The 144,179-nt window shown below is 46.5% G+C and overlaps 2 protein-coding genes and 1 pseudogene across 2 annotated transcripts; 1 reads left to right on the forward strand and 2 right to left on the reverse strand.

Annotated features, from left to right (window-relative positions):
- Positions 1 to 51,891: 51,891 nt before the first annotated feature.
- LOC120844757 (chorion peroxidase) lies at positions 51,892 to 70,197 on the forward strand. The gene is made up of 11 exons (XM_040216692.3): positions 51,892 to 52,043; positions 55,609 to 55,764; positions 56,422 to 56,523; positions 58,960 to 59,070; positions 59,744 to 59,879; positions 60,336 to 60,545; positions 61,119 to 61,250; positions 62,112 to 62,336; positions 67,013 to 67,182; positions 68,998 to 69,103; positions 69,955 to 70,197. Exons 1-11 carry the CDS (start codon positions 51,926 to 51,928, stop codon positions 70,040 to 70,042), a joined length of 1,554 nt encoding a protein of 517 aa, XP_040072626.3. The 5' UTR covers positions 51,892 to 51,925; the 3' UTR covers positions 70,043 to 70,197.
- A 9,960-nt stretch (positions 70,198 to 80,157) lies between these two features.
- LOC115325205 lies at positions 80,158 to 80,954 on the reverse strand (annotated as a pseudogene).
- An 18,510-nt stretch (positions 80,955 to 99,464) lies between these two features.
- Positions 99,465 to 102,374, reverse strand: LOC120844756. Its single transcript, XM_040216691.2, has 2 exons — positions 102,194 to 102,374; positions 99,465 to 99,598 (listed from the first exon to the last, which is right to left on the reverse strand). Exons 1-2 carry the CDS (start codon positions 102,372 to 102,374, stop codon positions 99,465 to 99,467), a joined length of 315 nt encoding a protein of 104 aa, XP_040072625.2.
- Positions 102,375 to 144,179: the final 41,805 nt, after the last annotated feature.

Below are 144,179 nucleotides of genomic sequence, written 5' to 3' on the forward strand. Positions count from 1 at the left end.
CTGGACGACTAAGTGCATTGTCTTGAAGCAACCTCTTTTAAGTGCAGTGCAGCAATGTGCCCATTTTCTTTGTAGAACTCCCTCAATCGTAGCCTGCAGCCAACGGGCACCTGCCAGGTGTTGCTGAAGCTGGAGGGGGTGGCCAGCTGCCCAGCCCATCTCAGCTGGACACGACTCCTCCGGTGTAACCACCCCAAGTGACTCTAGTGGCAGCACCGACGCAGGCTACGGTTTTGGCCGCAGTGCCTCCACACTCGCCCTCAAGGAAGCCAGGCCGCAAGACTACCGTCTCGGAGCGTCGTGCCAGGGAGGATGCAGCGCTGGGCAAGGTTCGTAGTGAATCTACAAGGCAAATGGCCAACACATGCAAGAGGCCACACATTGATGCCTTAACCCCAGAAATAGCACTGGGGTTTCACTTTGCAAACGAGCTGGCGGCACTTCCACCACATTTGAGGTGCCTTTGTAAGGATAAAGTACTGAAGGTGTTCCACAAATTTGAAAAAAGAAGCCTAGTAGAAAAAGGCCTTATGTCTTTATATTAGCGTAGGAAATGATATTTTTGACACGATTTGCCTATACAGTCATGGCTCATCAATATGGACACCTCCATTCCCTGAAAAATCATCCGTAATAACAAATCGCAGTCTATACCCGTTTTCACCTCAAGAACCGTAGTAAAAAAAGTTTGGCACCTAGCAGAGCATTACTACTTTTCCCTTTTATGAGGAGAATTAATATATATGTAGGTGCATTTTAGATTACATATATGTAACCTGATTAAGATGTATACGTTTCAAGCGCCAAAAGCATCGCTTCTTCCTCCGACAACCAAATCTTGAAAGAACTACTTAGCCCGGCGTATGAACAATGCGCAAAACGTCCTTTTTTCTTGAGGTGAAAACGAGTATAGAACGCATGCAATTATTAGATAACAAGCGTAAACAAAATCGTTCAGCCTTTCCACTCTCGTGGAAAAATAAAGACCTGAGGAGCTGTACTCGGTACACTCCCTACTGAAAAAAAACCATTTGAAGTTCAAACGGGTGGCAAACTGGTAAATCAAACGGGTGCAAACTTGTCGACCCGTTTGGATCAAACGTGATTATGGGATACGGGTAGCCGTTTGAAACGGTACCCGCTCGAAACGGTACCCATTTGATACAGGTGCCCGTTTGATACAGGTGCCCGTTCGACCTTGCACGTGACCACACGTTTGAACGTGCCTTTCGAATCGGGAAATTATGCGCTAGCCCTAAACGGGGATCGTCTGGTAGGTTGGTTATCTTAAACTTATTTAAGACGTTCCGAAACTCATAAACCTATTTATAACATGGAGGAAACACGTAGAACAAATGTGCTCACGTAGGTGCTTGCAAATGGACAGGAAAACAGACACAAAAGATTGTTTTCAATTCTCCTCAAAGTTTATTACGTCTTCTGTAGACAAGTACAAACGTGCAAGCGATCAGTGAAATGTGGGAGGCACTCTAAGCTTTTATACAACTGAGAAGATAGCAAACCAAACAAGAACCGAGGTAATTCTAGACTATGAAGGTAGACTTTCGGGAAATTATTCGCCCGGCTGCCGCGAGAATAGTGACTGCATAATTATATAGATAATCTGGAAGAGTACGAGTAGAAGAACGGTCAATCGTTGCCAAGAAGTAAGGTTGCAGTGCACTTACCATAAAAATAGCGGACTTGAAAGATGTAATCCGCGATATTTGTCGACACGGTCAAAGCAGGACAACCACACAAACACAAATGAGAGGGAACGGCTTCTTGGAAGTTTCAACACGATGTGGCGCACAAGCTGTCAGTTGCCGAACCCAACCAAACCGCAAGAATTCCTGACTTCTTTGAAGAATCGCTTGTTGCCGATATAGGCGTAGGACTTTTCGAACACTGATAGCTTTCGTGCACATCCAATACGTTGTCGAGAGACATCCTAATAAGACCGCGGGGTTAGGCGACAGATCGAAGCAGGTGGACGCGCGAAGGTCAAGCTGGAACTGACAACAAGCAGACAAAAAAAAAAGCGGCTGCTAGGCGCACCCTTTCGGATCTCGATGCTTATCAGCGTGTAGCTCGCGCGCGGCTGCAGGTCACGTGACGGGTGACAAAAGAGGAGGTAGGGGGCGAGGACCACAGGGGCGGCCCCTCTCCCTCTCCCCAGGCATTCCAGTGAAATGTGTTTTTGTAACCTCGAAAAAAAAACACACGCGCGCGCATTTTAGCACGCTCGAACCTTGGAAATGGCGGCGGGGCGGCCAGAAGCCCGGCCTGCGCCTGAGCGAAGGAAATACTCAGCGCGAGCTCGTAGTTTGACTGCTGCAACGGCGGGCGTGCTCTCGCAATGCTCGATGTTCTTGCAGCGGCTTGTACGCGTGCTACCTTCGCTGCGTCTTGAATTAATGTTAAACGGAGTACAGACGTACATTCTTTCACGCGGTCGCGTCTTCTGCGAGAGAGATTCGAGCTGAATAAGTAAATTGAGGCAACAAAGATGGACAAAGTTTTAAAGTCCTGTCAAAAATATCGGCTCACCGACGTCGCGCGTTTGCGTAAAACAACAACAAAAAATATGTTAGTTTTAGTTGCAGTATAAGCGAACATCAGCGCAATCGAAATATAAATATAGTTACTTGCATTACGCGGACGATCTGAAATCAATGAACCGGCGCTCCCAGCCTTCCGGAAACATTGGCTGCCACGGATGAAACGCTAGGCGTGCCCACGCCGCCGATCTGTACGTTCAGTATCAAACGGGCTCCTGAGAGCCGTATGATTAAACCGGTACAGTTTGGAACATGGTCACCGGTTTGAGCAAACGTGCGACAACTTTGCCCAAACCAGTCGCCCATTTGCCCAGACGAGCGACGCATTTGCCTAACGAGCGACCCGTTTGACAAAGGAGGGACCTGTTTGTCCAAATAGGTGAGCGTTATGGCTCATACGGAAGACCCCTTTGAGCCATACGGAAGACCCCTTTGACAGACTGGTGACCGGTATGGTTAAACTGTTACCGGTATGGACCCGTTTATTTTCATATAGGCGCCAAATGTTTTTTTTTTTTTTTTCAGTAGGGCTGTGTGATTCTTCTTCGTCGTCGTCCGCTTTCGCGCTGTTTTCTATGATGAATTTTTACAGCTCCGCTGTAAAAATTCATCATTAAATATACCATGCCTTTTTACAGCTCCGCTGTAAAAAAGGCATGGTATATTTAACCGCAAATTTATGGGATGTAAGTTTTCACTGTTACTTTTCAGCCCACTTTTCTGTCGAGAAAGCGTGCACAGTCAATCTTGCAAAAGTAAAGCCAAGCTTTTTTTTATGAGGGGGTGGGTTCTACTCTTTAACATATTGCACATCTTTTTGAAGTCTTCTCAGTTTTGAATTAGCATATTTCTTTTCTTGAGCTGAGCTAACAGCTTTGCTTGCTTACATTTAACACTTGCCATGGCCTCTGACCATTTTGCTTCTCACCAGATCTTTCCCACTTCCTAACTGACCACAAAACCGTGCAACCTTGCTTTTTATGCACTAAGAGTGCATCTGACAAATGAATAGTATTTATGACATGCCGTCCTTGACCTCAAACAACAATCGGAGGGGGGGGGGGTAGGGGGGGGGGGGGCAAAGGGCACATTAAGGCTGAAAACCTTACCATCTTTTGGTAGGCAAGTCTTATCTCAAGACAGCCCTGCTGAAAAAGACCATTTCAAACTGGTCGACCCGTTTGAATGAAACCTGTCGATCCGTTTGAATCAAACGTGATTATGGGATACGGGTACCCGTCTGAAACGGTACCCGTTCGAAACGGTACCCATTTGATACGGATGCCCGTTTGATACAGGTGCCCGCTTGATACAGGTGCCCGTTTGATACGGGTGCCCGTTCGACCTGGCACGTGACTACACGTTTGAACGTGCCATTCGGATTCGCTAGGCCTAAATGGGTATCGTCTTGGAGGTTGGTTATTTTAAACTTATTTAAGACGTCCCGAAACTCATAAACGTATTTATAACATGGAGAAAACACGTAGAACAAATGCGCTCGCGTAGGTGCTTGTAAATGGATACGAAAACAGACACTAAGGATTGTTTTTAATTGTCCTCGAAATTTATTACCTCTTCTGACGAAAAGTACAAACGTGCAAGCGATCTGTGAAATGTGCGAGGCACTTTAAGCTTTTATACAACTGTGAAGATTGCAAAGCAAACAAGAACCGAGGTAATTCTAGACTATACCGCTAGACTTTTGGAGAAATTATTCTCCCAGCTGCCGCGTGAATACGCGCAGCGTAATTCTACGGATAATCTGGAAGACTACGCGTAGAAGAGCGGTCAATCGTTGCCAACACGTATTTTGCAGTACACGTGCCATAATAATAGCGGACTTGAAAGATGTAATCCATGATATTTGTCGTCACGGTCAAAGCAGGACAACCACACAAACACAAAAACGAGAAGGAAGGCTCGTTGAAGTTTCAACACGATGCGGCGCACAAGCTGTCATTTGCCGAACCCAGCCAAACCGCAAGAATTCCTGACTTCTTTGAAGAATTGCTTGTTGCCGATATAGGCGTAGGACTTTTCGAACATTTGGTGCACATCCCATACGTTGTCGAGAGACATTCTTATAAGACCGCAGGGAAAGGCGGCAAATCGAAGCAGGCAGGACAAACGAAGTTGCAACGGAAAACAAGCAGACAAAGAAACAAGCGACTGTCAACGCGCGCGCAGCCGGATCTGGCTATGCTGATCAGCGTGGAGCGTGCCCTACCGGTCTCTGGTCACGTGACAAAAGCGACCAGAGAGGAGGATGGGGGCAACGGCGAGGTCAAGGAGCAAGACACCGGGACACCCCACCCCCCATCCGTCGCAACCCTCTCCCTCGTGCATTCCGTAAAACAAAACAAAAAAAAAACTTGCGTTTGGCTTTTTGTGGCAATGCAGTCAATGCTAGGGGAGAGGGTGCACGGACCGCTGTACCAACACCTCCTAGAAGACATGGCCGTAGCGCTCTTCTCGTGACGTCGCAAAGGAAGGCCATCGGGGGCGCGCGTCGAAGCGAAGGCAACGCGCGTGGATCGACCGTCGTAACGCGTTTTTAGGCACATACGCGTGTCACATTAGTTAAAATGAAAGCTGCACATAGCAACGGGTCTAGAAAACATTTTAGTACACGAGCAAAATATTACACCGCTGAATAATCGGTACGAAATGGCACGAGGTATGCGTATAAGACGTCTATAGAAAAATGTGACTGTTTTAGGTCGAAAAATTGAGTCATACAATTATTGTTGTAGGAATGCCTATTTGATACAGAAATACTTCGACAAAATGGCGAGACACGCAGTGATTTCGAAACAGCAAAACAGAACAGTTAAAAATCAGCTAAGACAAGACTACCCCACCGAAGCACATGTTTTTTTGGAACAGCAGCTATCACAGTCAACATCAGCAGCTCAGGAAACAGTAGACGCAGAAATATGAAGCAAAATCTGGCATGCAAAGCAGTCGCGGCCCAACATAAACTCATATTTTCGAGTTGACTAAGCAATCGACGTACAATTGTGTGCAGATTGTGGCAGCTACGACAAGACTGCCTCACCAAAGCATGTGTTTCTTTCGAACAACCACTATCAGAGTCAACATCAGCAGCTCAGGAAACAGCAGACGCAGAACTATAGAGCAAAATCGGGCATGCAAAGCAGTCACGGCACAGCAAAACCCTATTTTTTAAAGCGTTGTTTCATCGCTACTTCTAACACTCTGACTGCGGGCACCTGGAAGAGACGACAAGGCGCTGAGGAACACCTTGTAGGAGGCATTCGCCATCCTAATTGGTTGAAGACATCTGTAGTTTCCTTAGGGAGACACACAATAGTACGAATGTAACAAAAAACGTATATGCCGTCACAAACTAGCCTCACAGGTGTTCGGGTCGTTGTCAAAAGTGATGTTCGGAGGGACTGTTAGTATTTAGTAACCAGCATTTTAACCTACCTGTTCACCCTTTTAAAGGGTTCCATTGTTCCATTTGTGATATGACGCAGGCAAACGAAGCGCGCTGTTCCGGCTCACCCATATGCGTGCCAGTATGCCAACCCCGTTCTCATTCTTCGTGTACAGCTTTGCCCTCCCGGTTTCTTTTGCTGGAAAGGTGCTAAGTTTCATTTCACCTATGGTAGTACTGTCACCGTATCACCGTGAAATTGCTCGTGCGCATCAAAGGCCTCCTGAGTTCGTTGGAGACATGGTCAGAGCAGGCTCATGTCGCCAGGTGAAGCAAGCGAGACTTGCCTGTTTTGCGGCGGCACAACTGGAGCGTTTGCCCAGCGTTGGTAGACGAGCACAAAAACTCGTGCGAAGAGGAGCGCACGAAATGACGGGGATGGAGGAAGTAGCATGACGTTTTGAGCAGATAGCCTCGCGGCTTCGTCGTGCATTCGGTCGCCACGAGCTGGCGCGAGCAGACTACAAGGAGATGACGCGTGGAAGAACACGTTAGGGGTGTTAGTCATCCTCATTGGCTGGGGAAATCCATAGGTTCCACACTGCTGCACGGAACTACTGAGATGGAGTATAGACACGAGCCATGTTATGCTTGCCTTTCGGAGCATACACAATAAGGGCTGTGTTGCACATGCCTCATGCACTGGTAACAGAGTTAAGTGCTGTGCTTACAGTTCTGTACAGTGGGTCCAGCACTCTATGCAGCGCCCGACAGGTTTCCCCGATAATGAGGAAGGTCGTTGAGCGTCCGATCCTGTAACAGGACGCGCAGATTCTCTGCGAGGATCCGTGTGCCAGGTACCTAAAACATTGAAATTGAGAGCCACCATTAGCACATGTAAACAAGGAGGTGGCCTAACAAGTAAACCTTACAGCGGTAAGTTTCAATAAGCCTCCAATTGCATATAAGTGGTCTGGAAAACTATACAAGTAGTTGCTATACTCTGTTTCACCTTGTGTTGTACCGCAGGAAAGGCTACAAGCCCGAGCTCCTTGCTCTATGGCGCACCTCAGCGGCACAAGCTCTCATGCACCAAGGGCAGCTGCCAACGCTATGAGCTCGCGCTTCTAGCCTTCGCTGCGGTACAACATCAAATGAAACGGAGTATAGCAGTAGTCTAGCATATAAAATAATACAAAATCACAGAGAGTAATGGTCGTGCCACCTTCTCACCTACCTCACAAGCGATTTTAAATGAGAAAATTAGTTCACAGAAAGTTCATTTATAAATTCCTGTTATTCGCTTCGTCTACCTTTCTGTCTTGATTGAACTAGTCTGGCGAGGAAGACCATTGAGTAATCTTCAAGGAGACTGAAGCGCCGTTCACACTCTTGCTACCGAGTGAGACTGAGAAAGACCAGACCGGTTTTTAAGCCTCTTGCAATCTCTTAGGACCAGCTCCGCTGGAGCGCACCCAGTCTTAAGAAGTCACAAGAGGCTTAAAAACCGGCCTGGTCTCTCTCGGTCTTACTCAGTCGCAAGAGTGCGAACGACGCTTGAAGCGGGTAAAGAATTGTGCCAAGGTGAAAATCAGAAAAAACATAATAAAAATAAACTCTAGAAGTGAGGCCCCTCCTCGCTTCACTATGGTGCAACACAAGACTGCTATGGTGTTGTGACAAAGTGAAATACAGGTGGAGCATCCCGCCTAGTGCATACTTCAGCACAAAAACAGGTCTATTATGTTGACGAAATGTTCAGGGGTGAAACTGCACATGCGTAAGTTTCAATTATCAGATCTCTATAACCGATGTTTCAATATTGGGGGAGAAAGGGGGAGGGCGTCTGCCACGCAAACAAAACAACCAACAACCTCGTCAGCAGCACCTCATTGAGGCAGTATCACGGACAATATGAGCTACAACAGTCCTTCATGCTTTCGCGTACATATCTCTGTCCGTTTCAGGAGAAGTTTTGATTCTTATTAGAGCTGCAATACAAAGTTCAGGTACCAGGTACCAGACGAAGCTTTTCCTTGCCTGAATATATTTATTGTGCGTTGCGTCACATTATGTATAATACACAGCATTTCGCTACATTTTAATACCGATCACGGCGAAATTGAACAGAAACAGTGAGCGTGCATTGGTTAGGCCTACGTCAACCGCACCGATCAATTCAGCTGGACCCGGGCGCGTGCCAAGGTATAGAATGACAGTACAGGACGTACCATACGTTGAAATAAACAAGACGAAATCTGGTTTTATGCAGTACCTAAAAAAAAAGGCATAACTGACCGCATTCGCGAAGCTTACGGCGAGGTTCACACTACCGTCTGCAGTCAGCGACGAATCTGACGAATCCCCGAATCTGCCGAATATTTGTAATGGGAAGTTCGGAAATTTCCCAACCTCTCCGAATCCGAATCTCCGGTGATTCGTCCCATCACTAATAAAAATAGCCCTAGCATATAAAATTTCATACAAGGTATTTAAAACATCTCTTTGGAACACTTTAAACATAATACACGGCATAAGACATTCATTTACAGAAGAACGCAAAAAGAGGATGAAACGTCCGCATGCATATTTTAGTGTAGCGAAAGGAGGGGTGTTCTCAAACACCTGTTGAGCGTGCCCCCCTCCCGCACCCCCCCCCCCCCTCCTCCCTGGAAACACCTGCCTGCGTCATTAAATCGCGCCAAAAAGCTTCAGGAAAACGATCGCACCTCCACGACCAACATCAATGAGGGTCCAGATACTGTATTTTCACGCCTGTGACTTAGATATTTTCCTTTCCTAATCTTTTGAGTTTATTGTTGTTCTCTACCCGGATGAGAAATACCATGTTTACGGCTTTGAAAATCGTTGAAAATCGGATATGCTTTCCTGCACAGTACTTGGATTTTGCTCCTCACATGATCAGATCTAGGCGAATAGCGGCGTGTCAGCATGTGGAAATCCGACGCGCAACTCTGGCTCCCCTAGGGAGCCCATGCAAGAACTCTGGGGCAGCATTCACGGGCTTCGGTGTGTGTGGTGCTCAGTTTGGCTTTACTTTGGGAGCTCTACTCGGAAACATATGCAATGGCTGTACCCGCGGACGCTGGCTTTCGCCAAGCTCAAGTTTGGCTAACCTTGAATTGTTATTTTGGTACCCTGCTTGTCAGACTCTTTCTTGGGCAAAATTTCTAAAGCTAGACTACAAGTTTTATTGCATTTTTAATTTGTGGATCATGCACTTTGTCACACTACAGCAACAATTAGGTGTCGAAGTGTTAATGGTTCAAAAACGCGAGTGTCTCCTTGTGCTTGTAGTATGCAAGTCATCTCACACACTTGTGAAGTGTGGGAGATAACATGAGATGCTTGGTTAGATCCCGTATACTAATGACTCGAATCTCTAAAGCACAGGAGAGAAGCTTTACTTGTAGCACAGATGCCGCCATAGTCTCGAGGCACCGTCTGGCAAGGTAAGCAACAAACTATCCTGCTGTTTTTTTTCTTGTCAGATTTTAGGCAAACATTGTGAAATTAGGCTAGGTGCTTGCTTTGATCACGTGTTCTAATGACTCTAATCTCTACTGCACAGGCGAGAGGCTGTGGTTGTAGCACAGACGCTACTGTAGTCCCATGCCCTGTCTGGGTAGGTAAGCAGCCAACCATCCTGCAGACTGCTTTTTTTTTTAAAGTTTGCAATGTATATATCGTAAAATAAAGGCCCGTTTACACTCTTCCAACCGAGTAGGACCGAGAAAGACGAGATATGTTAAAACTTTTTTTTTAATTTCTTAGGATGAGGGAACACGCCGTCATTCTGGCGCCATCTATGTGGTGACCCTGGAACTGCATTTCACAAGAGCGAAGCTTTTGCGGGATTTCCGAAGTCAAATGTGCGTAATACCTACAAGAAAGGCTCGTTTATAACGTTGACACAAGTTTTTCGAGCCAAGAAAGAAAGGATAATGCGTAAGAAAAATAGAAAATATGCCGGACCGCCAAGTTTACACTGCTCCCCAATAGATGGAGCCAGTGAGTCCTCTGGTTGTAAAAAGTTTCAAGGCACGCTGTTCTAAGAGGTCGCAAGAGTGTGAACGGTCCTTTATGCTTGGTGCTTAGTTAGATCACGTTTACGAATGACTAATCTGATGCACAGGCCAGAAGCTCTGCACCTAACAGTGATGCCGTCATTATCCCGAGGCACCTTCTGGCAAGGTAAGCAATTGACTATCCTGTGGACCCTGTTATTTTTTTTCCTTCTTTACTTGTCAGATTGATAAGTAAAAGTGTGTGTGTAGGCTAGGTGCTTGCTTAGGTCACGTGTACTAATGACTCTAATCTCTAATGCACAAGCGAGAGGCTCTGCTTGTAGCACAGGCGCTATCATAGTCCCGAGGCCCTGTCTGGCAAGGTAAGCAATGAACTATGCTGCAGACTGCTTCTTTTTCCTCAGGCTGTGAAGCGTATATTCTGAAACTAGGCTTGGTGCTTGGATAGTTGACGTTTGCTAATGACCATTCTCTGATGGCAGGCCAGGAGCTCTGCACCTAGGAGGTGCCGCCATAGTCCCGAGGCACCGTCTGGCAAGGTGAGCAATTGGCTATCCGGCAGGCACTGTTTTTTTTATCTTCGGAACTTGTCAGGTTGCTCACCGTATATTCTGTGATTAGGCTTGGTACTTGGCTAGATCACATGTACTAATGACTCAAATCTCTGACGCACAGGCTAGAAGATCTGCACGTTGCCCGGACGACAGAGCCCTGATGCACCATCTGGCAAGGTATGTAATCAGCTATCCTGCAGACACTGATTACTTTTTCGTTTTTACTTGTCAGACTCCTAAGCATAATTTGTGTAATTGGTCTAGATACTTGTTTAGGTCATGTGTTAATTTCTAACGCATAGACGAGAATTACTCCGTGCGTGACACAAATTGCAACGCCGTCGGCCCAGGTACTCCCTCTTGCACTTAGTGTTCCTGTGGAGGCAGCTGTATTGTCATATGTCTTTGTCATGCTTGCCAGGCCCCTTTACATAAATTGTAAATATATAAGAAACACTACAAAAATACTTCAAATATTCACAGTGTGAGCTTACACATGTGAACCAAAACTGTCTTAAAAAATTCACATCATTAAATGGTTCAAGGGTGCACGTTTCTCAGTCATGTTAAGGATATTGTTCAATCGTCAACTCGAGATAATCCACACTTTTATTTGGGCGTCCACAACGAGGTTGCGTACGCAGGAACGTTGCGGGTCGCGATTGCGCCTGCGCAGAACGTGACGTAACGTTGCGGGCCGCGATTGCGCCTGCGCAGAACGTAACGTAACGTTGTGCTGCCGGCGTGCGTACGCACGCAGTCAGATGTTGCGTGCGGGTCCCGCGGGCCACTGCGGGACGGTCTCGCGAGATCTCGGCCGAACGAGAGCGCATTTCAAGATGGCCGCTGCCACGGGAAACGGCTGAGGAAACGACGCCGCTCCTAATGGAAATCGTGTGTTTTATACGCTGAAAGTGGATATAGCGTTGCTGCTGGAAGTGCAAGCACGTGATCCATTCAGGAACCTGGACCAATGGGAAGAAATAGCCGTAAGGCTCAAGGCAGTTCTCGGCAAGCTGTTCAGCTCCCGCAGTGTGCGCGGGCGGTTCGACCTGAAGAGTTCGGACTCCCTGCTGCACCTCACCTTGTATTCCAACTCGTCCAGCGTGAAATAGCTGCGTAACTGCGGTCGCACGTTTAGCGTCACAAGATCGTCGATCTCCGCCCACGTCAGCATGGAGGCAACTTGGCGGTTTCACAAGATACTTCTTGGAGGCATTGCGATAAATCACCGTGCAACAGAACGAAGGAACCGGCTAAGCCTACGGCTTGGCTTGGCTACTTTCGGTCAATACTTGAAAGATTGAAAAAAACAGTTCTTTCCTCTAGCGCTAGATGGCGCTAAAATACACTATAAAGCATCTGCGGGTCTGTTTTATATATCCAGTTGAAAGAACGCTAACGCACGTCAAACGCGTCGAACTAGAAGTGTCGTGGACGCGCTACTTGCTGCGTACGCAACGCACCGAAGGTTGCGTACGCAAGCTTCCTGCGTACGCCCAACTAAAAGTGTCTAATGTAGATTCTTCAACTGCATGTGGAGTCAGTTTACCTGTACCCACACATCCTGTAAAGCTCGGTTCTTGAGAAAAGATGTTGTCAACCACGTGAAGTAACAGATTTCTTCTGGTGTTGCTACATTTTGTTGCTTTTAAGCTTTCTCTTCATTGCCAATGAGCTAAAAAAAATAACTCGAAAGGTTTTTCCTATTCTAGCAAAGTGGAGAACGCTACTCAATGTTTACACGAGTAGTTCATTTATAAAAACAGGCCTAATTACAGTGTCTGTATTTTATTTGTTGCATCATTCACAACTGCACATGCCCATTGGTAGCTCTGTTAATACAGCTTGATGTACTAAGGTAGCTAATTGGGCGAGTCGGTAAACAATATACATGATCAGAACAGCACGCGACAGGACGAAGCTTGGCGTCTTGTGCGGCAGGTCGCAATTCAAGATTTGTTCTCTACTAATGTGACAAGCCCCTCTGTTTCATTACCATTACTCTTCAATTCATGTATGGGATGTTTTTGACTGGTTTATAATCAAGTCATTTATTGGACTATTTTTTTACTGATATACCACCCTGAGATATGTTTAATATTTTTATCCTAATTGTTCCTGCTACTGGAAAAGCGATGTAGTCATAGTTGCCATTAACTCCATTTGCAGTAGCACATGGATGATATGACTACAGTTTAGCACATAAATAATGAGGTGAAATACGAGGACATCAACAAAGAACCATGATTGTAATGTGTCTCTTCACCACTTAAGCAGTAAGCATACTGCATCTCACAGAAGGTAGTGTATGGAACCTGTCCAGTCACACACTCAAGGTATTACACATATTGCCACGCTCGTCAGCGAGCGACCGCGCGCGTGGCCGAGTGGTTACCGTGCTTGACTGTCGTGCAGAATGTCTGGGTTCGATTCCAGTCAGTGGAATGCTCTTTTATTTGTTCTTTCTTTGCGTTCTCGTGAGCTCGAGAACATTCTCGTCAGATCGAGTTCTGAATGTTCCAGTCGCCGAACAATCTAGGCCGATTGTTCCAGAACCCAATGCGCGTACATAAGGGACTCCGCGTGCTGATCTGCAGTCAGTTTTTCGCCCAGCGTTCGACTCTGCTGCTACACCGACTTCGACGCCCGCGACGCTCCGTTATTATCTTTTGTACCCTTTTATTTTTGGCACAAGTTCGCCACATTAAACGTTCATTTCTTTCTGTTTATTTATTGTTTATTGGTCACCACCCGTGACATTTCGGTGGAGGTGCGGGGTACCGCATGCCCGTGCAGCGTTCCCCTCCCAGGACCCGCAGTGCAAGCCCGACTCCAAGCTCGCTGAGAAGACCACTCAGCGCGGAACCTGAAACTCGGACCAGCCGCCGCACCAAGGGAGAGGATCCGGAGTACGGTTTGCTCCTGGACAAACCCAAGCCGAAGAAGACGACGATGAACAACCAGTCGCAGGCCCCCGCCGCTCCTGCCGTCGTCTACCTACCCGTCGCTCCTCGGACACCGGCTCCCTTCCACGGCAAAAGCCACGAAGACATCGACAACTGGGTCCAACAGTACGAACGAGTGGCCCGTCATAACGGGTGGACGCCGGAACAGTGTCTGCAAAACACTTACTTCGCCCTGGAAGCCACCGCCCGGAACTGGTTCAAGAACCACGAAGCTTCGATCACTTCCTGGGAACAACTCAAGGCTGAGTTGCGAAGAACGTTCACGAACCAACAACGAAGAGAACGCGCGGAAGAGCTTCTTCAAGCGAGGATTCAAGGCCCTAACGAGAGCGTCGTTAGCTTCGTGGAAGATGTCTTGCGACTGAGCAACCGCGCCGATCCCGAAGCATCCGAAGCAAAGAAGCTCAGAGCCTTGGTGCGTGGCGTCAAGGAAAACATTTTCGGTGGTCTCGTGCGGAGCCCGCCTACCACCGTCGAAGGCTTCATGACGGAGGCGGCCAACATCGAACGTGCCCTTCAAGCACGAGCCACCCACTATCACCGAGTTCGCGGCGTCGGTTCCTTTTTGGCCTTCCGGCTGCAACACCACGGACATCCGCGAGATGATCCGAGACGTCGTCCGGGAAGAGATCAAGAAACTTCTACCTGCCGCCGCAAGCCCAGCTTCGCCCTCAATCGCCGAGATTGTCAGGGAATAAAGTCCAGCAAGCGCTGCAGCCTGAGGTTCTCGTCAGCACCGCTCCGGAACCACCGACGTTGAGTTACGCCACAGTGGCCCGACGGCCACCGCCTCCTCGTCGCACCTATGTCACGCCGCCCCGACGTCAGTCTCCTGCGCCGCAGCACGACCGACGCCACGACGACCAGGTCCAGTACGCCTGCCCGGAGCCTCGCGCACCCCGCAAGACCGACGTGTGGCGAACGCCCGACCGACGCCCTCTGTGCTTCCATTGCGGGGAAGCGGACCACACCTACCGCCGATGCCCATACCGACGACTCGGGCTACGCGGGTTCCACCCGAACGACCCGCGCCCCCGTCATGGTGAACGCCCTATCGAGATCGACGAGTACCTGCGACGACCTCAGTCCCACGAGCCTGCGTCCCGCCGAGAGTTCCGGTCGCCATCACCGCGACGTCCAGCTTCGCCGATGCACCGACCACGACGTGAAAGCCTGTCCCCGCTCGCTCCTCGCCGGGGAAACTAGGCGCGGCAACCCCTGTAGGTGGAGTTGCCGAAGACGACCGACGCCAAGATCCTCCACGAACGTCGGGGGGCCCCCACTCGAAGGCTACCAGAGACCAAAACGACGCCGCTGCAGTGGTGTCCAATAACCTAAACGTCGTCATCGACGGCCACGACGCATCTGCACTCGTGGACACCGGAGCAGACTACTCAGTCTTGAATGGGAGGCTCTCCCGCCGCCTTCGAAAAGTCACGACGCCGTGGGATGGACCTCAAATACAAACCGCCGGAGGGCACCTCATCGCACCCATCGGGAGATGCACTGCTCGCGTCGAGATCCGCGGTGAAACGTGCCCTGTGAAGTTCATCGTTCTACAAGACTGTTCCAGAGACGTTATTCTCGGCATGGACTTTCTGTGTGAATACGGTGCCGTCATCGACCTTTGTGAGAACAGATTGACGCTGCGCAAGCCCGTTCCGTCTTCAGAGAAACCTCAAACAGCGTCAGCCGCCGTCCGAGTCGCTGCCGACCACGTGAACCTGCCGCCGCGATCAAGTGTTGTCGTACCCGTAGTGGCCGATGTAGCTACCTGCGGCGAAGTTGTTCTTGAAGGCAACCTTCAATTACTCCAAGAAAGAGGAATAGGCGTCGCAAGAGGAGTGGCTGAACTTCAGGATGGGCGCACCGTGGTCTTCGTGACAAACTTTCGGCAAGAAGCGCAACACCTCACGAAAGGTGCCGCTGTAGGCCACGTCGAGGAAAATCGGAACTCCGCCGAAATCGCCGCGATTGCTGAAGAATCATTCCCACCTCAGCAACACATTACGGCGCCAGCGCAGCTCGACATTGACCGCAAGCTTCCAGGCCCGAAACGACGGCAGCTAAGTGACCTTCTCGCCGAATACAGTGACTGCTTCGCGACGTCGTCTAGGGTGTGCCAAACCACCATTGTGAAACACCGCATCGTTACCGAGGACGACGCGCGCCCTGTGCATCGATCGCCGTACAGAGTCTCCGTTAAAGAAAGGGAGGTGATCCAGGAGCAAGTGCAAAAGATGCTGAATGACGACATAATCCAACCCTCAAGCAGTCCGTGGGCCTCTCCAGTTGTACTGGTTAAGAAGAAGGACGGAACGCTTAGGTTCTGCGTGGACTACCGGCAGCTGAAGGCAGTGACGAAGAAAGACGTCTATCCACTCCCCCGCATCGACGACACGTTAGACCGGCTGCGCCACTCCCGATACTTTTCATCCATGGACCTGAAGAGCGGCTACTGGCAGATCGAAGTCGACGAACGGGACCGAGAGAAAACAGCTTTCGTCACGCCAGATGGGCTGTACGAGTTCAAGGTGATTCCCTTCGGACTGTGCACAGCTCCAGCAACTTTCCAGCGTGTCATGGACACCGTACTGGCAGGACTGAAGTGGCAGAGCTGTCTCGTCTACCTCGATGACGTCGTAGTGTTTTCGAGCGACTTCGACGTGCACTTGCGACGACCCCGAGCAGTTCTCCAAGCCATACGGACCGCCGGACTCACCCTGAAGCTGTCAAAGTGTTGGTTCGCCTATGACGAACTGAAGTTTCTAGGTCACGTGGTTAGTAACGAAGGCGTTCGCCCCGACCCGGAGAAGACTCGCGCCGTCGGAGCATTTCCAGTACCGGCAGACAAGAAGGCCGTGCGAAGGTTTCTTGGACTATGTGCCTACTATCGGCGCTTCATCCGGGATTTTGCAAGGATTTCCGCACCACTCACAAACCTTACAAAGGACGCCGAGAAGTTCGAATGGGCCGAGAAGCAGCAGCCGGCATTCGACGAGCTGAAGCGACGACTGCAGACTCCTCCTGTTCTAGGACATTTCGATCAAGATGCGGAAACCGAAATTCACACGGACGCAAGTAACGCTGGACTTGGCGCGGTACTGGTTCAAGTGCAAGACGGCACCGAGCGAGTTATCGCCTACGGAAGTCGGACACTGTCCAAGGCGGAGAAAAATTACTCCACAACTGAGAAAGAATGCCTTGCTGTCGTCTGGGCAATCACGAAGTTTCGTCCGTATTTGTACGGGAGCCCGTTCCGTGTAGTCACGGACCACCACTCGCTCTGCTGGCTTGCGAACCTCAAGGACCCGTCAGGACGCTTCGCTCGATAGAGTCTACGACTACAAGAGTTCAACATGACTGTGGTCTACAAGACAGGCCGCAAGCACAGCGACGCCGACTGCCTGTCCAGAGCCCCCATGCAAACACCTTCCGGCAGCAGCAACGACGAAGACGACGAGTGCTTCCTAGGTGCAGTGAACACCGACGACATGTCACGACGTCAAAGAGACGATCCTGAGTTTCGCGCGCTAATCGAGCATCTCGAAGGACGAGGGGGTACTGTCCCCCATGTCTTCTCGAGAGCCCTGCCGACTTTCGTCCTCCGACAAGGTGTACTTTACAAGGAGAACTTCGGAGACAACAGCACACCATGGCTGCTGGTAATCCCCACCGACCTTAGAGCGGAGATCTTCCAAGCCTGTCACGACGACCCGACGTCCGGACACCTTGGTTACAGCCGCACGCTGGCCCGAATTCGTGAAAGGTATTACTGGCCCAAGCTGCCGAAGACCATTCACTTCTACACACGGTCCTGCCACGAGTGCCAGCGACGCAAGAAACCGCCGACGAAGCCGGCAGGTCTCCTGCATCCGATCGCTCCCCCGACCGTACCGTTCCAGCAGATCGGAATGGATGTACTTGATCCTTTCCCACCATCGACGCAAGGAAACAGATGAATTATTGTCGCCACAGATTATCGCACACGGTACGCCGAAACGAAAGCCCTTCCTGTAGGGACTGCTGTGGAAGTCGCCAAGTTCTTTATCGAGTCCATCGTCCTCCGGCACGGCGCTCCCGAAGTTTTGATCTCAGACCGTGGATCATCGTTCATGGCCCAGCTGACGCAAGAAATCCTTCGTCTCAGCCACACCAGCCATCGGCGCACAACGGCGTACCACCCGCAGACCAACGGGCTGACGGAGAGACTCAACAAGACCATCTTTGACATGATCTCCATGTACGTTGACGTGGAGCACAAGACATGGGACGAGGTGTTGCCGTACATCACATTTGCCTACAACACGGCCGTGCAAGAGACCACCGGGGTGACACCCTTCCAACTGGTTGATGGTCGTAAAGTAACGACAATGCTGGACGCGATGTTACCCCACGAACCGGCTCTCGACGGAAGCGACGACGCCCAGGTGGTTGCCCAACGGGCAGAAGAAGTCCGCCAGCTCGCCAGACACCGTATTCAAGCCCAACAACGTGTCGACACTGGCCGCTACAACCTTCGTCGTCTGGACGTCCACTTCCAGCCCGGAGACAGGGTGTGGGTGTGGACACAATCCGCCGCCGTGGTCTCAGTGAGAAACTCCTAAAGCGCTACTTCGGACCCTACAAAGTACTTCGTCGACTCGGGGATCTGAACTACGAGGTGATGCCCGACGGAACACGGACTTCATCACGCCGCGCTCCACGACCGGAAGTCGTCCACGTCGTGCGCCTCAAGCCGTACTACGCGCGATAAGACTGCAAACTGTGATCTTGTGCACCGCTTGATAGGATTGTGTTTCGCGAGCCTCCGTATGTTCCCATTTTTTTGTTTATTTCGCTCTGTTTTGTTGCCTTTTACGTGGCATCGAGACGATGCCTTTTTAAAGGGGGGAGTAATGCCACGCTCGTCAGCGAGCGGCCGCGCGCGTGGCCGAGTGGTTACCGTGCTTGACTGTCGTGCAAAAAGTCTGGGTTCGATTCCAGTCAGTGGAATGCTCTTTTATTTGTTCTTTCATTGCGTTCTCGTGAGTTCGAGAACATTCTCGTCAGATCGAGTTCTGAATGTTCCAGTCGCCGAACCATCTAGGCCGATTGTTCCAGAACCCAACGCTCGTACATAAGGGACTCCGCGTGCTGATCTGCAGTCAGTTTTTCGCCCAGCGTTCGACTCTGCTGCTACGCCGACTTCGACGCCCGCGACGCTCCGTTATTATCTTTTGTACCCTTTTATTTTTGGCACAAGTTCGCCACATTAAACGTTCATTTCTTTCTGTTTATTTATTGTTTATTGGTCACCACCCGTGACAAAACCAGACGTGATAGTCACCGTTTATAGTAGGCTGGACAATATCGCGATCCAAATATACCATGCTAATATCTTGGAGATACTTTAGAGTGTCTATATCTCTATATCTAGATACATTTGAAAAATGTTTTGTATCTCAGTAGTGAAATACATTTAAGACGTATCGCTTGTATCGCAATACTTTGACGGACTTCGGTATCTCATTACATTTGTTGTAATTATTAAGATAATTTTAGATTAAAAACATCTGTTTGGTGCAAGTGGTGCAAGTAGCTTCGCAATTGATAATATAAACCTGTTCCAAAATATAATCCATCTCAGTCACCGACATTAAAAAAAGCTGGTTTAAAAAAGGTTACAGGCAAGAATAGCAAAATCAGCTCCTCTTACAAAGCCCTCCACTCTTTTGAAGAAAAGATACGCTGTAAGGAGTTGAGTGAAGAAAGTACGCTGCAAAGGAGTTGAGTGGAGAAAAAGTGTGGTTCTGTTCAATCTCCCCACACTATGGATGACTCAAGGGCTTGTAATACGACAGTTTAAGATGCGCTGTCACGGCAAAACAGCATTCGTTTTGGGCAGATGCCTTTCGTCAGGCATGGCACACAGTCGCTACCTTTCTGTAACTATGTGGTTCAACAGGTACAACATGTTTTCTTTAGCGGCATGAATAATAAATGAAGAGTTAAAGGTAAGGGGAACAGCGTAAAATAGCACAGAAAAGGAACAAAGCATACATACAATCCACATGGGCGCACCAACCGGGGGGGGGGGGGGGGAGGGGGGGGGGGAGGGCAAGGGGGATACTTGCCCCTTCCAGTTCTCAGAGTGGGGCAAGGGGGGAGGCAAGGAATCTGTCCCCCCCCCCCCCCTCCCCGAAACAGCCGCCACTGGGCAGGGCAAAAAGTGGCCGGCGGCGGCCAAGAGATACCAAGGCACCGCCCCCCTCCCCTCAAAAACAAGTTGGTATGCCACTGACCATTCATATTGTCATGAATGACAATTGATGAGGCGAAGATAACTTAATATAACTAAACGTTTAATGGGGCGAACCTGTGCCCAAAACCAAAAGGGAGCAGAAGAAAACAGCAAAGTGTCGCGGGCGTCGATGTCGGCGGAACCGCAGGATCGAGCGCAGGCGCGAGACTGCCTTTGGCTCGCCACGCGAAGCCCCTTATGTACACGCGTGGGCTTCTGGAATAGTCGGCGTAGAAGGTTCGACGCGTAGAACATTCGGACCTCGAACGCGGTTTTTGAATCAAGCGAAGAAAAACAAACTTTTACGATAAATTTTGCAAACCTCGTTGCCTTTTCGCCAATTGTCGAAATTGTGTTTGCCTTTAATAATGACTCCTGTAAAACTGAATTTGCACCATGGCCAATTAAACCGTTAATAAAAAAGTTAACTAACAAATTTTGGTTAATTATTAAACATTGCAACGGTTATTCACCCATTTATTGCCCACCGAGCCCTACAGATATAACGAAAGACGGCATCCACATATCTGCCACATCCTTTTTTTTTTTTTGTAAAATATGTAAAGTTCTGTAAAGAATAAAACAAAAACCCCCTTCATGTCTGCGTGAACCAGATACGCCCCCTGTGGAACCATGGGCCTTTCCCTTAAAATACCCAGCTCAGGCGAGACTTACCTGGTTGTCAGAAAGCAGCTGTGGGTTAAATGTATTGTTATGAGCGTGTGGGTTTCAGATGGTTTACCCTCAAAATGGTTATGTGCTGCGTATTGTAACCTTGTATGCGCTGCACATTTTAACCATATATTTCAATGCCGTGCTGTAAACTATTACAACTTTTTCCTTGCCTGATCTACGTGTGCTCATGTTTCCTGCTCAAAAATGATGCGAAATAGTTGCTTGTTTCCTTTGAATCTTATAAAGCATTGCTTGTTCAGCCCACGTCGTCCCAGTTTTTGGACTTAAGTTCAATGTTAAAACGCGTGATAAAAATTGTCACGGCTTATAAGCCATTTCTCACAAGTAAACGTCGGGTGGTCCTCGGATGGCGTTGGCAGCTATGAAGAAATAAAAGATTCTCACCCCTTTGCGACCGTCGCTTGGGTGGTTCGTCGCATAAATGAACACAAGAATGAGTGACAAGTGAAGCGAGCTGATTAAGGTCAAGAAAACGAAGACGGGCAGAAAATAAGGCAGAGAAGATAACCTGGTGTATTAAAAACATACAAAAACAATCTCCGACTTTAGTATGTGCCGTTTCGTTCCATTATAAAAAAAAAAAAAAAAAAAAAAAAAACTGCTTCCGAGTTTTAGATATCCCTTTCAAATATCTAATGTTCGGCCTTTGCGACCAAGGAAATGAGCATTTCATTTAAAATGCTCACCACCCGACAAACCGAAAGTCGCAGCTAATTCTACGCTGAAACAACTTGCAATCCGCTTCTCTAAAGTCGCAATTGTTTTTATGTAAAGGAAGGGTAATGTAGCTTGTGCCGTCCAATACATTGAAGCATCATGTTGCTAACGATCGTGCCGCAGTGTAATTGATGCCGCGGTACAGCCGCTGGCAGGTCGTGGCTGTATCAGAAATCCTATGTGCACTCCACCCAAGCGGCACCAAAGATTCATATCTTCGCGCGTGCAGCCGCGCACGCGCACACCTTCTGTTAAACGCGCCGGTGTCGACACCTGTCGCGATCAATACCACGCGCTTCAGGCGAGCCGCTCCGGTCCCAACACTACCCAAGTATTCTAGTACACTGTACCCGTGCACCTGGCTTGATGGTCCCTTCGATGACGATAGCAGGCAGTCTGCTACATCTCCCCGATTACGACGACTGAAAGCGCTCCGGTGCCATGCGTCTTCGTTGAGGGTACCTTGGAATGTGCTCCAAATTACGGTGGGAACCTCCTGGGCTTGCTGGAGTTGGAAATTCCGTTGGAGACGCAGTGAGTTCCACCGGTGGACTTCTGCTGACCGGAAACAGGAGGCCTTCGGAAGTGTCGGATGTGACTCTGTTCTTCAAAAGGTCAGCATGCACACGGCGAACTTTAAAGCTCTCATCCAGGACCTCAAAAATCACGCTGCCTACCCTTCCTTAAAGCACACCCTTAATCCAGTGCTGTTTTCTCAGAGGGTGCTTGATCCAGACATTTTGGTGAATTGCGAACGAGCGTGAGTTCAAGTGGCAGATCTGTGGAGACCTGGACGGTTTGGCCGAGGGTTTTACCAAATCAAACACCGTCCTATAGTGTCTCTGGTTCAAAAGTTCGCATGGGGCCTTGGATATATGAGGTGTAACGCGGTATCGCATCAAGAAGTCTTGCAGGCTCTTCCGGCTGTCCTTTCCCTTTCCGCGACGAAGAGCGGTCTTCTACGTCTTCACGAAGTTCTCGGCTTGACCATTTGATTTCGGATGATACGGTGGCGTGAGAAGGTGGTCAATGCCGTTTTGAACCAGAAATGACTCGAATTCGGAACTAATGAACTGAGGTCCATTGTCCGTTACCAGCTGTTGTGGAAAACAATGGTGCTGAAATATTTCTTTGAAGGCATCAATGGTTGCTGATGCTTTCGTAGATGTCATCGGTATGACTTTCGGCCATTTGCTAAAAGCATCAGTGACGATGAGGTAATGCTTTTGGTCCAATTCTGCAAAGTCTGCATGAAGGCAATGCCAGAGTGTTCCTGGAGCTTCCCAACGATGCAGAGGGACTTGCGGTTGAGTGTCCGATATTGATGGGTACTGTTCGCACTGTTGAGTTTGTTCGTTGATTTTATGGTCCATTCTTGGCCACCAAACATAAGATCGCGCGAGCATCTTCATCTGAGTTTGGCCAATGTGACCCTCATCAAGCAGATCGAGGATATATGCCCTGAACTTGCTAGGAATTACCGTTCGAGCATTCCACAGAATGCAACCGTCGAGCTCGGCAAGTTCTGCTCTTTGCTTGTGGAACGGTTGCATATCTGGGTCAACGATCTTCGTTGGCCATCCTTCCAAGATGTGTGTGTGAACCTGCGAGAGCGTTTTATCCTTGGCTGTCTCCTTGGCGATGTCAGCTGCCCTGATGGGGATCTTTGCCAAACTTTCGTTGTGGAGTGCGAAGACATCTTCAGGCTGCAATTGAATGGAAAACACGCCTTGTGACATATCTTGGTCAAAGGTTTGATCAGGGCCTTCAGCAAACCGGGACTGGCCATCAATGTTCCCAAACTTTTCGGTTGGAACATACTCGGTGGTGTAGGCGCAATTCATTAAAATTAGCGCCCAACGTTAGCTGAAGTGACTGGAATGCCCTTGGTTGGTCCAAAAATGGTGGTCAAAGGTCGATGATTTGTGTACAAGACAAACTTGCGTCCCCAGAGATACTGGTGGAACTTACGTACACCAGAGATGATTGCCCAGTGCCTCTTTCTCAATTTGGGCATACTTCCACTCCGTCTTAGTAAGTGTCTTTGAGGCGTGAGCGATGGGACATTCCCTTCCATTGATTTTATGGTAGATCACTGCTCCAACTCCCTCTGATGAAGCATCTGCCGCAAGATAGATCGTCTTGTCAGGGTCCAAGTGGGCAAGAGCTTCGGTTGCTGATAGATGCTGGTTGATCCTGTCAAAAGCGTTCACACAATCGGAGGTCCAGTTCCAGGCAGTGTCCTTTCGTAGAAGGGCGTTTAGTGGTGCAGATATCTCGGCCAAGCTTGGCAGGAACTTACTGTAGTGTTGGATCATCCCCAGAAGAGATCTCAGCTGGCTGACATTTTTTGGCTCAGGCATGTTGAGGATCGCAGAAATCTTCTTAGGGGACGGACTCAACCCTTCACCGTGAACCACTTGTCCGAGATATTCTACTTGCTCTTGAAGAAAGCTGCACTTGTTTTTCTTCAGAGTGAACCCGTATTCTTCGAGGCGCTCGAGGACTCGTTCCAGATTCCAAAGATGATCGGAAGTGTCCTTCCCGGTTACAATGATATCGTCTAGATAACAAGCCACGGCATCAAGACCAGCAGTGACCTGGTTCATTGTTCGTTGGAACACGGCTGGTGCCGACGCCATTCCAAAAGGCATTCGATGGAATTGAAACAGTCCTTTATGGGTGTTGATTACAAGGGCTTGCTTGGCTTCGTCGTCTAGTTCCATCTGAAGGTACGTTTCGGAGAGACCCAACTTCGTGAATCGATTGCCTCCGTTGAGCTTGGCAAACAGTTCTTCAAGTCGTGGTAGAGGATAATGAGCGATGTCCAGTTGAGGATTTACGGTGACGCTGAAGTCTCCACACACGCAGACTGAACCGTCCGGGCACAAACCAATAAAAACTAAAAATGTCTCTGTCAAAATTGCAAGCTACAGAACGTAGAGTGCACAAGGTCACTTTAACAAGGCTCGTGCTTCCCCTCCCCCTCCTCAAACTCAAATGAGTTTGAGAAAACTGTTCTAGATAGTCCAAAGTTTTGTTACAGGAAGCTTGCATTAGGACACTACTAATGTTGGCATTAGTTTATCTGGTTTGGTGGCCACTGAGAACAAGGTTGCTTGTGGCATGCTTTGGCTAATTGTGCGTTTCATTAGTAAAAATAGACCAGCTTGCAATTAGAAACAGGCTGGCATTGTTGAAAATCCCAAAAATCAGGTGTTTGATTATATTGAAACACATGCATTTTTTTTTTGTTGTTCGTTTTGATCTGTGTTTTCAGTTTGCGAGCCTTGGGCCTGTATCAAAAGTGGCTAACTTCGCACCTCACTATGCTTCAATGGTGTGGAAAATATTTTTCAAGTTGGCTGATTTAGTGGTTTTCGATAATGCTTATTAAGTAAGGTGTGGTAAGTAAGTAACGCGCTCAAAATAAAACACTTTCTGAAGCCGCAGTTAATTAATATAACATAAACACAAGTACTTTGACATACCTTAATCGAGTTCCCTTGTCTTGTCACTTCAGGAAAGATCAAGTGCACTGTTGCAGCACCGCGAATCAAAACCGGATCCCGCAATGATCGGTGATGACCAGCTTCTGAGTTCTGACGAAGGCTATTCAAAAAACAGGTCTTTTCAAACAAAGGCCCCCTCCCATTTTCGCGACGGACCCTCTCTGCCCCACCTACCCAACCCCCCGCGTGAGCAAGGAATGCGGGGTCGGGTTGGTGGCAGGGGGAAGGGCGCGTACACGAAAACAGCGAAAATCTCTTTTCCCCCTCCCACTATACACGACACTCGGACACACCAATGCCCCAAGGGCGGGAGAAGGTCGAAGGTCGCCATTTTCAGCACGCCGGTCAAGTGACGTACGCACGCAAAGACGTTTCTTTTTTTTTTCTCTCACTTTCTCAATTTTCAGTTTTCTAGGGAGCTTTTTTCTTATTTAAGTTCACATTTGTTTTCTATTAGCAGGGTGTCGCCATAGATGACGTACCGGGCGCGGTTCGTTCTTCGTTGTTCATCTTGAATGTTATCTGAAACAGCGACGACGATCGTATAAGGGCGTCTAGATACTGCCCCTGAATGTGCTTTTTAAGTGAAACGTGCAGTGCATCAAGTGTGTCGTTGCGATTTTTGAGTTCGAAATTGGGCTACCAAGAAAGGTTGGTTACCGGGAGACGCAGAGACGAGGCTCGAGTTCTTCTCAGGAGTCAATTTTAGCGATTGAAGTGACCATTTATTCTGACTGCGAGACTCCGGTGTTGAAAGCGCGTGTTCTACAAACTCTTAAGTTTTATTTCAGAAAAAAAAGTGTCAGTATTTGGAGGTTTTGCGTTTGGATAAATGTACATTTTTTTGCGCGAAGGCAAATTGCGTGAATGGGACTTGTGAAATGCCAACAGATCATTTTTTACGAGATAGTAGGGTGAAGTAGAGTGAACACATTCGTTAACTCGCATTCGCACAACGCGCGAAGCTAGACCTTGTAATGTCTGAACGTTCGTGGCACATTAAACAAATTCGCCAGTTTCGTCCAAGTTTTGTCAACACTTTCAGCCGTGCTGGGCTGAGTCTCGCCGATCCCCAAGACAAGCGAAATATCATCCGCCCTCCTGGTGAGCATGCCGTTTGCCTTCGGGGACTAAATCCCAAAGATGCACCCTAAGGGGGACAAATGGCTGCTCTTGCTCGCGCACGACTATCGGTTTGCCCCAGTCGAGCGCAGTTAGTCCCTAGCTTTTGCGCACGGTACCTAGCTTGAGCCAGATGGTCCTTTCGGGGAGCAACTGGGAGTTCAGAGGACCAAATGCTGCCATTAGTCCCTTGAGGCCAACTTTTTTCTTAGAGTGTGTGGGAAAACAAGCGTGAAATTTGTCGCTTCGCCGGAAAATAACATGAATAACTTTTATTATTTCGGTTGTACCGGATAGTATGTACATTTATTAATATTGTAAAAGTGTAATTGCTCTAATTACAGCATTTTTTACCACTGAACGATGTTAAGCTTCGCTACATTTCAGGCCTAAACATATATGTTCCATGGCAGGTATGTAAAAACGAGCGACGATTCTAAGCAAACTAACGATCGAAAAGAATGTAAAGTATGTTCAAGGTTCGCTAGCATTGCGGTGGCGCTTATATATTGCTAATATGCACGTCCTGTCACTCTAAGAAAATGACTCTGTCGTGCGTCTTTACGACGGTTAAAAACATTCGAATGTAAGAAATAAAGTACGTGGACTACGAAAGGTGTGCCCTTTTATTTTTTCCTATGTCGGGCAGTTTTTATCGTGAACCTGTTCTCTGACTTCTCCCTATTTGCAGATATTTGGAGCGTGCGGTTGATGATTTGAACCCAGAACATGCATCTTTGCACATATTCATGAGTAGAAAGGATAACGCAGTACTTATTTATTGCAAATCGGACTATATTACGTGGCTTTCAATTTATTTTGATCGCCTGCATGCAAAAGGAGTTACTTATCCAGTGTTACTGCGTAGTTCTTGCCGTCTCTCTCGGTTTTCTACATGTCCTTTGTTCGTTTGACACGTATATCCCCCTTGGTGGAAAGCGCCGATGCCGTGTTTCCGCTAACAGTGTCCGACAGTACACATAAATACATGTACGAAGCGGTTTGAGCACCGTTTTTTATGCCACGAATTTTAAATAAAAACGCCGTAACTGATTAATTATATCGTCTGCGTGACTGAGAAATGTTCCAATGTGCCAGTACGTACGAAATATTCGTGATATTTGCTCCTATAATCGAGCGCAGCGAGAAAATGCGCTCGGTTTTTCCCATAGAAATGCATAACCGGAAGTCAATTTCCGACTGGTTGCTGTCTGCTTCAATTTGCAGCAGCACACTAGCGCCACTTGAACCTCTAGCGTACATTATAATAACCTTATGCGTCGCGCTCGGCAGCCGGAAATAGAATGCCACGTACACACGCTTGCACGGCTTGGAAACGTGCAGGGGTTTATGTTCAGCTATCGCGTCCCACTCTTAAAGGGGAAGCGTAAGCGTCCTCCTGTAAATTTTGTTTTTGTTATAAATAAACTTTCGTCTACTCTACTATGTTTCACCTGCGGTCCGACTGCGGCCGATGTTATGAGCGGAAGGGCCAATCAAACAACGCAATACGTGCAACGTCATGGCGTGCTCTTTTCGCCTGATAGGACAAGCCGGCGGACGGGCACGCACAGAAAAACGGCGATCAACGGCTGGTCCTCTTAGGCCCGCTTCAGACGGAGCAATTTTACCCAGCAACTTCACGTCGCAACACCAGCAAAACGGGCAGCCCGCGTTCACACGCAGCAACCGAATTGCTCCGACTTGCCATCATCATCACTAAATTTGATTTTTCTTTCACTATTTAGACGCCCAGCTACGCGCTAAAAACGTGTTCTTACATGTTTGAACGGTGTTGAGATTACTAACTCATTTTTCTGAAAATGTTTTTTTTTTTTTCCAAAAACGAGCCATTTCAAACCAGAACTAAGTCTTTAGCTGTCATCATCACCACCACAGGGGTGTCACGTGAAAATATCGCGTCGCTTATTTGCTGCAGCCGCTTCAAACGTCTTCGAATTGCTCCGAGTTGCTCGCTTGTTCGAGCCGGACCCGATCTCAGCAGTTCGCACCGATCTGGGGGAAAGCTAGGGAACAACCCGCCAGCAACCTCAAAATTGCTGGAAAAGTTGCCCCGTCTGAAGCGGGCCTTAGGTGCAGAGAACACGCCATGACATTTGCCTCTTTCGCTGTTGGACTGGCCCTCCGGCTCATAACATCGGCCGCGCTCAGACCTAAGGCGAAACGAAGTATAATAATACGACGCTCTTGAATAAAATCCATAAATATAACAAACAAAAGAACGGGCTATCACTGGGTATGGCACACGCGCGTTTTCACGATAAAAAAAAAGAAAAAAGTTACTTATCGTTTGCGACACCTATTCCGACCTCGGGTACCACGGTTACTGCAGTTGGGGATGAGAGCTCTGACGCACCTGTGAGGGAAAAACACGAAACTCTAATATGTATCTTTTTTTTTTTTTCTTTTTTTAGAATGTGAAACCTTGGCAACAGCAAGAAGAGTAAGTTGCAGTGTCGAACTGTTTGATTTATTTAACATCCTCCCGGGGGCGATTTTTATCCACGACAACGAAAACAACCTCGGCATGTGTTGCGCACTTTCCCCGAAACGCCTAGGAGCTTACGAAGCAGATAAAAACGAACCGTCCTGGAGCCGGCTCGGTAGATCCACTACAATCGCCAACCATGGTTTTGCGGTGAGTTACCATGATCCTAACTGCGCATGACCTTGTAATCAATGCGTGGCAAATGGTTTATCATACGGACGTTCCTCACGTTTTCTCGTGTTTAGTTACATCTTCGGGGCAAATGAACGTGATATTCGAATGCACGGTATAAAATACGCTTCAATTCCCCTCTAACTCGTTTCTTTTTTCTTTGTTTGCTTCAATAAGTGTTGTAGCTTCCCTTTAACCTTCCACCGACAATCGATTGCTGTTGTTGTAAAGCGCGGTGACTGAATACTTTCATACATATTTAATCTTTAGGATAATAAACTGGCGGTTAATCGAGGTCCAGAATTGAATGTCTAACTGTCTCGTGGGCGCCCGCGTGATTTGGTATGGGGATTCCTCGTTAGGAAACTTGTAGGACCAAACGGTGTCTCCAGAAAGGGGGGAATAAATAGTAAAGATTTCGAGTAATTTCAATACTTCCAAAAGTAATAAAAATGATTTTCTAATTTGTGCCTTATGAATGTCGTGAACTTATTACAAAATTAGTCCGACATGTGATCAACTGCGCGTTAATTTGGTGACTTGTAGTGAGCACTCCCCTTTGGTCTGGACTCAGAGGAGCCTGACGTAGCAGGGGACCGTCGGCACGCACAGCTGTTTTCCGAATGACAAAGTGTAGCTCCACACGTGATCTCACGACGTCATGGGCTATGAATAAACTCAAGCGTGGCTTAATCACTCACAAACTCGAAGAGTGCCTGTGTATGCTTTGCGTGCAACGCTTACGAAACCAGCCAAATCACTCAGTAACCTAGCCTCACAAACCATAATTCCCGTATAATTTGCTTGGCACGGCACATTCGCCGCTCCCTGCACCTATCGGAATGACGAAGAATTTTTATTTTATCGATTAAGGTGCTGGATTTTTATACTGCTCTACGCAAACGTACTTCTGCGCACCGATATGTGCAACGTCGAACGATTCTCAAAGCGGGTTCATATGATTGATTTACTCTATCGCAAAGAGGCCCCGATAAATACAGATGTGATAGTTATATTAAATGCTTATTTATCTAGCCACACGGAACCACTATTGAGTTCGAAAAACCGGAAATACCATGTAAATTGTGCACCATACAGAGCTTGGCTACATCGACTTTCTACCGAAGATACTAATACGAATTTATTTTTCAGAGCGGTCCTCGTGATAGTCTTGTGCTCAATTTGCGCTACTGCCTCCAGCGAGCGTTCTGATTGGCCGCACGCGCAAGAACTGACTGAACGGGCGAGAGAATTGATTCAAGCAGGAGTACGAACTATCGATTCAAGTAGCGGTCACCAAGCTTGGCAAGGTGTGTGCAAGTATTAAACTAGAAATAAATCCGTGCATGTACTTTGTTCGATAATTTAAAACTATTCTTTTTTTTAAACACACGGAGTTCCATTAGCGACCTAAATTAATCCTAAAGAAAGGTACTTAAAATAAGCACATAATTCCTTCGGGAGGACGTTAGCAATGGCGGTGGGAGTCCTGTTTTGATTTTAGAACAATAAATAGATAATACATTTCCTTAGTGTAATGATTACAAAAGTTACAAAGGATACAAAAGTATAGAAAAGCGAGAAGAGTAGAACTGTCTATTGATTCACGAACTAACGTTTGCAAAACTAAACATCCCGGGCAAACCTCTTCCCTACTCAAAAAGGGCATTTGAAATCGTAACGGCTGGCAAACTGGTCGACCCGTTTGAATCCAATGGGTGGCAAACTTGTCGATCCGTTCGGGTCAAACGTGATTATAAGATACGCGTACCCGTTCGAAATTGTACCCGTCTGAAACGGCACCCGCTTGATACCGTACTTATTTGATACGGGGGCCCGTTTTATACAGGTGCGCTTAAGACCTTGCACGTGACTACACATTTGAACGCGCCCTTCGGATAGGCAGGCAAATTATTCGCTAGTCCTAAATGGGTTTCGTTTGGAAGGTTGGTTATCTTAAAGTTATTTAAGACGTCCCAAAACTGATAAACCTCATTAAAACATGGAGGAAAACCGTAAAAAATGTGTTCGCGCAGGTGCTTGCAAATGGGCAGGAAAACAGAAACAAATAATTGTTTTCAATTCTGCTAGAAGTTTATTACAACGTATTCCGTGGACAACTACAAACGTGCAAGCGATCTGTGAAATGTGAAGAGGCACTCTACGCTTTCTACAACTGGGAAGATTGCAAAGCAAACAAGAACCGAGATAATTCTACCGGGCATCCCAATTAGCGGCAAGGCTCTTTAAATCGACCGCAAAAATCGGTTTCTTAACTTATCGCGCAACGATCGTGTGCAGCGTGGCCCGCATATGGTGCTGTTTTTTATTGTAAAATTTGCAAAGAATGAATTTATTTGAAGCAAAAGGAAAGCAAGAAAAAGGGTTGAAGAGCGGCAGCTTTGGCGCACTTTCATAAGAGTTAAGTCTGCGGTACCACGGCGGCCATCTCGAACAAGACATTAGTTGAACCACCAGGGCGGCGTTGGCTCCCCGTGTGAGCAAATGCTGCAAAACCTGCGCGCCAATTTCGAAACCCTTTTTCCCGTCGCTTGCGACCGTGAGTTTCCTTCTCCACTCTTACGCCCCTCCTTTCACGTGTTCACCCTCTGGCGCGTCGCGCCCACGTTCATTGTTGGGAGGACAATGTACCGGATAATCCCCAACTGGAGGCCCCCTTCCCCAAATTGTCCAGCTGCCAAGTGATTTGAGCGAGATGGGGTTTCGAAGCGGTATGGAAAAGTGGGACCGTCAATTTTGAACTATGCTTTTTCGATACTGCGTAAGTTGTGTATGGGGCTGGCAAAGGCACGGGCGCGAGGACGTAACTGTATACAATGTTTGGGTTGCAGGAGCACTCGCGCGTAGAAATGGTAGGAAGCGCTTTCTGGAAATCACACGCCTACATTCCCCAGCGTTGCAATCCTACGATTAAAAAAGAGTTCACCTTCGACAGTGCGTCAACGTTTCGTGAGTTCGTGAGTGCAACAGTATACATCTGAGCGCGCCCTGGATGCCGGTCGCACGAAAGACACACCTGGCGCTTCTTGTCACCACTGCCTCTGCTTGCACGCGCTGCCGATTGGTGGTTCTTTCTTTATTTTGTTTCGTCGGTCTTCTGAAAATACTGAAACTAATCTTTTTTCAGACCCTGCTCATCGTACCTCTGCACTACAGTTGTATAAACAGATTGTGATGTAATTTGAGATATGAAACGGAGTGTCTACATTTTTATTTCGTGTGCAATGCCGGCATAATATTCCTTTGCTGCGAGAGGGTCAAAAGAATGTTAGGGTCGGCAGCAAAAGCTATTTCAATGACCCAATTATGATGAAACATTAGTAAGAACATAAAAACGAAATCACATGGGAACAACAAAAAGATTGCTACAACAGGATGGTGCGCGGGGAACAAACAATATTCGGAGTTACGTTGAGGGAACGCGACTAGCCAGATCTTTCCTGATGGCAGCTGTAAAAGGAAGCGAGATAAGCGTTGATCTGGTGCCTCGTTTTGATCGGCTTTGCACGGAAACTCGACGACTACCGACTATCTTGTCAGTGGTGAACATAGTGAACATGGACTGGAGGATTTTTTTTTTTGTTTCTGTAGCTAAATGAGAGTATGGAAATATAAAACGTCCGCTGACGCTTGCGTCAGCTAACAGAACCTCAATCGCCGATCGCGGCCGATGTCATGGGTGTATACAAATACATCAAGTCGTCTGGGCGGGAGCAGTTGAAGCGCCGCACTTTTTTGGCCGGTCAGTAGAGACTCCGCGAATTCTGACTCGAGGCTACTCTGTGCGGAGGGAGCCGCTACTGAACGCGACCAATCGGAAACCAAGAATGGCTGAAATTTAATAATTGCCGTGAGATTTGCAAATTCGTTCTTCCCGTTGCAGTAAATTCGTGCGAATCGCCATTCGATTTACTTATCGATTATTTGAATGAAAATATATATTTCAAAATTCGTACGTTGCCCACCAAATGGCAATGAAAGTGGCATAGCATTTTAAACCTATATAGCAGGGTTGGCCAGGCTGGCCTGACTTAAAGGGATACTCCACCGATTTTTTGAGCTACCTCAACTAACTATATTTTCTGACTCCCCGGCCTTTAGCCTTTCCGGTATGCTATTTAGCGTCGCGAAATTCATAATAGGTATTGTGAAATCGGCAAATGAAAATGGTGCAAAAACCAATATTCAAATATTCGCGCACTTTTCAGTGCCGTGACGTCAATGGCAGGCAGGCTTGCCAGTCGAGCAAGTCGTCTAAAAATAGAATATGCCAATCATTTGTTCCGTGCTGGAGCGCGGATACGGGAGCGAGCTTCCAAAGCACTCATTTGACACCATGAAACTGCTTCAAATCCGTTGGGAACAATTTCTGTAGTCCAAAAAGTTCACCCCTGCCTTCCACTGACGTCACTTTTTCATTGTTGCCAGTAGAGACTGTCAGTTTGAAAAGCATGGTGAAGACCAAAACTGTAAAATCAATAACTTCGCGAAAAAGCAATATTTTGACCTAATATTTGGGATACTATTTTAGCAATGTTTGTTGGTTAGTTGAGCAAAATTTCAAGCAAATCGGAGACAATGAAAAAAACGGTGGAGTATCCCTTTAAAGGGCTACTCCACCGATTTTTTCATTGTCTCCGATTTGCTTGAAATTTTGCTAAACTAACCAACAAACATCGCGAAAATAGTATCCCAAATATTAGGTCAAAATATTGTTTTTGCGCGAAGTTATTGAATTTACAGTTTTGGTCCTCACCGTGTTTTTCAAGCTCGAAGTCTCTACTGGCAACAATGAAAAAGTGACGTCAGTGGAAGGCAGGGGTTCACTCTTTGGGCTGTAGATTTCGTTTTAAACTGATTCGAAGCAGTTTCATGGTGTCAAATGAATGCTTGGGAAGCTCGCTGCAGTACCCGCGCTCCAGCACGGAACAAATGATTGGCATATTCTATTTTTTGGCTGCTTGCTCGACTGGCAAGCCTGCCTGCCACTGACGTCACGGCCCTGAAAAGCGCGCGTATATTTGAATGTTGGTTTTTGCATCATTTTCATTTGCCGATTTCGCAATAACTATTATGAATTTCGCGATTCTAAATAGCATACCGGAGAGAGTAAAGGCCGGGGAGTCAGAAAATATAGTCAGTTGCGGTAGCTCAAAAAATCGGTGGAGTACCCCTTTAAGAGCCGCAAACAAAACCACGGAACTTCTGAGAGCCGCGGGGGGGGGGGGGGGGGGGGGGGCAAACTTAACTTTTGTTGAGAGTCTGACTGTACGCATGGGGGCACAAGGCTGTACGACTGCACGTATGGGACTACAAGGCTGTCATACTGCAAGCTGCAGTGTGCTTTATTCTGAAATCTTTTCATTTTTTTTTTTGGGGGGGGGGGGGGGGGACGCGGAAAGGGGCGAAGGAGAGGGGGTGTTTCCTTACAAGGGATCCGCGAGCCGCACTTCGACCAGCAAAGATCCGCATGCGGCTCGCGAGCCGCGGTTTGGCCACCCCTGTTTGTGTCAACCTAATTTACAAACTTGTTTCACTTGAAATTAGAGTTGACGGGCAAGCGAGCTGGTGGAAGCCTATGCTAAAAAGGCCAGAAACGGGAGAAACAAAAAATAAATTAATAAGAGCGGGATAAACACAACACAGTCTTAAATCACAGCTGAAAATGGTTATTTGGTGAGTGTAAATGTCCAGACATTGTATTAGTAAAGTGTATATATATATATATATAGTCAAAGATGCGTACTGTCGGAGTTACTAATTTGAAGTTTATTACTACGTTTCGAGCGGGGACCGTTCTTTATTCGGTGGTGAAGAGCGGTCCCCCGCTCGAAACGTCGTAGTAAACTTCGAATTAGTAACTCCAACAGTACGCATTTTTGACTTCACATATATACATATAGATAGATAGATAGATAGATAGATAGATAGATACATATTTTTCACTATTTGCTGACGGCCGAAACTAATTATGCAACATAATTTTCGCTAAAGGCTACTGTTATTTACAACAGATGACGAGTGTAGTTATCATATCTGCTATAATTTGAGAACAGAAACGTAATTTGATCAAGCATTGTCAAGCTACTTGATGAGTTGGCGTTCAATGAAGCGATGTTCGATGAAATGCCCACTATTCGATGAAACGCCAACCAATAAAACAGAGCTTCATCGGACGACGATGCCAAGCTGTTGTGAGCCGCAGTATTTCGCGCAAAAAAGAAACAAAACAAAATAAACAACAAGTAAAACCACAGAGCTGCCCTGCCTCATATCACCCACGGTTGGAGCTCGGCCGACACATTGCGCCAATCAAGCATCACCAACAGCTCAACAGCTAAACGCCACGGCGTTCACTATATTTGTTCGGGTGTTTCCACCCACTAATATAACCATGCATCCAATGCGCCCTGATAAAGCGCTTTTTGTCTTTGTGCATGTGTTTTCGTGACATCTAACCTTTGTTTGCGCTCTGACAAAGAATGAAACCATGTATACTAAAACATCGATAGTGGTCTCTATTTTGAGCAAACGCTCGCACACGTAAACGTTGTGCTTGTCGTTGACGCAGTGGCATTCTCATCTCCCATACACGGACAATTGGACAAAATAGGTTGGTCGGCCTTCACTCATTAGCTGCGGAACGTTTTGACCGTGACGTATGTATAATTCAAAGAAGCACCGACAGGCGGGCGCCCCTTTGAAAACAAATCATGCTCGCGTAGAGATATTTAGCGGCTATAGAATAGTCCGTGGGTGTTTATTTCTAGGCCAACTTGTCGGCGTCAGTCGGTACAGACGCTGGAGGCGTGATGAAAATGCTGGCAGATGTCGGCTTGACGAGCCCAACACTCTCCCCTTGTGGCAGATGGCAAATAAACAATATTTGTCGACAGGCAATTGATTGAATACTCCAATCGGTAGTAGGATGACTCGACAAAGGGTAATTCATCAAAAATTCCAACTCGTTGACAATTGTCTGTGAGGCCATTCAGCTGCCACATTGCACTCATCTTCTGTGTTAGAACACATACATATAGACATTTTCATACAAGCAAGTTTCGGGTACCGGATATTTTTTTGAAACGCTGTTTCACCGAATTTCGCATCTCCCGGTTTGTCGAATTTGATATAAAAACATAATGTAATTGTTATACTTTTCACTTCTTATATTAGAATTGGTTACAAATAATTAAAAATAAAAGTAGGCTTTCGCAAAAATTATGTCGATTACGGGATATGGCTACGTAGCCGAACAGTAAAAAAATGTTATGAGGGTGTTTTGGTTAGGGTTCAGGAAAGACAAAGGCGATTCTTCAAATGAGCACTGGTCACACAGGCCGACTGGTAACATAATTAAAGTAAAAGCACCGACTTCACACAACAGTTAAAAACAATTTCATTAGACGTTTCGCCCCCCATGCGGGAGGCATCTTCAGCAGTTACACAAGAATGCCAGTGTAAGCTTCGTAAAGAGGGCCGCGGTTTTTGTTACACACGGATGTGTCCCTGCGAACAAACTACAATTCTAGGAGTTTTCGGGACCCCATCTGTCGGGATGAGGGCGATTCGTCACATGCGCACTCGTCACAGGACGATTGGTCACAGGACGATTCGTCACATAGGAACATTCGTCACAGGATGACTCGTCATGAGGGCAACTGGTCACATCGATCGGGCAGGGGACGATAGTAAATCGTAAATTTCAGCAACTGTCCACATTCCGTGATGAAGAGTTTCACGACCTCCCACTGTCACATAAACCAATGGCTAGGAAAACTAATCTTACAATATTCCTCCGCTTTTCCTTTCATTATATTACGAGTCTTCAGCAGGTTGACCTCAGTTGCTGGCTTGAACGAGCAATAATCCGACTGGCAGCCAAATCAGTTTTCACTTTTGCCTTGCATACCTATTCGACAAAATCAATAAGTATCGAAATTCTTTCAGCTGAATGTATACGAGTTTCCCTCCTGCAGCATCATGGCTCGACCTCTCTCTGTTGCGATCAACTTCATTATTTTGAATGTAGTCCGAGTTCAAAAATAGACGCTCTTGTATGGCCTCCGCGTTCGCCATTCGGGACGGACCCAGAAGCTAAAACGTCTGTTATAAATTCTTTGACCTTGGGAAGCGGAAGACATGCTAAGATAAGAGGTGACCCACTTTGTCAGGCCGAACCAAGATTCAATGTTCGGGACCAAACCAGAAGCTAAAGCGTTTGTTACCAATTCTTCGCTTTCGAGAAGCCAAGCACATACTAAGATATGAGGTGAGCATCTTTGTCCTCCCGAACCAATTGAACAATACAACTTTGGGGGGGACGAACTATTGTGGGACCGGGTGGCCGCGTGACGAGTCATCCTATGACGAATGTTCCTGTGTGACGAATCGCCCTGTTACCAATTGTCCTGTGACGAGTGTGCATGTGACGAATAGACCGTATCCCCCATCTGTCCTCCCTCGCCAAGGTCGTCGCGGCCGGGAAGTCAAAATAATGCCCCATTGTCCACGCATGGTACACCAGTTCAGTCTTCAGCCGGGTCGCGTAGGATGCGTACGTGACGTCACGCCTGTGTTTACAAAGCAAATGCAAAGTTCAACCTCAAGTCAACGCTATTTATCGAGAATGTTCGTATAAGCTTCGCGGAGAGGGCCGCAGTTTTTTTATTACACACGGATGTGTCTCTGAGAACAAAGCACAATTTTAGGAGATTTTCGGGACCCCCATCTTTGTCATAGGGTGACTCGTTTATCGGACTGTTCGTCCCAGCGAGAGTGCAGGGAAGGATAATAATTCATACCCGATATCGTGCAGAAGAGAAGAATATAAAAAAAAGAGAGAAGCAACTCTATACCGCCATGCAGTCACGACTCACGGCAATATATGTAACGAAGCGGAAATTCCGACCTCCCTTCTTGTGGACAGGACATTGTAGGTGAACGTGGCTTCCTTGTTTGATTCGCCAAAGTAGCGAGAAAGCGGCATTTTACGATCGAGCGATCACAGTCGTAAACACTGCTCAAAATAATTTTATGTGGAGTTTCACGACTTTCCACTGCGACATAAGCACGTGGATAGAAAAACAAATATTGATAACAATAAATGTCGAATATTTTTGGCACGCTCACACCTGCGTTTTCTTCATAATTTGATGACTCATATGCTGATTTTGGTTACGCAGCCGTACTTCTGACCGGCAATTTTATTCCGCACGCGAAGCTTTTGCGTGCGGTCCACTAAAGTTCATTATTTTTGGGTGTCCAAGTTGAAGCGGTGCATGTTATTTTTCGATCTCTGTCCGAATGATACGAAGTTTCACGTTTTCACCCATTGAGTGAAGTGAGTTGGTCAGTGCTAGCATCGCAGGCTTACTTCGAACTCTAATTTGAAAATAATCTCTCGGTTGCTGCATCGCGGGCAATGATATATATGCTCTTATCACTGTAGCAAAAGAATGTGGTAGGATTTGTGCTTTTGTTATGATCGTGTACCATTGAAGTCGACGTCATCCCAGTACAGCGTATCGTTTTTGTATTCTGTTCAGCCCTGCGAACCGCACTTAGGAAAAAAATAAGAGTTTGCACCTTGTTTGTTCAATTTTTTGTTATACTGCGGAAACACATTGCGCCCCGTGTTTTTGAAGGCACGGTAGACGGTGGTGACGGTGAGGTGGCCGACCCCCATGTCCGCCGGCGTCTCGCTTGACCTCCTCGGAGGACAGGTCGGTTTTACTGGTGACTGGTGTATACGTGGAGCAACTCCGCGCGCATTGCGTTCTCCATCTCGGAGAACGCAATACATGACCAAGCTCTATCTCGTCCTTGCTCTAAAATGACAAGTGGAATTCGCAACTGTAGTCGGTAACAGGCCAAGAACGATGTGGAAGCTCCTCCCACCCTTTTCCACTTCAGCGGAGCGAACGGTGAAGAGGAGGTCGCCCCCTCTCCAGCGTTCGCAAATAGCAAATTTTAGTTTATTAGGCCACTAACTGTCAATTTACGCTCGTTCCTTGGCGTCCGCCGCAGCCGATAATGTTATCCCGTAGGAATACCAAAAGTATCATTTCTTCTAGAAAAAAAAAACAAACATAATAAAACGCCCGGTATATCACAGCTTTGACAACGCTTCACGTGTGTGAGGTTCGATGACCGACAGAGAACCACCGCTGGCTGTGCTCCCGAAGCAGGGAAGTGCAATTTATGGAGACCGATCATCTTACCAGAAAGGTGCAGACAATCCAGGAAAAGTATTCTCGGGTTCCAGTTGTACTTCCATATGCATTATCATCAAATTTGACGGAGTTCCTTCGAACACTAAAGAGTTGTCAAGAGTGAAGATTATAAAGGTGAATATCAGCAGGAATCTATTGTTTATTCAAAACAAAACAAGCTTCAGAAAAACGCATTTGGGCGGCCGGGGCGGCCAGAAGCACGGACTGCGCGCACCCAGCGTGGAACCAGCGAATGAGAGGGCACTCCCAGCAATCTGTTTTCAGAGCCACGGTATGCCGGCCAAATGTCCACTTTCATTGCTTTCGACACTTTCATTGCTTTCGACACGTAAGTACACGCTCGAGAATTTTCAACAATATCACGCGAGCGCCGACCGGCCTGTAGATCAGCGCATCGTCATGGAACGAAGTAGCGATATCAACGAAAGTACGCGCGTGCGCAGAAGAAACGCGCCAAAGTCGGCGTCGGCTGCTAAGCTGTTTCCCCAATCACGACCCACCCCTGGCGCGACGTCCACCGCTTGTTCCGCCCCATAAACAGGAGACCTAGTAATCAAAGCGACACACACGATACGCAAACACGAACAGCAGCCAGTAGGAAGGACACTGACGCGAGCTTAGTCAGCGAACGAAAAAACAGACACAAATATCACGCTAGGCACTCAGAGCAAGGGTAGTTACAAGGATGAGAGGCATGCGCAGACAGACGTAAGCAGTGCACAATAAATACGCGAAAACTTGCAGGAACCGAAGAACCACGCAGCAAACACGTACGTGCACACGCGCCAGAAGAACGTGCGTCACACTGCGTATCGACGCGGAACTGGCGATTCTGGCATTCCGGTAATTGGAAAGTTTGATATCGATTGCGTGAACGATTATTCAGCAGACTGAACCGGTGGAGCCTCGCATCAAAAAAAATCGTTGGACAATATAAAAGCGATTGAAACTCTTCCTAAAAGCTATATTAGCAGAAAGCATCGTGTTATAAAGGACCTCACGAGTTTCGACCAAGTTTTCCAGCACGTTATTTTGCAAGAAACGCAAGAAGCCGATGTGTACAACGAGTTTCCGAAGCTGGCAACCACAGCTGAAATTAGCGCCATCCTCGGCAGTTTCCTTAACCTCGCGTAGTCACATTTCAGCCGCCGCCACATAGAGGGCGCAACCGGACATTCAATTTATATTTCCTGTATTTTTTATGTTTTTTAATAATTAGGCGCGATTAGCGAAAATGTGGGATAATAATCAGGACCTGGTACAATAATCTCCATTTCATAATAAAAATATTAGCCCAAATGTCTGCCAAAAAGGGTCAAAATACTCGTTTTTGACTACCAACAAATTCGTGATTTCGCCTATATTCAAACTTTTTGAATGGAAAATCAAAAGTGAAATTTAGAAAAAGGGCCTCGGCTGACAAAGCAGAATATGTTTTTCTTTTCAAGCCTGCAATTTTATTCAACTCTGCCAATCCCTAAGCGCGGTACAACTGTACTACCAAATGAAGTTTGCCAAAATTAACTTTTTTTGTCAATTTTCACGTGAGCATTCTGAAAAACGTTTAGGTCATATTACTATGAAATCTAGCGTAGCTCTTTCAACTGTAATCGAAAACACCTGAAAAAAGTTTAACATAAAATGACCAGGTAGGCTCCGAAAAATGCGCGACTGAATGTGCTTCCGCGAAGTTAGTTTTTCTAAGCAAATATCTGTCAAAATAAAAATAAAAAAACGAAAAAAGGGCCTCGGCTGACAATGAACGCACTTTTCTTTTATAACATTATAAATTTTGATAGAAATTACCCTGCACCACTGTACTACAAAACCATGTTTTGCCAAAAATGCCAATATTCGCGGGTGCCTACTGAATTAGCTTTCTGCATTAGGAAAACAAATTTTACATCAGACGAAAGATAATGTTGTACACTACAAGATGCTATACAACACATAATTTTTGCAAGCTTGAACACGTCACAATCGCATTTCGAAAACGCACGGAAAGCGTGATACGTCATGGCCGCCGTGGGACCGCAGCCTTAAGCCTTTTCTTTTTTTTCGGGTAAGTTCGCTCTTTGCAAATTTTACAAAAACAAATGCACCACCTCCGGGTAACGCTGCACAAAATCGTTGCGCGATAGGTTAAGAAACCGAATTTTGCGGTCGATTTAAAGAACCTGGCCACAATTTTTGACAATCGGTAGTCTATAATGGTAGACTTTCGGGGAAATTATTCTCCCGGCTGCCGCGAGAATAGACGCCGCATAATCCTCTAGATAATCTGGAAGAGTACGCGTAGAAAAATGGTCAATCGTTGTCAACAAGTAAGTTGCAGTGCACTTACAATAAAAATGGCGGACTTGAAAGACGTAATCCAAGATATATGTCGATACTGTCCAAGGAGGACAGCCACACAAACACAAAAACGAGAAGGAAGGGCTCCTTGAAGTTTCAACACGATGCGGCGCACAAGTCGTCACTTCCCAAACCCATGCCAAACCGCAAGGATTCCTGACTCCTTTGAAGAATCGCTTGTTGCCGATATACACTGATAGCTCTGGTACACATCAAATACCTTGTCGAGAGACATCCTAATAAAACCGCGGGGTAGAGCGGCAGGTCGAAGCAGGTAGGACGAACAAGTTAGAACTGCAACAAGCAGACAAAGAAAAAAGTGGCTGCCAGCGAGCGTGCTTCCGGATCTCGGAGGCTATCTTATTAGCGCCCTCTTTCCCCCCGGGTCACGTGACAGAGCTAACCAGAGACGAGTGAGGGGGCGCAGTCAAGGCGCAAGACACCGGGACACCCCCGCAGCCTTTCTTCAGGCATTCCAGCACGACGTAATTAAAGTCTGCAACAAAACAAAACAAAAAAAAAAAAAAAGCTTTGAGACTATTTGTTTTGGCGATCCAGGGGAAGGTACAGGCCCGCGTTCTCTCCCATTTTGAGCGTGCGAGGGTTGTCCTCCTCTCTCCGGAACTGGGGAGAGGAGGAGGGCCCGCCACAGCTTTACTGCTCTCAAAATGAGAGAGGGAACGCGATCCTCTACCTTCCACTTCAGTGCCAAGAAAATTTGTCGCGGGGTTTAGGAAAGCAGGAGAATTGCGCGCATTTTAGAACGCTCGAACGCTGGAAGTGTTGCGGGTCAGAAGCTCGGTTTGCGCCCGAGCTGCTGACTACGAGCATGAGCTCGTAGTTTGATTGCTGCAACGGCGGCCATGCTCTTGCAATGCTCACTGTTCTTGCAGCCACGTGTTCGCGTGCTACCTTCGCTGCGTCTTGACTTGAGGTGGAACGGAGTCTAGAAGTATAGTCTTTCACGCGGTCGCGTCTCTGCGAAACGGATTCGAGCTGAATAAGTAAATTGAGGCTACAAAGAATGCGAAAGTTTTAAAGTTTTGTTAAAATATCGGCTCGCAAACGTCGCGCGTTTACGAGAAAAAGAAAAAATGAAATGCGGTTATTGCAGTTGCAGTATAAGCGAGCATCAGCGGAGTTCAAATATAAATATAATTATTTGCATTTCGCGGACGACTTGAAATTGATGGACCAGCGCTGCCAGCAACATAGGGTGCCACAGCCGAAAAACGCGTGCCCATGCCGGCGATCTGTACGTTCAGTATCAAACGGGCTCCGGAGAGCCATTTGATTAAATCGGTACAGTTTGCCGGTCACCGGTCACCCGTGTGTGCAACATGGTAACCGGTTTGAGCAAACGTGCGTCAACTTTGCCCAAACGAGCAGCCTATTTGCCTAGACGAGTGGCCCGTTTGCGAAAAGAGTTACCTGCTTGCCCAAATGGGTGACCGTTATGGGTCATACGGGTGACCCCTTTGAACGATACGGGCGGCCCTTTTGACAAACTGGAGACCGGTATGGATAAACTGTTACGGTAGGACCCGGTTACTTTCATATAGGCGCCAAATGTTTTTTCTTTTTTTTTTCAGTAGGGTTGTTATTCAAGGAGCACGATCCTAGTCTATACCCAGTCAAACTATATATATATAGCTTAACTGTGTCTAGATTAACTTAGCAAATGTGATTCTGATATATACAACTTAACATTTGCGACCAGAATATATTTCGTAGATTATCCTTATAATTCAATATTATGCAAAGGTGCAAGCGAGCTGGACGAGAATGACGAGAATAATCACTGGAGAAGGGGATTAAGGGGGCAGAGGACAAACACGTCGATTTTGTAGAGTTCCAGACGAGAGATGCAAATTCCAGTTTAGAACGTACATTTTTACTGTAGAGTTTCAACAGACAATAATGAGGGGTAAATTGTGTAGTTAAACGAGTCATTGTTTCCAACGTGCGCTGAGATTGGCTAAGGTTGAACTCAGAATTTAAAGAAACCATTATCGACAAAAAAACTCAAGATCTCTTACTAGTTTAATCTTAATTATAGGTTTAATTTCTAGATAACACACAAAGGATAACGTCCCATTTTTTTTAATAGATCACTTCGGCTCTGCGGGGATTCTCAATCGATTTCTCGATATTCACCATTTTTGTACTGAATAAACCTTGTCTTAGAGCAAAGTACCATCGGTGATAAATATTATCTGCCAAAACAACTTTACATCGTCTGCAAAATTGAGCACCTGCGACTTTTTGATGGAGGATATCAGATCGCTTATAAAAATGAAAGCCGTTTACAACTCCCTTTAACGCCGAATTGGAGCGCAGCTCTTGAGCAGGAGGAGGGAAGGGTACTCAGAAGAGGGTACTGGTGGGAACGGTACTGAGGGGTCACGTGACGAGGGGGTCACGTGTACTGGGGGAGGGAGAAATAACGTGACCTGGGAAGGTCACGTGACCTGGGGGGTCACGTGACCTTACAGTTACTCCGACGGCGACGCCGACGCCCATCAAGCCCGAAACGGGCGCCTAAGAGCTGCGCTCTAAAATAATAGACAGCAAAGAACAATAATGCAATAATGCGAGCCATGAGGCGCACCCGAAATAGCCATGCAAAAACGTGAAAAGTAGGCAGAAACTATAACACAGTTCTGTCTTTCGTGCAAATAACTCCTGAACCAGGCAATGTACTCAGGGTCCAGCTAATAGTTCTTAAAGGGAAGATGGGGCACTTCTACATTTGAGAAAAAATGCTTGAATTGCGTTCATTTTGCCTTTAGATTAACAGATATCAAAATTTTTCAATGCGACTCGCCGGAGAGCCATACGAGCAATTTCAAAATAGGGCTGAAGCCCCGCCTCCCTAGCCTTGGGCAGCCAAAAGAGCCGTCGATGACGTCACGGACAGCGACTGTCTTTCGCGTTTTTCTCGCGTTTAACAATACTTACGCAGCAAATGGTTTGGGTATTCGTGTTCACGGGATAAAAATACACTAGAATTCACTTCTAACTCATTTTCCCAAGAAGCTCCGTAGCTTCCCTTTAAGTTTCAGCAATAACAATTTGTGATTGACCTTGTTGAAGGCTTTAGACATATCTAATGTTGTTGCATTCAACTGATCCTGACTCTGAAAAATTGGCTTGGAATAATCAAGAAATATGTAAGCATTTGTTTTAACGGATCTGCCTGCTAAAACCCGTGCTGCGTACAAACTACCTTTTTCACACTAATTATACAAGCGGCTGTACATAACATTCTGAAACACGTTTGAGAATATATTTAAAAAAAAGAGAGGACGAAAATTACTGACATTATAACAACTACCCGATTTTAAAATTGCCACAGGAATTGAATATTTCGAATTTTCTAAAAAAAGACACCGATTTGGAGAAACAAATTACATATCACGTTAAGAAGAGGATCAAACATTTCGCTGCAGCCCTTCACAATACATTTGTGAAATTCATTGTTGTTAATAGTTCAGTATTCAGTTCTCCGATAGTCGAAAGCACCTCATAAACCGTAAGGCTCGTAAAATGCAAACATTCATCAAAGCACCTTATGTCACAGGTGAACGGGTGACATAGAAGTGGCAGATCTAGTTCGTAGAGTTATACCGCTTAAATCATCCCTATTATGCATCACATAGTGCCAGAATTTTTCGGGTCGCTTGTTAAGGCAAATGTTTACCTGCTTATGGTACAGGCGCTGGTTATTAACGAGAAGGTTCTTTGTTACTTTGCCACACATGCCGGATGTTTCGTATCACATATTCAGTATTTGTCTTTTCGCACAACCTATGGTAATGTGATTTTAACATGAAGTTATCTCGTAAATTCTTAGATCATGTCTTTTGTTCATCTAGGGATGTTGAAGGTACTTGGAAATAGTTATATTCATTGAAATATTTATTACCAATGTGATACCATTCTTCATAAAATCAACAGGCGAGTCTTGTACTATATTAAACCATTTGTTATTTGTTTAATATTTAAATAAAAAATAACAATTGAGACTATGTGAATACCTTGAAAGATAGCGAGGTAATATTACTTTTAAAGGGATTGAAAAAAGATTGCAAGTGAAAGGTAGTAAGCATAAGTATTTACCAGCACATAATTTACGCGAGTCACTTCCGAGCCATGAAAGTTAGATAAGACAAAATCGATTATATTGCAAGCGCAACTCGCAAACACGTTTTTCTGCATAAAATTATTAAAATATGTATAAGTGAATAGATCAGGTGCTTTTAAACGCTTGCATAAGCTTTTATTGTTAATAATTTTAGAAAACCAGTTAACATTTGGGGACTAAAATCTCAGTAAATTTCTACACAATATTTAGTTGCTTTGTGTTGCCTTCAAGGAAATGGAAATGATCTATAAAATTGTATGGCAAATTTCTTCCAAATTTTGTTGCATACGTGAAACGTATAGGTCACGTGACATGAAGTCACGTGATCATTTTTGCTGCTATGTTTAGCGTGACAACTGAATTGGGGTCAAGGTCACGTAATGTCAATATTCACGCTAAATCTACCCGGAAAACTGAGGACATGGGACGTCACAGGCCACGAGCAACTCCCAAGGAACGTTTTCTGCAAAAAAATATATATGTATATAAAATCTGCAGCAGAGAAAACATAATATGATCCAACAACAAGGTAGAACCCATCAGCAGAATGTATCTAAACTCAGACGGATTCTTGATAAGTTTCTAAATCGGGACGTCTATGTTCGTTCGAAAATTTGCCGCAAGCTATCAATACACCACAGCCGTATCTTATCCTGAAAGTATTATCACGATCTCAGCGAAACAGAAAAAGGTGGACAATATTCACCACAGGCGAAATCGTCATGAAGCCAGTTTGGTGACCCGACTACGAACGCATTCTTCAGCGTTTTTATAATCTTCATACTGAACGTGGCAACCGGACCAGACAATGGAGATGTGGGTACTGTTCACCTTCGGCTTCCACAGTTCTTGCCATCTGACCCGCTCCTAGGGTTCGCCCAAGTGGAGGCCTTATTTGCCACAACAAAGATCACAGGACAATTGACCAAGTTCCACCAAGTCATAGGGTTCTGACGATGTAACGATATTATAATCACTGCCAAGAAGATTAGACATACATACATCAGTTTTAGAGCGCAGCTCTTAGGCGCCCGTTTCCGGCTTAAGCGGCGTCGGCGTCGCCGTCGGCGTAACCGCGCGGTGCATTATGGGACGCGTGACGTCACTGATGACGTCATCAGTGACGTCATCGGCATAGTCATCGTCACTGATGACGTCGTCGGCATTCGCACCGTCATCGTCTCCCCCCTCATGACGTCATCGACATCCGCATCGGCACTGATGACGTCATCGGCATCGTCACTGATGACGTCATCGTCACCAGGGTCTCGTGACATCATAGGGGTCACGTGACCCCGATGACGTCACGTGACCCTCGTGAAACGACGGCGACGCGGCTCGGAGGGAAGACTAGCAGACTGGATAAGGAGGTCAAGAGTAGGGAAGAAGGATACAGCTTCCCCTCACTACCCTTCCCCTCCTCCTCCTCAAGAGGTGCGCTCTAATCTGGCATTACAGGGAGTTGTAAACGGCTTTCATTTTTTGTTTTAAGACCACTAACTATTTGGCAATATATATTAAGACTTCGAGTCATTATCACGACTAGTTAAGCTCTTCAAAATAGCCAATTAACGTCTGAAAGGAAGCGGCCTCCCCAAAAAAGGACGAACAAGGGAGGCATCTGGCCACACACCGAAACTGTTCGACGTTGCCAACGATTCCTCATCAACTGCGAGATGAAACAATTTGTAGATTGGACGACAGAGCACCTTTCGTAACGTGCACACCAATGATTTCTTCCCGAGGACGGTTACTGCGATAATTGCGATGTCTGAGACCGTGGTTGCTGGGTCAAGATAGGACATAGACAAGCCTTTCAAAGACGCACGGTGTAAAAATTGTTGTCGGCATGCCGAAGAACATAGCAGAGCAGCAATCGCACATGTCCTGGCTCCACGCCATCGGCACAGCGGATATTAAGGTTGCTTTTGTAGAACCAACTTTACTCAGTGGTTGGTAAGACCCCGCTGTGCATTGATTTGGTTACTTGGCAAACCCTGTACTCAGGAATGCGGCGGACAAGGTCGGCCGGCTGTCCCTATGCTTATTCGCGGGCAGCGGAAATGGAGAGCAGCCAAGTGCCAGACCGCCAGGAACGCCTGGCTGAACTCTTCCTCGAGACGAGTCGACAACTATTGCTCAGGTATCGAAATGTGCCTTAACTAAGGCCACTTCATTTCCTAGAAAGTTCGAGAACAGCGGACGCCACCATGTAGCCGGTCAAGCAGCATTATTAGGGCATCTTCACGGAGCACTTTGTCTTGTGCGTTTGCTATCGCAGGCTAAAAGAGTGACGCTCAGGGAAAGTGGACGATAACGGCGCATTCACTATCTTTAATTGGTTTAACCGGCAAACACCCAATGAGCATAAGCGCCGTTGAGACGTACTCGTCGCTTAGTTCGCTCCCTTTAACCTTTGCGTCGGTGCGCTCGCACTCAGTATAAAACGGAGATTAGCGCCAGTTCTTTGCGTCTTTACCTTTCCGTGTTGTTGTTACCTCCTTCACTTTTGTCCTTGACCATCGGCGCTTCCTTCCCGTCATGAACCAACTACAACTAACCCAACAAAAAATTAAAAAAAAAAAATGTGACCCCCCAAAACAGCAGATGATTTTTTTTGTAAGCCAACTTTTTACAAATTTCACGGCTCCCAAGACGTCTCGCATTCATTTTAAGATTTTATATAATTTCTTATTTTGGGACCAGGCAGCCATAACGGAATTGTCGTATCCAATCAGTGACGCAACTTGCCCAGCGCGCTCGCTCAGCTCCCACCGAACTTTATCTTTCTTGCGTTCAGAAATCCCTCACACATATTTTGTTTCACCTTAAGATGGACCGCAACGAACGAAACAAGTAATTCCAGTATGACCAACGCTGTGAACGTGCCATGTGACAACGCGCCTTGCATAGAGCAGCCCGCCTCTCGAAGGTCGCCAGACACTCACACATTATTGATATGGCTTCCATTGCCTGTATGACTCTTCTCTATTTATTGTAATGATAAAGGAGTATAAATATATCTCATGCATACGTCATTAGGGGATAGGTAAGTGCCAGGCAGTGGACAGTACACTAGTGAGAAATCACTCGTAGAAAACGTCGGAACTATTTTCAAACATGGTGGTGAAGCCAATAGTTATGGTGTCAAACTGAGTTCATTAGCCACGAGCCAGCTTTGATGTTGCTTTATTAATGCGAAAACATTAGCTGTACCATGAAGCGAGCCGACGTCATCAGCTTTGAAGCCGCACCAAACGGCACCTTAACTCCTTTCTCGAAGTGATGCCGGCCCCCAGCTTTGAAACCACGCGAAAAGTCAAGCCAAACGGCTCCTAGTTTCTCCTATCCCCAAGGAGTGGAGTGAGCTGATAGATTTCGGCTTCGGTCCCATTGGCTGGCGCGCGTCAGTTTCAAGAAACGAGGCTCCCATTGGCAGCTGCTTTTCACTTTCAACGACCGCCACCCCATGGCGCTGCGAGTCCACGAGGCAGCAGCTCCACCGCTCCACGTCCAAAGTCAGCGCGCCGAGGAGAGCTATCGCGCGCTCGACCGTCGACGCAAGTACGTCGCAGACGGAATAAAGGTTCATACACACATCTGCGTTTGAGCGCAGTGCGTTCCGTAGCGGCAAGCAGACGCGTTGCGTTCCGAAGAGCGTTTGCGCCAAGCCTGTACACAGAGTTGCGCTAACACACAGTCAACCGCAGTCAAGATCCAATGAGAACGCGCTATCGTAGCTAGCGGCTCACCAATAGTAAACCAAATCCACGGCAACATGGCGGCATTCAGCGACAGCGCCAAAGCGTTCGATCTCTGGACAATCCCGCTGCCTTCCCCGACATTTTGTCGAACTTGAACATCGCAGTCTTGGAAAAACCAGTCGACACCGCTCCCCAAACAGATAAAGCAAGCACTGCGACCGGCGAACCGGATACGTCTCGCCGAGTCGGCCGGGTGGGCGAGCGGACACGTCAACCCCTCTCCTCTTTCGGCTTCTGATTGGTCGAACGCACCCGAACGTACCGCAACGCTTCGGAAAGTTGAGCGAGTCTCTACTCCCTTGCGTCGCGCTACCGAGCGTTGCGGGAAGGCGCGCGTGGCCTTAAGGAGTCTTTGCGCAAGTGGCCGCAAGGACTCCGCAACGCACTCAAACGCGTTCAAACGCGAATGTGCGTACAGGCCTTGAGGGAGTCGAACAGCGGCACGCATGCTTCCGCATTCACAACTCATAAGAAGTGCTTGGGTGTACTTCGAGCCTTTTATTCTTGGTATGCTCGCACACTGTCACAGTTAGGCGATGCAATAAGTGACACCACCCTAAGAAGAATATCATCGAAGTGTCCTGGGCATAGCTGGATAAGCTTAAACTAGGTAAAATGGAATACACTAAAATTACACTGATGTTGTGCTCTCATGAAACACTTCGCAAGATATCTTTGATATATATCTTAGTGCACTTAAGTTGTATTAAACAAACTTTTAGTATTAATAACTTTGTTGCCCGACGGTTTCGAAGCTTGGACTACAGAGCTAAATTCCGAAGTGGACTAAAAACGTCCTAGAAGTATACTGCTACATACCTTAATGTAAGTATGCTAAAAATATTTCGAGCGTAAATTTTCTTTTTTTTTGTAAAAGGAGAAGATTAGTAAACTTAATTCGTATTGCTTCTTACCGAGGGTATTTAATGAAATATTCAGTATACGTGAATTTGCTTTTGTCAGTACGCCCTCGCTTTTGGGTTTGTTATGATGGCTCCGCAAAAATCAAAACTGTGCGTAAGATACCAGCCATTTGATACATCCCCCCAAAACCGTTTAATATTTCCCATTTGAATGAATTTTTTCTTAGCTTCCCGAAGTCTGAAAGAACGGCAAAAGCGGTTGACGCTTTGAGCGAGATTGTCCTGGAAGGAACAGACTTAACGCAGCTCTGCAATCCCGCTCCAACTGGCTGCGACTTCAGCTACCCGTTCAGATATCCGGACGGGAGCTGCAACAACCAGAACCACACGGACTGGGGAAACGCGGGCTCCTGCATGCGCAAGCTTCTGAGACCTGACTACGGTGACAGTAAGGCTACACTTCTGAGCTGTAAAAAATGCGCAAAGACATGCGATGAGAGATTTTCTGGGAACCTCTCTTCTGAAAGGCTACATCAAACTTTTGTTTTTCAGTTTTTTTTTTTTTCCAACACTCTTAAAATGGGCGAGGCCATTCTTCTGTTCCTAGAAGCGTTCTATCGAAAGAAGAAACTATGCAGCTATGTAAGTGAGCAACAATAATTGGGTAAACATATATGGAATTACAAGTAGTTACAGTTACCACTTTACTGTCGACCAAGTCATCTTTAGAATTTTGTATTACATTTTAAAAATCATATAATTACTTCGCTATTCTTTTTTTAAGTCTACCCGTCTTCAATTAACTTGATGTAATAGCATTTTTTTCCCTAATAGGTGAATAGATTCATTCCTTGACTGAGGCCTCATTGCATGGTAGCGTAATTGAATTACTTTTTTAAGGGTGAATTTTACGAGCATTTTTATTATGTTACACTTTCAGGAAGGCTTTAGTTATTTGCTTAGCGTAAGTAGCTCCGACTTGGTTAATTTACTCCTTTTAGATGCTCCGTCAGTGACAAACAGAGAGCTGTTTGCCTTTGGCAGAGTTTGTAGTGCCGTCGGAGGATAGTAGAGCGATGAGCCTAGTATGGTTATGGTATTGGAACGCGTCTGCGACTAGCGTGTTTATAGCGGGAAAAACCGTGCTCCCTGGATTTCTGCCTGATGACGTAATAGAAGCCTCATGCTGTCGGCGGTCGCGATCCTGGCGGTTGCAAACAGCAGTGCTGGATGCAGCAGACGCCTGTTCTGCTGCGGGTCGCTCTCCAGTGTGACCATTCACGGAAGCTTCTGCAACCAAAAGTTGTAACGCTGCGGCTAGAGCGACACTCGTGTTCGCTCGTGCTTTTCGCCAGCATTCCTACGACCAACCACGAGAATCGCGACATTCGAAACCAGGACACTCCGTTTTCTGTAGCGTCATTCGTTGCCACTTTGGGACCACTTTGGATGCATAGGAGGGATAGAACGCTACACACACCAGTCGGAAACGCGCTCCAGAATATGGTCACTGAGAGTTCAAGAAACGCTGGGCGTGGCGAGTACCAAGCTTCTTGTTATTGCTCCGGGACCAATGAGATTGCAGCATTAACACCGAAGAACCAATCACGGGGCCAGAAGACTGAACGCAATGAGCGTTCGGGGTTCTGCCAATCACCGGACCCTACGTCTCTTAAGCTGTCGGTAACTGTACACGTTGTTTCCTGACAAGCTCGCGTCGCCAGGTGCGGGCACTGCGCGTGCTTAAAAAGTAGATTCGCGTGAGAGAAGGCATCTGCTCACGTGCAGTGCCGAAAGCAGCGCCACCTTTGTGTCGTGCCGTCAGAGAGATGGTGCATCGTTTGACGACTGTAATGGAATTTCCTGCGCGCACACGCCGACGCCCTTGCACAGTGGTGGGTGAACCAAGAGTGGCGAGCGACGGAGGGCCCCTGCCGCCGCCACGAGTGGTGTCCTACACGGTGCATCCGCCACTAGAAGCCTCCAGCCCGAAGATGACCCAGCTGGGAGTCCTCTTCGGACAGTTCATCACCCACGACGTCAGCCAGATACTGCGGTCCGGAACACCTACAGCCGTCAACGACATCGGGAAGCCGTGGCAGCCGAATCTGGGTAAATTATAATCTTGCAAGGAGCGTTATATTAGACATAGCACAACCCCGAGACTGCAGGTAAGCAAAGGACGACACACCAACGAAATGTCTGTTTTAAATAGAAAGCATTGACTCGCCCATGGAGCGAACCGACATCATCAGCTTTTGAAGCCGCACCAAACGGCACTTTCCCCTGTCCCAACCGAAGCCTGCCTTCTGTAGAAGAAATCTGATGGAGACGCTCCCATTGGTTGGCGCGCGTCATAGTTTCCAGGAACGAGGCTCCCATTGGCTCTCACACGGCGTAGTTCCAAGGAACGCCACCAGAGAAGCCCTCTCTATGGCGGCGCAGCGCACGCAGCGGCCCGGCCGCCGGCAAGAGGGAGCGCCTGGAAGGAGAGCCCGTGCGGACAAACTCCGGAGAGGCTGCGCAGCCGAGCTCAGCGTGGCGCGGCCACTTCCCGAGAGCGCGCGCTCGGCCGTAGGCCACTACCTCGACAGTAGCGAAACGTGGCAGTCCACTCCAGTATGCCACAGACGGACTAAGGGAGCAAAAGAACGACATTCATGCTTTCACAGCTCATGAGTGCTTAGGTGTCCTCGGAATTTTTATTCTCCGATTAGTCTTTTTTTTCTACTCCCGCCGTCTCTGACTGTAGAACTGAACCGGACATCCGACTGAGCTTCCCATATACTTCGCCTCATTTTAAGTCTAACTACAGCCTGCGGTACAATCTCACAGAGCAAATTCAGCAGCGAAACATCAAGCTGCCCTTGATTTTTCGCTGAGTTCGCTAGCAGCGGACCACGCACGGAAGCGCTGAGTCATCGGTCATTCGGTATGCGTGATTGGGTTTAGTCGACGATAACAAGCACACAAAGAAGATGACGAGCGCCAAGGCGACACACTTTTGGTGCTGTTTGCTTGGCCACATTAGATCGTAGTGCCGGTTGGACTTAAAATGAAACGGATTGAAGATGCATTCTGTTTCGATAGGTATTTACTCAACTGCGGAACAGATCCCGCGCTGTAAGGAGATAACGAGGGCAACTTGAAATAAACCTCCTGGTAGCTGTTGTCTTCTTGATTACGGTCCTAACTGAAAGTACGCTGTTGCTATGGGGTTCAATCTTCTCTCGGAGTAAGACGTCTTCATGTCATACAATTCTTTTATAGGCGAGACGAGGCATTTAGTGAGTCATTAGACTTTGAAGAAAATACCCACTTAGAGTCGTGTGGTTAAGGATACGGCCAATTGGTAAATATCCAATATACTACGCATATTTTCTTAAACACAATAGGTTCTTTATTTCAATCATGTTCACTTCTATATTTTTAAACGTGCCATGAATGTTTCCCACGAACGAATTGAAAAAAAATTTTCATTAGCTTTGTAATATTTTTACGTTGATAACTTTGCTTTTAGTTTAGAAAGAAGGAACCGGATGGCGAACAATACAAATAACCGTTATCTTTTCACCGCGAAATTTGAGTTAATTGGCACATGGTTACATTTACCCTGGGATTTCTTCACAAGACGTGCGATGACAGGAGAAGGAGAGCTAATATGTGTGACACTTCAATTGCGCTATTTTTTCATGACATGCCGAGGACTTAACCAGTCCTTAATAGGCGAAAATTTTTATGACCAGTCTTTCGTTGTTCAATATCAAGCCTCCGTAATTTCAGTACACCATCAATGACTTTTTTGTTTGTTTATATTATGATACGAGCACATGCGGCTCTAACTCGAATTAGCACATTCCTTCAGGTTTCAGCCGCGGGTGTGTACAATCAGAAGCTCAAAATCCGGTTCACACACTTGCGGTCTTTTGCACCCGGGTTTGTTGTGTAGTCTTGTGATTTCTTGAAAGGATAGAACACACTCGCGCCATCTATCAAGTAGCCATAGAACATTTGCAATTTAGTATATCTCCTATTTCTTTCGCTAATAATGTCTTTTATTATGAGCATTAACATTTTTGACAATGTTATAAACGAGCATTTTTTCTAGGTTGTATACGTACATTTCATCTGGAAAATAATAGAACAACCTTCAGTCTAGTTAATAGTTAATATGACACCTCACAGATGGCGCCAGCGTGCCGGTGCGAGTTCCATAGAGTTCCATATAATGTACGCTAGAGGTTCGACTGGCGCTACGCTCTATGCGACTTCCGTGACGCAAATTGAAGCAGACAGCAACCTGTCTACTTTTGCGGTGCTCCTGTGCATTCCTATGGGAAAACGCGCGTGCATTTTGTCCCTTCGCCGAAAAATAACACGGAACACTTCGGTTATTTCGGTCGTATCGAATATTATGTGTCTTAATTAGCATTGTGAAAGTGTAATTGCTTTAGTTAACGCATTTTTCTTCATCAGTGAGCGATGTTTAACTTCGCTACATTTCAGTCCCAAACGTGTGTTCCGCAGCAGGTGTGTAACAACAAGCGACGATTCAAAGCAAAATTACAATCAAAAGCAATCTGGAGTGTGTTCAACGCTCGCCAGCATTCCGGTGACGCTTATATATATTGATAATGCCAGTCCTGTCACTATATGAAAATGACCCCGTCGTGCATGAGCGGATAAGAACATTCAAAACGTAGGTAATAAAGTAAGTGGGGTATGAAAGGTGTCTCTTGGTATTGTTTTCTCTGCCGGGCAGCTTTTATCGGGCAGTTGTTCTCAAAGATTTCGAGCGTGCGGGTGATATCTTGAACGTACGAACAAACATCTTCGCACAGAGCAGAAAGAATAAAGCGGTACTTGCTTATTTAAAATCGGAATATATTACGTGACCTTCAATTTATTTTGATCGTACATGCACGGGTAGTTACTGATCCAGTGTAACTTCGTAGTTCTTGCCGTCCATCTCCCTTTATTTCCAGATGTTCTTCGTTCGTCTGGCACGTATATCCCTTATGCTGAAAAGCGCCGACGTCTTCGTTTCAGCTTCGGTTCAAACGCAGCCAAAGCTACAAGCGTGAGCTCCGGGCTTTCAGAATCCCTGCCAAGCACGCGCGCTCGTGCAGTGCAAGCACTGTTCTGGGCCACATGCTCGCGCTTGTAGCATCGGCTTCGTCTGGACCGAAGCTGAAACGAAGTATAACAGTGTCTGATAGTGCACATAAATACACGTACATAGCCGTTTTAGCACCGTTTTTAATCCGACTAATTTGAAAGAAAAACGCCGTAACTGACCAATTATCTCGTCGGCCTGACTGAGAAATGTTCCAAGCTACTCAGTACGTACGAATTATTCGGGCTATTTGCTCTTGTGATCGAGCGCAGGGAGAAAATGCGCCCACTTTTTTCCATAGAAATGCATTACCGGAAGTCAATTTTCGACTGGTTGCTGTCTGCTTCAATTTGCGTCAGCACACTAGTGCCACTTGAACCTCTAGCGTATATTATAATAACTCGATGGCGTGTTCTCGTCGTAAGATGTCACTATGAAGCACAGGGCTGCACAGAGCACACGGTCGCAGTCAGACGCCATTCTGTGAACCAGCCAAGTGTCGAGCAATGGTGAAAAATCGCTAGTTCGCTCTACCGATGCAAGCCTTGTCATCTTTCGCAGGACCGAATGCCGCAGTAAGCTGCTGCAACTCTCCGCAGCGAACGTTTCCTGAGTGCCTCCCTATGGACGTTGAGGCCGACGACCCTTTCTATGGAGACAAAAACAGGACCTGTATGCCCCTCTTGCGGGCGACACCATGCTTCCTGTGCAAACTCGGTGAGATTAAAAGGGAACATACGATAGGCGAACCTCCTGTCTATGTGTATATGTCGGCAGACAAAAAAGACAACGACCCTTGCTCTGAATCACCGAGAGAACCCCCATAAGGAGTTTCTTATTTAACCTCAACGAAACACTAGCGAGCGTCCGCGCTTTCTTTTTACCTTCGCTGTCAAGTTATCTCAAGTTCAAATCAAGGTTGGCTTTGGTTAACGTTGCACGATCTCCTTCAGCGCACGTCATCAGTCAAGAAAAACGTGGTTTTCGAATGATACAGCTAGTCACAGCTCAAGAAAGGTTGGATAATACATTCTCGCTTATGGCTTTTTGATTCATTCTTCCGCGTTTTTATTTACTAATGCCGTAATCTCTTCTGAGGATATCAGTGACTATTTATTTCCAAAGGGCACAGAGTCAAGCCATCGTAGGTCTGTGCGGGAACGAAGCTGTGCGACGCTGGTCGACGTTAACCTCGTGTTGCACGCGTGGGAACAAGATGGCAAAGTTAAGAAGAAAGAAACGAATGGTATAAATAAACTATCCCCGTGGCAGCGCGTATCTGTTCAAGATGACGACTATGCATAGCAGAGTTGTGGAGCAAACTTGTGGGACGTTCTGCTCCGCACCAGTAACCATAGTCCACTTTACTTCTAGGTTACAGGGTGCAAGTAAACGACAAGACGTCATACCTGGACGCATCGCAGGTTTACGGCGTTAGAAAGACGGAGACGGATACCCTTCGCACCTTTCGACATGGTACGTTAAATTCCAAATTCACTAACACGCGGTTTACAGACAAGCCCACGGTACCTGGTGTGGGCATTACACGTGCACGGAAATCAGATTCGCCCCAAATGAAGTTCCTTGGAAGACTAGGTATCCTATTTCTAACAAAATGTGTATCTAAAATATCGTTTTGACGTTATAAGTATTCGAAATAAAGTGTATCGACTGTCTATAACTTTTGGTCTTTTTTTCTGTAGATTCTCTACACAGCATGATGTATAAAGATTGTTTAGAAATTGTATAGAAAAAAACAATTAACTTTCAAGCAACGTTTCTATCGCCTTTCTAAAAACAATAGGGCAGTATATGAAAAAACAAATCATGAACGTTAATTTTACGTTGGTCTCAATGCACCCATGGATACATGTACTCGGCACTTACCTCGTGAACGTACACAGATATCAAAAATGCACAGACCACGGAGCACTCATAACGCCAGTAATGAAGTAGTGTTGACTGCCCCACAGCCATGTTTATATACACGAAACACGAAATGTCGTTTCTAAGGCCTGGCAAACTGTATCTTGATCTATAAAGATGACAACGAGCGATAATTTTTAGATACAATCGAAAGGAGCAGCCTCCGCAAGGCGGTCTCTAGTAGAGCCTAGCACCGAAAACAGTTTGACCATCCGCATTTGATCCGCATCTGCGGCCTTTGAATCATGCACCCTAACCGCATCCCCGCAATTCTCTTTAAGTATTGAAGAGTTTTAGGGAACCCTCTTTGCACATCAGATACGTATGATGAGCCCCCCGGTTGAGACTGGGCATGCGTGGGTCTTATCCGGTAGCAGATGCGCAGTTCGTGGGCCCGTCGTACTGTCTCGGATGTGCAAAAACGGTTCCCTCAAACTCTCCATTGCATCCGCGTCCCGTTCATATCCGTATACTTTGTATCCATATCACAACTGCATCCGAAAAATTTGGAATCACGTCAGACCCTAAATCCGCATGTTGATGATAAATTATAAAATCAAACTTGACTAAAAAAAGGCGTCTATATTATTTTATAAATTAAGCAGTTCGCTTAACTTTGCACAATATCTCTCCGAGTCAGAACACGGTGAAATTCAATTGATCGCATTCTGTTTTGTATTTATAATATTAGCAATCAACCTTCTAAAGACAGTTCGCATCGCCTGAAAGATGATCGCAGCTATGAGATCTACCTGGGTGCCTGGGCGACGCAGCACACAAAATGCGCTCAAAAGAAAACCTTAATATATACTTATGTTTTTTTTCTCTGCGCAGTGCCAAAAGCAGCGCCACAATAATTGCGTGACGTGAGAGGGTGGAATTGGTCTGTACGCGGGAAAATGGGACCAAAATGAAGGTTTGGGTACATTGATTGCAAACCAACGAACACATCAATCATGTTCCAGCGATGAGCTGATATTTAATTGATGGACTTTTCCGGCGCTTATCACCCGGGCGAAAACGGCTGAGTCACTGAGCCGTGGACGCATGCGCAGAGTCCAATGTACTGCACAACAAAGCAACAGCGCATGCTCAGAAGGTGTTCCACAGACCAGCAAACAAAATGGCAGCGCGCAGAAAACGAATTTCGGAAAGATCTACGCAGAGCGCTAGTTCGTTAGCTTCTTTGGCGGGGTGTTGGTGACGTCAGAAAGACGCGGAGCTCTGATTGGCCCTGATAGAAGGACAGTGAGTAGACCTGAAAGCAAGCTGTTGCGAGGTGTACCCACTATCATTCAATCAGAGCCAGCGAGAGCTCGACTTTGTTCTGACGTCATCACGACCACCGTAAAAGAAGCAGTCAAACATGCGCTCCGCATGGAGACGCCAACCAGGTATATCTGCTGGAGTTAACATCGTAACGAACATGAAAGAGGAAAACGTTTTATTTATTATAATGATTAATTATCACTTATAATTATTAAGAAATAATGATCAATAACCAATTAATGATCTCTATTTCAATTCATGCATATTCTGACAATAGATTTTGTGAAATCTGTTAAACGGGATTTAGTTTTCGGTGTCATCCAAGACACGGCGACGCTATTAATGCTTCTACCTTTGTGAATAGAGGCTCAAAACCGTTTTCAGTCCGACGACGGCTGCCGACGATGGAGCAATTAGAGAAGCAGCAACACTGCATCGTTACGGCGCTCGTTCCAAACCAATCACGGGCATAAAAAATAGCGCTCTGTCATCGGTCATTTACTGCGAGTGACTCATTTAGCCGGGAAAACCAAAGGAACAAAGGCGACGAGGGCCGCGCCGTTGCACAGCGCTGCCCCATTGCCTCTATCGTAGTGTGGGTGACGGTTGTATGTAAAGCAAAAATAAGTATAATATCACGCGATTGAGTCACCTTGACTTGTCTCATTTTGCAATCGTTCAATGAGTTTTTTTTTTTTTCGCTCGCGTTTTATTTAGGGCTTTTACGCTCCCGTATAAAGAATGGAGAAGAACTTCTACAGCCGAGTTCAAAACCCGAGGGAGACGGGTGCAGCGTACCGAGCGAAAACCAAATTTGCTTCACATCTGGTAAGACGCATTATTACCACGGTCGAAATATAACTCTTTCTTAATTGGTTACTTTCTGGGAGCCATTTTCTCGCGGAGCAAGTGCGTTTGTGCAGCAACATATTGGGAACGCTATCAATCGAGTCGGTTGTACTTGCGCTTTTTTATGAAACGTGTCAAGCTGATTACTACGAGTATAAGTTGAGGAACGAGACCGCATGGATGGGGTAGTAATTTGCCGTTGTCCGCTCGTCTGACGAGAGCGAACTACCTAAAGAGCCTGGTATTAGGATCACGGGTCCCCGTGGGAGGTTTATACTTAATAAACGCGTACGTATCTCGATTCGCTGATTGAACATTGTGTTTTTTGCAAATTCGGTCTCCCTCATTTTTTTTAATTTTTATTGCATTTTTTTTTGCTTTTATATCTAGCGGGCAATCTTGGTATGAGCACTCAAGCATACAATTACCAATGTATTGAATTGAATGTGACCGCTGCCGTTTTCTATTCTCCAGTTTAGAAACTTTTGGTTTTCATACGTCTTTCGTGAATTTGTGTTACTTGAGCGCGGAAAAACTTGAAAAAGCGCTATAATAAACGTGCACAATTCTGTCCCCCTTAATGTAGTGACTGAATTTGACTCCGCACACTCGCGCTTGTTGTATTTTGCCACTATTTAACATCTATTTTCAGGTGATGGCCGAGTTAACTTTACTCCAGGACTCACTGTGATACACACCCTATTCCTGCGTCAACACAACCGAATTGCAAAAATGTTGCGGTCTATAAACAGACGATGGAATGACGAAATGTTGTTTCAAGTTGCAAAGTAAGATAAATAACTTTGTGCTCATTCTATACATCTGTTTTACAGCTACACGCAGGCCATCGCGCATTTGATCTTCATCTCAGAGGCGTTGTCTCACGCAGATGGCACCCCACAATCCGTTTGACATTTGAAAACAAAATTGCAAACGGCCGCACAAGGGGAGTTGCGATTTACAGCGGTAGATTGTTGCGTTGGTGAAAGATGAGCTTCAAGCTGCGGTCACATGGCTAATACACCATCCAAAAGACAGTTTGCAGACACTGATCGAGACCTGTTTCTGCGCTTCTGTGTTTATTAAACTCTCAGTGACCATTGTGTGCGCTGTGTCCCCAATCGCGCGTGGTTTTCGAAATGAAAGATGGCAGGCTGCACGTCCCTATTTTTAGTGTCGACAGTCAAAGGCGCTGCTCAGATTTCCCTGCTGGCACGCATTCAACGGACCGTACTCTGCCACAGGCGCATCGTGGAGTCCCAGATTCAACAAGTGGTCTACGGAGAATGGCTGCCAACGTTCGCAGGCCGTGACGCAGTCGAAAACTATGATTTGGTGCCGCTGCAGTCAGGATTCACGACGTACGACAGCGCCGTGGATGCCACCATGATTGACGAGTTCTCTTCGTCGGCCTTCAGGATGGGACACTCTCTCGTCAGCGGCAACTTTCTCCGGTTGGTCCCGGGCGAGATACCAGAGCCTTTCAACTACGATATACCCGGAAAATTAATAATATTGATGCTTGCTGCGGTTTCGTTAATACTTGTGTGAAACGTGTGAAGCTCGTCGAGTGTATTGCTTCTAGAACATTATCCGAAACGATCGAGCTAGTTTAAAAAAATATATATATACAGTCGTAAACCTCTCCGGTTATCTAATGCTCCTTTTGTTTTTACGACAATCGTTTTTTGTATTTTTTTTACAGAAGGTCATTAAGTCTCAGTGTCAAAAAGACGCTCACACCATTTTGCGATATCAGCAAACGGCGACTAAAGCATATCTCGTTGTTTAACGCTATTAAAGACAGATCATGAATTGCATTCTTGTGGAGATAACTCAAACTGTTTTTTTTTTTATATAGCCCTTGGGTAGTCGCAAATATAAAACAATATAAATGTTTTTCTTCCCTATTTAAGTTTTCTGCGGCCTGCCTAGTACAGTTTTGTTGCCGTTTCTATTTCTAGCAAGCGCTACAATGCCTCCAATGGTGCATTTCATACGAATTGAGCTTTGACGTATTATTTCAGAGTAGGCGCAGACAACAAACAGCAAGTCGGTCAACTAAGAGACTGGTACTTACGGCCGTTTGACTTGTACCAGAACGGCTTGGACGACATAATGCGTGGCATGCTACTGACCCCCATGGCTACCTTCGATAGGCAAGTAGCCCAATAACACCTACAATTTGCTTATTTCGCGAATATATTTTGACGTCTTCACTAACTCCTGCCGTATCAAGGATTAGGGTTGAAAAATGTTCATCTTCATTTTGCCTATAGTTTTCAACATATGATCAGGATCCTTCCAATTCCGCATTTCTATGCGCGAAAAACCTGCACTGGGGAACCCCAACAAGGGTCGTGCACAGTGCTATGAGTGGTAGTCGATTCACGGCATGACAGAACCAAAATATTAGCTTGTACTGCATAGCAAGTCTGTTCGTTTATTTTCCTGCTGAACACGAAGCTTGAATGGGCTACGAATAGCGGAAGAATGCAAACAAATCACGAATTCGAAAATACGAAGAGACATAGAAACGCAAGAATAAACTTACATTCTCCCGAGGTTCCGCCCTTCGCGTCCTCTAGGCGACTAGCGGTCGCTGAAACAATTTGCCTGACCCGAATATCGATTCCGGGACTTATCCACTTTAACAAGTGAGCTAACCAAAAGCTAGAGCCGTCAATGTAATTAAAGGACATTAACAGTTGCTATCAGGCTGGATCGTAAACAACGCAAAAATAAGATTTAAACTTTAATTGCTAAGAAAAAAACCAAACACGAGTACACTCTTTAGTGAAACGCCCGCAGATGATTATGAACTTTTAGAATGTCAATTTTCAAGTTCACTAGTAAAGTAATCCCATAAACTGCGATTATAGTCTTGTTTTCTTTTTTGGTTGTTTGCTTTTTGTTGTTGTGATGGCACCTGCTAATTATGTTTGACTACAAAAACGGGGTTTTCCCCAGCTTCACGATTATTCATTTGACTTAATTGTTGACATTGCCACTCACCACAGGTTTGGAAGCGCCGACATGAACGAGTACTTCTTCAAGAAACAAGGAATGAATTTCGGCCTTGACATATTCTCCATCGACGTTCAGCGGGGACGGGACCAGGGAGTCAGAGGCTACACGGACTACGTTGAGTTCTGCGGTGGGGTCAAGATAAACACGTTTCAGGACCTGTACCAGAAGAATCTGATGTCCCAGGAGACGGCGGAAATATTTCAGAGCCTTTACAAGTAATGTCTTCAGATATATTCTTGGATTTCTGCAAGAATGTTTCCAGTGAGCGGGTTTGAACCGCTAAGGCTGGGCTTGTAACGCTGAATTCCCTCCTGAAAAAAACCATTTGAAATTCAAACGGGTGGCAAACTGGTAAATCAAACGGGTGCAAACTTGTCGACCCGTTTGGATCAAACGTGATTATGGGATACGGGTAGCCGTTTGAAACGGTACCCGCTCGGAACGGTACCCATTTGATACAGGTGCCCGTTCGACCTTGCACGTGACCACACGTTTGAACGTGCCATTCGAATAGGGAAATTATGCGCTAGCCCTAAACGGGGATCGTCTGGTAGGTTGGTTATCTTAAACTTATTTAAGACGTTCCGAAACTCATAAACCTATTTATAACATGGAGGAAACACGTAGAACAAATGTGCTCACGTAGGCCTCCCTACTGAAAAAAACCATTTGGCGCCCATATGAAAATAAACGGGTCCATACCGGTAACCGTTTAACCATACTGGTCACCAGTTTGTCAAAGGGGTCGCCCGTATGGCTCAAAGGGGTCCCCCGTATGAGCCATAACGGTCACCTATTTGGCAAACGGGTCACTCGTCTGGGCAAATGGGCGACTCGTTTGGGCAAAGTTGTCGCACGTTTGCTCAAACCGGCGACCATGTTGCAAACTGCACCGGTTTAATCAAACGGCTCTCCGGAGCCCGTTTGATATTGAACGTACAGATCGGCGGCGTGGGCACGCCTAGCGTTTCAGCCGTGGCAGCCAATGTTTTCCGGAAGGCTGGGAGCGCCGGTTCATCGATTTCAGATCGTCCGCGTAATGCAAGTAATTATATTTATATTTCAATTGCGCTGATTTTCGATTATACTGCAACTAAAACTATAGCACCTTTTTTTTTTTGTTTTACTTAAACGCGCGACGTTGTTGAGCCGATATTTTCGACAGACCTTTAATACTTTGTCCATCTTTGTTGCCTCAATTTACTTATTCAGCTCGAATCTCTCTCGCAGAAGACGCGACCGCGTGAAGGAATGTACGTCTAGACTCCGTTTCACTTTAATTCAAGACGCAGGGAAGGTAGCACGCGTACACGCGGCTGCAAGAACATCGAGCATTGCGAGAGCACGCCCGCCGTTGCAGCACTCAAACTACGAGCTTGCGCTGCGTACTTTCTTCGCTCGGGCGCAAGCCGAGCTTCTGGCCGCCCCGCCGCCATTTCCAAAGTTCAAGCGCGCGCGCGCGCGCGCGCGCGTTTGTCCTTTGGGACTACAAAAACGCATCTCCCTGGAATGCCTGGGGAGAGGTAGAGGGGCTGTCCCGGTGGTCCCAGCGCCTTGACCTCGCCCCCTCCCTCCTGTCTTGTCACCCCTGTCACGTGACCCACAGCAGCGCGCGAGCTACACGCTGATAAGCATCGAGATCCGGAAGGGCGCGCCTTGCAGCCGCTTTTTTCTTCGTCTGCTTGTTGTCAGTTGCTGCTCGAAGTTCGCTCGTCCTACCTGCTTCAATCTGTCTCCTAACCCTGCGGTCTTATTGGGATGTCTCTCGACAACGTATTGGATGTGCACCAAAGCTTTCAGTGTTCGAAAAGACCCACGTGTATGTCGGCAACGAGCGATTCTTCAAAGAAGTCGCAAATTCTCGCGGTTTTGTTGGGCTCGGCAAATGACAGCATGTGCGCCGCATCGTGTTGAAACTTCCAAGGAGCCGTTCCCTCTCGTTTGTGTTTGTGTGGTTGTCCTGCTTTGACCGTGTCGACAAATATCACGGATTACATCTTTAAAGTCCGCTATTGTTATGGTAAGTGCACTGCAACCTACGAGTTGGCAACGATTGACCGTTCTTCTACGCGTATTCTTCTAGATTATCTAAAGAATTATGCAGCGCCTATTCGCGCGGCAGCCAGGAGAATAATTTCCCCGAAAGTCTACCTGTATAGTGTTCACAGATCGCTTGCACGTTGGTACTTGTCTACAGAAGAGGTAATAAACTTCAAGGAGAATTGAAAACAATCTTTTGTGTCGGCTTTCCTGTCCACTTACAAGCACCTACGCGAGTGCATTTGTTCTACGTGTTTTCTCCATGTTATAAATACGTTTATGAGTTTCAGGACGTCTTAAATATGTTTAAGATAACCAACCTCCCAGACGATACCCATTTAGGGCTAGCGCATAATTTGCCAATTCGGATGGCACGTTCAAACGTGTGGTCACGTGCCATGTCGAACGGGTACTCGTACCATACGGCACCCGTATCAAACGGGCACCTGTATTAAACGGGTACCGTTTCGAACGGGTACCGTTTCCAAACGGGTACCCGTATCCCATAATCACGTTTGATCCAAACTGATCGACAAGTTTGATTCAAACGGGCGACCAGTTTGCCACCCGTTTGAATTTCAAATGGTTTTTTTCAGTAGGGGGTGCTTGCAAATGGACAGTAAAGCAGACACAAAAGATCGTTTTCAATTCTCCTCAAAGTTTATTACGTCTTCTGTAGACAAGTACAAACGTGCAAGCGATCTGTGAAATGTGAGAGGCACTCTAAGCTTTTATACAACTGAGAAGATAGCAAACCAAACAAGAACCGAGGTAATTCTAGACTATGAAGGTAGACTTTCGGGAAATTATTCGCCCGGCTGCCGCGAGAATAGTGGCTGCATAATTATATAAATAATCTGGAAGAGTACGAGTAGAAGAACGGTCAATCGTTGCCAAGAAGTAGGTTGCAGTGCACTTACCATAAAAATAGCGGAGTTGAAAGATGTAATCCGTAATAGTTGTCAACACGGTCAAAGCAGGACAACCACACAAACACAAATGAGAGGGAACAGCTTCTTGGAAGTTTCAACACGAAGTGGCGCACAAGTGTCAGTTGCCGAACCCAACCAAACCGCAAGAATTCCTGACTTCTTTGAAGAATCGCTTCTTGCCGATGTAGACGTAGGACTTTTCGAACACTGATAGCTTTGGTGCACATCCAATACGTTGTTGAGAGACATCCTAATAAGACCGCAGGGTTAGGCGACAGATCGAAGCAGGTGGACGCGCTAAGTTCGAGCTGGAACTGACAACAAGCAGACAAAGAAAAAAGCGGCTGCTAGGCGCACCCTTCCGGATCTCGATGCTTATTAGCGTGTAGCTCGCGCGCGGGTGCGGGTCACGTGACGGGTGACAAGAGAGGAGGGAGGGGGCGAGGACCGCAGCGACAGCCCCTCTCCCTCTCCCCAGGCATTCCAGAAAGATGTGTTTTTGTAACCTCGAAAAAAAAAAAAAACACGCGCGCGCGCATTTTAGCACGCTCGCACCTTGGAAATGGCGGCGGGGCGGCCAGAAGCTCGGCTTGCGCCCGAGCGAAGAAAGTACTCAGTGCGAGCTCGTAGTTTAACTGCTGCCACGGCGGGCGTGCTCTCGCAATGCTCGATGTTCTTGCAGCCGCGTGTACGCGTGCTACCTTCGCTGCGTCTTGAATTAAAGTGAAACGGAGTCTAGACGTACATTCTTTCACGCGGTCGCGTCGTCTGCGAGAGAGATTCGAGCTGTATAAGTAAATTGAGGCAACAAAGGTGGACAAAGTTTTAAAGTTCTGTCAAAAATATTGGCTTACCAACATCGCGCGTTTACGTAAAACAACAAGAAAAAAGATGTTAGTTTTAGTTGCAGTATAAGCGAACATCAGCGCAATTGAAATATAAATATAATTACTTGCATTACGCGGACGATCTGAAAGCGATGAACCGGCGCTCCCAGCCTTCCGGAAACATTGGCTGCCACGGCTGAAACGCTAGGCGTGCCCACGCCGCCGATCTGTACGTTCAGTATCTAACGGGCTCCGGAGAGCCGTTTGATTAAACCGGTGCAGTTTGCAACATGGTCACCGGTTTGAGCAAACGTTCGACAACTTTGCCCAAACGAGTCACCCACTTGCCCAAACGAGCGACCCATTTGCCCAGACGAGCGACCCGTTTGCCAAAGGAGTGACCTGTTTGTCCAAATAGGTGACCATTATGGCTCATACGGGTGACCCCTTTGAGCCACAAGGGCGACCCCTTTGACAAACTGGTGACCGGTATGGTTAAACTGTTACCAGTATGAACCCGTTTATTTTCATATAGGCGACAAATGGTTTTTTTCAGTAGGGTTAGGTTATCTAAGGTTGGTGCTGTGATTATTTTGTAGGATTCTATTATGAACATGAGTATGCTCGCCAGTGCGTGCTATTGTATGTTACTATTTAAATTAATTACTGCGATGACTAATAACCACCATTTCGGTTTATGTGCTGGCAACGGTGCACGCGAGCGAAGGTGATATCTAGTGACATTTGGACATCTACTGTATATGCAACACTTCCCGCTTGTGTCTATACGCAGCGATAACAAGCGCGACAGAAGCAATGCAGTCCGTTGCATCTCTCTACTTTAACTTTATACTTCCTATCCGTTCTCTTTACTCCCATAAATTTGATTACGGAACTCATGTCATTTCTACATCTCCAAATAAAAGAAGTCCTACCATGAAGTGTTATGTTTAAACGTTTGCGAACGACTCAACGGTATAGTAATGCAAGTTTTACTATAAACTGTGGCACTGTTGGCAGCACGCATTTGAGTGACTTCAAAGGTCTTGTTCAAACTAAAACAAGACCAATCTGCTTGTTTTCATCCCTCAGAAACGTCAGTGACATTGATTTGTATTCTGGAGCCATTTCGGAGTACGTCGTTGAAGGAACCATCGCTAGCGCCACGGTGCACTGCATCACTCTTAAATTGTTCCAAAGGATGAAGTGGGGTGATCGATTCTACTTCGAACATGCGGACCAGGCAGGATCGTTCACGTCAGGTATAGTAATCTTAACGCTGCAGGCCGTTAAACAAATAGACAGGAATCGTCGATTTTAAACCGTGGAATAAGTTTGCGGTCAATTCGTAATTTGGCAAACGCGTTCCGAGCGAATTGCATTTAGAATGCATTTTTTCACGTCCGTTAGAAAGCACACTGTGCTGCGCACGTTAAAAAACCGCACCGAAGGGATCGTTCGCTAACTGGAGCTTGAACTGCCGGTCGGCCTCTCTGTAATGTGTACTGGCTTCCTGTCGCTGCTATGCCGGCGATTTCGTTGTCCAGCCACGTCCCTTGCATCCCTTCTTCTTGCTGCGACCACCTTTGCCGCTCTTGCGGTGCGTTGCTTGCTTCTCCATCTTTACCTTGCCGCACCTGCTAATGTGCACCTCGGTAAGCGGGCTCATGCCAGGCAACCCTGCTATAGCTAAAGGCAAAGTTGGCGTTTTGCGTTCCAAATCAACACTCTGAGAAACCTGGAACGTCAGCTTTTCCCCAAAGCACTTGAAGATCCAAACGCTCCAATCTACGAAAGGAGCTCGACGAATGACGAGGCGTATAAAGTGTAGTGGGGCACTGAGCATGACGTTTCCTCGTGCGCAGTGACACAGCGCAGACAATAGACAGCCTAACAGAACTACTACCAAACCACGTTGTAGTTCTGAATCTTTTACGTCAACTAACAGAAACTAGTATGGGGAACAGGTTGAACAATATTGCTTCGTCGTCGTTCGTCTGGGACTCGTGTGCACTTAATGAGGACACACGTTCTAGCTGAACACTAACCGAACTGCTCGTGGCCAATCTCTGTACCGCACTGGCCTCCCGAATGCGGTGCTGAAAAGCCACCACTACGGCCTCGTTGCTTTGAAAGTGTGTGTCTGGACACCTGGCATTCCTCAGCATAGGACTGCGAATTCATTTCGACCGCCTGGACATGTCTATACGAGGAGCAAAAATCTCGTTTACGCAGCGCTTTTTCCGCAGGAATTTCGGCCGGATTCCAACCGAGCAATGGGGGATTCGTAGGCCGCCATTTCGCCTCGGGGGCCAGTGCGGCGGCCTTGGACCAGAAGTTCCTTGCGCTTAATCCCAACTTGGCCACAGAAATTCTGGTGCAGACGGATCACAAGTGAAAGTTACTTGCTCGAGCTTGTAGCCTTAGTGTTTATTTTATTTTTATTCACGTAGCTTTTGAACCGAAGGGTAACTAACTCTCTCCCATAAACCTTTGACAAAACCCTTGAACGGTAAAATGCCTTTTTTCGAAGAACGCCGAGACCAAGCCTACAAAGAGTAATTAAAGTTTTGAAGGACTTATAGAAACTATTAGAACACACTGAAGGGGAGATTGAGACCTTTGATGAAATCCCAGTGGGCCTCCCAGAGCCTTTTTTTTAATGTGGTATATACACATCAGGGTTCCACCCGCAAGGAGCGAAGGCATAATACTTTTAAGGAACACTGTCATAGATACCTGAGTGTCTGCACCGCGATGAGCTTAGAAGCCTCAGTATTGTTCATCTTTAAATCAGCTTTGTCAACCGAATGGAGAAAGGTGTCAGGCTTTAATTATAATGCAGTTTCACTGACCAAAAGGTTTGTACCTTTTGGTAACCTTCTGAAAAATCATGATGATAGACTTATTCTCTGCCATCTCATAGGCTGAACTGGTCAAAAAAGCACCGACGATTAATTCTTCGAGTTCATGTCGGTACAGTATAAAAAAGAGGAGCTTTCCAAAATATCAGAACCCAAAGGCTTACAACTGATGTAGCGATTGCAGTTGTAACTTGGACAATATATTATACACAGCTCAACTGGACTCACTGAGGAATACGACGTTCGCCAAGATCATCTGCGCAAACAGCAGGAGCATCACCGCCGTACAGAGAAACCCATTCGTACCGGAGGGCCCGCAGTGAGTAAACCTATAGAAAGCATCTGATTGCTAGAGTTTGAGGGAGCTCCGGCGGCATTCCATGTTCTTGGCTGACCAGGTTGTACTGAAGGTTCGTGCAAGAAAACTCAATGCACTGTGAAAACTAATCATTGGGTTCCTTTTCATCATTCAGGTAATTTAAAGAGCGAACGAAATCGTGCCCAAATGCCGACTCTGCGGCACTCGGAGCGTGAAGCTGCTATACTTCGTTTCACCTTATGTCCGAGCGCGGCCGATATTATGAGCCGAAGGGCCAATCGAAAAGCGCAAACAGCGCAGCGTCATGGAGTGCTCTCTGCGCTTGATAGGACTAGCCGGCGGAGGAGCAGTGCACAGAGAGACGGGGAATACCGGCTAGTCCTATCAACTGCAGCGAAAGAGGCACAACGCTATGACGTTGTGCCTCTTTGGCTGTTTGATTGGCCCTTAGACTCATAACATAGGCTGCGCTCGGACCGAAGCTGAAACGAAGTATAGTCCCCGTCTCTAGATAGGTGGATTAGTTTCATCGACAGCTCAAGAAAAGGAGGCGTGGGTTGTTCGTTCTTGCTCATTGCTCCAGAATTCGTTCTTCGGTATTATCTCGTGCCGCAATCTCGTTGGCGGAGAATTGATAATTAGGTGCAGGGGACACGGTGACGGCACCCGACTAAAGCGATATGTCAATAAATTGTGCCTAAAGGGCAATTCTGGACTCAGAGTTGCAGGAATTGATGTGTCTTGAAACAATTTCGTCCCTGAATTGTCTACTTCTGTTATCGTGCTTACGGTTTCAGAAGCATGAGTGAAAAGTAAGTAATATCACCTGTTTTTTTTTGTATTTCTCCCAGAAATCCGAAGGTGAAGTGCTCAAGTCTACCAGACATCAATATCGGGCATTGGCGCTCGGAAAAACAAGAGAACATGTTGGCGCAATAGCTAGACGTTTTCTTGATGACTGTATGCAGACGACGAAAGCAAAAATCTCAAGATACAAGACCTCGCCAGTCCGTTATTTGCGTACGGTATGAAAACGTCAGTATTGCGGTGGGAAAAAATGTGTGTGACAGCTCCGACATGTAATAAAATGAACACTGGCCACTTTTTTACACTGCTGTAGTTTGCAACTTGCTTGCACTTTGGTTTGTAGTTTAGACAATTTACAAACTCGTAGTTTGAATACACACAGACAAGAAGTAACCTGATTAGCGCTTTCATTGTGTTGTTTTACAGAAACTGAATAATTTAATAAATATCATATGGTTAGAGGAATGTTATGACGCTCTATTGATGCTTCTAATTAGAACCTGAAATCAAAGTATTGAGAAAAACCTTCATTGCAACTGCCGCCCCAAAGTGGTGCTTCCAGGCGGACCTTTGCACAAATGGCTTTGCGTATGGCCCAGCACTGGAGAAATAGTAGAATCACGCCACTATAAACAGAGGATCCGGAGTTTGTAAAGGCTGCAGGAGCGCATTGCGCTCCGGCAACATTAGAGCTCAAAAGTCACACCTTCGGAGGCCTTCCGTCATAGACTTCCTTACTTCAAAACTGCCTTACTTCTCTATCTCTATCCTGAAAAGCTGTTTATACTCCGACGTTGAGCGCAGTGAACGCAACGTAGCGCAGAACGCGCGCCTTTCATTGTCCGGCCACCAGGAACTCGATATCTGCGACCAATCAGTATCTGTGCGGGCTGAGCTACGTCGCGCCCGTTGACGTTACGTTGGAGTATAAACGTACCCTTACGTCGGCTCTAAATTCTTCAGGCGTGCCTTTGGGAATTGAGCCAAAATTCGACTGTCAGTAAAATTATTGTGGACATTCCAAATTCGGAAAAAAGTTCCCACACATCAACGAGCGTATTTTAACAATTGCGGGTTGTGTCAAGCTGAAGTGGTTTGTAGTCTACGCCTGTGATAGCAGTTTAGATTGAACAAAGCATGGCTGCTTCACAATTTCACTTACCTTCATGTCTTATATGTAATTGCGTAATGTATAGTAGAAACGAATCCACTATTACTTTTTACAGAAAAAAATGTTTACGAAAACATAAAATTGCAGACAATGAGGGGGGAACCGCTCGCGTTCGCGCACACCGCCGTTTTAGGGATTTTTCCTAATGAATGCTTCCAGCAATGAGAGGTTGAATAACTCTGTAAATGATCTGCGGATACATGTATAAGTTCGTATAAAATAAGATTGATCTCAATAATTGCTCAACATTTTTTCAAAATTTTCTAATCCTTGGCCGCTGGACTCTTTCTTGCGAAATTTTCATGCATGACTTTGGGAATATTTTGATCTAAAGCTCCATATTTTTATGCAATATTGAAGCCACATGTATAATATAAACTCAAGTGTATATGTCGTACCGTTACGATATATTTACACTCAACACGAGAAAAACAGCAAACACTGAAAAGTTCCGACGACGCTGGAAAGAGACCATAAATTTTTCTTCAGCTCGTTCGAGTTAATCTATATTTCGGTGTTTCTTAACGTCAAAACATGGTGCAGCATTTTATTTAGGAGAAAGGAACATCGACTAGTAATAGGATAAGTTTCTCCAATTACTTTCCTACTTTTTTAGCAGATTTACGTGCACTGCCGTTTTTACGAAATTGCTTATACATTATTTAATTCAGACTGGTACGTGAAAGTTAATTAATAATTTTTGGTGGCTTTGATGGTAGGCCTGTATCTCACAAAATACCTATACTCCGTTTCACAATTTACAGAGTCCCTGAAACGAGTTTTGGGCTGGGACGAAGGATTTTGAGATTGGAATTTTACTAATAGCATATTGTCACGAATGACAATTGATGAGGCGATGGTAACTGAGGGAACTAAACGTTTAATGGTGCGAACTTGTGCCCAAAACAATATGGAAACAGAAAATAACAGCAGAGCGTCGCGGGCGTCGATGACGGCGTACGCTGGGGCGAGACCGACTCCGCCTCGACACGCGAAGCCCCGTATCTACGCGCGTGGGATTCCGGAACAATCGGCGTAGAAGGTTCGGCACGGAGAACATTCGGACCTCAAAAAGCCAACAGGATTGTCGAATTTACCAAAAAAAAAAAAAAGCGAAATTGCAAGAATGAGTAAAAGGCACGTCACTCCCAGGAATCGAACCCTGACTCTTTCGCGTGGGAGGCAAACACGATAACAGTCAGGCCACGGCCACGCTCTTTATCACCCCGATGCAACACAAAACAATACATAGTAAATAAAAATAACGGCGAACTGAAGAGTCCTTCGGAACACATAAGGTCCACAGTCCTATCGAGCGTAGTACGGCTTCAGGCGCACGACGTAGAAAACTTTAGGTGGTGGTGGGCGGCAGGATGATGTTCTTGTTCCATCGGGCATCATCTCGTAGTTCAGATTCCCAAGTCGACGAAGCATTTCGTAAAGTCCGAAGTAGCGCTTCAGGAGTTTCTCGCTGAGACCACGGCGGCCAATCGGTGTTCACGCTCACACACGGTCTCCGGGATTGAAGCGAACGTCGATCCAGTGAAGGTTGTACCGTGTGGCGTCTACACGTTGGCTGATCTTGGATTGGAGTCACGCGAGTTGGCGAACTTATGCAGCTCGTTGAGCAACCACCTGGGCATCGGCAATCCCCTCGTTAGCTGGTTCGTAGGGTAGCATCGCATCCAGCATGGTCGTTACTCTTCTGCCATGCACCGACTGAAACGGGGTTACTCCTGTGGTACCTTGCACTGCCGTGTTTTAAGCAAACGTGCCGTAGGGTAACACCTCGTTCCACGTCTTGTGCTCTACGTCGGCATACATGAAGATCATGTCGGCGATAGTTTTGTTTAGTCGTTCCGTAAGTCCATTTGTCTGCGGATGGTACGCAGTCGTTCGACTGTGGCTGGTGCTACTGAGTCGAATTATTTCTTGTGACAGCTGAGTCATGAACTATGATTCACGGTCTGTAATGAGGACTTGGGGGTTGCCGTGCCGGAGGACAATAGACTCGATGAAAACACTTGGCGACTTCGACAGCAGTTCCTGATGGAAAGGCTTTCGTTTCAGCTTATCGCATGAGATAATCTGTGGCGACGATTATCTAGCGGTTTCCGGATGTTGACGGCGGGAAAAGGACAAGGAAATCCGTTCCGATCTGCTGGAACGGCGTGGATGGAGGAGCAATCGGGTGCAGAAGCCCTGACGGCTTCGTCGGTGATTTCTGGCGTCGCTGACAATCGTGTCGTGATCAGTGTAGAGGTGAACGGCCTTCGGTAGCCTTGGCCAGCAGTATTTTTCCCGAATCCTGGCGAGCGTCCTGCTCTAGTTATGATGCCCAGCCGTTGGGTCGTTGTGGCAATCTTGGAAGATCTCCTCTCTAGGGTCAACAGGGACTACTAGCAGCCATGACGAGCTGTTGTCTCAAAAGTTCTCCTTGCAAAGTACACCTTGTCGGAGGACGAAGCTTGGCAGGACTCTCAAGAAGACACGGGGGATTGTACCCCTTCATCCTTCGAGGTGTTAGATAAGCGCGCGCAACTCATGATCGTCTCTTGGACGTCGCACCATGTCGTCGGTGTTCACCGTACCTAGGAAGCACTCGTCATCATCGTCGTCACTGCTACCGGAAATTGTCTCGACAGGGGTTCTAAACAGGCAATCGGCGTTACTGTGCCTGCGGCCTGACTTGTAGACCACAGTCATGTTGAACTCCTGCAGTCGGAGGCTCCATCGAGCTAGACGTCCTGACGGGTTCTTTAGCTTCGCAAGCCAGCAGAGTGAGAGGTGGTCCGTGACAACGCGAAAAGGGCTCCCTTATAAATAAGGGCGAAACTCCGTGATTGCCCAGACGGCCGTAAGACATTCCTCTTCAGCCGTGTAGTAATGTCTCTCCGCTTTGGACATTTGACGACTTGTGTAGGCGATGAGCCGCTCGGTGCCTCCTTGCACTTGAGCCAGTACCGCGCCAAGACCTCCGTTGCTTGCGTCCGTATGAATCTCGGTTTCCGCATCTTGATCGAAGTGTCCAAGAACAGGAGGAGTCTGGAGTCGTTGCTTCAGTTCGTCGAATGCGTGCTGCTGCTCCTCAGCCCATTCGAACTTCTCGGCGTCCTTCGTTAGTTTTTTGAGCGGTGCGGAAATTCTGCGAAATCCCGAACGACGCGTTGATGGTAGGCACAAAGTTCAAAAAATCTTCGCTTGGCCTTCTTGTCTGAAGGCTCTGGAAATGCGCAACGGCGCGAGTCTTCCTGGGGTCTGGGCGGACGCCGTCGTTACTACCCAGGCATCACACCAATGTTGGTCCGACATTGTCCTAACGTCGACAAAGACCGGCCCTAATATTGGAGAATATTGGAAGCGCTACCCTATCCAACGCTAGCCCAGTCATTGGTGCCAATGTTGGGCCACTGTTCAGCCATCGTCCCAGCCAATGTTGGGCCATTGCTAAACCATGGCTCCAGCCAATGGTGGTCCCACATTGGCAAAGACCGCCGTAATATTGGACAATACTGGAAGCGCTACCCGATGTAATGTTGGCCTTTATTGGTGCTGATTTCTGGCCATCGTTGCACTCGCCCTGGTGTTTCCAAGTGTCCCATTAATTGTTTGCAAAAAAAGGTACACAGACACAAGGGATTGTTTTAAAATATTCTAAAAGTTTGTTACACACAGCCTATTCTGTAGACAAGTACAAACTAAGCAATTTGTAATACGTGAAGAGGTACTACTCAGTTGTTATACAACTGAGAAGATTGCAAAGCAGACAACAACCTGGGTAATTCTTGGGTAGTGTTCAATCTCCTGGCAGCTGGAAGATTTTTTCCCCCAAAATTCTACCGGTAGTCGCCCCTCATTGGCGGTGCAATCAGTTCATCGAACAACGTTTTATCGACAGATCCTTTCATCAACACGTGATGATTCATAACAAAAAAAACTCAAATTAGTGTGTTTTTTTTTTGTTTCTTTTTGCAATGAACCCTTGCAGGCTCACCATGAAGGGGCATGAAAGGTTGGGCTGGTTCGGTAAGCACGCGCTTAAGGAATACACGCGCATCGAAATGCCCCTACAGAGTGCAATAGACCGATCCCACCAAGCGTTCCTCGCATGCGTGACGCCGCCATAACTGTAGTTTGTAGGAGGCAGACGCCAGTTCACGCGACAGCTCATGCTGCCTCGTGGTCTGCTCGCGCAAACCTCCAGTAGGGTTGTCGCGCGTGCAGAAAGACTGCAGCTCCCACGATGCACATCGGCAGCAGTGGCGTACTCAAACTAGCTGGTGAGATCGGTTTATTCGCGTAACGAATGTCGAGGAAACGCTACGCCTCAGGAATACAAGCGCGACTAAATGCCCCAACAGCGTGCCATTCGCGTAACGAATGTCGATGAAACGTGAATGTCGACGAAACGTGTAGCCATTCATGAAAAGGTGACCACAAAACGTGTTTTCGCGTAACGCAGGGAAAAAAAAGAAAGTCAGGATTCTACCTGCAGTTGTGACAATATTTCAGACAGATAAGGGCAGGCGACTGTCGTGTAAATTTTCAGGGAAATTATTCTTCCGGCTGCCAGGCAATAGGCACTGCCTAATTCTAGAGGTTATCCGGAAGAGTACCCGTAGAAGAACGGTCAATTGTCGCCAAGTAGGCTGCAGCGCACTTACGTTGAATATACCAGGCTCGAAAGATGTAATCCGAGGTATATGTTGACACAGGCAGTGTAGAACAACCACTCAAACACAAAAACTAGAAGGAAGGGATCCGTGAAGTTCAAACACGATATAGCACACGCTCCATTTGCCGAAACGAACACTAAACGATTCACAAGAATGTCTTGGGCCTCTTTGAAGAAATCGATACGGGTAGTACTTTTCAAACGAGATACCATTTACCATGGAAGGTAAATCCACAGCAGTCCCACAGGCCGCATCACACGCGAAACTAGGTTCGGTCTTCGAAGGCCTTCCGGGATTTTCAACGGCTAATGCGTCATCCGTAGAACGACATGATCACGCTTCTGCCATTACCCTCGGACAGAGCGCAGAGTCAGCGATAAAAAGTCTACGGCCAATTGGTCCGGCGAATGCGCAACTTCTACCATGCTTCCAGCTTAGAGAGAGAGAAAAAGAGAGAAGGTAGGAAGGCAGCAACTACTTCAAGGTCAAAACGGGAGTGCCCACACGTAAGGTTTATCTTCAGGGGCAGGCCAGCAATGAACACACACAACGAGAGAATTTGTCACTTGTATTCAACGTTAACTGTGCAGTGAATGCTATATGTGGCCTTGGGTAGGTGCCGTAGCCTGGCTTATCACCAGCTTCGAGTCTATATTCATGTGACCCTAACTGGAGACACGGTTGGCCTAAAACACGCCTAGAGTCTACTACTCTGCTGTCCATGCCGAGTGAACAGGACAGCTCTATGGAGGCCAGCTTTTGAACTTCCAAAAGGAGCTGTCCAGCCCAACAGTGACCCAAAACAATGCAATTTTGAGGATACTATGTTTTACGCCGTATAACCCACATTATAATTTTAAATGAAGAACTAAGTGCGACCATTGTTTGCGCACGATGTTTGCAAATAAATAAATAAATAAATAAATAAATAAATATATTAGCAATAAATTTAAAATTACGTGTATACTCTTACGTTCGCGTTTTAAACTTCAATTTGTTTTATGAAAGAGGTACAGATAAAATATACCACAAACAGCGCACCGTGCAACTTTCCACACACGATGAATTGTCGACGCTCGCAGACGGAAGCTCGCGGTGCTGCGCGAACGGTTATTGAAAGATGCTGCGTAGGGTACGCCTGGCGTAACGGCTGGCTTCGGAACCGTTCGAAGGGCAAAGGATTCGCGACGACAAAGTAGCTTCTTGCATCTTCAGTAATGTAACGGATTTCGAGAGTCCTGTGCTCAGATTTCTCCAGAGCAAGCGCGGGCGGCCAGATCGAGGCGCTGTCGGCTCTCGCGTCGCGATTGCTGTGTTGTTGCTCTGCGTACACTAATGGCATGTACACTGACAGTCGAAGCAGCCGTCCGAGACTTCATTCTAATACGATAGTGGACTTTATAGTCCGGTAAACTGTCGCAACTAGAGCAGAATTCATTTCAATAGTGGCGTAAGCAGTGGCTTTATATTCGTTGACGCCTACGTCGACAACGACAAATATGCACAGAAACATTAATTATAAAAAATACAGCCCGCATAAAGAAATAAACATGGCACAGACACGGACAAAGTAGTACATGCAAGCCTACGAAATGCATATACTTACAAAATACACTAAAAGAAACAGAGATAATTAAACCTGAAAAACGGAGGAGTAAGATGACGTCAACGCCGAGGTAAGGCAATGCGAAGGAAGAGCAGCCGGAAAAACTGTAGTAGTCCTACGAGCAGCTAAGGACGCTGTTGTGATCGCGGTTAGAAAGCGCCGGCGACGTACGCCCCATGAAGCTGGCTAAATGAAATTCTCTCCCCGAGCCGCCGCCATGAATGACTCTCTTCCACCTTTCTCCCTCTGCAGTGCAAAAAAGGTCGCGGGTCCACAGCCTGGGTCAGGGGTCTCAAACACGAGGGCCGCATTCGGCCCGCTGGGACGCAGCCAGCAGGCAACCGATTACGAGTGCCGGTTCTCAAGTCTCGAGCGCTAGAAATGGCGTGCGCCGTAGTAATCTCTTCTCGTCGATTCATTTTTGGTCAAAAAGTAGCTATATTGTTTAACGTATTCACGCAGTTTCTAATTATCTATGTTAACTTGCCCTTTGTTTTTGTTTTTATTTATTTCTTTCCAGCTTTTTGTAATGTACAACGATTCCGTTATTAGGCTGTAAACACGAGGTATTTTTAATGATGCATCTCGGCTGTGCGAACTGTCGATCAGCAGGAGCAACTGCCAAAGGTAAAGCGCGACGAGCTCGGGATTTTCGTCTTGAAATAATATCACCATTAAAGACAAGTATTTGTTGAGAGTTTCTCGTACATCCCTCAATAGCCGGCTAATGCAGATTGAAAGGTCGGAGGCCTTTGGCTTCGTTGGCATGAAGCGCCATTAATTCGGTTAAAAAACTCTATAGTTTAATATTAACCAACTTAGGCCAGCGTATATCTAATATTGGAAAGCCATTGGATCTAAAAGTCCAATATTGTACAAGTTATGCCGTCGTATATTCAATATTGAATATCCATTGGCTCTAGCGGTTCAATATTGAATAGCTTATGCCGGCGTATATACAATATTGGAAAGCTATTGGCTTTAACAGTCCACTATTGGACAGCTTATGCCCGCGTATCGCCAATATCAGAAAGCCAATGGTTCCGACAATCCAATATGGGACAGCTAATGCCGGCGTATATCCAATATCGGAAAGCTATTTGCTTTTATAGTTCATTATTGGCCAATGTGATTCCAACATCGGGAAAACACTGGGCACAGTCGGGCCATTGTTGGGCCATTCTTTGCTACATTAAACCCAATGTTGGCCCAATACTGCGTGCTGCCTGGGTAACTACGTGGCCTAGGAACATCAGTTCGTCATAGGCGAACTTGCACTTGGACGGTTTAAGGGTGAGTCCAGCGGTCTGTATGGCTTGGAGAACAGCTCGGAGTCGTCGCAAGTGCTCCTCGAAGTCACTTGAGTACACTTCGACGTCGTCAAGGTAGACGAGACAGCTCTGCCACTTCAGTCTTGCCAATCCGGTGTCCATGACACGCTCGAAATTTTCTGGCGCCGTACATAGTCCGAAGGGCATCACCTTGAACTCGTACAGCCGATCCGGCGTGACAAAAGCTGTCTTCGCTCGGTCCCGTTCGTCGACATCGATCTGCCAGTAACCGCCCTTCAGACCCATCGATGAAAAGTATCGAGAGTGGCGCAGCCGGTCTAGTGCGTCATCGATGCGGGGGAGTGGATAGACGTCTTTCTTTGTTACCGCGTACAGCTGTCGGTAGTCCATGCAGAATCTAAGCGTTCTGTGCTTCTTAACAAGCACGACTTGAGAGGCCCACAGACTGCCTGAAGGCTGAATTATGTCGTCGTTCAGCATTTTCTGCGATGCTTTTGAATGACCTCCCTTTCTCTTACGAAGATTCTGTACGGCGATCGGTGCACAGGGAGCGCGTCGTCCTCGGTAACGATGCCATGCTTCGCCATGGCAATTTAGCGCATCTCCGACGACGTCGCGAAGCAGTCGCTGTATTCGGCGAGGAGGTCAATCAACTGTCGTCATTCAGACCTGGAAGCTTGCGGTCAATATCGAGCTTCGCTGGCGGCGTAATGTCTTGCTGAGGTGGCGATGATTCTTCAGCAATCGCGGCGATTTCAGCGGAGTTCCGAAGTTTCACGACGTGACTTACAGCGGCACCTTTTGTGAAGTGTTGCGTTTTTTGTCGGAAGTTCGTCACGAGGACCAGAGTGCGCCACTCCTGAAGTTCACCCACTCCTCTTGCGACGCCTATTCCTTTCGCCAGGAGTAATTACAGGTTGCCTTCCAGAACAACTTCGCCACATGTAACTGCATCGTTCACGACGGGTACGACAACAATTGTTCGCGGCGGCAGCTTCACCTGGTCGGCAGCTGCTCGGATGGCGGCTGCCTCTGTTTAGGATTTTTTTGAGGGCGGAACAGGCGTCTGAAGCGTCAATCTGTTCTCACCAAGGTCGATGACGGCGCTGTATTCACACAGAAAGTCCATGCCGAGAATGACGTCTCTGGAACAGTCTTGGGGAACGACGAACGTTCCGCTGTGAATTCCGACGTGAGCAGTGCACCTTCCGACAGGCGTAATAAGGCGTCCTCTGGCAGTTCAAATTTGTGGTCCTCCCCAGGGCGTCGTAACTTTTCGCAGGCGGCGAGAGAGCCTCCCACTCAAGACTCAGTAGTCTGGTCCGGCGTCCACGAGTGCAGATGCGTCGTGGCCGTCGATGTTTCTTCGGGTCCTTCATTCCGAACCAGATGCCAGCAACACCACTGGTTCAGAAACGTTCAAAAGCAGGCACTTCGTTCATAACGAACTGCAATGCCAAACAAAGGCTTTTGCCGACGTAAAGATGGGACTTCAATCTGTGTTAGATATAATTGTCAAGTGTTCCACTAGCTTTCAGCTTAGTGTACACAGTTCCATCAGGTATATCAGATATTGACTCTTCGGGATTGCTGTTCAGCTTCTCCAGGTTGTTGAAGAGCGTACCCAATGTTTTGGTGATTACTTGAAGAACTTGATGAGACATATCGAGAATTATGAAAAGCACACCTTGCATCGGAGCACCGAGATGGGGGTGTGCTCTTGACAAGTTGCACACACTATCGTGGAAGCCTGTCTTCAGGCGTCGGTAGAAAGCCTTTGCAGAACTTACAGTAATAGTATGCCGCACGCAGCAGCTTTGAGACCGACAGCTTTCGAAACAGATACTTTGTTCGGGGAAGCACCTCCATTCTGCATATTCTGTGGATCATCTGGAGCAGGTTGTCTAGGTTGCTCCATGTAATATTTTCGGACATCACATACGTCATCACCATTGCCAGAACCTCTGCCTTTCTGATGTTAGATATGGGAAGAATCCAATGCCGTAAGTTTTCGAAGGAGTAGGTGACGGTCTGCACAGCATCTGGAATAGGGTCGCTCTGAGAAATGTCATCGAGCAGGCAATCCTCGAAGTTGTGATGAAGGACGCAAACAAGCAGGCTTTCTTCCAACTCGTCGGCCTCTTCGTCATGGACAACGTCGCCGTTAGCCTCTACAAAATGAGTGTTACCTTCAGGCAAACTTGTACAAGGTATGTCTTCGCTTGTTTCTGAAGTTGCTGCACCACTCACTTTTCAGAACTCTCAGTACAATGATTTGTGCTATCACCTGGGTTTTCATGCAAAGTCTTGTTAGATCTATGGGCCAAAAACTTTCTGTATTGCCATGTTGAGGACGGAATGATGAAAAGGCTCATTAAGTTCCAAGTAATATTTTTTAAACTTGTCTGTGGTTGATCAGACATAACCAAACTATGACAGTGTGCAATCTTACTTGCACAGACACAAAGACGCGAGTCTCACCCGACGCGGATCCAAAACGTACCTCAGCCACCGTTTACTCTCGTGTGAGTAGCCAACATAATCCATCCATTTGTGGGTATTCGTGGCTCAAAAGTGAATATCGAACTAACTAATTATTTCTGTCAGCATAATTTAAAGTAACATCCTGTAAGTGCGTTCAATGCAGGTTTTATTTTCTGTTTAATTTTTGAATTATATTTTTTTGGCTTTCATAACTTGAGGGCACACTATGTAACCAATAGGCAGTGTTGCTAATTAAAGAAATTCTGAAACTACCTCACGGACCTCACACTGCTGCGTACGGCACCTCTTTCTTTTCGGAGTGACTTTGAAGCTTAAATGCAGAGCTAATGAGGTTTGCGCACGTGCATTACGTGGAGGATAACGTCAAGGCGATCATCCCCGCGACGCTTATCAGAAGCCTCAAACCCGAGAGTATTTGCGATTATAACAAGGTGCAACACTACGTGGCCTACTGGAGGAGCTCTCAGGGCGATGGGGAAGGGCATTATAAAGCACTTATTCGACGGTTGGTACGTATGGCATTCTCAGATTAGCTTCCTGTGAACGAAGAAATGTTTGATAACTGCAAAAAAATAAGAAAAACAAGAAAATACATTTTCTGCACATATTTAGCATGATTTTATGGGAACTACACCGAATTTACAACTCTTGTTTGAAGCACTGTGCTACGGTGTTAAAACAGTAGTGCCACCTTTGTTTGTTACACTCTCCATTTTTGTTTTGTTTCATTTTTGAAAGATGTACATACTCAAAAGGGTGACGTTTTTCGAACTATTGAAAAACGGCTTATTTGAGACTACTTTTATTGGACATGGGTTGGGGCTCCACGAACGTGCTTGGGTGCTATTTTTGAATTGGCCTTGTGGCCTAACATTGGGTTATAAAAAAGTAACATGTTGCTTGTTTTTTTTAAATCTTTTTTACCAAGAGTAAAAAAAGTTCTTACCCTTCAGATGGTCTCTGCTTGCCAAACAACAGGGGCACCCTAAGTACCCACTGAACTGCACAAGATTTTGGACCTCGGCGCGCGCTGGTGCATCAACACAGCAACAGACGGCATGGACCGTGGACGACAGGACGACAGAGTTGTGCTCTCAAGTTAGCGAGTCCAGAGGCTTCACCTCTTCGACAAACTTGCTCATAAAGAGACTCATGTCTTAATGGCTCGAACCAAACCATAGTCCTCCCAAGACGCAGTGGATAAACCCTGCACTCAAAGGCAGTTCTGTGACAATGAAATGAACTGGCCACACTGAAGTTCTTGATGACTTATACAAGGTTCTGCCACCTGTGTTAAATGTGATAGTCAGATCAGTCCACTCAAGACCTTCCCTTTCTGAAGCGTGAATACTCAAGTGCAACAACATTAAAACAAACACTAAGACGCCCCCCCCCCCCCCCCCCCAAGACTAACATGAACACAATATTACCAATGTGAATATCATGCGGCAAGCGGAAATGCGCCTCCGTAGTTTCCCTTGCACACACAGCAGTCTCATACGTTAAGACCACACTTCAATGTGACGACACAAATATTCGCTGTATAGTGGCATTTACAATAACGATCTGTATCATAAACTCTAAAATTTCTTTTCCCAGGAACAGAATGGGAATGCCCCATGGTTTACTTCCCCGGAAGAACTGACATTCGTGTGGGGCTGGGTAGGGCTGGCTTCGGCCCTGGGGGATATTTGTGATGATCGAGAGTCTACGGGGGAAGCCAGGCTGCTGGTACGCCAGCGGTGCCACAGCCAGTGCAGGGCCGAACTTCGTGTCCTTCGTCGGCTTGTCTGTCCCTTGCAGCAAAGCTGCTTAAATGTCACTACAGCTGCCCAGCGTGAGGACTACTCGCAAAAACTTCCTTGTAGCAACTTCCTGCTGCTTCTGGCTTTGGGGAGCCACCCTGCTCTGATAGAGGCGGGACAAAAGTGGGCTTTCCTGGCCGCCCTTCCTCACATATCTCGAGTTAACAAACTGAATTATGGTACCGTGGATATGTTGCTCTCGAGGTACCCTCCACCGTTGTGGCAGGTCAGTTCAGGCGAGCTCTGTAGGTGCCTCGCTGAAACTTTAGCCTGCAAAAGCGCTACGACCTAAAGGAGCGCTATCAATCGGTTGCAGGCCACACTTCCCGCAGGGCATTGGCAGCTGCAGCTTCCTTAGCATTTTCTTTTGATGGAAGATTTTAATTGGCACAACCCGTTATGGGGAGCACACGCTGGTATGTCAGAGGAAAAATAGTTGAGTCAGATGTATCCACACAAAGTCTTGTGTCTTTTTAACACGGGCCAGACAGATTATTTTAGTCCAACATCTTTGTCATCAACTTCCATTGACATTTCGATTGGTTCTGCTAGTTTACTTCTAGATTTTTCCTGGAGTGTGGATTCCAATCCACGCGGAAGCGATCATTTTACTAAAGTTTTAACCTGCAGTGTAGCCCCTCTTTTATTTTATACAGGCCCTCCTTGCTGGAAGCTTGACAAGGCTGACTGGGGCCTTTTCGGGCAGGCGTCTCTTTTAGTCTATCCCCGTCTGGATAGTCTCACAATTGATCGATTCAATCAGCTTTTAACCGAGCACATCATCACAGCAGGAAAGTTGATCCCGCAGACATCTCAATTTCTCTATAGAAGGCCAAAACCTTGGTGTAATTAGGAATGTGAAAAGACACGCAAGAAACAAAATCAGGCTTGGGGTATTTCAAGACGATACCCCACTAGAGATAACGCCATATCTTTTCGCAAAATGATGGCACGTGCAGGCTACGTACGAAGAAAAGCCAAACGGGAAGTTGGCAAGGTTATGTCTCTACTATAAACAGCAGTACCTCACCTAATGAGGTCTGGGATCGAGTGCACAAGATGAATGGTTCCTATCATGCACTTAAATTCTCCCCGTTTTATAGGAATAGAACATGCCCAGACACACTCGAGGAACAATCTGATATTTTTGGAGAACATTTTGAATATGTATCCAGTTCACATCATTATTCATCTACTTTTCTTAAACACAAACTGAAGGCTGAGAGCAATCCCTTAGAAACCCCAGGAGGTGAACATGAGGGATATAACGCTACATTCGGCATGCATGACCTCGCTGTGCTTCAAAACACAAAGCCCTCATCTCCTGGACCAGATGGTTTACATTATTCAATGCTACAGTATCTCCATCCTTCTACACTTGAAGTCATTTTCTATCTTTATAACCGCATATGGCAGGAGGGCTAATCCCTTCGTCTTGGAAGGTAGCACATGTCCTACAACTTTTGAAGGCTGGTAAAGATGCGTCTTGAGTTTCCAGTTATAGGTATATTGCTCTTACAAGCTGTCTCTGTAAGGCACTGGAGCGAATGATCAATCGTGGACTATTATACTATCTGGCGCATGGCAAGGTGTTTGATAAATTTCAGTGTGGCTGTCGTTCATCAATGTCTACTGTCGACCGCTTGGTGCGTCTTGAAACTGTTGCATGCGAGGCCTTTTGCACACGGGCAGAACTGCCTCTCCGTGTTCTTTCATCTCGAGAAAGAATATGACACGGCTTGGCGCTATGGCATTCTGAAAGACCTGTTTCACCTCGGACTACGTGGTCGCATGCTTCGTGCAATTCAGAGCTATATAGACAGGCGTACCTTTCGAGTCCAGCCGGGAAACACACTCTCCCGTGAATTTCTGCAGGAAAATGAAGTGCTGCAGGGAGGAGTGCTAAGTGTCACATTGGGTTCTGGTTAAAATAAACTCCATTGCTTCTGTAATCTCTCCGTCGGTTCAATATTTACTTTGTGTCGAAGATTTACAAATTTCCGTTCCATCCTGTAACCTCTCAGTCTGTGAACGCAGGGCTCAGCTAGGCATCAACAAGCTTACTGAGTGGGCTGACAGTAATGGTTTCAAGTTCTCTCCTGAAAAGACTGCATGTGTTTGCTTCACACGCAAACGTGGAATCCTTCATGAGCCATCCCTAACAATCTACAAAAGTAATGTTAGTGTCCAACCTCAGCACACATTTTTGGGGCTCACGTTTGATAGTGAACTGAATTTTAATTATCATGTAAAAAGCCTGAAACTGCAAGCTCAGAAGTCTCTCAATATTCTTAAAGTTCTCTCGCACAGGTCTTCGTGCTCAGACCGACCGTGCCATTTGCGGATCTATCGCCCTTTGGTACTCTCCCGACTAGACTATGGCTGCTTTGCTTATGGCTCCGCCAGACAGTCTGTGCTCAAGATGTTGGATCCCATTCATCATCTGGGGCTTCGTTTGGTTACAGGTGCATTTCGTACATCCCCTGCGCCCAGTTTATATGCAGAGGCTAATGAGTGTTGCCTCGAAAAGCATTGATTTGCATTGGGCATGATGTACTCCCTTCGCATCCGATCTGTCCTCCACCACCCCACTCGAGAAGTTGTTCAAGGAACACGCTCGGAACGACTCTTTCTCGCAAAACCTAGTGTGATCCCTCCAATCAGTATGCGACTGAAGACCTTGGCCGAGTCTGTCAGATTAGATGTGGCATCCCAGGTAGTCGAATTCCCTGGCATCATAGCACCTTGGGAGCACCCCGACATACATTGCAACCTGTCTCCTGAACAACATACCAAGGAAAACACTCTAAGTGCGGTACTCCTGCAAGGATTTCATTAACTTGCTCAATTGTAGGAAGATTATACAAAGTTCTATACTGATGGAACGAAATCTGAGACCATTGTTGGCTGCTCTGTCATTGGCTCTTCAGTAGAAGTTGTAAGGCGGATAAATAGTGGCGCTACCATTCTGACAGCGGAGCTGTATCGCCTCCTGTTGGCTACGGAACACCGCTCGACACGGGATACCCCTGGCAGTGGTTTTCACTGATTTTCTTAGTGCCTTGCGAGCCATCTCTTCAATGCTGCCTACAATGAACTTCCTTTTTGTTCAAGTTGAAAAGAAAATTATTGTGGAAGCTAGAAAGCATTGCACCATTGTCTTTTGTTGGATTCCCAGCCATGTTGGTATCCCAGGCAATGAGGCGTCCAACCGTGCTGCCCGCACATGCGTCAGCAGAGAAGCAGATATGAAAGGTATCCCTTCCATGGACTATCGCCCTTCAATAAGGTCTCGCATACGAGCACAATGGCAAGCTGAGTGGAATAAAAAGATCTACAGCAAGCTGCAGCGCGTTAAGCCAAACCTGGGTGAATGGGCGAGCGCCCGGCACCGAGAACGGTTTTATGAAGTAATACTGTGTCGTTTGCGCATTGGCCACACACATCTGACTCATGGGTACCTGCTGCCTGGGGAGGAAGCCCCTTTGTGTGAACAATGCGATAAACCTCCAAGGGTTCTCCATTTTGTAATTCAGTGCCTTTCTATAAACTGGAACGCCAATCTCACTTTGCACAGCAGTTATACAGAAAGCACATTCCCTTACACCCAATGCTGTTATTGGGCGATGAACCATTCCTGACTTACAATCAGGTTTGTTTCTAAGTTTTTAGATCCTATTGGTATCCTACAGCGACTGTGAACTCTAAAGCTTACAACGCATGCCCATTATTGTTTGTGGCATAATCCGGCTTCATGTCTCATTCCTCTATTTTTAACCCTGACCACTTTAGTTCTTTCTTCTTGCTTACCCTGAATGTAATAGTTTCCTACTTTTGCGCTCTTTGGCCTCAGCAGCCCTTGCGCCATAAAAGCCAATCCAAACCAAGCAAACTTCGTTTCAGTTCTATCTTTATTCAACCCAGTTGCAGGTCCGATTTTTTTGTACATCCACTTTTATTTTAAAAAGTGGTGCAACAACTTCTTATGCTTCATCAGTACTCAGTTTTTCAATGTGTGATTTTTGCCAAAAGAACGATTACGTGCCATCATTATCTGAAAACCAACTCTTGTCAGAACTATACTGGCACATTCGCATCATATTTTTGTGTCAGTTTCCAAACGCTAAAGAGAGAACTGTAAAATAATGCACAAAGAAGCGTCCCGCCAACCAAGCAACATGCGCCCCATGTTGTAAATGACGCGCGTCAATGGTGACGGGAGAGATTGAACATAGTTGAAGGGCGTCCTTATCCACCTTAAGTATTTGTGTTAACCTGACCCACCAATGACAAATGCTCAATACCTCAGATTGTGGAGGTCCCTTTTATGATATACTAAACAATGAACATGAATGAATGGAGGTGCGGTTTGTACCTTTACTAGCACAATGTGGAAAACTGTTGCGGCCGACATCCCCAAGGGTGTAAGATAAAGCACTGCACGGGCCGGGATTCCTAGGCCCGAACCGGCCCTGTAGAGGTACTAGGCCCGGACCCGGCCCAAACCCCATAGACTATTTAATTTCTAGGCCCGTCCCGACCCAGCCCGAAAGAGACACTGCCCGGGCCCGGCAGGATTTTTCGAAGGAAGCTTGAGCCCGGTCCGAGCCAAACCAATTCTTTCTTAAATACAAGCCTGAGCCCGTCCGAGCCTGACAGGTTATATACATGAGCCTGAAAAAGTTTGCCGGCTTTAACCTAAAACCCGTCTAAGCATAAAGCGAGCATTTTTCATTTAAATCTCTGTTATACTTGGACCGAGTTTTCTTTTTTTTTTTCTTCACGATAAATATTTCAACATAGACGATGATACGTGATTTTTAGAAAACAAAAAGGGGGCAATATTTCACTTATGCATTTCTTGAAGAGATACTGGACTTTTCGTTATTCAATTCGTTTCACCGAGATCTTTCCTCTCTACATGTTTTTGCGAAAAAAAAAATTAGGATCACGTTAATGCATCTACAAAAGGCGGTATAAGCGTAAAATTATCTAGGTACTTAGCTTATCTTTGGTGGTAGAGTAAGGCCCCCCCGGTCAAATGCGAAATTTTTGTTTAGTTTGAAAGACAGAGGAAAAGACACTTATGCTGTGCTTTGCTATGGTGATTATAAGAGGAGGTGTGCCGAGCAAAATATCGGTAGCATACCACTTGTTCATGGTGCCGATGGCACCGCCACCCTGCGCCTGGTGCCGTCGCGCGGGGCACAATGGCACCAAACGTAGAAGTGCGTCCTGCATGAACACGCGGGGTACCAGATGCTCTCGTGCCCCGTGCGCTCGTGCACGATACTTGAGGCGCTTCACGGTACACCCCTTCGAGCAGAAATGCAGCGGTATCTAAAAGGATTTTACCGGTATCCTGGCTGCAGCCCACCTTTTTGTCATAATGCGGCGGCACGTGGAACTACTCATAAACGCGGGTTGCTCGGTGCATCTACCCCCGCAGCCCTGCGACTAGAGTGCTCGCGTTTTCTTGACCTCACTTTCCCCTATGCTGGTGGAATCCATACGTGTAATTTTATCCACGTGAACGCTTTCCAAGAGCAAGACATCTTTTTTTTTCTTTTTGAACGGCGCCGTAGAGTTTTTATTGAACCTAAAAGATTAATGAGCACAGTTTTTGTTATCAACAATTTAGAATTCGAGGCACACGAGTGTTTAGCCACGGCCAGGGCCGGGCGGGGCCAGCACGGCCCGATAAATATTTTGCTCAAGCCCGAGCCCGGCCCGGGCCCGAGAATATGAGTGCTACAGTGCCCGAGCCCGGCCCGCGGGCCGGGCCGAGTTCGGGCCTTCAGGCTGGTCCGGGCCCGTGCAGTGTTTTAGTGTATGTCCCAAAGTCGGCGGAGTGACCAGGGAATCTGCTCTGCCATCCCCGGAAAGACAGCTTTTGGTTCCGTGAAGCCTGAACCATGAGGCTCTGCTCTAATTCCAAAACCTAAGAAAAAAAGTTAACGACTTTAATAATAACTTTTAAAACATGGCAGACACAAATGTCTTGAACTGCCGGTAGGAGGTAGCATCACCACAACTTAAAGAACCGCGTCTTTTACAGCGCTTTCACGCCCATCAGCGATAGCAGCCTGATCACATTTGTAAGACTGCTGCCAGAGAACAAGATGGTTGAGGAGAATGGGATGTTTCCGAACAATTTCTCTTCAAGAAGGGGTTGACTGCACCATTCCTCTGTGTGCTCCTTAGGGCGAGTGAGGGTCGCTTTCACGAAACTCCCTGCAAACGACAAGCAAACTTCACAGATGGAGGCACCACATTGTGGGCATCGTTTTAGTAGCGTCATTAGGAAGTCGTGAAAAACTATACTTCTGCTGTTTGTGATCCCTGACATCATCATCATCCTTCAGAAGGAATGCTCTGAAATGCAAGCAAATGACTTAATGTTATGCAGTTATTAACTCTGCCTTCTGGAGTAACATCAGATATGCAAATGTTTCTCGACAACATCATATGATCGTATGAGAGTGTGAACTCCTTTAAGATTTGGTATAACTAACAGAAAGCCTCGGAGCAGCACACACAAGCCCGCCAGTGTATCCATCCATACATGAATACATCGGCTGTTATATATGTGGCTTTATGCATACTTTTGCAAGTGGTGCTAGCAACACTATTTTTAGGATGAAACCGAATAGAGAAATGGCATTTCATATGAATTGCTACGAAGCACCCGGCAGTGGTGAAAGGTTTATGTGGCAGTGCGTCCAATAAGCAGTGATATTGAATACAGACAACAACAAACTCTTCAGAGCCATCTTCATCGTGTCCTCTTTCTCATCTTTCTCCTCCGGGACAAAAGAAGAGTCAAGGTCTAGTTGGCTGATGTGAGTAGACATGGTATATTTAGATTTTTCAGAAACTTAACACTTACAACGCAGAAATTTAACACGAAACGTGTCCTCACTGGCCTCTGAGGATGATTCCGAGTTGTCTATGCTGTGAACAAATAACAAAGGGCTTTCATCCCAGATAGTCAGAACTGCCTTAAATGATTTATGTGCAGTAGACCCACCGTGAAACTTTTTATTTCACAGGCCTAATGTTTGTAAATCAGACGCAGAGAACATATTCACAGCCACTAATATTTTCGCACTTTAAAACCCGCAATTTTTGCATCCTTAAACCTCTAAAAGTTTCATAAATACCCCTATTCCGCGGAAATTAGGGAATTGCAAACATTAAGGGTTCACGCGCGTGTGCGGGGCTTGAATCGGACAACTCCCATTGGCAGATGCTTCCCCCGTCTTGACTTTCATGGTCTGGACCATCATTTCCCTCCGTGTAGCTAAGAACCATTCATTGCTATGAGGACACTAATACAGGCTGTGCCAATCAAATATCAACTAAGAAATGCTGCTAATTTCTTCCCAGATGCCTCCTGTTTCTGGATTTATATGTCCTGGACTTTCATGTCCTGGACTGTCATTTTTGCCTTTATACCTTAGAATCATTCTATGTTAAGAAGACACGACTAAAGGCTGTGCCAATCAAATATCCACATGGAAATGCTTCCATTCAGTTACAAATGCTGCTGGTATTGACAGCCGTCTGAGTCCTTTCGCAAATGCCAATATGTTTTTGCTTGGCAGCCAAAATTGAAGTTGGTCGAATGGCCAAATGTTGGCGGCTGCAAATCTCCCAACTACTCAGTACTAGGAACCAATAGCTCCACTTGCTGCTAGCATGGCACGAGTGCTTAGTTTGAGGCAGCAGGTTCCACTGGCTGCACTGAATCAAACCCGGAAATAAACATGGGTGTGTAGTAATTAAAAAAATGCAAGAAAAAAGTCCTCTAAGATGCCACAAAATGTTTGATGTTTTATGTAGGTGATCATTTAAAACTAAAAGGCAACAAATCGAGCTTACGCTTCGTCCGTCTGTGGCACTCATTTTTCATAGAGGTGACTGAAATATCTTGCGGGACCTCATTACTAGACTTGAGTGCAGTGGCGTAGCTAGACCATCTGGCACCCGGGGCCCTTAGGTCTTTTGTCACCCCCCCCCCCCCCCCGCTCCCTGATACCGCAAAGCTAAACGCCATAACCGCGACGCGAGGTCACGCAGCGATAATGAAATAATAAATACAGGGTTAGCCAGCAAACAGTGTTTTTTTTTTTAATTTAGCTATGTACACATAACGAGGACACATGAAGTTTTTTTGGTTTTTTTTTATATTGAGCATTTGTGTCACGAAAGCTGAACATTCAATTTCTTCATAAGTTCTTTCGCCGACACTTGGCTTCTGCAAAGTTATTGATTACTGTTGTAAAATTTATGTTTTTGACACATTCTTTTTCTATGTACAGTATCGACAGGTTTGAGAGCCTTTCATCGCTCATGGTGGAGCGCAGAGACGTTTTGATTAGCTTTAGCTTGGAAAAGTTCCTTTCGCATGAGGCAACTGAAACACAAATGGTGAGGAACAAGCGAAATATAACAGTCAGGTTTGGAAGGGTCTCGAAAAAGCTCCATTTGGCATAAATTCTAGAAACTGCTTTGCATTCCAAGTTTTTGTCTCATTAGGATGCTTCCCAGCGGCTTTCAGGTGCCTTCGCAGTCGGATGATCTCCATAACGATTTCGTCATCATGACCGGTGAACTCGTCATAAACTTCAGTGAGGCTTGGTGTCAATGTCCGAAGCGTTTCCTCGGTCTCAAGTACTATAGAAGCAGGCTCAATGACGCAGAAAACCGACGTCACTTTCTCCATAGCCTTTGGGTGTCCAGCTCTTCATGAAAACGGTCGAGACATTCAAACATTGCCCTTTTGATTTGCTCTGTTAACGTCAGGCCAGCGTCCGCTGCTCTTTCACCAGGCATCTTCCTGTGATATCTGATTCTTGCTAGTGTCTCTATACCCATTTCCCCGCATTTTGCTGTGCTTGGGCAATTTCGCTTTCTACCACCTTGACGCGCTGCTCTTGCAGGAATATCTTTAAAGATCTGAGCTTCAGGGTGCAGTGCTGAAGGCTGATTCCTGCCGTCCGCAAGTATTTATGTGTTTGGTTGACTTCTTGCAAGACTTCAGACCAGAAATAAAGGAAACTCAAAAAAGAAAAATCGGATGCAGGAGTAACCAAGCTCAATGCACCCCTCCTTGCCAGAACACTACGTTGTGACCGCCTCCCGACGGCGAGCGACGCGCTTCTAGAACTTACGGCGGGGTCAAAGGGCGAGGGAGCTTGCTGAGCAGAAGCCTTTTGCCAGCACCTCCTCTCGGCACTTCCCCCTCGGGGCGAGGGAGACGACACGTTGAGAGTTCACCCAACACGTTTACACCCTCCCCACGACTCCCTTCGTGTGATTTCTTTCTTTTTCGTCTGGCGCCTCTCTTGCTGTCTCGGCGTAGTCAGGCCGTGGTCGGCGCAAGCCAGCGGCGTGTTGCGCTGGGCTTGGCGTAGACTAGGTGGCGTTGGCTCGGCGTGCCCGGGTACAGCTCTTCCTCAAGTGCTCCCGCACTTTCCGCGCTTGTTTTTTCCACCGGTGCGCGATGACTTTGCGTGAGCCAAGTCAGTTTTGCGACTCTGCACCAGACACGTTCGTGATGGAAGAGTGATGACCTCATGCGTCTACACATTCTTTGCCACTTACGAACCAGTCAAGCCGGGGGAGGGGGGCAGATTGCCGCCATAAGTGGCAGCCCCCCTCGTGACTGAGACTCCTGGTACCCGGGGCCCACGACCCCCCGGCCCCCTCCCCCCCCCCCCCCCCCCCCGTTACTACGCCACTGCTTGAGTGCCTTCTGTGTGGCAAGACGAATTACTTTAACAATACACTGCGACATCGCCTGGACAGGTTCAATCTTTGCCTGACGACTGAAGTCCTGTATAAACTTAAAGTAAGTCATGCGTGCGTGCTATAGAATGTTGATATTAAATTTGAAGAACACTTCTAACCTGGGCCCACTATAAATAATTTCAAATGTTCACTTTATTTATACTTTTATTCAAAATATTTATCTCTGTTGTATCAAGCACAAGGCATGTGCTGCACTGCATCTGTTTAGAGCACTCGGTGCACGAAGTATATGCCTTCATGTGCCTAGTTTGAAACATGCTGTTTGTTATCATGGCTCTTAATGCCCAATATTCTTCAAAGCAGGGCTATGAGCAGAATGCATACCCTCATAGCATCCATAAGGCATGGGTAAGCCTCCCGGATGGGCTCAATGCCCATCAATACCAGGTCTCGCAACCTCTTGCTGGCGGTCACATCCATTCAGTTGCCTTTTAGAACTTCATCGGGTGCCACCTTCCGTCCTTCAATGTGCAGCCACTGCTCATGTGCCGCAAGGCTGCTCGAATCCTCGGCCTTCGGAGGCAAAGTAAAGATGGCCTGTAGCATAATACTTTATCATTTCACATTAAATTTGCAAGCGATTTACCTCATAGCCGAAAATCGATAGAAATCTATCGATTTTCCTGACAGCTAATTAGAAAAGAGCAGTAGTGTCTTTACATCTAAATATATGCTACTATAGCACTTATTTTCACGCCAGAAAAGAACAAAAACAAGCGTTTTGCACATAGTTTATGCGCAGCGCAAAGTAGCCCCTGCTATATGTGGCTGTTGGAGAACAAAAAGTCATGTTCCTACGTTTGAAAGATTTACGTTTTAATAAAACAACTAATCACCAACCTTATTTGCGTATAAAAGTATCTCGATCCGCCGCAATATTAAAAGAATTTGTGTGGACGCGGAAGTTTTTTGCTAGAATTTTAAAGTTAGAAAAGTAGAGAATTTCTTAGGGTAAGAAGTGAAAAAAAATCGAACAATCGGCAATCCTATTAATGTAAAAAGTCCAAAAATTTGACAGCCGTTGAACATTTTAGGGAAAAATTCAAAAGATTAAAAATTCGAAAATATTTGGTTCGAAAAAAGTTGGCAGCAACTGTGCTCGTAAAGTCCGCCTAAGATTGGTTTGTGCAAATTCACTTGGACTTTTTAAATCTCCTGTAAGCCGATCAGTTGTCTCTAACTTGTTGCATAGTTTTGTGGATATTGCCGCGCACGCAGCTGACCAAGTAGGCAGTGTGCCCGTGGCCTAGCGGTCATCGTGTTTGGTTCCTACGCAAAGGGCCACGGTTCGACTCCTGGCAACGTAACTCACCGTAACTCACCGTAACTCACGCTTCTAGTAAATTCAAGAACCCTATTGCATATATCCGAGGTCCGAATGTTCTAGGCGCCAAATGTTTTGCGCCGAATGTTCCAGAAGACAACGCGTTTACATAAGGGGCTCCGCTTGGCGAACCGGTGTGTTTCGCTTCAGTGTTCGATCCTGCTGTTTTGCTACCATCGACGCCTGTGACGCTAGTGTTTTTGTATTTTGTTTTTGGACACAAGTTTGCCCCATTAAATGTTTAGTTTGCTTCAGTTTTCGTTGCCTCATCAATTGTCATTCGTGATATTTTGGTGGAGATGCAAGTAACGCATTCTATATGCTTTTGAAACGTACCCCTCAGACGATCTGTCTGGCACAACCTTTCTTAAACCCCGGAAAGCTGAGCACCCAGGGACAGCCTCCTGAATTTGGTCTTCTGCTGGACAAGCCCAAGTTGAAGAAGACGATGATGGCCGACCAGTTGCAGACCCCAGCCGCTTCCACAATCGTTTGCCTGCCTGTCGCACAGCGGACGGCTGCTCGGTTCCATGGCGTGCAATATGAAAATGTCGAAGACTGGATCGACCAGTACGAATGCGCTGCCCACCACAATGCCTGGACCGACGAGCAGCGTCTGCACAACGTCTATTTTTTGCCTGAGGGGACTGCCAAGCACTGGTTTAAAAACCATGACTCCTCTTTGACATCGTGGTACATTCTCACGAGCGAGCTGAAGGGCGCATTTATCAACCACCACAGCTGAGAGATAGTTGAGGATCTACTGCGAACCAGAACCCAGGGCCCCAACGAGACTACCACCGGCTTCATGGAGGAAACTCTGCGCCTGAGCGCCCGCACCGACCCTCGAAATACAGAAGAGAAGAAGCTATTAATCCTTATGCGGGGCGTGAGAGACAAAATTTCCGGCGGCCTTGACCGCAACCTTCCAACAACAGTTGAAGATATAGTCACCGAGGCGATGAACATTGAGAGTGCCCTACAAGCCTGAGCCAGTAACTACCAGCGACCACCCGGCCTCGCTGCCTTCGTGCCGTCAAGCTACGACCTGGGCTCCAGCATCCCAGCCATTTGGCAGATCATCCGTGACGTTGTTCGGGAAGAGCTTCGAAAGCTTCTACCTGCCGCTGACCGACCAGCTTCCCTTTCTATCGCCGAGGCCGTGCGGGAAGAAGTCCAGAAAGCCATCCAACCAAAGGCACTCGTCTTTGTGGCAACCCCCGAGGAACCCACATTGACTTACACCGCAGTGGCCCGACGGTCACCGCCTCCTTCTCGCATCTATGTTGCATCCCTCCAACGTCAGTCTCCTGCGCCGCAGCATGACTGACGCCACAATGACCAGGTCCAATACGCCTGCCAGGAGCCCCGCATATCCTGGAAGACCGACGTGTGGCGAACGCCCGACTGTCGCCCTTTGCGCTTCTACTGCGGGGAAGCAGACCACACCTACTGTCGAACGCATACCGACGACTCGTGCTGCGTGGGTTCCACCCTAACGACCCCCACCCACGTTATGGCGAACGCCTTCGGAAGATCGACGAGTACCTGCGACGACCTCAGTCCCCCGAGCTTGCGTCGCGCTGAGAGTTTCGGTCGCCTTCGCCGCTACGTCCATTTTCGCCGATGCACCGACCCCGACGTAAAAACCTGTAGTCCCTCGTTCCTCGCCAGGGAAACTAGTCGCGGCATCCCCTGGACGCAAAGTTTCCGAAGACGACCGACACCAAAATCCTCCACGAACATCGGAGGGCCCCACTTGAACGCCACCAGGGACCGAAACGACAATCCTGCAATGGTAAAGAATAACCTAAACGTCGTTATCGACGGCCATGACGCTTCGGCTCTAGATGACACCAGAGCACTTTACTCCGTCCGGAGTTGGAGGCTTTCCCAACGCCTTCGGGAAGTGACGACGCCGTGGGATGGCCCACTGATACGGACCGCCAGGGGACATCTTATCACGCCAGTCGGAAGATGCGCTGCTCGCGTCGAGATTCACGGCTAGGTGTGTCCGATAAAGTTCGTCCTTCTACAAGACTGTGCGAGAGACATTATACTCGGAATAGACTTCGTGTGCGAATACGGCATTGTTATCGACCTGAGAGCCAACGAGTTGAGGCTGCGGAAACGTGTCACAATGCCCGAGGATCAGAAAACTACGTCAGCCACGCCAGCTACAGTGCGTGTACTCTCCGACCACGTGAACTTACCACCATGCTCGAGTGTACCCGCGCCTGTCAGGACCGAAAAATGAATCTCCAGAAGAACTCTGCTGGAAGGTAGCGTCAAACGGCTCCTAGGAAGAGGAATCGGTGTCGCAAGAGGCATCGCGGAGCTCCAAGACGGACACACTGTTGCACTCGTAATGAGCTTTCGACAGGAGGCTCGGCACCTTAAAAAAGTCACCACCGTGGGTCACAGTGAGGAGCTCCCGGACCCAGCTGCAATCGCCGGAATAGCAGAAGACCTCTCTTCGTGGCCACACAAGACAACACCGCCTTCGCAGTTCAACGTCGATTCAACCCTGCCTACCCCACAACGACGACAACTCAGTAACCTACTCGCCAAGTTCAGTGAGTGCTTCTCCACGTCGTCAAAGGTGCGCCAAACGACGGTTTCAAAACGTCGAACTGTTACTGATGACGATGCGCTTCCTGTTGATCGGTCGCCGTACCGTGTCTCTGTGAAAGAGAGAGAAGTCATCCATAAGCAGGTTGAAGAAATGCTCGACGATGACATTATCCAGCCCTCAAACAGTTTATGGGCATCACTGGTAGTCCTGGTGAAAAAGAAAGACGGGAGTCTTTGGTTTTGTGTGGACTATAGTCGACTAAACGTTGTAACAAAAAAGGACGTCTACCCGCTGCCAAGCTTCCATAAAACCTTGGATCAGCATCGCCACGTCCGATACTTTTCGTCGATGCACCTGAAGAGTGTGTACTGGCAGATCGAGGTCGACAAACGGTATCGTGAGAAGGCTGCCTTCCTCACGCCGGACGGACTCTACGAATTTAAAGTGGTGCTGTTTGGACAATGCACAGCACTGGCGACCTTTTAGCGCGTAATGAACACCGTACTTTCCGGCTTGCCTATTCGAAAAACCAGCTTAAGCTGGTCCCAGCTTCAAGCTTGGTTATTGCTCCTGCATTCCCAGTTTGGCATGCGGGTTGATCTGGTCATACTGCTCATGCTGGTTGATCTTGTCCCAACTTCAAGCTGAGTTATTGCCCCAGCATGCCCAGTTTGGCATTCTGGTCATGCTGGTGGACTCCGTACCAGTTTAACCCAGTTTAAATCGATACACAGGATAAACAAGCCAACTCTCAGAAAAGCAAACTCTGCATCCAATTTATTATTTTTCAATTCGCGACCTGCTCACATGAGTTCAGATACTATACACATTATCGACTCTGGCACAGTACTAACCGACGCACAGACAGTATTTCTCAGTGGACTACAAACAATATTATTACATTTTGATTGCGTAATTTTTAACTTTAAAAATACTAGACACATGCCAAAACAGGCATTAGCAATATAAAAATATTATTCAAATGAAAAAAGTGAACCTGGGCCAGTGATGGGGGCTAAGTGGCCTCTCGCCTATTCGGCAGGGGCGAGAAAACTCGTGTGGCTTGGATGGCATTTGCAATACTCCTCAGCACCACCATCTTCCACGAGCGCACACACGTTCCAAGGCACAAAGTGACGCCTCAGTTGGGAAGTCCGACTTCTTCCCGCGCTAAATGAACTGAAAACCCGCTTCGCTTGCACCGCCGTTCAAGTAGTCTCCAAATAACCCGCACAAAGCCATCTTTTTAGAAATCTGCCCAAGCTAGCCAAACGTGTCTCAAATTCTCCGTTCATACCTCTCCCCCTCTTCCTTTATCGCACACAAATGCAGCTCGCAGCGCGGCTGAAGCACCCGGTCGTCTACCAAAAACGAGAGAGCAAGGAACAGGACGTGTCCTTGTCCCAGCCCAAGCCGACCTTGGCGGGCGTGCCCCAGCAATGCCAGTTCGACCAGCTCTAGCTGATTTTGGCATGCACGCCCCCATCAAGAACGGTTTCACCAGCTTCACTACTGAAAAAAAAAATGCTTAATTCAGCATACTGGCCCAATAGCAAACCGGATTATTGGATGGGCAAACTGGGAATACTGGTACAAGTTTACTGGGAACGCTGGGCCGGTATCTAACAGGATTATTGAATGGGTATACTGGGAATACTGGTAGCTTTACTGGCAGTACTGGACCAGTATCAAACTGAATTATCGAACATGGGTATACTGGGTGCACTGGTAATACTGGATTTACTGGGCATATGATAAAACCAGCCATACTGGTCACACAAGTACACCGGTTGTACGGGTTTCACCAGTGAAACCAGTACAACTGGTGGGTGAAACCGGTACAAACTGGTTGGCCCAGTTTCACCCTATTGAAAACAAAGGCCATAAACTGTCACAAAAGTTTATATGCATCGAAAGTTTTAAAGAATCCTTTAGTGGTTTTGTATAGGGTCATTCCATGCCAAAACCTTGGCGATATCGGTAATATTTTGGATGTGCCTGAATATTTTAACACGAATAAATAACATATTAAGGATTGGTAAATCCAGGGCTGAATAACCTTGTTTTGCTGAGGTCATGCTCCAAATTGTAGAAAATTTAAGGAAACCATGTTTATTTCGAAAATCTTACCTCGCCCATAACCTACTTTACCTTATCCTAAGAGGTAAACAACAAAAGAAGCCTTTTAGAATCTCCGAATATTGATTACAAGCCCGAATTTACCAAAACTTTGATATGTCTTATTCATATTAAAATTTTCGGGCATGTTCAAAATATGCTTGAAACACTATAACACTCTAAGTAGAGTCTGACTAGACAAGAAACAAAAAACATTGCGAGCTGCCTATAATGTATACGCGAGATATTAAACAAGGTAAGAAGTAAATCTGACTAGACAATAAAAACATTCAGTATGTGAAGCACCATAAAGCCCTAAAGTTAACACATTGTTTCACCTTCCGCGACCCTAGGCAATGCAGCGCCAGGGGGGTATCACGTGACGTTCTGGTTAGGCAGAGCTCAGGGAAACGGGACACTCTCAACCCTGGATTGGCTGGGGTGGCTGGTAGCGTCCGCAGAACTCGAATGGAAGGTAAAATATAGATTAAAAAAATTAAAAAAAAAACAATTATAGTGCGGTGTGACGCTTGTCGGTCTACTATGCCCGAGGCAGCGCGCTGTCTAGATTAAAAAGTCTGACTAGACAATCACAAAGATGAAGTGTATGGCACAATATAAAACCGTAAAGGTAAATTAAATTCTACTAAAATAAAAAAAAAACATTCACAGTGCAGTGTGGCCCAGATCCGAGAGAAACTTTCTCATGATGTTCATCTGCCCCACACGAACAGCGTGGCCCTCTTGGAGGTTGACAGCCATGGGGTTCGGATTCTGGTAGACATAGTAGCTCAAGGCGTCTGAAAGAAAATTGGATCAGTACAGTCGAGCCTGGTTATATCACACCCAGGTATTTTGAATTATTGTTTATATTGGGCAGTCCAGACATCCCCTTGAAAATCATATGTAATAGTATAGGAGCGTTGTTTTTCTGCATCGAACTCCCGCAGCGGGGACAGTCGATGTAGCCCTTAACTAGCCCTTAACAGCTCCGTTGTAAAAGGGAGCGGACGAGCGGCTTGCATGCTTTCGTATTCACAACTCATAAGGAATGCTAAGGTTACCTCGATCTTTTTTATATAAGCCAGTTTGAAACGACACGAAAGACACTGGCAAAGAAGGGGGAGAACGAGGGGCCCGGACGACGACACGAAAGATCCTTTGAAAGGAGAGCGGACGGGGAGGAGCGGAGAAGAGCGAGTTGTACCGGACGACGACACAAAAGATCCTGGGAAGGGAGGGAGGGGGGTGGCGGGGAGGGAGAGAGAGAAGATTGCATCACAGTTCAAGGCTTAACGGTCCAACATTGCAAGCGAACGTTGCAAGCAACCTTTGGAGATTTTTCGCATGAGCTAGCCCTATAACATATTATGTGTTAATGCGCATTTTGAATTAGCTTATAGCGTCTTCGGATAAATCCTATGAAATCCGAAAAACGCATGGCAGTAACTACTTTGCGGACTCTAATTTATCTGAAAAACCATGAATTTTGGGACTGTCAGTTGCACGAACCCTGCTGGCTTTTATATTTTCCTGGAATCCTCGGGCAAGTTGTAATTTATTCTTCTATTTTGATACCAACTTTTGTTTGTAACGTCACGAAAAGGTGTCTGTCGCTCTTTACTAGAAGAACGAGGTAGCCTCGCCATCATACAAGTTCTTGATGCTGGCGGCATATTAAAAACAGAACAACAAAGTTTTGTTCAAGCATTAGAGAATGCACATGATAAACACTATTCGAAAGGCACCTCTACATCAGATATCTAAATTTCGAAGATACACCAAAACATAAGCTGGAATAATCCGAGTCACTGCCCACCCCTTACTGCCTGAAATTAAAAAAAAAGTGGGGTGGGCCCTTTTTCGGTGGTTGAGCACAAAAAGGTGAAAAAGCGGAAAAAGGGCCGTTTTTAGTGCATATTAGCGCGGCTGCACAAAAGAAACATCAAACTGAAATCTTGAGTTAGTTTTATTGCTTTATACAAAAAATGCTCCTGAAAAAACGTTTTACTAGCGCGAAGTCCGTTGCTTGCATACGCGCTATGAACCCCGGCGATCTGAATGCAGCGCGACCGTTTCTTCCGTGAAGGCACGCCACCGCTATTTTCTCCTCGTTCGTAAAACAAAAAGAAAAAAAAAATTGCGGTGGCTTAGCTCGGCTATGCCAGGATATATCTAGCGGGAGCTTTTACGGACAAAATGAGAGGCGCTATCAAGAAGCTCCGGTGCCGCGTCCAACTTGGCTACTACGCAACGGAGGCACACAGCTGGGCACGCGGCGGCACCAGTGCGTCTGCCGCGGCTATGACGTCACTCCTCTGGAATGCGAAGACCGGCGAAGCGCAAACGGTGGCGGTGGAGCCCGCGGCGGCGGCGGCTCCGGTACGCCAGCTGTGCGCCGTGTGACGTCACTGCTCCTCGCGCTTGCGCAGACCGGTGAGGCGCTCGCGGTGGCGGCGGAGCCCGCGGCGACGGCGGCTCCGCCCCGCGAGCTGTGCGCCGTGTGGCGTCACTGCTCCTCGCGCTTGCGCAGCACGGAGCACGGCTCATTATGCGAGCCACGCGAAACTGCTCAACCTCGGCCAGTGTACCTCACGCTACAAAAAGAGAAGTCCACAACAAAATAGAAAATTAACCACTCGCAACGAGCGAGAGAGCGAGCGGAGCAAAGAGGCGACGAAGAGCGATGCTGGGAAAGCGGGAAAGCCGGTGATCGCGTTGGCAAATACTTTGGCGTCGGGCCAAGTCGAGCCCCTTGTTAATCGCAAGCTCATGCGCAAATTTCTTGTTTGGAGCTCAAAATAGGACGCTTTGCAAAGTCTGCGTGCGGCGTTCCAGCAAAGCTTTGTTTACCCGTTGGCTTTGTATAAACATAGCACAACCGCGGTCACGGCGTGCAGAGAGGAGCGGGTTCGCGGCAACCTCCGGCGGAGACAGATTTTGACGTTACACTCTGAAGTTACATTCTATGGGGCGTTCCCTTGCCTCGCGATCCCTCAATGGGTTACTGCTTGTGTTAACTTTCCGACATTTTTTTGTGTAGGTTGATTTTTTTTTGTAAGCAAGACAAACTTATTTTGTTATCTCCATCGCTTTCTTTTCGCACAAATACACTATGATTTCAGGGCCGCTCGCGAAGGAAATGCGCAAACAAAAAGAAGTGTCTTTCCCTCCATCGTTTTCCTTTTGTCACGTACTGTACGTCCTCGCAGTGTGAGGTCTGCGGCCGCGTCATTCGGGTAGGATGAGTTTTCGCGGATCACACAGTCCGCGTTAAGGTATTTGAAGGGGTTGGCGATGACTCGGTGTTTATTTCGAAATCGATATTGGCTAAAAAAATTGGGTGGGCGATGACTCTGGGATGGGCGATTACTCGGGATATTACGGTAGCTTACTTTTCATTGCTGCTGCCTTCCCTGGCGTCAGGGCTTGCTTGGCTACAGCTTCAACTTTGGCGAAGCGACGGCTGGCTTGGCCCTTAACGCTGCGTTGCTGCAGCTTCCCGACAGACCAGATAGACTTCATTATATCTTTTGTAAATCTTGGGTCAGTCGGAAGCTTCAGAAGGTGTCCCATCTTTGTTTCCGACAGATAGACATCATCTCAGAGATCAATTTGTAACAAAAGGCAAGCAATAATGAGGAAAGATTCTGAGAAGAAGGCAGGATTTTCCAGAAATCATTTTCTAATATTGGTCGTTTTCAGGACATGAGTGAGATGCTTTAGTCACCCGAATGCAAGTCAGCAACACACATGCGTGACACAGCTAGCCCTTAACAGCCCTTAGCCCTAGCCCTTAACAGCACCGCTGTAAAAGCGGGCGGACGAGCGGCTTGCATGCTTTCGCATTCACAACTCATAAGGAATGCTAAGGTTACCTCGATCTTTTTTATATAAGCCAGTTTGAAACAACACGAAAGACACTGGCAAAGAAGGGGGAGAACGAGGGGCCCGGACGACGACACGAAAGATCCTTTGAAAGGAGAGCGGACGGGGAGGAGCGGAGAGGAGCGAGTTGTACCGGAAGACGACACAAAAGATCCTGGGATGGGAGGGAGGGGGGTGGCGGGGAGGGAGAGAGAGAAGATTGCATCACAGTTCAAGGCTTAACGGTCCAACATTGCAAGCGAACGTTGCAAGCAACCGTTGGAGATTTTTCGCATGAGCTAGCCCTATAACATATTGTCACGGGTGGTGACTAATAAACAAGAAATAAACAGGAATAAATTAAGGTTTAATGTGGCGAACTTGTGCCAAAAATAAAGAAGGAGACGGAAGAAAGCAGAGCGTCGCGGGTGTCGAAGTCGGCGTGTCAGCAGAATCGAGCGCTAGGGCGAGACTGACTTGACAAGGTCGCGGGCCGCCTCTTATCTAGAGTGCGTCGCTATCTCGAAGATTCGGCGAAAGCGGCTCGAGCGTCGCGTGATCGAGCGAGAATGAACACGCACTTTCTAGAAAACAAAAGCAGGAATAAATGATAGAAGTTACGTGCGGTGCATGAATAAACGAGAACTTTCTAGAGGTCCGTGACCGAGCGTTGCTTTCTCAGCCCTGGGCGCGGCATTATCCCCCCCTTTAAAAGTGCATCGTCCCGATGCAGCACAAAAACGGAAAACAAAAAAACAAAAGGACAGCAGAATTGCTAGCCGGAGTTCACAGTCCACAGTTCACTCGTCGACGAGAGTGGAGAGTCCTATCGTTCGTAATACGGCTTCAGCCGGACGACATGCACCACCTCGGGTCGCGGCTGACGTCTTGCAGATGGGCGCGTTCCGTCGGGTAGAACTTCGTAGTTCAGATCGCTGAGGCGTCGGATGATCTTGTAGGGCCCAAAGTAGCGCTTCAGAAGTTTTTCGCTGAGACCGCGACGACGAATCGGCGTCCACACCCAAACTCTGTCTCCGGGCTGGAAGTGGACGTCGCGGCGACGAAGATTATACCGGCGAGCGTCGATATGTTGCTGGTCTTGAATTCGTAGTCTGGCTAGCTGGCGGACCTCTTCTGCCCGTTGAGCAACCACCTGGGCGTCATCGCTCCCGTCGTCGACTGACTCGTGCGGCAACATAGAGTCTAGCATAGTCGTCACCGCCCGGCCATACACCAGCTGGAAGGGCGTCACTCCTGTGGTCTCTTGCACTGCTGTGTTGTAGGCGAACGTGACGTAGGGCAGCACTTCGTCCCAGGTCTTGTGCTCCACGTCGACGTACATAGAGACCATGTCGGCGATTGTTTTGTTGAGCCGCTCCGTCAACCCATTGGTCTGCGGATGGTATGCCGTTGTTCGACGGTGTTCGGTGTGGCTTAGACGCAGGATCTCTTGGGTCAACTGTGCCATAAACGATGACCCTCGGTCTGTGATCAGTACTTCGGGGGCGCCATGACGGAGGACGATGGACTCGATGAAGAACTTGGCGACTTCGACAGCAGTCCCCGAAGGAAGGGCTTTCGTCTCGGCGTAACGAGTAAGATAATCGGTGGCGACGATTATCTAGCGGTTCCCCATCGTCGACGGTGGAAAAGGACCCAGCAAATCCATTCCAATTTGCTGGAAGGGCTTGGTTGGCGGGGTAATCGGCTGAAGGAGACCTGCTGGCTTTGACGGTGGTTTCTTGTGTCGCTGGCACTCATGGCACGATCGTGTGTAGAGATGGACGGTCTTCGGAAGCTTTGGCCAGTAGTACTTGTCACGAATCCGGGCAAGGGTCCTGCTGTAGCCGAGATGTCCGGCCGTTGGGTCGTCGTGGCACGCTTGAAAAATTTCTTCTCGGAGGCTGGCGGGGACAACCAGTAGCCAGGGGGTTTCGCTGGTTCCGAAATTCTTTCTGAAGAGCACGCCTCGCCGCAGGACAAAGCTCGGTAGGTCCCGAGAAAAGACCCGTGGGACAGAGCCTCCTCGACCTTCGAGGCTGTCGATTACGGAGCTAAGTTCCGCGTCGTCGCGTTGCAGTGCCCTCATGTCGGTAGCATTAACTGCGCCTAGAAAACGGGCGTCGTCATCGTCGTCCGCGCCGGAGATTGGAGGTTCGACTGGAGCCCTAGACAAACAGTCAGCGTCATTATGCTTGCGGCCAGACTTATTGACAATGGTTACGTCGAATTCCTGCCACATTAAACGTTTATTTATTCCTGTCTTAAAAAAAAAAAAAAAAGTCACGGGTGGTGACTAATAAACAAGAAATAAACAGGAATAAATAAACGTTTAATGTGGCGAACTTGTGCCAAAAATAAAGAAGGAGACGGAAGAAAGCAGAGCGTCGCGGGTGTCGAAGTCGGCGTGTCAGCAGAATCGAGCGCTAGGGCGAGACTGACTTGACAAGGTCGCGGGCGGCCTCTTATCTAGAGTGCGTCGCTATCTCGAAGATTCGGCGAAAGCGGCTCGAGCGTCGCGTGATCGAGCGAGAATGAACACGCACTTTCTAGAAAACAAAAGCAGGAATAAATGATAGAAGTTACGTGCGGTACATGAATAAACGAGAACTTTCTAGAGGTCCGTGACCGAGCGTTGCTTTCTCAGCCCTGGGCGCGGCAATATTATGTGTTGATGCGCATTTTGAATTAGCTTATAGCGTCTTCGTATAAATCTTATGAAATCCGAAAAACGCATGGCAGTAACTACTTTGCGGACTCTAATTTATCTGAAAAACCATGAATTTCGGGACTGTCAGTTGCACGAACCTGCTGGCTTTTATATTTTCCTGGAATCCTCGGGCAAGTTGTAATTTATTCTTCTACTTTGATGCCAACTTTTGTTTGTAACGTCACGAAAAGGTGTCTGTCGCCCTTTACTAGAAAAACGAGGTAGCCTCGCCATCATACAAGTTCTTGATGCTGGCGGCATATTAAAAACAGAACAACAAAGTTTTGTTCAAGCATTAGAGAATGCACATGATAAACACTATTCGAAAGGCACCTCTACATCAGATATCTAAATTTCGAAGATACACCAAAACATAAGCTGGAATAACCCGAGTCATTGCCCACCCCCTACTGCCTGAAATTCATAAAAAAGTGGGGTGGGCCCTTTCTCGGTGGCTCAGCACAAAAAGGTGAAAAAGCGGAAAAAGGGCCCGTTTTTAGTGCATATTAGCGCGACTGCACAAAAGAAACATCAAACTGAAATCTTGAGTTAGTTTTATTGCTTTATACAAAAAATGCTCATGAAAAAACGTTTTACTAGCGCGAAGTCCGTTGCTTGCATACGCGCTATGAACCCCGGCGATCTGAATGCAGCGCGACCGTTTCTTCCGTGAAGGCACGCCACCGCTATTTTCTCCTCGTTCGTAAAACAAAAATAAAAAAAAAAAATTGCGGTGGCTTAGCTCGGCTATGCCAGGATATATCTAGCGGGAGCTTTTACGGACAAAATGAGAGGCGCTATCAAGAAGCTCCGGTGCCGCGTCCAACTTGGCTACTACGCAACGGAGGCACACAGCTGGGCACGCGGCGGCACCAGTGCGTCTGCCGCGGCTATGACGTCACTCCTCTGGAATGCGAAGACCGGCGAGGCGCAAACGGTGGCGGTGGAGCCCGCGGCGGCGGCGGCTCCGGCACGCCAGCTGTGCGCCGTGTGACGTCACTGCTCCTCGCGCTTGCGCAGACCGGTGAGGCACTCGCGGTGGCGGCGGAGCCCGCGGCGACGGCGGCTCCGCCCCGCGAGCTGTGCGCCGTGTGGCGTCACTGCTCCTCGCGCTTGCGCAGCACGGAGCACGGCTCATTATGCGAGCCACGCGAAACTGCTCAACCTCGGCCATTGTACCTCACGCTACAAAAAGAGAAGTCCACAACAAAATAGAAAATTAACCACTCGCAACGAGCGAGAAAGCGAGCGGAGCAAAGAGGCGACGAAGAGCGATGCTGGGAAAGCGGGAAAGCCGGTGATCGCGTTGGCAAATACTTTGGCGTCGGGCCAAGTCGAGCCCCTTGTTAATCGCAAGCTCAAGCGAAAATTTCTTGTTTGGAGCTCAAAATAGGACGCTTTGCAAGCGTCTGTGTGCGGCGTTCCAGCAAAGCTTTGTTTACCCGTTGGCTTTGTATAAACATAGCACTACCGCGGTCACGGCGTGCAGAGAGGAGCGGGTTCGCGGCAACCTCCGGCGGAGACAGATTTTGACGTTACACTCTGAAGTTACATTCTATGGGGCGTTCCCTTGCCTCGCGATCCCTGAATGAGTTACTGCTTGTGTTATCTTTCCGACAAGTTTTGTGTAGGTTGATTTTTTTTTTTGTAAGCAAGACAAACTTATTTTGTTATCTCCATCGTTTTCTTTTCGCACAGATACACTATGATTTCAGGGCCGCTCGCGAAGGAAATGCGCAAACAAAAAGAAGTGTCTTTCCCTCCATCGTTTTACTTTTGTCACGTACTGTACGTCCTCGCAGTGTGAGGTCCGCGGCCGCGTCATTCGGGTAGGATGAGTTTTCGCGGATCACACAGTCCGCGTTAAGGTATTTGAAGGGGTTGGCGATGACTCGGTGTTTATTTCGAAATCGATATTGGCTAAAAAAATGGGGTGGGCGATGACTCTGGGATGGGCGATTACTCGGGATATTACGGTAGCACACTTTTCATTGCTGCTGCCTTCCCTGGCGTCAGGGCTTGCTTGGCTACAGCTTGAACTTTGGCGAAGCGACGGCTGGCTTGGCCCTTGACGCTGTGTTGCTGCAGCTTCCCGACAGACCAGATACACTTCATTATATCTTTTGTAAATCTTGGGTCAGTCGGAAGCTTCAGAAGGTGTCTCATCTTTGTTTCCGACAGATAGACATCATCTCAGAGATCAATTTGTAACAAAAGGCAAGCAATAATGAGGAAAGATTCTGAGAAGGCAGGATTTTCCAGAAATCATTTTCTAATATTGGTCGTTTTCAGGACATGAGATGCTTTAGTCACTCGAATGCAAGTCAGCAACACACATGCGTGACACAGCTGGCATGAACCTAAAGGGAGACATGTACGAACCGCTTTCTACCAGAAAGAAGACTCAAATTCCCCCAATGCCCTTCTTTCCATCCCTTTTTCCCTCTTGCCCAAAAGGAGCAGTCTAGAAGCTAACCCGCACCGAAAAAAGGAAGACTTTCGTCCTATTTTGGGCACGTACGTAATCTCTGCTTCTTTGGTGGCCTTTAAGGAGTCAACAGTTCTTACGTTTTATTTAGTTACCATCAGAAGCACTAGTACAGTAAAATTTGAGCAAGAGCCCCCCCCCCCCCTCCTACATTTAGAGATGATCAAGTCAAAAAAGGGGGGCCCTTCCTCGGATTTGGCGCTACATAAAGCAGAATGGCATCCATGTCGCAGTTTGATGCAAATGGCACAGCAGTTCCGTCACTGTGAGCTCTAGGAGGTATACGGTGTTGAGCCTTCACTATTTTATCAACGTGGTAGAATCGGCCCCAGGTTATTTTTAAAATAGCTAGTAGTTAAATATTGCTGCCAATCAAAACTTGGCAGGTCGTTAAAATTGTACAAGCATAAAAGAGTTAAAACTTAGCGCACATTATAACTTTGTCGAGTAAAAAGATTTAAAGACATGTTCGTGCTAACTGTGCAGCGCAGAATGCATTCGCGGACCAACGATGTTCAAGCTCACATAATTGCACCCTATCACTATGTATTCACATTCGGAGCAGTTTTGTCCCCTTGTGTTTGGTCTTTCGATGTCTCAACGAACAGTACGTCAAACTAATACACCCTCCTTAACAATTGTCAACAGGACGCCTAGTTTTCAGTTGCCACAGCGCCAGTGGGATATGCTGTCTGCTATATTCTCCGAATTGTCATTGCACGGTCACATTGTGGATTCCCCTTCACAAGTGTAGAGCAGTAAGTACGCTCTTCTTGCAATTATGTCAGACTAAGAATAACAAAAGGAAATGACTACTCCAGCCTCCGCGTGAAAATAGTGGTTTGTTTAACATCATCCGTCAAAGTAAGGGTAACCGATGTTACATCTCACAACTGCTTGCTACGTTGCTATGAATGCATTTGTCACCAGCATGAATGGCTAAAACAGTCTGAATCTTCGAATTAGATGCAAGCAACATACACCCCTCTGAATTATTGAACTAATGCTTTGAATCCAGATAAAAATTCTGATCCTTTGGCTAACGAACATTATTGCATGTGCAGCCAGATCGCTGCAATTTTCTCAGTCTGGTTATTCTTAGTGTGACGTAGCCTTTGTGTACCTACAATATCAAGTGCATGAAGACCAATCCACGAAGAACAGGGAAGTGATGGCACGGTTGACGTTAATAGATGCCGTGCTCACTTGCTGCCACAGCGAAATAAAATCTAGGAATTCTGTTGACGCTTCTTAACCAGGATTTACCAGTTTTAGATTTGCATATTACTTATTTCGAAACATAGCCAGACAACACGCGACGTCGGGCCAACATTGGCATTTAATGGGCAAATAATGCTCCAATGTTGGGCCAATCTGGTCATCGTAAACCAATATTGGTAGTACGTTGGATTATACTGGTCAACGTTGACCTGATTTAACCAACGGCTCACGAACGTTGGTAATCGATTGGTTTAGGCTGGCCAACATTGGCCTCTCTCAGCCAATGGTTTGCCAACGTTGGCAATCGATTGGCTTAGGCTGGCCAACATTGGCCAATCGCAGCCAACGGCTTAGCAACGTTGGCAATCGGTTGGCTTAGGTTGGCCACCATTGGCCTTTCTTAGCCAATTGGTTACGAACATTGGTAATCAATTGGCTTAGGCTGGCCAACATTGGTCTATGTTAGCCGTTGAGTTGCCAGCATTGGTAATCGATTGGCTAAAACAGGCCAATGTTGGCCAGCCTAAGCCAATCGATTACCAACATTAGTAATCGATTGGCTAAAACAGGCCAATGTTAGCCAGCCTAAGCCAATCGATTACCAACATTGGTAATCGATTGACTTAGGCTGGACAACATTGGCCTATCTTAGCCTTTGGCTTACCAATGTTATCATTAAATGGCTTAGTTCTTTTAATGTCCTGATCGCACACGCTGAAAGAAGTCTGTAGCTATGGCTCTGGGGGGGAACGATTCTTCTGTTTTCACACTCAGAGCAAGTTAGCAACTGAATTAGAGCGCTGTATGCATTGCGAGCTGTAGCGATTTTGAACGTCCGCGAAGAAAAAAACCGTAGTCGGTAGCAGGTTAAAAGTAAACGCTGCGGAGGAGGTCGCCTCCTCCCGATCTTTTGATTTACAAATATGGAAAGAAATGGGAGAAGCTTCTACCACCTGTCACCGACTATAACTAACACGCGTCTTCCCAAAACTGATAGTTATGCTCAGTAAATTCCACACGAAATACAAAATGCACGCTTCCTTCGATTTGTGTATATGTGTATACGGCAAAAAGCATAGTGCCTCGTCTCTTCTACCCATTTAGCGACGCAGCCGGTGAACATTTTCATAGGGGGGGAGGCAGGGTTCAACCCCGAAAGCTCCACCCGCCTCCTCAGTACCTAGGAAACGTGTGTATTGTCAGCTGTATGTGATCTTGAAACACTCAAAGCAACCCACTTTGCTGAGCCGCAAAATACGGCCTATAATTCAGACGAAACCGGACAAAATTAAAAATAAATAAAAAACACTTATATTTTTAGCAACAAAATAAAACCTTAAACAAATATCCAGCGATTGACTAAGCAATTACATGTCTTCACGAATAAAAAATCGCGTTGAATTAACATCTCGAACACCCTATGTTTGAGGTAGGAGGTGACATAAAGTTGATGCACATTTCAATCTGCAAAGAAAGGTTATCACGCAACATATAACAGAAGGAGCTGAGCATTAAGTCTGCTCGCCTAAAAATGACTTCAAAGTGCGTACAAAATACGGCAACTGCAGTAATGACTACGGTAGTGACAACGCCCGCAGAAATATGAACTGTAACAGAGCCAATGGGTTACCAACGTTGGCAATCGATTGGTTTAAGCTGGCCACCAATTGCCTGTCTTAGCCTACAAACGTTGGTAATTGATTGGCTTAGTCTGGCCAACAGTGGCCTGTCTTAGCCAATGGGTTACCAACATTGAAAATCTGTTGGCGCAAGGTATCAGGGTGCCTCGTTTTCTGGAACCGAGATTTAAAAACGATTGAAGTAGGCAATGAAGATCACTGTTGCCAGAAGGCGTCTTGATAAAAAGGCTGCTAGGAAGACGCTGTATTTAAATAAGTTATTCATAAATTAAAACTAATTGGCAAACTTTATTAAATACTTATTTGAGGGAAAAGGTGTCAATTGAAAAGTTGTATTTTGAATAGATTCTTGATGAAGAAGTTTACAACATGGTACATCCCAGGCAGCACAGTTGCTTAGACTAGCTATGGGGCCAAGATTTGGCCTTGGCCATACTAGACTGGACCGGGACTGCCCAGGGAATTCGGTGAACAGCCAGCATGGCGTCTCACTGTATTTCCCGGGCACCGGAATTACAGGGAACTGCCACGGAAGGGATTTTCTTGGCGTCTTTTGTCTCTTTTTGGTCCGAGCCGACCAGGGTAGACAGGCCGGTGGTCACCAAAAAAAAAATATTGTAACGCGTCACTGTATTCACTGGCCTCAGGATCCCACGGAACTACAACGGAGTGGTTTTGGGTGGAGTTTATTGGCTCTGCAGGATTCTGTGCGCCAAGAAACTAGTGGCGTTGTCGCGAAGCTCTCTAGAAAAAGCAAGTCTCTAAAATCAAAAGATCAGTTCATGAGTGTAGAGTGCGAGCCGAATGGACGCAATAATAGAGTCAACAAATTGATCCCTCGATGACATTTACAGCATTCATGTCTCAAATCGCTACATCTGAAACTGGAAAAACCGCGAGATAATTTTTCTCTTTTTATTTTTCAACGTCACGCATCGTCGCAAGGGTTCACGTACCTCGCGGCTACTCTGCTTCAACTTAGTATGAACCGCAGCACATGCTACGGGCTCTCTTGGCCTATCAGGCGGCAAAAAGGTTGCGATGCTGCGCGGGAGATGCGCCAAGCACTGGAATGGCTCCGCAGGCGTTTGTAAGGTCTCAACGACAAAGCAGCCTCTTGTAACACTAGTGAGTTGACGGTGCTCGGAGTTCCCACGCTCATTTTACAGCAGAGTGTGCGCGGTCGGCCAGATCGAGGCGCAGTCGGTTCTCATGCCGGGATAGCTACACCGTTGCTCAGTCTTACACCGACATTCGAAACAACTCGCTCGAGGCTGCATGCGAGAAAAAAATTTACGAGTCTATAGCGCGATATAGTGTCGCTACAACGTGTAAAAAGTAGTCCTCACCTCGACAGGGGCGCTACGGCGGCGCTATGTCCGTCGACGCCCACGTCGAGAACAACAAAATACACATTAAAAACACTTTTTAACACTCGAAACAAGTGTTTAATTACTTAATCGTGAATTTTGCGCCACCTTAGGGACGTCCTATTACCTCACTGTTCTGTAATTTCCTCAAATATGCAGACACTATTGCTGATATATTTCTTTTTTTATTATTCTGCGATATGATAAGTCGTTACCACTTTCGAACCCAGAACCCCTTCATGTGTTGCCATCGTTTTGTGAGATTCGTGTTTTTTTTTTCTTTAACTTCAGCTTTAGGGATCTTTGCATCTGTGTTGCATTTATGATTACATGGTTTAAGAAATGGTACAGTTTTCGTTACATGTACACAACCCTCGCGAAACAAAAATCTATTTGCGTGCTGCGAAATATACGGCACAAGTTATTTCTGAGCACTATTTTTTCTGTGTAATTTCAGTTTATTTGGGGACATCGTGCGCAGAAAGAAGACGCTGTTTTACGGCGTAAAACATAGCATCTTCATGCCTCCCGTTTTTGGTTAACATTTGGGAAGGGCAGTTCCTTCGGGACTCCAAAAACTATCTCGGCGAGAACTGTTCTTGGCAGTGGAGTGAAAAGGAGGAGAGCCCGTGCACAGCTATATTCAGCGCCCAAACAGAGAGAGAGAGGGCGGGCCTGTACTTTCCACTGCATTGCCAAGAAAAGTTGTCCCCGAGTAGCCTTCGTACTGCTGTCCTGTTCACTCGGTATTTACAGCAGAGTAGACACTATGCGTATATTAGGCCAATCGTGTATCCGGTTACGGTCACGTGACTATAGTCTCCAAGCGGGTCACAAGGCAGAGAACGGCACCTGCCTGAAGGACACTGCTTGGTACAACACTCATATAGCATCCGAATAAAAGGTTAAAAAGCGCGAACAAACGAGGACAATAAAGAAACACGGACGACAGGACAGGCGCTTCTTCGTTTGTTCGCGCTTTAGCCTTTTATTCAGTAATGGACCAACTAGCCCAAACCCAAGTTTTAATGCATATAGCAGCCACTGCACTATCAACTTTGGGACGAACTCACAAAAGTATCCATTGACAAATCCTCTCGCCTAGTTCATTGTTCGGATGACCCTCGAAGATAAGCCTTTTGTGGGCGCACCCGCCTGGGGACCTTGAAGAAGCAGGATGCAGGCGAAATGCTGGAGGGAGGGGAGTGCTTCCTCCTCTCCTCTCCAGCAACCCATCTGCTTCCCCCTACCAGCACTCCTGTCCCTGGCTGCGTCCTGTGTGGCTCACTGTTTGAAGAGTCTTACGCGTATGTCGGCAACAGGCGATTTCTTCGAAGAAGTCACAGAAATTCTCGTGATGTGGTTCGGTTCGGCAAATGACAGCTTGCACCGCATCGTGTTGAATCTTCACCATCTCGTTTGTGTGTGTACGTGGTTGTTCTCCAGTGCCCATATTAACGAATATCTCGGGATACATCTTTGAAGTCCGCTCATTTCTTGGTAAGTGTACGGTAACCTGCTTGTTGGCAACGAGTGGCCGCTGTTCTACGGGTACTCTTCCAGATTATTTATAGAATTAGGCAGTGTCTATTCTCCCGGCAGCCGGGACAATAATTTTTCCGAAATCCCACGGAGAGTCGCCTCATATTAGCTGCCTAAATTTATGTAACTCCCGGTAGAATACTGACTTTCTTTTTCTCCCGGCTCTTCGTGGAAACACGTTTCATAGACAACTTTTCATGAACACACGTTTCATGCACAGGTTTCGCCGACACTAACATATCACCGACACTCGCTACGCAAATCGCACGCTGTGGGGAAATTTTTTCGCGGAGGTGAATATTCTGCCGGCAGCCCGGGAAAAGAATGCCAGCAGTTGCCCCTATTGGTTCTCGTATAAAACGAATCGTGAAAACGGCTATTTGAAGCTGTAGAGTAGCTTACTGGTAAAGTGTGTCTCCTACACAGCGGGACCCTGATTCAATCCACTAACATCGACAAAAAAATAAATGTTGTGCACGAAACTTCGCTGAATTAAATGGTATGGGACTGCGCCCTTTCCGGGGGTGAATGGAGGACATATTCCGGGGAAAACAAATTCCGCCAGTTTTGGATGGCGCTTGTATCACATGAGCATCGCGTGTATGACAGTCTGCGGCTGCTCATTAGAAAGATATAAACCCAATTGCCCCCCCGTACACGCCACTTCCTAGCGGCCCGCCGGTGGCCCGGGCCTCGCTGTCCTCCATTCACCGCCCAAAAGGGAGTCTCATAAAGCTTCGTTGACAACTTTAATTATTTTTTTCAGTGTTAATCGTAAAAAAGAGATGCCGTAGTTATCGACATATGCCTAGAAAAAAAGAAAAGTAATCACACACTGACGATTAAACCAGGGTCCTGCCGCATAAGAGACGGGCACCTTACCAGGGAGTTACTCTACAGCTTAAAATAGTTGTTTTCACAATTCGCTTTATACAAGACCCAATAGGACGCAACTGCCGGCATTTGTTTTTCAGGGCTATTGTGCCGGCGGCAGAATATCTACTTCCTTTTTTTTCGCGGTAGGGTCACCGGCCGGCAGACCCGTTTACGCAGCTTCGCGGCGACGCTCTGCGAGTGCTCATTACAAGAATGTTAACCCACGCGTCCCCCCTACATGCCATTTGCGGCGACGATTTGGGGTAACTTGTTACCAGAAAAAATAAAAAAAAAGCTAATCATATTTTGTAAAACAATCTGCTGATGAAACAGCGTGTCTATAAAACGATCTGTCAATGAAACGTCATTCGATGAACTGATTGCCACCGTCAATCAGAGGCGTCTGTCAGGAGAATTTTGGGGAAAATATTTTTCCAGCTGCCGGGAGAGCAGACAACATGGCCTAGAATTACCCCATACCTCCTTGCATTTCGCAGATCGCTTGCACGTTTGTACTGCTCTACGGAACATGCTGTGTGTAATAAACTTCTGGGAAATTTTAAGAGAATATTTTGTGTCTGTTTTGCTACCTGTTTACAAACTCATGTGCGAGTACTTTTTCTTTACGCGTTTCCTTCGTGTATTAGATAGGTTAATTCCGTTCGGGACGTTTTAAATAAGTTTGAGATATCCAACCTTCCAGACGATACCCATTCAGAGATAACGAATAATTCGCATGGGTGTCAGATGCTAGCTCGAGAGCGATTCATTTCAGTAAGCCCTTGTCAGTCGAGGAATGCCGCGGCTAGGCTTCTGCTAGAACAAGTGAGCCAGCACTGCCTTTCGTGGCTTGATCGCGTCTGTTCATTTGCTTGTGCATGATAGATTCAGTTACATAGTTCAGAAAGAGGTAATGGTAGCCAGTCATCCTTGACTTCACGACGACTTTGTTGAGGTTGCGGAAGAACTTTTAGTCTATTGTGAGCCAAACTCTTCAGACCATCGCGATGCCACAGAAACAAGTGAACTTATGTAGAGCCTTGGCCCATTCACAACGTGCTGCTTGGGAGTGTGCTTTGCTAAAACCAATATAGGTTTGAAAGCGTTGATCTTCGACCTTTGGATCTTTTCGTAGATGCCATTAGTGCGAAGCTAAAAATTGAAGAATCGGCAGCTTAAAAATGGTGCTGAAGTGGCTGCCAGGGTCTTGCGACAGGGGAGGCCGCAGGAAGAGGCGTTCAAAAGCCGTAATGGTTCCCCAGCCCCAGGACTCGCCCCAGGACCCTCCCCGGGACCCTCCCCAGGACCAGGCATAGGCTCCCGCTGAGCTTCCTCCCTAGCCCCTTTCAATAAAAGTTCCGAGAAAAGTATTAATCGATCTTGAATTACTCATTTGCTCGCCAGATAAAATCCTGCATAGACAAAGCATAGGGGGAACTTGCCATTTGTGCCCAGAATGTTTTTCTTCAGTGGGCTGCTAATACGAGACCAGGCCAGGGGTTCTTAAATCCTAATGTTGGAATAACCAGGATTTAAACGCATTGCCATCATTGCATAGCCAGCATTAAAAATATGGCATTAACATTGGGACATGCCAATGAATTAGCTTGACCGCCAATAACGGACTATTCAATGAATGAACTTGTATGATGGCGTAGCTATTGAATTAGTGTGAAAGCCAAAATTGGCATAGCCAATGGCATAGTGTGGATGCCAACGATAACTGAAATATTGGTTTAACGATGGCCTAGCAAAGGTGCCAATAATGGCTGAAAAGTAGGTTAAAGGATGGCCTTACATTGGTGCCAATGATGGCTGGAATATTGGTTGAACGATGGGCCAATTTTGGTGCCAATGATGGCTGGAACATTGGTTGAACGATGTCCCAACATTGGTGCCAATGATGGCTGGAACGTTGGTTGAACGATGGCCCAACGTTGGTGCCAATGATGGCTGAAACATTGGTTGAACGATGGCCCAACGTTGGTGCCAATGGCTGGGCCAACATTGGAAGACGTTGCGCTCGGCCTGAATACCAATGTTGGACCAACCTCCGGAGCCAGCGTTTGCATTGTTGGCCCAATATAGGTCCAACATTGGTGTGCTGCCTGGGTATCCTCCTAGCATAAACTATATCTCCAGTACAGAGTGATGTCGGCCCACGATTTGCTAGGATTGGGTAGTATGCAACAGAGTCGCAGTATATTACACCATTGACACTGGTATTCTAGGGCCTTGTCTCCATCACCCACTCCCATTTCGACCTGGATCACCATCTTAGTGGCTCACGATAGACTGATCTCACTAACCATTCGGCGCATGCGCCACGCCGCCATGATTTTAATTCTTTCGATTCATTCGGCAGTGCACGAGACAGGTGTTGGCGGCTTGTGCTCTGCTAGCTCAAAGTCTCGCGTGGTTGTGGCGTGTGCAGAAAGACTAAAGATCCCACGATGCATTGCGGCAACATAGCGAAACAGGCTGGTGAGATCTGTCTATTATACATCACTACAGATTAAATACCTGTGACAGCAGTCGTAGCACACTGGCAATATTTACCACCTACTGCGTAACCCTATTGAAAAATCCACCAGACCTGTTTGGTGTGTCCTGGTGTTTTTCGTTGTAAACATCAGACCGGCCTGCTGTTTTCTGCTGCGCACATCAAACCAGCCTAACGTGTTCTGGTGTGCCCACCAAAACACGTTGAGCTGGATTGGTGTGCCCATCACACCATCCTGGTGTGGTCTGATGTGCACACCAAAACATAATAGGCTGGTCTGATGTGTGCACCACAGCACACTAGAATGGTTTGATGTGCTCACTACGCCACACCAGACCAGTCTAATGTGCACACCATGGCACACTAAACTGGCCCGACATGCACACATTACAGATATATGTCTGCTGTTGAATGAAAACATGCTATCTTGTAAACTAAATAAAATGTATACAGCTCAAACACCACCTTCGATTTTATCAGGTGCTTAATTGAAGGTGGCGATGCAACGATTCAGTTTAAATAATATGTACTTTGCATAAGCATGCTGACATAGTGTAACGCACGTGTACCAATACGCTCCAGCCTGATGCACCCAACAGAGGTTTGTCTCGTCAACAATCATCAGCAGCTTATCATCAATGAAAACTTGAAAATATTCCAGTGGGCTTTTGAGATCATCAGAGGTCGTAAACTCGGGTTCCGCAGGCTCCACCAAACACCGGTCTTCCTTTCGCCAGTCAAAAGCTTGCGGCGGTGACTTTAGCTTCTTTCTTGTCGTTCACAGAACTGGACAGGCGGGCTTTCCGGCTTCAGTTTTGTTATCGCTTGGAAGTTCTGTTAGGCCCTTAGTTGGCAAGTTCTTCTTGTCACCGTCAATCACTTCACTATCACAAAATCCCGCATGGGCACTGTTCCACTTTCAGGAATCCAAACCACGCAGGGACAACTGCGACTCCGTGTCTGGTAGAAAGATCCTGATGGAAATTTCAGCCATCAGCAATAGAATAGGAAACCTAAAAGAAAAGAGCATCAGGTCGAATTCTATCAGTTAACAGGTCAACATAGGGATGTAATAAACCACGCCAAACAGGAAGCTTTCTCCCGACAATTACAGCTGATTCCTTGTGCATAGGTATGTAAAATTCAGAGTGAACGCCCGCCCCTAAACTATCTCCCAACCTATTTACCTGGCTAAACATTTATTGGCTTAAAACTAGCGAAACACTGCCATATCTAAGCATGGAAGGGAACACCACAGATATCACAGCGCTATATGCGACTCCTCTCTTAAAGGGGTACTCCGTCGATTTTTTTAGCAACCCCACCTAACTATAGTTTGAAAAACGTCATCTTTTACCTTTTCCAGTATGCTATTTAGCATCGCGAAAATTCAAAATATTCATTGTGAAATCGGCAAAAGAAAATGACGCCAAAACCAAGATTCGAATATACCCGTGCTTTTCAATGCCGGGACGTCACGGGATGGCAGGCTTGCGGTTAGAACGAGCTGTCTAAAAATGAACTACGCCGAGCATTTGTTTCGTGCTGCTGCGCGGGAGCTGGAGAAACCTTCCAAATCATAAATTTGACACCATGAAAGTGGTTATAATTAGTTGAGAATAAAGTTTGCGTCCCAAAGAGTGAACCCCAGCCTTTCCATGACGTCACTTTTTGAATGTTGCCAGTAGAGCTTTTCACTTTGAAAAACACGATGAGGACCAGAATTGTAAATTCTATAATCTCGCGAAAAAGGATTATTTTGGCCAAATATTTTGGCTACAATTTCAGCGATGTTTGTTGTTGTGTTTCGCAAGTTTTTAGGCCTGTTTCACAAGCAGTGACTGTGCGAAAAAAAATCGGTGCAACAGCCGACACAGTGAGTGCGATCGCTATGTTTGGTTTCACATGCTCCAACAACCGCGCGATTTCTGCCGGAGCGGCTGGCGCTTCGGAAACGGACGCGACGCGTTTGACTAGGCTAAAATACAACAAAAACGTCTTAATACATATATTTTAGGAATGCAATATGTAACTAGAATTTTCTAATAATTAAGCTTAAACCAGAAGCTTCTACGTGACTACATTTATTTTCACGGATGAAAGCTGGATAATGAACGGCTAATTGACGAGAAAGCGATCGCACCGACTCTGCAACAAAACACAAACTTGGTGGAAACCAGTCGAACAGCCGCTGTGACAGTGTGACTGCGATTTCAATCCCGCATTCACTGGAAATCGCACCGATTTCGGGCGAGAATCGCAGCATTTTAAGCAGCCTCTACACGATACGCCTATCTGCCATGTACTTTTTCCCCGGCTTTCATACTTTTCAGGCTAAAATAAGTCTGAGCTATGGAATCCATAACTTCTAAAAATGCAAAATTAACATATTTCAGAGCAAAGTACTGCTTACCTTTGGAACAGCAGGTCGAAGTGCGTTGCACGGCGTGGACGATGCGCGTCCTGCGCGCCGCCATGCACATCGGAGCCGACGGAGTATCTGGAAAACCCCTGGCGGTGAAAATTCGAGACCACGAAAACGAAGCCTGAAAATGTATCTGCTAAGATACGTTAAACACTTCGCCTGAGTATTGCTTTGAGCTCAAAAAACTATTATTATATTTAATGTATCCTGGAAGATACACCGTGCCTTAAAGTGTTAAAACATAAAATCAAAACAAATGGATAATTGTTGTGTCACGTAAAGTGTTGGGAATCATCGGCGGCGTCTGTGTACACTGGGCGATTTGGCCCGCCAGCTCGTTAGAGCGGTTAGAGCATAGAGTAACATAGTAAACGTAAAGAGAGGACAAAGAAGCCGATTCGCGGCCCAGATAGGGCGTTTAATGCCCTCCGGTACCATGCGCTTTTCTGTAATTTGGTTAAAATTAGTCGCAACCCTTTTGTCTTGCTTTAGAGTTATTTAAAGTACTTAAGACGACTAAATAGTTTTAATTTAATACGTCACAAAAATCACGCGAGGAATGGCGCCTGCCACAGCCGGCCGTGTGCCTGCTTGCCTGCACGCCGTCGCCTCAGCATCATTCTGCTTGGCCTCTGCTCGTCCGTGCGTCGTTCGTCCGTGCCGTGCGTGCCGTCCGTTTGGGCTTTATGCTGCAGCGTGTTCGGTCGGCTTTGCATCAAAAAAGGTGACGCATGACTGCCCGTGTGCTCGCATGCTCGGCGTGAGTTTGTGGAGCCGAGCGGCTTGAGCTTCTCGCGCTGCTGTTTCCGTCGGGCTGTCGGGCTGCAATCGTGTGTGCACCTTGATTTTTGATGAGATTTTTTGAAAAGAGACTTGCCTTATGACTCTGCGAACGACATTATCCATGGATTTAGAGATGACGGTGTTGAACGTCATTTCAGATAGATCCTTGGTGGTTCTCTTGTGCTCTCTGGAATTTCCTGGAGGTGGGTTCAGCCACTTTCGTACAGTGTTGTGCACACTTCAACACCGTTTTCTGTTATCCGCAGACTCCTCACTTTCTCATTTTAAGACTGGATTTACAGTTAAGGCTTTGGTCTGTGATCAGGGGGCTTCAAACGTAAGCTTGGCCAACCAACTTGGTGTGTCTGTGGGTAAGCCGTGTTTTTGGAAGTTGATAACGGTTGTTTACTTTATCTTTGATGTTCCGCACCTTATCAAAGCAACCAGGAACAGTCTCCAAGCCCACACATTTTGCATTGGAAATGAGGTCATTGAGTGGTCCCATATTGTTAAATTGTTAAACTTTATCGTTCTGCCCATGAGATGAGGTTGCGATTGGCTCCGAAACTTACTGAGAGACACATTTTTCAAAACCTTTTCAATAACCTGAAAGTAAAACGTGCCACACAGGTAATGAGTGCCTCAGTCTGTCTTGCAATCCTGTTCATTGTTTATGCCAAGAAGCTTCCTGAGGCGCCATGGCTACAGCCTATTTCTGCGATAGAATGGACAGCTTTCTAAATAGCTCACAATTCAAGAAGACATGGCAGAAGTTGCGTCATGCCATTCTGAAAGGAGAATCTGAGTTACCTGATTTCCTCCACCTGCAAATCGGATGGATTTCAGCATGAAAGTTCGAAAGTAGGATGCAGTCACAAACCATCATAGGGTGGCACGTTACTATAAAGAGTATCCTCATGCTCTGGGAGGAGCTTTCAAATAGCCATGACTTTAAGTTCTTGGTTACACGACGTTTGCAGCAAGACCCACTTGAGAATATTTTTGGAGCTATATGAAAAATGCAGGGCTGCACTACAAACCCAAAGGTGTATCAGTTCACCTCAGGACTGAAACAGATAGGGATAAAGGAACTGTTCAAACAGTCGAGCAATGGAAACGTAGAGGATGACAATTCTGACCTCTTGAAGGAGTTACCAATATTTTTGCATCATGACAGCTCAATTGCAGACAATGTGGAATGTCTTCCAATTGATAACTTCCCGCCACTCGAGTATATTTCTGAGCTGATATCAGACATCTGGTTTAACATATTTGATGACTCGTCCACTTGTTACGTTAGGGGCATTTTTGGTCAAGCATTTCTTTGAACTGGCAACCCACAGCTGTGGCTGCTCTCAGCCGCTGAGGGAAGGGTCTGACAGCTTGGGCAGCCCTCACCAGTACTTTTTTGTGCTTAAATCATATCACGTGCGTGAGATCTAATATACCACACGGATGGTATATTAGATTCTTTGGGAATCTAATATACCATCTGAGGCTGCCATTAATTTCATTCAGCAACTAGAAAATCGCTTTCTTGCCGTAATAGAAAGTGTGGCGCATGTTTGAGGAGTGTGTGCTGTCTTGTATCGCACACTTTCAGGTCTGGGTAGTTTTTGCATTGCTCAGAGTGCTACAAATGTTTTTCTAAAGTTGTTTTGCAGAATACCCTTGTGTTGGCCTGTTCGATTTCTTAACCGGAACCTGGACAAAGTTTGGTTACACTCTTGAGTTGCTGTAAAGCAACTAGACAAGTTTAAGTGTTAGTAGTGTATTAACGGCGGTGGTTGCCAAATCAGAAACAGAAAGTGTGTATTAATTGAGCGGTGCAGCTTGCACTCGAAAAATTTGTTTCCCTTATTTCCAGCAAATGTGTATCACGGCCCTTTTGCAAAAGTATTTATCCACTTTCTACAGAAATGTTATAGAAAATAGTGTATAGATGCTATGGATATTAGAAAGAAAATATATCCACTTTTGTATCCACTGTCTATTGTTTTTAGCCGCTTTTTTTGAGCCATACATTCTTTCTGATGAAATGTATTTCGATGAATGTTTAGGAACGTTGAATATTGTTAGATTCCGAATAGAGCTCTGAGTGTTTGATATTGGCTCGTCCGCAGTGTGTTTCAGGCTATGCCAAATCGTATGTTTCAAAATAGCCGGAAATGGGGAAATCGTACTCTTGGTTGTGTGCTTTGCACTCTTATTATACTCTTATTACTGGTAATGATAGCGATGTCGTATTAATTTCTGGACTTACTTCCCGAGCCCGAGTCGGCGTGAAAGCGAATGGATCAATCAGCATGTTCCCTGTGAAAAACTTTAGTTAACTTGGTTCCGCTAAAAATCTTTTACGAAGTGTACGATATGCGAATTCCTTCATATTCATTTATTTTTGTGAGTATTAGTATCTGTTTTTTATAAAACATACAGAGCGTCTGAAGTAAATCATGTATATACCAATGTGGTCCAATAAAATATTTTCGAACCACCTACTGTTTTGACCCCAAAATGCTTCACCAGTCAATATTCGATATGGAGGTTGTGTAAGTTCAACGCTTTACAGTAGAAAAAAGAAACAAGATATACGCCTCTGTTCTGTGAAGTAGAAGGAACCGGAACTAGATTGTGTTTAATGCCGCCCGCTGGGAGCGCTAGCTGTCACTCGTCTATCTGGGCCGCTGGGGCCTATGGCAGTGTCCTCTCTTTAGCGGAAAACAAACAGCGCAAGGACAAGGACAGAGTAGAAGGCGGTATACACACACAGCGCTGCGTGTGTCTACCGCCTTCTACTCTGTCCTTGTCCTTGCGCTGTTTGTTTTCCGCTATAATGAATGACCAACTAGCCCAATCGTCATCACTACTGATCCTCTCTTTACCTTGTGTATATTACTCTATGGTTAGAGCGCGAAGGAGGGGGAACAAACGGTCATGAAAGGAAGTCACGAGGAAGGTAACGATATTTCTTTCTTTATTTTTGTGTTTGCGGCATTGCAAATCGGGACTTTCGTAATATTAGATCTGCTGAGACGTTTGCAGCTTGATCTTCAGTGAGTGATACGAGCCTGAATGTATAGATTTACAGAAGAAAAATGTCTGGCGGCTATCAGTTTGAAAGTCCTTGTTTCCCAGCATAGCCAGTCGGCGAGCACATTGAGTTGTCATTTGGACACCCCTTTGAGTTGTCTTCACTAATTGTGATATCGCTCTATAATAATCGCCGCGCGATCGGTATGTGTTTCGCTCGTCTCTCAGGGAGTGACACAACACAACGAGAAGACAGCTTATCGGTTTACTGTATCTCTCCGTTTTCCGTCTTCGAGAGCTGGCACTTCAGACCCGCCGACCTTGGTTGTCGCCCGTCATTCAGAGCTCGCAGTCGCAGTCCGTGTCCAGGCCTGTGGATCGTCCTTCCCACGCCAGCGCTGCGTAGGCAAGCTGTTCCGGGCTATCACAGCCCGAGTCTCGCTGCGGAACCAGTCCGGGATCGTCATGCCCTAGGCCGGTATGGCCAGGGCTCGCTGTTTCCGCGGTTCCTGATTCGAACCTCGCTGGTGGAACGCTCCAGGGATCGCCATGGGCCAGACCAACCAGAACGGCTCCATCGTTGCTGCCCGGCCCCAGCCTGGTGCAGCACTCTCTTCCCGTTTCCTCGCGCTCGCCCCCGGCTAGAACAAAAGGTGGGTAATTGGAAGCAAACTCTGCTTGCTAGAGAACACTACGCACGTTACAATGACAGTAATGTGATATGCAAGCCTGGCGTAAAAAGGTGATTCGCAACAAAATGTGCGTGAGAGAAGGATATTTATGCTTTGCATGATATTTTTCTAAAGAAAAACTTGTGCATTCAGTTTTCTGCGCGCCGTCACATATTGTTACCAGACTTAGCATTAAATTTGGTTGCCGAAACAAGCAAATGTGCCACGAAAATTCACTATTTCAGAACTCGCAGGTTTAAAAGGTTTTGGTTGCGACCACGCGTGTGCCGAACGGCTATGCACACGTACAACTACGAGTGTCAAAACGGGCCAACGGGCCTCTCGCTTCTTGAAGGCCTGATTGGCTGATTCTCGACGGCACAGCAAAGCAACAAACGGCCCAATTGTTTCTACCGTATTTCTTTGTGGGGCTCTGTAAGTGACTCGTAAAACAACTTGTATAAAATTGTTCTTTTGCCAAGCAGTCTGCAAAACGAGTTCTTTGCACCACTTTCCAAGCCTGCACATCTATTCTCGTTCACTTCAACAATAACTGTAGAAGTCACTTACTTGATGCATCGCACTGCAGTAATCCACTTCTGTCGCCGTGTTGCTTCCCAAGATCTCGAAGGAAATCGCTATAGTTTGACGCTTGAGCCGCCTTCGTGAGTGTGGCAGTCTTTCACGCTGTAGTAGAGACGTTTATTTTTGTGGGGAACTCTCGGAGTAGACGCGCTGTCACAGGAGCCCGGTGAGGTCATAGAGACATGAAGCTGGGATTTACTTAAAAAAAAAAAAAAAACTGTTCCCAAAAAGGCTCACGCCGATCAAAAATGCAACGTTCAAAAGGGGTTTCTTAAATGCGCCCCCCGCGATCCTGGCCGTCCTGGCCACCCAGTGTTTTATTTTCCAGCTGATAGATGGCGCAACGTGTAGTGCCAAACTGCATTGCCGGTTAATAAATGGGTAACCTTCAATGAGGGGAGGGGGTGGAGTGGAGTGAAGAGATTCATATTATCAATATTCTGCAGTGTTTGCATGCCCCCCCCTCGCACACACACACGCACACACACACACAGAGTCGTTGCCCAAGGCGCCTCTGACTGTACGTTGCAAAACCTTATTTGTTTTGATTTCAATAACAGCAGAAATTAATTTACTGACAGGGTGACAGTGCTGGTGGGCCGGAATCTAATTAAGTACTTGGAGGACGACTTTCAATGACTTCTTTATGCAGCATAGCACGAGACAGTCATTGCTTACTTGACATGCGAGTGGTTTCAACGACGAGAGTTGGTAAGGTTGCTAGTATCGCACGTGAATAAATACTATCTTAAAGGCGTGATTTCAAAAGGTAATTTTCACTTATTTGGTGCATAAAGCAGCCTGGCTGTGGCAAGATCATACGCCGCATACAACTTTAATGGTAGTGACCGCAGCACCCTCGAGTCACCTCACTAAAAGTGCCACAAGGAAGAGCTGACACTACCTCCACAATTTTGCGTCCTCAACCTCCACAATTTTGCGTCCTCACAAATCATAAAACAAGTGAAAGTGATTGGCTCATGGTGGGAAAACCAGCCAATCGTTTTCACTTGTTTTATGATGCAAGTGTAGCGTTCCTTTTGTTTGGGCATATGCATGCTTCCTTCAATCACAATAACAAAGACATGGGGTTGAATGATTTGCCTAACATAGCTCCTTAGCTAGATTGATATTGTGAGAGAATATTGTGCTTTATTTATACTGAATTGCACGTAATTTGGGATTATGTGGTGTGGCTAACATTTTTCTTTATTAAAGCTGCAGTATGCCCTAAACGCATAATCAAATCAAGACCTTCATGTTACTCGTGTCTCTAGCCTTCAATTTGCTCTCCTAGGTGCTGCTGTGGCTGCTCCACCTGGTGAGGCTGTGGCCTTCTCTTGGCCACCTCTCTTTGCTGTCTGGGATGGTGAGGTAGATATCTAGGCCTACAGGGCACTTTGTCTATTGTTTCCACTCCATTGGCATATTCTGTAGAACAGACTAACAGCACAAAAGACAAGTACACAAACAGGCAGGCACACAAAAAACAAATACATGGAGTGGCTTAAATGTAGACTAAAGACGTTTCTGAGATCGTCTGTTCTTGGTGATAACTCATTCGACGGGCTCTAAGGATCCTAAATATCCAAAAACATATCCTCGTTCAATGCCTATTTTCTTGTCAAATAGAAAAAATAGAAATCAAAGAAGATAGTTCATGTCCTGCCATAGGACGAGAAGGTGAACTATCTTCGAAAAAGCGTACATACGGATGAGAGTGACAACAGTGCTATCCGACAGCCGTGTCTAACAAATTACATCTTAGCAGTGCCAGTAATACCTACTCAGGGGTGAGTAAGCTAGCCCGCTTTGCTAGTATAGACTAGCAAAGAAGACAGAGGTGAGACGTATTGATGCCTATTTCTGAACACATAAAGGGAAGGTAGTGAGCAATGGTCATGGGACACTCGTTCGTGTTTTCTTTTTCATGTCTTCTCATGAGGTGGAGCCAAAGGTGTTTTTTTTACCTCGCTCGGCTGCCCAAGACTGCCCATATTTCCATAAAACATGGGAGTGCACACTGCCATAAAGTATACTTCCTTCGTACTTTGCGATTTTGAATTTAAATATTGTCAAATCGTTCTTTAAAAAGTACCTACAATACCATGTATGTGAAAAGTGCTTGGAACAATTCGTTTTATCTCATTATTAGTATTTAATGTATACAGCAATAATAGACCTCCTTTCTTAGGGCATATTCCAAATCTGAAATTCCTTCTTTTAAAGGGGCGCTCGGGAGCATTCTAATATGGCCTATTTATGGCCGTAACTCATTATATATGCTCTGAGCATCTTAAATATTTAAAGTTACAATCATGTGCAGCTTATTTCACTAACACAAATGTGATAAAAGGTAGTGAATCTCAGACGTACGGATGGCGCCACTGAACCCGACCCAAAGTAGGCGAGCAACGAACGGGGCTCATCAGAAAATCACAACCGATGGCTTCAGGTGCGGACAAGCAGCTGACCAGTCCTGCTGGTCTGCACGGGAAGCCCTCGCTTGCATTTGATTGACGAGTGTCTTTCGCCGCTCCAACCTATTTGCCTTGATTTGGTTCAACCACATTCACTGTCTTTGATTGCTTTTTTAATAGTGAAATGAGCCGCACATGATTGTACGTTTTGGACTTTTGGATGCTTAGGCACATAGGTTGAGTTAGGAACATCAATAGGGCCATCTTGCAATACTACGGAGTGCCCCTTTAATATATGTCAGTTTTCATTTATATATAAGTACAATTCAGCACATAACTAAAACAAACCAGGAACATGATTGCAGACAAGAGTGGAGAGCTCCATTTGTGTTACCCGTATTTCTCAACTTTTTATGCATTTGCTTAAAATGTTCCCCACTGGAGATTCATCTTGGACATGAGATCAAAATGCGAGAGGCAGCATTTACACACGCCGTGGAAAAGGCTGCCACCCTTGGCCGCTTTCTCATATTGGTCAGCCGATCACTATGGGAGCCTGCGAAGCTCTTCGATAGGAGTGTGTCAGGGCAAGCCTGCAGGCGTCTCCTCTAGGAGGATGCAGTGGGCAAGAAGGCCCTACCACACGAAAAAATTTACGCTCTGATAGGTGGGTGTTTCTGCTCAACCTGGAAGAACACAGGATCTGTTATCACTGATCTGTGCTTAGGTGTGCACATAATGTGTGTATAGTGTGAGTTATTATTTGCTCCATATTGAGATATTTTTATGAACCTATTGTTGATTTTGCCTTGTGCAGCTCACTTGTAGAACCAGAGGCGCTATGAGCTGAGACAAGGTGAATGCGGGCAGACCAGGAGAAATGCTGGGTGGGGTGCAGTGCTGCTTTGCACACTGGGAGTGAGGCCACGAGGATCGATCTACAGTCAAACCTGATAATATCGAACCCGGTTAATTTAAGTATTTCTGATGGGACTAGTAGCTGTAATAAAGATGCATAGCAAAAAATGCGGTTACATCGAACGAAAATTGCAGCATCTCCCGAGACATCGAACTGCCATGAGTGTCGTTTAGCTCTGCAAGCTGGCTTTCTCTCATGCGGAATATCCTTGGGGGAAGCCAGCTTGCAAAGAAAGCTGGCTTTTTTTTTTTAGACGGCCGCGTCGACTGCCGAGAAAAGAAAAAAGAAAAAGTCTCTCTGCGAGGGGAGAGGGCCCAGCCGGTAAAAGAAAAAGCAGCCACTATATAGCTGCTGTAAGCGTCCCTCATCACGTACAGATGACCCTTCGAGAGTAAACTACTTTTCTGAATGTGAGCTGCTAGTTCGTTGTGAAATTCATTAAAACTTTTTTTTAATAGAAGTGCCCGCTGTATCGAAGTGGTAGACGGTTTTTTCGAGTTCGATATAATCGGGTTTGACTGTATTATGTTGCCCATAGGTAGGGGAAACTAGACTTAATGCGGGAGGACAGCCGAGTGATAAATTGACTGATTATCAGGCTGGACACGACAGAACTTCCTTGTTTACTGTTGTAGCTGTGATTTTATTATATAAAGTTTTTTTTATGAATAACTGCTTGTGTATTTTTTTTTCATGCACTGTAGGTTTTATCACGCCATACCAAATTGTCCAAGACATCTTCTTAGCCATCGAGATGTGCTGGCACAAATGGCACGGAAGAAAAAAAAGCCATGGACAGCCCTGTATGCAAGGGATTGTGTGCGAGTGGTGCGTGTTGGGAAACAAAATAGTAAGTTTCATTCTCTTTGTCTTTGTAGTTTTTTTATGGCACATTGAACACCTAAACCTTTGAAAAATTGGTGTTCTTTTTGCGAAATTTGCTAGCTGTTGTCTTTAGCAGTCCTTTCTGCATCTATGTTGTACCGTGCATGCACTGCCAGGTCACCCCAGAAGACACTAGATTGGCCGGGTCACATCAGAACACACTTGACAGGGTCACACCAAGACACCAGAGCACGCCAAGAAACCAGAGCACGACAAGACTCCAGAGCACGCCAAAGCAGCAGAACACGCAAGACACCAGAACACACCAAGACCCGTGTCTGAATTTCCGCTCTCTTGTAAACGTCAGAAACACACCAGACCCGGGCTGGTGGATTTGTCAATAGGGAACCAGTGTCTGTACACTTCAAACGAAAACAGACGTCATGCCATGTAAATATTTGCCAGAAATTTGTCTTTTCCTCTTACAAGTAGCACTCAAATTTACTCTGAAGCAAATGTTTACTCTTCAAGAGAAACTCTGCTCAGGTGTGGAATCAAAACAAACAACGAATATCAGTTTAGTGCGGCGAAATACCCTGCCAAAACCGATGTTAAAGATGCTGTCATCAGCTTTATAGCAGGAAAATTGTGGGTCAACCGCTACCGGGCGTCAGCGGGAAAAGTGATGTCTGTTCAGTCCTCTCTGAGTTTAAGCGCTTATATATTAGTCAGCGGTGTGTCAAGAGAGGTTGGAATACTGACTAGTACGGAGAGGCTTCGGAGAGGAGAAATCTCGGGTCGTGACAGATGCGGCACTTACCGCAGAAAGAACGCTGCGAACGACAACACCAACAGCGAAAGCTGGACGCGCCGAACTTCTCGTAAGAGCGAGCAGTACCTATGATAATCATTGCAAGGCATTTCGTCAGCAGATGCACGGAGTGCTGGCACTTGCCGGACTAGTAAGTACCCCAGCCCCTGAAGCGGAACAAAAGCAACGATGCCATCAATGTTGCCATCGTGCTGTAGCCGATGGATTTAGTTTTGCCGCAAGTACTCAAAACTGAACTTCGAAACAAAATACCTACACAACTGTACACACTCCCCGCCCCCCAAAAAAAGAGACTGAAGGACAAAACGCGGTGATGTACTGATCATTTAACTCTGCCTAAACGGCTTCTATTCAAGAAAGCCGAGGGGCTATTGGCGGCTATGTTTATCCATCTCCTTTTGTTGCCGGACTAAACGCTTTTTATGTTGGTTATTAGAGAAAAAGAGTTCCCCTATTTCGATTCCCTTCACCCATGGGCAAAGTACGAGTGGCAGGAATCGGTGACACAGTGTCACGCGACACACAATCCATGGGTCAAAATTGCAGTTCAGCCTTCAGTAGCAGTTCATTCCTTTAAAAAATCAGGTGGCGTCCCCTACAAGGACAATGGAAAAAAATGTATACCAGTCACTTACATTCCCTTGCCTGATTTCATAGAAAGGGGGCAGTGTACCCTCGACTGGCTGGTGTGCTGCTCATGAAGTATAAAAGTCTGCATTGGTGAAACGAAATTGACAACTCTACTTCACGCAAAATTTTCAGAAACTCACTAGGGATTGACAAGTACTTGACATAAAGCAATATTATAGCCTGTTCAAGGCGAACTCTATTCAAAGATAAAATGGTTTAAAAGGACTATTGTATTTTCCGGACCCTGGTATAAGTCGCACATCCCTATATTGACCTATTTTCGTGGAAAAGTTTGTATGTAAGTCGCACCTGTGTATAAGCCGTGCCTCTTTGCATGGTTTACGTGATGAGTTCTTTAGTTTACGCAAATCGGTATCTCAAAATCGGAGTTTTGCACAATCGCTAGATCGCACGTACCGTCTGAGGCGCATTTCGACTTCCGAGAAATGCCTATAGTATGGTGCTGTTTGGCGGGGGAAATCAAGTGTTTCGCAGTAAAAGGACATATTGTGCGCAAAATGAGAGGGTAGTCAACTTTATTCAAGCGAACGCATGCCGAGCAAATGAAAGTTTAAGGAGCTAGATACTCGCGAACCAAGGTTTGGAGCACAAGGCCTAGCCTAGGACAAGTCCCGGATACGACGCGAGAATCAGTGCGCGGGCAGAAAGATAAACCTTGACATAGTCTTTCTTGGTACCTATAAAAGATCGGCTAGCCACAATCCTTCCTTTTAGATGTATCAACACGGCTGGAGCATGGCACGAAAAAACTGCTCATCAAACGGAAACTATGAAAGACGAGAGGAAATATTCTGCAATGCGTCTATACCGGCCCACTTACTTTTCAGTGCTACTGGGCTGAAGCAAAAGAATACATAACCATTACAGAACTAGGCAGCATCAGTAACATGCTGTAAAATTTTTATTCTCACTGTCTTGCCTATCCACATTAAGCTGCTGTGGGGAAACCATAAAAATTAAAAAATCTCGCATTCAGAGCCAAAATAGTGCGACGACAGCAGTGCCTCCTGGAGGGAGAAACACCACCTACGGCTACGTAGTTATGGTGCTCTATAAAAAATGGCGCGCGGCGTATAAAAAAAAAACAATAGCGTCGCACCTCATAAAAAAAAAATGTATAAGTCGCACCAAGACAAATGTTTGAAATAAACCGCGACTTATACACCGGCAAATGCGGTATATACTGTATGCGGGGACAACATTGTGCAGCTATCAAGTCAGAGGGGCACTGAAGAAGGTTTCTGAGATTGTTTCCGGTGATAACTCAATTTAGAGCTCTAGGCATCTAAACAATTTCGTAAGTATAATCATGCGCAACCTGGCCGAAAGATACACGGTGGTCAACAGCTAATCGCAAGTGCTGGCCTCCCGCGTGCGTTGGTAACGTGCACGCTGCTCCTCGGTCATTTTGGGTAAAGTGGCACTAAAGCCTGTTTTGAAGACGCTTGCTTTTGTTTTGATATATGGGAGTAAACGCAAGTTTTATCTTGAAGTTTCAGATGACAAAGCCACTTATTAAGCCCATGACAATAGAAATACACACAACCTATGTTTTTCCGCTTTGTACACTGCGCGATACCGTTAGTGCGAACACAACAGCACTTTTTAATTTTGCTTTAAAATGAAACTAGCGGGGGCTATATTTTAGCGTGTATGCTATTGTTCCAAATTGTCGCTTCCCATGACACAAGGAGTTTGGATGACAGCCTTCCGACTATAAAAGGAAAGCAGCAAAAACCCGCCATCGCTTGCCCGCGCTCACAATATCGTGCTCTGTACTTAACTGCTTTCTATGAGAAAGCTAACACTGATATTAATTCAATCCATCAGTCTTTGATGGATAGGTTTACCAAGATTCCCAGTTTCGCCGTGAACAGGGGCTTGAGGAATGGCGGCTGGTGGAGCAGGGTGTTGTTCCAGAGGAGGGGCTGCTGCAGGGGTGGGAGCGGGGCGATCCAGAAGGGGGGCAGCTGCAGGGGCAGGAACGGGCTCTTGATCCGAATGGGGAGGGCAGCCGCGGGGGTGGGGACGTTATGTTGATCCAGAGGGAGGACAGTTGTGGAGGTCGGAGCAGGCTTCTGAGGCGGAGGGGATGCCGCTGCGCGGTGGGAGAAGCAACGAATGGAGCTGCCACTGACACGAGACCAAGGGACGTGGCTGACGTTAGAGCACAGGGAAAAGGTGGAGACCTATTCATTACTTTCTATCATTTAAACCAGGCTCTTGGTTGTGCAGAACCTCCAATATCTTGAGAATTCCTGAAACCTTTCTAGCTGAAAGATGCTTCATGGCATTCACCGATTTAGCCTCCGGCATCCAAAAGCATGGTCCTTAGTCTTGCCCGCGCCATTAGAATGTCAGTAATCCATACTTACACTAGTGTGACGTAGAGGCAAGATCAGACCAATTGCGCCTCTTTGAAGCTTGAAGACCTAGAAAGTAAATAAGATTCTCGATTAGTGCTTGAAAATACCTGCCCTGAATAGCAAGTTACCAAGGGACACTGCATATCCGTTCTGTGAAGTCTTCTTACGGGCCACTTCTGCAAAAATTGAAGTAGAAGCAATACAAACACTGTCACATGGACAAAATCTATAAAACAGGGGTGGGACAGCGAAAAGAAAAAAGATTTTGGAGCAATTTTGGGATGAGGAAATTTTGCGTTTTGGAACAGCTTAGGACCAAAATATCCCACATTTTGGAACAGAAAGCATTTCAAAATCAGCTTTGAATATGGCCACCGCACCCCAAAAAAGTGAGCTCTACCAGTGCACTGGAAACACTGACCGTTTATGCCCTGAAATGTGTTTCACAATAAGAAGTTCAATATGGCGTCACCGTCCATCGTGGCGAATGGGTTAGAGAAAAGCATCAATATTATGTAGTATCACTCAGCAGAAAAAATATGATTTGTAACAATAACCAATAATGATGTTGAGGGGTTTCATTTGAAATTTATTTCGAACTGAGTTTCATGGTTATACCAACGCATAATTTTACATATACAATATTGTTCTGCATTTCTTTAAAATAAGCATTTGACATATAATTAGGACGGAATAACGTGTATAAGAGAGCAAACTGTTCAGAGCCGATCGGGCTAATGCAAATGCTGCCCGCACCTTACTGCTTCTAACACAGCTGTGCAAGGCAGCAAAGCCCACCGAGCACGTAGGCCGTTAGGCCGTGACGGTGCGCGCTGGCGTAAAGAGATGGAGAGATGTGCAAGGAACGATTTGTAATTTCCCCCAAGTGCCCCATTGCTTGCCCGAGCAATTGCTGGAACAGCGTTTTAAACTCCCTGTCTCCCGGCTGCCCTCCGACCAGATTGCCTTGCGTCACCGTGCACGTCCTCTTCATCTTCGTTGCTCAGCGTTAATTTCTTCTTTTCACATATTCTAGTGTATTTTTCATCGTTTGTAAGGGCACTTATTTTGTTCTACATGCCGTGTTTGCTGTGTAAGATCCACTTTTGAGTGTCTATTTTGTCGCTTTCGACGCGGGTGTCGACGGACGCCAAGCCACTTCTGAAGCAAGTATCGTTGTTTTTAACGTGCACTATCCCGCTATCCGCTCACTTAATTCACCTGCAGGCAATCGCCACCCAACAGTTTCAAACAGAAGTGCACATGCCACCACTGTAAGCAGAGAAACAGAGTAGTAATTGCAAAGCAGGGGCCGACTGTGCTTGGATTTGGCCGTTCGCGCTTGCTGTGTGAAATATGAGCGTAGGTCATCCGAGTACTTTTGCGTGCCCAATATGGAGGAGGCTGCTTTGTCAACACAAATCCTTTGCCTTTCGAAAGCCTAGGAAGGCTCCAGTGTGTTAGTGAACATTAAGCAGCTCCTGTCAATTGTTCTCGCTGCAGTGATAGTGCATTTGCACGAGCCTCTTTTGGCTTGCCACAGTTGCAATCGTACCCCAACTAGGCTCTCATCGACCATGTGTGGACTGTGATTTTTGTAAACACTCGTATCTTCAGCATGGGCGTACCAACCAGGGGGGCAAGGGTGGCAGTTCGCAGAGGGGGCGGGGGGGGGGGGGGGGGGGAGGCAAGGTATGTGTTTGGCCGCCCCTGAAACAGCTGCCACTGGCCAGGGCAAATACTGGCCGGCGGCGCCCGAGAGATACCAAGGGCCAGAGCGTCGATCCGGAACCGAACCGAAAACCGGAACCAAACCGTTATTTTTCGCTGAACCGGAACTGAACCGAAAAGAAATCTTCGCCGCCATCTTGAAACAGAACCGGAACTGAACCGGAAAAAATATAATAGTAATCGGTTCAAAAAGTTTCACGGTAATTTTCTTTTATTACAAAATGAGTGTTTAAAAAGTAAAAATTGCCAGCTGTATATCTATGCAGTGATCAAATTGTCATATACTGAATTGCAATGTATAAACAATTGTGGGTTTTCGTGGCAGTTTTGTATTGGCACTACGATTAATCATGTGTCACGTGGTAACGTAACGTCATGGTGTCAAGATATGCTATCAAACAATGTCGCGTCACGTGGCCTTGTGACGTAGTCGCGTGGTTCATCGAGTCAAGTGGACTTAAATTGAGTACGCCACTATAGTTCGTTGCAACTCAAAAAGTTAGGGCGAGGGAAAGGAAGGCCGGGGAGAAGGAAGCAGGCGGAAAGCGGGAGAAAAGAGGAGGTTTCCTCTCTCTTCTCCAGCGTTTCATCTGCTTCTTGTTGACAGCGTGACGTCACATGCCATCACGACTTTTCACTGCGAGTCACGTGACATTTTGACGTACTCGATTGTCATGAGCACGAGTCGAGTGCTCGGGTTCTTGTCAATCAGCATCGCGAAACATTCGTCTTGGCTTGTGTTCAATCGAAGATGAGAATAGCCGAACTGTAATACTGGCGGTATACAATTAGCGTCAGATCCCATCACCGCTTGTTTTAATAGCGAGTTGAGGAAGGGAAAGCTATTTCTTTCCTTTCTTTTTCCTACATCTGCCATTGAGTGGAGAGAAAAAGCTGAAGGGCGTTTTTGCAAACTATCAACGTCGGGGAATAGCTCTCAGTGGTATTTACTGAAAGTACAAAATTGTTCCAGAAACCATTTTACATGTGCACATCATTGAGGCAGCCAAACATGTTTTCGTTGTTGCTGAACTGTCTCATGAAAGTTGTACCACAGGATAGGATTGAAAGGACTAAATCTGGCCTATTAATATGAGGATAAATAAAACTACAAGTGTTTACAGCATACCGGAAAACAAAGATTCCAGTGGCCTTAGAGGCAGCCACTCAAACTCTCACAGGTGTGTTTAAACTTCGCTGTTTTTGGGTGCAAAATAAAAGAAATGGAGGATTACTGTTAACAAATGACACAGATATGGTTGTCGAATCAGCACTCCCAAGTGGAGGAGGGAGTCCCTCAGAAATAAAAAGTGTTCGCTGGAGGAGCATCGTAAAACGAGAAAAAAAAAGGGGGAGGGGGAGTTTTAAAAACATACTGTGTTCTAAAGGTTCCTCGGCTCCGCATCTTTGGCGCAGACCAGACAGCGTGATCCCGCCAAGGTACTTCGTATGCAAAATCACTCCTGCCAGAAAGGGCGTTTTCGTGGTGCCACACGCTCGCGTTGTTCCTCACAACGACGCACCAAGAAAGAATAATTTTTGTTTCTGAATAAATGAGTTGCAATGAGCGCGAGCCATCTGCAGCGTGCAATGTGCACCACGGGATTTGATTTTCTCAGCAAAAAGAAATTCCTAACCGCAAGCATATATCGCGATGATGTCACGTGCAAACCTTGCTAAACAGTTCAGTTTTCTGGTTAAATATGATGTTCTTAGCCCAATACTCGGTTTCACTCAGCAGAAGCTAAAAGAGCGAACACCGGGCTTTTAGCGTTCTTGCCAAGCACGCGCTCTCCTCCAGTGCAAGCACTGGTAAGGACCAGATGCTTGCGCTTGTAGCATCGGCTGCGACTGGACTTGAATGGGTCCTGCAAAGCGTTTCTTGCCATTTCTTAATTTGCCTCGCGTTCGCTCTAACTAGTGAGTTTGACGCTAGCAATACATTAAACATAAAATAAGGAAAAACTCCGACGTATTTTCAACATAATAGGTGAAAGGAGTTCAGAATATTTATCACATTTTGTTTTGCTGATGACGCACTTGGTCTGAACAAATAGAGAACCGAAAAAAACAAGAGCGTGCAGCGACCATGTGCGATCTCCCGAATCCTTGGAATTAACATCCAGTTACTAATATGTGAGCGCCCCACGAATTTAAGGGTGTTCCAAGCAAACATTTGAGTGAGAGTCACGTGCTTGAAGGGTTCAGAATATCCAGCCATGAAGTCCTTCCTCTAGAATTTTATGTCGTCGTTATCTGACGCTCTGGACCAACGTCTTCACTGAACGCTCGTGTATGACACTGATAGGCACGCCTTTCGAAGCAGCATTTGGTTTTCTTCGTCCCTTTGCAATGCCCCTTTAAGCTGAAATGAAGTATAGCAAGACAGGATGTCCAAATTGTAAAGTTGTGCAGTATCTATAGCAGTCTCGCGATGATATGCCGCAGTGTAATAAAATGTTAGAGCGCGCATGACTGATAAAGCACAGAGTTGTAAAATGAGGCCCCAAAACAAGTGCACGTAAAAACGAGCCTCGGGAAAATTTATCCTGCGAAGTTTTGAGCTCGTGCAATCCGATGTCCAAATGTCATTTAAATTAGAAATACATTGTCTATTCTTCGCGATATTTATCTGTCATGAGGAACATTATTGCACGCACCTCTCTTAAAGAAATCCGGACGGTAACCAACCAAGTCCTGAACAGTTACAAGGTCAACGTTTCAAAACCGGTTCGGTATTTTCATCAGGAGAAACTATTTGCACGTGGAGAGCTGCAGCTTCTTTTCCATCTACGGTGTGTCGTTTGTTTGCTTCACTTTTAATGCGAAAGCACTAAAAGTGAATGAAAGTGTCCCATGGAGCAAACCGACGTCATCAGCTTTGAAGGCGCACCAAACGGCGCCTTCCCCCGTCCCAATGTCTCGTGTAGCAGAAATATGATGGATAGGATCCCATTGGCTAGCGCGTGTCTTCAAGGAACGAGGCTCGCATTGGCTCTCGTGCGGCGTAGTTCTAACAAAACGCCACCAGAGCCCTCTTCGTATCGGCGCAGCGCACGCAGCAGCCCGGCCGCCGTAAAGAGGCGCAGCGCACGGCCCGCTCGGGCAAACTTCGAAGTGGTTGCACGGCCGAGCCCAACGCGGCGGGGTCACTTCACGAGAGCGGGCGCTCGGAGTGTCGGTCAACAAAACGTGGCCGTCCACGTCACTACGGCGCAGAAGAACGACATTCATGATTTTGCCTTCACAACTCACACGAGTGCTTAGGTGTCCTCTGAAGTTTTATGTTCTTCCAGTGCGCTAGTCCGTTGACATACGCCGATGGTTAAGTGGCTGTAGATCTATTGAGCCCGACCTATTAAAACGTAGGGCTCCTATATGTTTAGGACTTGGTTTGCGAAAGTCTGTATTTTTCAAATTTTTGACCCAACAAGACGGAGTTGTGTCAAACGTGTCTACGTTTAAAACCCGCATTTCTATTCATTTATTTTTGCATTAAGGCGTCCGTTATGGGATTATTTAAAATAATAGCATTTATTATCTTTCTTTCAGCAAATTTCGTGTATTTCCCTTCAGATCCATAATGTGAGCAAACAGTCGTTTTTACCGTAGCCCGCGACCCGGCGTTTCACACTGCCGTACAGCGAACATAACGACACGTTTCCGGAGGCTCAACAGATCGCGTATTCTCGAGTATCATCCTCCCATGTCGGTCTTAAGCGGCTATGTGAACTTCATACAGTCAAATGTTTTGATGACAATAAACAATGCTTTACTGCTGCATGAAGACTTGACCACATAAATAAAGGGCCGATCACCCTAAAGATATACATCATACGTGAATGCACCTCCAAATTAACTGATATATGCTCTGCAAATATTTTTCGGCGTACTCATCGTCGATTGGCACGTCTATAAGTGGTTTGGGAGAACCTTAAACAAATGTTTTATGTTGAAGCTGATTTAAATAACATACGTGCTTCTCACGCACATTCAGCTTCTCAAACATCTATAGAAGTCTGTTCCTCCTTTTATGTGATAAACAAGAATAGACCCTTTCCGAAATTCAGTCTGGCCACTTTGATCACTATCATCATCTGTAATACGGCATCTGTGCCATACCAATGGCGGCCTTCTAGTGACTGATAAAGGAAGACGTTGAAGATGCTCCTAAGCGGATCTTGCGAGGCGTGTACATTCGAGGGGTCAGTACGACGCGACGTAGGAATGGAACACAAGAGCTACCTACGGCAGCGTTTATTTCTAATAACTCAGATTCAGTCAATCCGCTTTAAAGCGCCTTGCTGTTTAGAATTTTCGAGGCATCTGAGTAAGTTAGAGCTTTGTTCTGAATGCAGGTTCTTGGTCACCATCGAACTGAGCGTGATCGAGAAAGAACTCACACTGAACAATTCCTCGCGTGCCGTTGACTTGCGAAAGTGACGGTGCTGATACAAGTTCAATTCCGCCATTGATATGGCAAAACTTAAACTGCTTTACAAACCACCAGATGGCACTGAATTCCGAAAAGGGTCTATTCTATGTGTGTGGGGGCTGGACGAAAACAAAGTACACAGTGGCGCGTGGCGGAACAATGACGATTGCGCACGCATACCGCCATAAAGTGATTAAGTAGCTGTAATGTCGAGCAGAGTATGAAATACTACAGGGTCCGATCGAGAAAAGTAAATCCTACTTTTCGTCCCGCATAAAAAAACTACCCATCGCAGAACGCTCAAACTCCGCCAGAATGTAACCCTAGCGGTCAAAGCAAGATGCCAAAGTTTCAGAACATGAGCTAACCTGGATCAAAAGATCCAAGTAAGAACGGGGTGCTTAACGTGGTGCGGCGGTGCCAAAATAAAATACGAGATAACAGTATGGCGCGATTGTTTTGTGAATAAATCGATTTGTGTGCGTGGCCCTTGAATCCGCCCCATGCGAAGATGCTGTCGTAGTTTGTTGGATCGGTGACGTCACCTGCCCAACGCGCGGCGCGCGCCTTGCACGCACCCGCACACTTGGCTATCTCGGAGCCTCACGCTTCGGCTTCTGCGTTTACCTTCCGCGTTTCGTGAACGCTGTTTCGAGGCGGTGACGTTTACGGCATCACTCGCTTTGTCTTAGTTTTTGACACGGGTTGCAGCAGCGATGATAGTGATGTTATCAAAATATATTGGAAGCTGGTCATTTTGGCCTGCGGGGCACGCCACCAGCTCCAGCGATGACGCCGGGAACTTCAGGAGCGAACTCGTCGTCGCCAGCAGGATCAAGCAAGTGCATGCCGGGTGGAAGATCAAATGTCAAGAAGACAAAAGCGAGAGTATGCGCCAGCCGAGTAGCCTGAGAGTGCGATCATGCCGTGCCGAGGCGAGCAAGAAAGAGGATGGGGGTGAGAGAGGTTTGAACTGTCTAATAGTCAGGTGGGTTATGGACATCATGGTGTGACTAACTTGAGCAGTGTTGCCTGGTCGCCAGACGAAAATGACCAACGTTCTTAAATTAATTGTTGCATTTTCTACAGTTCTAAAAATCGCGAAGCTTGGTGGATATGCTGAGTAACCATTGCGCGCTCCATTTTAAAAATAACCTACCGGAATAATGTTTATGTTCTGATCAGATTAAGGTGAAATGGAGTATAGAGATGCGATCAAAACACGTGATTATAACAGCATTTATTATGGCCGACCTGGGGCTCAGCCTTAAAATGAGCACCTGTAGGAAACAAAAAGCCCAGGGCAAGCGGACCTCGGCTCTACGTGTCGTGTGCAGCGGAGCTCATTTTCACTCATAAACAAAAAAAAATGCAGCATCCGGCCGTTACCTAGTACATCCGCCAGGACGCAACTGGTTGATGACATGGTGGGTTCGGTAACCGAGGTTGTTTAAGTGCTACGATTTGACAATAAACGGGGGGTTTGGGCCAGTTGGTTCATTGCAAACAAAAAGCGCCGAACAAATACAGGGACACAGCCGAAGGGAAACAGGACAAGGCGCCCTGCCCTATTTCAATCCGTTTGTATCCCTGTATTTTTTCGGCGCTATTTGTTTACGTTTTGACCGCAGGACGTGCAGCTAAAGCTCGCTCGCGAGACAAAAAAAAATAATCACGGGCACTCACGTTTAAAGTGGTACTCCGCGATGCTCTTAATAGTCCCTTATTTTTCTGTACATTTGCTAAACCCACCAACAAACATCACTGAAACAGCACCCGCAAATATTGGGTAAAAATAATATATGTATATGTTGCGATGTTATTGAACTTACAATTTTTTCCACACCATGTTGCACCTCGTGACACGTTTCTAACGAACTTACCTTTAGGCGGCCCCTGCAAGCCACCGTCGCGACTGTTGGCGGGGTCGGGAAATATTTCCACAGGTATAAAGCCTCAGCAGAGAAACAAAAAAGCTCAAAATAAAAATTTCTATTTCGTCTAGCTCGGCTGCGGCCGTTCAAGGTTTGTCTCTCCCTTTGATCCTTGGCTCTTTGAGGTTTTCTTCTCAAGCTGGTTTGTTTATGCGGTATTTTCGTACCAGTGACAGGGTACACGCTTGGACTTACACACGTGAGGCAATGAACCGCGCTAAAGTCTATACACAATGCCCACTCCGCACGAAGTGCAAAACACAAATAAACATTAAAAGTAAAAAAAACAAAACGTTTCTAGCCTGCGAAGTGTGCATTGCGTATGAAATGCCGTGATCATGCGGTAAACAGTATATTGGACAATCTGGTAGATGCGTCAATGATCCACTCAGGAGTACTTATTATATGTGAGAGCTGCCCTTGCGGGCCATTTGGGAAGTCAGTGAGAGGGTTGTGGGTACGCCACCAAGTTTAAAAAAAGCCATGCTAATGATGCGCCAAAAGAACAAAAAACAAGAGGAAATTACTGAAACATTTCGCATATCATGATGTAAGGGGGTCACGTGGGTCAAGTGCGCCCTCTGTTTCCCTGTTCCGAAAAAAAAAGTTACACCATCTTAGCCAGTGGGAGCCTAGTGTGTGTTGGCATCGGTGCGATAGATCATTCGAGAGTCTCGTGGTGTTCGTGTTTGTTTTTACTAATAAGAATCACTTGTTAGTCAGCGCCAGGTCTGTTTGTTAAACAACTATTCGTTTAATTGTGCAATCATGCACGTGATCATATGACGATTAATTACTAGCTCAGTGATGGCTTAGAGCCGGGTGGCATTTCATATTTCTCGGACTTGATGACAGCGCTGATACTTTTTTTAAAACTTAATGAAACATTCAGTATATTAGGAGATCACATCATTGTAAGCTACAATGAGGCGGTAAAGTGTTCCACTTTTGCTACACCGGTTTAATCACTTGCATCCTGTGACAGACCCACATCGCCCACAAAATTCTAAAGGGCTTCAATGCACTTGGCCAAAGGTTGAATGACTTTTTTTGTTGTTAAACCGTGTCAGTTTGTGCTTTGTGTAAAATGCCCGTATTGCCGTCTTTCTGTAAAATGATAAGACATTCCCTGAAGTTATTCTATGTTTGTTTTTCAAAAAGTAGCCTGAACAAAATCCTATACGAATTTGTTTCTAATTTAACTTTCGAAGAAAAGTTTTTATTTAACTGCTTCAGGGAGAGTCTCTTTGACACCAACATGAGGCCCTGATGTCGCGCGCTCCGGTAGCGATGCTATTGGCAGCGCACATGGGCAAGGGCTCCTCTTCACGCGAATCCGGTTTCTGCCCATGCGAAGTTCCAACACCTGGTGTGTACTTCCTTCTAAAAAACGCGTTGGGAGATAGAAATTGTCGAGCAAAGCAGATTCATGGTACAGTGCAATAATCCAGGTTGTGTGGCTCAGCTTCGTTAGCACAAATAAAGAAACAAAAACAACATCAGGCAACAAATTATATACGTAAATTATTGCGTGCGTGCACAATACTGAGTGCGCAAATTATTAAAGTTTTCTTGCAGAAAAATACAACTTACATCAACGTACCAACCACTGAAAGTAATGTAAAAAACTAAAATACGAATGATTGCCGAGTACCTGTCAAGCGTGTTCTTTGTGACTTTGTGCACAAGTTTCCTTCTGCTAACGCGACTTTGTCTATCATGCCCGCCGATAAAACAAAATCAATCCTTTCACCACCTGGATTTCGCTGGGAATCATGTTGTACAATAAAGTGAAGAGCTCGAGCCGCATATTTGCCGTATAGTACATCCTGTGATCAACTGTTCTCTCTGGAGCGTACTTTATTGTAAGGTTTGCAGTCAACATGTTGTCGATTCGCGCTCGGACCGTGGTGAACCCTCTCTGCCGCAAAACAAGAATGTCGAGCGAACTAAATCGCTTCAAACGGTAAGTCAGACAACTTCTGCAGATTGATGCATCTAATTTTAGTGCCAACGACATAAATAAATTGTGGAAGGGCAGTGAGCTGGGCTAGTTGGTATGAAGGCACGAGGAACATAACTGCATCGTTATTTTGTCCTCGTCCTTTGTGCGCTGGCATGTTCCACATGATATAAAAGAAAGTATTCAGATATAATATTTGATCGTTTCGGCAGACACGCTAAGCTGAACTCTCGTAATTGATCCCAATGGTCTACGTATTAGAAAATGAGCCATGTAGACTAATAAACAGCTGTAAATACAGAAATTGCAATATATTTTTATCAAGATAAACAGCCTAACGGTGCCAGTTTGATGTTCAAAATGCATAAGTATTGATTAACTGCACCGAGATTGAATGGCTCAAATTCACAGCATTCGCAGCGTGAGATGGTCGTTGCTTTAGATGGTCTTTGGGATATCAGTCCGGTTCGAACGATATAAAAACCGCCTTGAGTCTACAAGTTCTTGCACTACCTATCACGTTATAGCTATGGAGGCATTTAGCATCCACGCCCGTTGCTGCAACCAGGTCCTCTTTTCGCAGAATAAAACCTAATACGTTACGAGTAATTAAATTACTTGTAATCCCTTACATTCTTCGGTAGTTTTAAAACCGCACAAACTACGTATATTATCGAGTAATTATACAATGAGTAGCATCTTCAAAGCCCAGGAAATGCTCCTCCACACAGATGTAATGCCACTGTTGTACCCACCTTCGCTGTCGAAAAGTAGTAAGTTGTCTGCTTCGTGGCGTAGCCACATCGGCATCCTCGGTTTCCGACACGAATGGAGAGAGCGAGTCTTTCTGTTTAACGAGCAACATAACGTCGTTGCGAGGTGGCAAGCATACTATCGTGAACAATATTGGAAGCGTCCGACATGGCAGTGGCACAATGGTGCGGCCTTCCCAGATGAATTTCGCATTGAGCACGACTGAGCTTGCATAGATATCCTGTGTAGCACCCAACTTTTTTGTTTCTAGCGAATGTCAGCTTACCTGAGCAGAGGGCTATACATAACGTTCAGGACCACACTCGATGCCAACTATCTTTACGCGGGTCCTGGAAATTGAGAACTTAGATCTACTCCATGCGCCGACAAAGACGGCTGGAATCATACAATCCCAGTACGTCTACACAACAGGCCAGCAAGGAAAAATAAAACTTATAACGAACAAAAAAAAAGGCGTCTTATGCAGATTTTATTAATACAACCCTTTCAAAAGACTGGCCTCTTTTGGCAGCTGTGGAATCCCTGCACAATGGGGGAACTAAAACCGGAACGTCAGTGCAGAGTTTACGCGTTTGGCTGGATTGTGAGGCAAAAGTGTACACCCAGAGGAAAAAGTAATAAACGCAGTGACCTTGCTCTTTTGGCGCTGCTTGATTGACTCGTCGGCTCCTAGCATTGGCCGAGCTCTAATTTTCGCTATATTATGGTATGACTTGCACTTCCCACGATGTCTGTAATTTCCACCTATGTGTAGTGGTTCCGACCGTCTAATAATTGGCACTTAACTTTTGAAAGCGGTCTATCGCTGGTACTAATGAAT

Source organism: Ixodes scapularis, unplaced genomic scaffold, assembly GCF_016920785.2.
Source record: "Ixodes scapularis isolate PalLabHiFi unplaced genomic scaffold, ASM1692078v2 PGA_scaffold4__175_contigs__length_147842914, whole genome shotgun sequence".
In the NCBI taxonomy this organism is placed as follows: Eukaryota; Metazoa; Arthropoda; class Arachnida; order Ixodida; family Ixodidae; genus Ixodes; species Ixodes scapularis.

Coding starts and splice junctions, on each gene's coding strand:
- LOC120844757 (XM_040216692.3), top strand. CDS start 51,926: ATGACCCAGCTGGGAGTCCTCTTCGGACAGTTCATCACCCACGACGTC. Junction 60,546..61,118: donor GTCAGCGGCAACTTTCTCCG/GTTGGTCCCGGG, acceptor GTATTATTTCAG/AGTAGGCGCAGACAACAAAC. Junction 69,104..69,954: donor TTCGTACCGGAGGGCCCGCA/GTGAGTAAACCT, acceptor TATTTCTCCCAG/AAATCCGAAGGTGAAGTGCT.
- LOC120844756 (XM_040216691.2), bottom strand. CDS start 102,374: ATGGGACACCTTCTGAAGCTTCCGACTGACCCAAGATTTACAAAAGAT. Junction 99,599..102,193: donor GAAGGCAGCAGCAATGAAAA/GTAAGCTACCGT, acceptor ATTTTCTTTCAG/ACGCCTTGAGCTACTATGTC.